Genomic DNA, 118,559 nt, shown 5'->3' with positions numbered 1-118,559 from the left:
CTCATCTCCTCATTCTATGACTATTTCAAACCACGGTTTTTTTCTTTCCTTTTTTCTTTTTCTTCTCCTTTTTCTTTCTTTTTTTTTCTTTCAATTTATTTATTTATTTGCCTTTTTTTTCCTGTAGCTTTTTTTTTTTTTTTTTTTTTTTTTTGCCTGCCCCGCTGCCGTCCTTCCACGCCGCTGTCCAACGCTCGGCTCTATTTCTCCCCGCGTTTCCATCCCGCCCCGACTCCCTACCCGGGCTGAGATGCTCGGAGCACGCACCCGCGCCGATCCCGCTGCGCACCCCGCGCAAATCCCCACCGCGCAGCCCCAGTTCCCCCCGCGCATCCCCGCCACCTACGTCCCCAGCGTCTCCTTGAACTCGAAGATCTTCTTGATGTCCTCCGCCTGCTTCTTCCAGGAGCCGCCGCCGTCTCCGTTCTCCCGGGCCATGGCCGCTCCGCGCAGCGCCGCGCAGCCCCGCGGATGCCGGCCGGCCCCGCGCCGCCGTGCGGCTTTTGCTTTCTCTTCTGCCGCGGCGGCAGCTGCTGCTGCTGCTGCTGTTTCTTTTTTTTTTTTTTTTCTTCCTCCTCCTCCTCCTCCTTCTCCCCTTCCTCCTCCTCCTCCTCACACTTCCTGCCCTCCGCCGCTTTTATTTCCTTCGCGCTCGGGCGCGCTCCGCGAGTGCCACTTTTCCTAGGCTATTTCGTCCCAACTTTCTCTGCCCCCCCCTCCCTGTCCCCTCCTCCGTGTCCCCAACTCTCGTCCCCGTCCACCCCCCTCTTTCTGCACCCCCGAGCACAGCGCTTTTCGGGGTCACTTTGGACCTTCCCGACAGATCCACCCCGAGGGGAAAAATCCTTTTTTTTCCCTTTTTTTTTTCTTCCTTTTTTCCCTGCCTTTCTTTTTATCTTTTTTTTCCTTCTTTTTTCTTTTTTTCCCTTCCTTTCTCTTTTTATCTTTTTTTTTCTTTTTTTCTTTCTTCTTTTTTTTTCTTTTTTTTTCTTTTTATAGGATCACTGATTCTCTCCACCCCCCGCCTTCTGCCGGCACGGACCCCCTTTTTCCCCCCGTGGGACGCTCAGAGCCCTCCGGGCGCGGTGCGGTGCGGCCCCGGCGGCAGCGGCTGTGCGCGGTTGTTATGGCAATGGGAGGAGGAGGAGGAGGAGGAGGAGGAGGAGAAGGAGGAGGACGAGGACGAGGAGGAGGAGGCAGCCCCGCCGCTGCTCTGCTGCCTGGCGCTGCCCCTCCTGACTGAATGACTGAAGATAATTCGCATTGCACCAAAACCGCTCACGTCAAACGGGAGGGGAGGGAAAGCCAAGGGAAAAAAAAAAAATTAAAAGGGAAAGCAGGAAAAAAAAAAAAGCCGCACGCTGCCGCCGTACAGTGCGGTCGGGCGCTGCGCGGTTGGCGATGCCCGCTCCGCCCCGCTGAAGTGAGGGCGCAAAAGGGGCGCAGCGCCCACACTGCGAGGAGCGCCGGGCAGCGGTGCGGGGCTGCGGGCGGGGATCCCCGGCGTGACAGCGCAGAAATCCCCGCTCGGGGGAAGCGGCTGAGGGATGCGCACAGCGCACGGCGCAGGGCGTTGCTGGCGGTGGGTACGGCACCAGAAAGTGCATTTCTTCCCCCAGCTGGGAGCTCAAGTCGAGGTCTGGCTGGCGGCAGGTGCAGGAGTGTCAGAAATCTCAAAATCTCATCAGCGAATGAGGCACGTGAAAATGAAGTCTTAACACAACGTGGACTTACAAACAGATACGAATATGCACGTAACTACTTAAAGTGCATCCTCGGATCCTTAAAATCCAACTTTGGAAGCCGATTTTCATAGTTTATGAGCAGAATTTACAGGCTTTCCTGGAGCTGTGCCTCCCCCCCTCCGTGCCAAGGGGACTCGTGGTGGCTGTGGGAAGGTATAAAAGTGGGGAAAGCACTGAGCAGGCCGGGGTGTCTGGGCAATGCTACCCTCTGCTGGGCAGAGCCACACGTGTACCAGCTCCTGTATTTCTTAGTGCACCCCTTTAATCCAATTCCCATCACATGAGCAGCCCAAAACTTTTGGGATTCCCCACAACAGATGCCTACGTGTTGTGCTTTAGGCAGCCAAGCCTTTCCTTCCACTCCTAACATCCCCTAGCTCTCACTGTCCATAGGGATTCCCTTCCTTGTGTGCTCCTTCCTTCCCTGTGGTCGTGTCACCAGCAGTTCCCAAAATGGTCACAGAATCAGAGAATTGCAGAATCATAAAGGCTGGGAAAGACCAGTCAGATCATCCAGACCAACCACCAACCCACCCCCACCATGCCTGCTAACCACGACCCTCAGCGCCACATCTCCACATTTCTTTCCCTCTGTGCAGATTTCCAGCCACGATGCCCCAAGCCTGCAGCATTGCATGGGGTTTTTGTGAGTGAAGTACAGGGCCTGGCGCTTGGTCTTGTTAAAGCCCATACAATTGACCTTAGCACATTGATACAGCCTGTCCAGGTCATAGAATCATACAATCATAGAACAGCTTGAGTTGGATGGGACCTTTAAAGATCATCCAGTCCAACTCCCCTGCAATGAACAGGGACACCTACAGATAGATCAGGATGCTGAGAGCCCCGTCCAGCCTGACCTTGAGTGTCTCCAAGGGCAGATCCCTACAGAGATGCCCCTGCTGGGCCTTCCTGCCCTGAGGTAGATCAACAATTCCTCCCAACTTGGTGTCATCTGCAAACTTAATGAAGGTGCACTCAGTGCCCTCATCCAGATCATCAAGAAGGATATCAAACAGGGCCAGCCCCTGGTCCACATCTGCAAATTGCTATATTGGGAAATGATACATGTCACTGACTCAAAAAGCCAACATCAGAATGAGAGTTTCCCTTCAACCCACACCCACGTGGTGTTTTCTGTCTTTTCTGCAAGCAAATAAATCACTGCTTGTCAGAAGTGCCATGTTGGTTGAGTTTCACTTGAATGGCGCTGCTGACCATAACCTCCTGTCTTCGAGAGAAAATTGAGAGAATCTGAGGCCACAAAGGGCAACTGCAGTCATCTGCCCTGATCTGCAGCATGACAGAGGCCAAAGAGCTCCATCAGAGAAGACTAGTGCCATAACTTACACTGGAGCTGCAAGAGAGACAAGTTTCATCCACCACTGCTACTTCTGAAATTGCGTTGGTACATTCGGTGTCACATTCAAATCTTACTGCACAGACAGCATTGCCCATTTTGCCTTTCAGCAGACAAAAATTTTACTTAAAATTACTCAAATTCCTGCCCACGCTTCAGTTCCTAAGCATAAGGGGCATGTCAGCTTGTAAATCCTTACCTGATTTAGCCCGCACCTTTGACATCATGTGAATGTGCTCTTCTTGTGCATGTGATAAAATAACTCGTATTTGAAATAACTGATAATGTATAAATCCCTGGAGCCATTATGGCTTTAATGAGAAGTGTATGAGACACTGCCATCAGGCAGGGACCACTGCTCAATAGGACCATAACGGCTCCTTGGAGTCATCACAGTCTGTGGTGTCAGGCTGCATTTAGGGAGTCTGTAACCTCAGTTGACTGACGGGCCCCTGCAGAGACATTGTGGAGCACTGAGTTATTTGAAGAATAGGTATTTTTTAAGGGAAAAAAATGAAAATCTTATGTGAAAACTTTTCTCTGTGGTGGCTTCATACAGCAGGGCATGCTGCAGGGAAGTGGCTCTGCATGGCAGAACCCAGTATTCAATCACTCACAACTAGATTGCAAGAAATTTAATAGAGTGGTAAGATGAAGCAGACAGAAATACAAGAATGAAGATTGCTGATGAGACATCAATTCAGCAAAAGCTCACACCCTTACAGTAGAGTTCCATTTCTTTCTATAAAGCCTCCTACGGAAACTCTGGGAATTCAGGGGAAAACTGAAAATAAACTTCTATGTGAGGTATCTCGTTTCTAAATAAAATGACCTTATTTTTGGAGTGGTATTCAAAATTACTTTTTCTACCTCTTCAGATTGCATATATGTGGTATGGCTGCGTACAGCCACATTTGATTCAGGCCTTAGTATGGCACAGTTCCATAATGAACATAAATAGAGTCACATTCACGTTACACACACGTGTATGCATGCACTATAGGGGGAAAGTCATTTGGTGCTGGTCAGGCTTCGCTCACATGGATGCTGTTAGTAAAGATGCCATGAACAGGTGTAGAGCTCAGCAAGTAACTCACAGAATTATAGAATCATATGATTCTATTCTCAGAGCAAAGTGACGTCCCCAATGTTTCCCAGTCTCTAGAATGAGCCTAAGATGCAATAAAATCCCAGAGAAAAACGTTTTCCAATTTGGCAGTACGGGTTACTATCCTAATTACAGTAGTGCTGGATCTGACTAGCACTATAAGCATTCCCTCCAAAGCAACTATTTATATATATACACACAGCTCTTCTTGGCATTTTCAGGTTAGATATCAGGAAACATTTCATCTCAGAAGGAGTGGTAATGCATTGGCACAGGCTGCCCAGGGAGGTGGTGGAGTCACCATCCCTGGAGGTGTTCAAGAAACGGGCAGATGTGGCACTGAGGGCAATGGTTAGTGGGCATGGTGGGGATGGGCTGATGGTTGGACTGGATGATCCCAGGGGTCTTTTCCAACCTTAATGATCCTACGACTCTATGATTTGCAATGATGGGAATGGTGTAGGTTCAGTCTCTGATCCAAGGTGGCCCGTTTGGAAAGTGGGAGGAAATCCTCATGGGAATTATGCTGAGTCATAAGAAAATTAACTCACTAGAAGAACTGCTTATTTAAATGAGGGAGAAAATGGCTTATTTAAAATGAGAAATTTAAATGTTTATTCATATGAGAAGACTGTTTAAAGAAAGAATGGTTCTGTGCTAGTTCTTTCCTCAGGACAATTATTAAAAAGCACTGGTTTGAAAGGTGCACTGTGGTAGGGGAGCAGGGGTTTTTGTTTTTCATTGTAGGTGGAACTTGTGATTAGGTGTTAATGCTTGCCAGGCTTCTTTTGACACCGCAAATTCAAGATACAAAACTACAAGCTCAGCTCTAAGCATGTCCACAGCAGCATGCTTTTCCCAGGCTGAACCTGCTGAAGCCCATAGAATCATAGACTCACAGAATCGTTAAGGTTGGAAAAGACAGCTAAGATCATCTAGTCCAACTGCCAACCCATCACCACCATGCCCACTAAACCATGCCACCAGCAAAACTCCTCCGAGCTTGTCATAGATTTGTTTGTGACTTCAGGGCAAAAGCATGCATGTAAAGGAAAAAAAAAAGAAAGAAAGAAAAAAGAAAAAAGAAAAAAGGAAAAAGAAAAAAACCAAAGAGGCTGCTGCAGGTCTTAGATACATGGTGTTTTGTGTTCTTGTCCTTAAACCACCTCTAGGCACTTTAAAGCCTGAGATCAGTTTAAGCTCTTTAAGTTGACCTAAGGCTCTTGCTCATCCTAGGCAGCTAAAGCACTGCCGAAAAGCACGCAAATGCAAGGAAGAAGAGATGGTAGATGCTTGCTGTCTGCTGTTTTCCTCTTGGGGAGGTGGGAGCTTAATTTGCTGAAGGGTTTTTAACCATGTCTATAAAGTGGAATAAGCAAGGGCTGATTCAGACGTGAATTCTCAGCCTTCAGCCAGTTGCCTGAAGACCATCTGGTGCCTCACGAAGCCCCCAGGTGCTTTTATTACTCACAAGGGTTGGAGATGCTAGCCAACTTTTCTTCCTTGGTTTTATTCTCATCTGGATGAACCGAGGAAGCTGGAGGACGAAAATGTGGACAACGTGACGTGAAGGCAGCACGTTAGTCTATGGAAAAATTGGGATTTAAGAGAGTAACATGCAGGCTGAACGTCTCATTTTATGTCTGCCATGCCATGTGTGCACTGCAATAAATCTTCAAAATCAGGATCGTAAATCATGGTCATATAACATTATAATGAGGGGGAAAAATCCACAATTGTTGCCAAAGCAGAAGCAAGAGTAGAGATATGTTGGTAAAGATGGATGTAAGCAATGGACAACAGGCAGGAATAGGGTGGCGGAGTGGGGAGTCGATGAGGACAAAGGAGTGAGGGACAGGAGATGCTCCAACAGGCAAAAGTACAGAAAGCAAAACCACCCGTCCCACTGGGTTCCTAGTGTTGAGCTTTGGAGTCCCAAATGTCAGTGTAAAATCACCACCAAAATGCGTCACAGAATCATCAAATCTTTAAGGTTGGAGAGGACCACTAAGATCATCTAGTCCAACCATGTCTTGTAGCTTGAGGGGGCTGTATGGCACAAATCCTGCTCACACACATCCCTCAGTGCTGAGTTTGAGGTTTTGGGTTCAATGGGCTGAGCCCTGCCAATGAGCCAAGTTGTGGTCATGACAAGAAATGCATCCTTTTCTAGATGGTTTGGCTTTGCACGCTTATTTTTTTGGAGAGAGAAATAAATTAGGACATGCCACCTACAAAGGTTCTATTGAAAGCACATTAGGTGACAAGGAAAGAACTCCAAAGTTACACAAATACCAAAAAACAAAGAAGTTGCTCAAATTGTTTCAATTCTGCTTCATGCTCCAGGTTAATTTGGGGTGGTTTTTTTCAGGATTTCTCCCTTACTATGAAGAGTTCAACATAGGGAACTCACTCATATTGCAAAGGAGCTGCTCATAAGAGTCTGCCCATATTCCTGATGCCTTGTAGGGATGAGCTTGTGCTCAGAGACAGAAACAAGTCAATGGGAGTCGTGCCTTGTACTCACCAAGAGTTGTAAAATGCCAAGTGCCCTGGAAGATCTGATCCCTGGTGTTGCAAATTTAACACCCAAAATTAACAAACGTGTTTGATTATTTTGGTCTTAATCTCCCTGTGCCTTGGTCACACCAGCTGGTGATATCGCAGGAGTTCTGTGAAGACAAACGCATTAATATTGATCAGATGCTGAAGCATTACAGAGGAGCTCACAAGGAAATTAATGTTGATTTCAGGATGTGGTTCAAATAGCTTGTGTTAATGTGGCCTGGAGCAACTCACTGGATTAAAATAACCGCAAACCATAGGTGATCAGATAATTAAAGGATGCATCGCACTGCATGTGCACAAAGGCCCAAAGTGTGGCTGAGTGGGCTGTTCGATCTGATCTGATACCCAGATCCAGCCAAATAATGATGCTGTACAGGCTACAGAATAGACGTTTTCAACAAACAAGGAGGCAGAGAAGAGAGAAGAGGCCCAGCTGATTCTCCCCAGAGAGACAGAACTTAAAACCCAACCCTGTAGGCCATGGGCACCACTGGTTTAGCTGCCTACCAAGCTGATCTTTCATCTGATGAATATATCCATAGAGGAACTGGGCTTGTGGACCTCTAATTGCCACACAGAGGCCAAATCCAACGTGCCATGAAGAAAGCAGCTTCCCTGCCATCACAGAGGAGCCCCTCTTCCCTCTCAACCCACACTTGCACTGGGCCTGTGTTCGCCCTGGGGAGAGATCGCAGTACCTCAGCCTCATACAGTATTATTGTTACGGTGTACACTGAGTTTTCACCTTCTCGAGCCTGATACAAGTGTCTGAGCCACGTGAATGTTGCATGGACACCATTCATTGCAGGGGGAACAGCCCAGAGCCCTCCTAGCTAAAGGAAGGAACTTACTGTGGGTGTTTCCTCTCCTCGCATCAAGGAGAAACATTGACATCCTCCAGCACCATCTCACCACGCTGATGGAGTCAAATAATAAGTGAAAAGTGGAGGAAAAAGAAATTAAATGACACAGGCAGGGGAAGAAGATATAGAAAGCCATTCACTTGCCTGTGAAGTAATCACTTTTTTCATTTAAGCAGAACACTCAGCTATCTTTCATATTGTTATTGGTGAAGTCCTCTTAGAAACTGGAAATTAATTTTTTTTTATCTCCTCATTTTCTCTCCTTCCCATTTGGAGACCATTTCTGTTTTCCTGTGTTTCTCTCAGAACTGAAATGAACTTGGCTCGTTTTGTTCTTTTCTTCCACAGACATTAACATTGCTGAATAATGAAGAGAGAATCAGCTTCATTAATTAACCACAGCCACTGCATTAAGTCCAGGCTGATGCTGCACTCACATGCAAGGAAAGGCACTGTGCCTTTGGCCGATGAGCACGTGAGGGCATAGCTGGAGCAGCCCAAACTGATCCCAGAACAGAGGTCATTTGTTTTAGCCTCTATCAATGGGTAGATTCCCCATCCAAATACATCAATTAGGGCTGCTTTCCTTGGTTTCCCACTGTGTGTTTCTAACCACTATGGGATTTCAGGTAAGAAATGATTGATTTCAAAAGACAATGTGTATTTTTATACACATTTGGAGCAGTCTCTCCATTCTGTTTTTTTACAGAATCTTTCTGCTTTTATGAAATGTGGGCTGAGAATGTCCCTTTGGCCTTTTGCTTCAGGTGCTGGCCGCCAGAAAAAAAGCAAATGCTCTGGAGCTGACAATGAAAAAAAGTAAATTACTAGCACTTTTATCTCCCACAAAGAGTTCTCCAAGGATAGAGGGAAACCTGATTGCCAACAGAGAGATCTGCTGGGGAATATGTTCTTCATCTTCCCTCTTGCAAAGCCTCGGGCAAGGACCAGCCTCCCTGGCTAAAAGGGCATCATGCTAGGAAGAAGCCAGCACAGCCCTATCTTGTATTCATTTACCCCATTTCCCTCCCCACCACGTTATTTGTGCCATGCATGAGGCAAGCTTGGGCCGTTAGCGCCAGTTTCTTGGCCACGGAGTTGTGTTGCAGGGATGGTAGTAGACAGGAGAATGGGGCTGGGACTATTCCTTTCTCTTCCCAGCCCTGCAGGTTCTTACTTAGCAGCCCATGGGAAGGCAGAGACTTCCAAACCCAGGGAGAGATACATCAAAAACTCATCCATGGGCTGGAAGAAAAGTTGAAGAGTAGCCAGAACCAACTGGAGAAATGGGACACACCTGCGTGGAAGGCAAATGAAGACTCACTTCAGCATGACCTTGCACAAGTCCAAATTTTTGTTCTTTTACATAAAACATGCCCTTGCCACGGGTTTAGGCCATGCCCTAGTGCTTCCTGACAGTCAAACCCCAAACTCAGTGGGTGCTTTAGAGAATGCATGGAGCTTTTCTCCTCCCAAAGGAGGCCAGCAGGACTGCCCTGGGCTTTGCTCTGTGTTCAGCCCTTCTGCATAGAGGATCAACATCTGAACTCAAAGCTTCTTGTTGAGTTGATAGAGGGCAATGCAAATGGTAATCCTGATCAGAAGACCACTCTTTGCTTGCAGCGTAGCCCCAGGCAAAGATGTGGTGTGGAGCACTGGGACAGCCTGTTGGATCTAGGCTTATCTCATTCTGCAATCAGCAAATGAGTGATGGAGTTGAGCTAAAGTTGTCCAATGGCTGAATCAGTGGTGTCTCTTTGCAAGCTACCCTCCACTTACACAACAAAATGAATTACCAATTGAGTTGCCAAGCAAAGAAACGGTCCAATTTTGCAATTATAGCCCTAACAAAAATACCATTCAGTGCCAGAGACAAAAGCAAAAGTTGCCAGTGTTTAGCAAAAACAGATGTGTTCTGGAAAGTTTTAATGGATTTCCCAACTTCCAAGCCACCAGCCCCAGCCAGTGTAATTCTTCCAGCTGTCCAAATCTGTGTCTACTGAGATGTGAGCAGACTGGGAGCAGAACTCCAGAAGATGAGTTATGTGGAGTGGTTAAGAGAAAGAGGATTTTAGTAGAAGGTGGAATCACATTTTTCAGAGATCTATAGCTCAGCTGGGAAAACGCACGTTCATCTAACTGATATGAAAGCCACAGCCCTCTCTAAGGTTGCTATACAGTGTTTAATCAAATGTCTGTTTCTAAGCCTTGCACCACAATGCAGGTGGCTTCCTCCAATGGAACTGAACTTCACTTTGTGTTCTTTGAAAACTAAAGTTCATTTTAGGCACACTCTCTTAATTAAATTTGCTTAGAAAGCAAGGATAGCCAGGCTGCTTTATCGAACCCTGTTCCTTTCACTCAGCAATACCCATTTTCCCCAGCACACTGAACCCACACCAGCATGGAGCTGCCAAATCCTTTCCCAGCTCTCTGCTATTTGCTTCACTCACCTCCTGCATCTGCGTGGGGCTGTGGTCAGTTTGCTCTACAAATACATTTGCCCCAAACAGGTGCCCAAAAGAGGCTTCTCACCTTGATTTTGCAGCAGTTCCTGTTGGAACATGGAAAGCTCTGTCCTGTTTGCTATCATAGCTCTTGTCTTGATTTATCCTCACTGCATGCTTTTTGATAAGCAGCAGCATCCTCACTGTAGAGGTGCAGAGAAGCCATTGGACTGACCAAGCACATCGCTGGTGTGTTTTGATCAGGTGGCATCTCACTACAGCTCCTGCACCTTATCACAGACCTTCACCTGAACTAATTTCAGCCTCCAAAATTAGGTTCATGTCTCTAACTAAAACAAAAGCCTGGTATGAGAAACAGCCAAGGAGCTTAGCTGTGCAGACCCCTGGATTGCCATTGCCCCAAAGGTATTTCCAAATGAAATTCAACCTGTGCTCCCACCAACTCGCTACGCCTATAACTGACAACTTCCCGTTGCAACCTCCTTCTGCTCCCAAAATGAGCCACAGTTTTTGGCTTGTCTCTGCACATTGCATCTCCCAGCACACCCACTGCTGGCATTCCCAGCAGCTTGGCCACTATTTCTTCCCTTGGGGCACATCTTGAGTGGGGCTGCACAGCATTGGGCCATGTTTGTGTGCTCCCAGCTGTGCTCAGATAAGATCTAATCAGCACTCTGCAGGCAGGAAAACACCATCTGGCTTGAGGTTTTACACTGTGCACCATCATCTTCCTCTCTGAGCACTTATTTCCATGTAGTTTCAATAACATTGTCCTTAGTGAGCTGCATGGAGATTGGCACTTCTTTCCATGTCACAGTTCTCCTTGTGGCAGGGCTCCCAGCTCAGATTGGAATTAAATTATTCAATTAAATTAATGATATATACATATTTTTTCCGCGAGTTGCAATTTAAAATATTTCCCATAACATCAGCGCCTCTCATCGCCTGAGAAAGCTTACACTGTGCTAAATGTGTTCTCATTAAGAACAGTGAAGATAGTATTTGTAACAGCATTATGACTGTATCCATTCCATCCCAGGATGAACTTTGGATGCTGAATATCCAGCTGTTGGCTGCAGGTGTCAGGGTAAACCTTCCAGGCATACATGTGCAAACCCAATGACATTGCAATTATTTGTATGTTTAAAAAAATTAGAGAAAGATGATGATGTCTGCAAGCACAATTCTCATGTAAGCTACTGTGGTCAAACCCTTCTTGTTTCAGGACTAGTGATGCACCAGACTGCAGTGTGCAGACCCTTGGAAACATTATAGCTCCTTACCCAGCTGATCATGCGCACCATGGGCATGGCCTACAAGTTTTTACAGCCTTGTTTAGCCTTAACTAAGTACGTGGGTGACATAAAGGTTCATTTCTCTGGCAAAGGAACCTTAACACAGATAGCCACGGGTCCATGAACGGGTGACACTAATGAGAACAAAACCTTGCAATGAGGTTGAGCTCATCCTGCTCTTGTACAGCTGCTTCCACCCTTTGCTGACTCCTCCCATTTCTCCAAAGGCAAACAGACAAGCATCATCAGGCATTGCAGGGACTGCCCGGAAAGCTTCAGACCTCTTGGAGATTGTACACACACCATTTGCATTGACCCTTAGACTTTGGGTGCACTCACTGAGCAGTCAAGGCCATTGCCCTCCTGCCTACGTGGTTACATGGAACACTCATGCTGTGGATGAAGGCCAGGAAAAACCACAACACATTTGCAATTTTGCCTACAAGCCAAGGACGTGAACTCAACTCACTTATTCAAATGCATACACCAAGCCTGGGCTTGCTGTCTGGCTTAGGTCCAACCAACTTGCTCCCACATCCAGAGTTGGGATGGAGGTGGCCCTTGCTCAGCATTCATTGCACAGCAAAGTCAGGGTTGGTGGTGGAGATGACACATCCATCTTCCGACTCATGCTACTCTGTGGTTCTATAACTTTATGATTCTAGGACTCCTTGGCAGGGGACAGACTCTTTAGCAGGGTCTGTTGTGATAGGACAAGGAAAAATGGTTTCAAACTAAAAGAGAGGAGATTTAGGTTGGATATAAGGAAGAAGTTTTTTACAAGAAGTCTGTTGAGGCAATAGAACAGGTTGCCCAGAAAGGAGGTGAATGTTCCACCCCTGGAGGCATTCAAGGTCAGGCTGGACAGAGCTCTGAGCACCTGATCTAGCTGTAGGTGTCCCTGTTCATTGCAGGGGAGCTGGACCAGACAACCTTATCGTGTCCATTCCAACTCAAATGATTCTACAATTCTACCATCCTATTAGCAATGCACACCTGAAAGGGACACAGGGCTCCCATCCTCAGGCCTGCTGTGATCAGGGCAGGTTAACCTGGTGGAGAGTTTCAGGTAGTACCATTGTCTAGGCGGTCTCAAATTGTCAAAGCAAAGCAGATCTACCAAAGGCAATGAACTGAAAATCACAGCATGAAAGAGAGCACATCTAAGCCAGACCCTCTGCTAACACCTGAGCAGTACTGCCTTTTCCCTAAAGCCTCCATTATTCACATAAAGAGGCGAATGGGAAGAAATCTGCTTGACCCAGCCTCTCCGATCCTTAATTTATGTGCCAAATGGGAAAATGAAGCTTGCAGCAGGTTTTTATCCAAAAAAAAAAGACCTGCTTTAGTGAGTGAAAAGCACTGCACAAGGAATGCCTGCTGTTCTCCTGGAAGGGGCAACACCATTCTTGCTGCCACGTGTCCTGTTAGAGTGCCTCGACCCGGGTCTCCCTGTACCCTGGGCTGCTCTGTGTTTGCCAGGGGCTGTTCAGACAAACAGCTCTCTTCCTGGAACCAGCTGCACCAACAAGCCTGCAGCAGCCACATCCATGATGATTTCATAGAATCATAGAATCATTAAGGTTGGAAAAGACCACTAAGATCATCTAGTCCAACCACCAACGCACCCAGCTCTGGCTCATTTATTTTCCATTTTACCTCCTAGAACAACAACTCCTCCACTTCCCAGCCCTGTGCAACTTCTCTCTCTAATAAAACCATCATTATTCTGCATCCTATGGGGAAAAAAAGACTGTTTCCTCCTCTTTCCTCAATTTGTTTCACCGCTCCCCCATTTACCTCCATGTCACCAAGAGAAAAATAGCAACAAAAAGCCTCCTCCCTCTGGGAGTCTGGACTCACATGGAAAAGCGAGGGCATGCAGGTGTTTAAGCAGTGGGAATATTTTCCTTTTAGGAAGCAAATTTTATTCAAAGCCCCATAGGGTTGTCATGGTCAGGCGCACGTGCTGCTGATATGGAGATAGCTCTCATAGGGGCCAGTGTGAGACCCTTTCTCAGTGGGAATATTGGGTAGGAAAAGGGGCTAAAAATGAATAATACAGAAAGTTTCATTAGCTCCTGATGTTTACTTGTTGGGTTTTTTTTGTGTGTTTGTTTTTATGTTGTCTTGCCAACTTCTCAGTTGAATTCACAGGGTTTATTCAGTTGGACTTGATCTTGAAGGTCCTTTCCAACCTCAAATATTCTACAGTTCTGTGATTTATGGCACGGATGGGGCATTTGCTTCCCTAAAGCAAGGCAGCAAGCACAACAGGTGGTTTAATCCCAAGGAAATTCAGATCAAACGTTGGTAAGCACATTCAAGTGCACGCAACGCTTCCCAGCATGGGCACTCAGTGTACCAAGTGGTGACCAAAAAAACATGAAGGCAGCACCTCGTTGGAGGTCATCCACCATCCCTCTGGAAGGTCAGTTTGAAGCCAGCACAGCGTGCCCCTGATAGCAGTTTGTGGGAGAATTCAATGCTCAGTGAAAATACAGCTATTTCCAATGCAGCTTGGGGGGCTTCCTAGAAAAGCACTGACCTAAAATGAGGGAAAATACAGAGATAACCAGAAGGTAAATTGGCAATGCATTCTGGCTACAGGCAATGTACAGAAACAAGAGATGGTCTGTGAAATATAATTACTAAGAAGACGCTATTTGTAGGACAGAATCCAGCACCTCTTCCATCCCAGGACACCCAGCCATGGTATGGCACCCACAGGGCTTCCCTCTTTGCAGCCTGGCTGCACAGCGCTGTGTGAGCAGGAGCTGCACCACAGCAGAGAGAGGAAAAGAGAAGTGAAAACCAGAAAACAAAACAACAAAACCAACCTATCTATCTGTAGGCATCATCCTTCCTTCCCACTTAAACCCTATCACACTGAAAATCTGCCAAAGCCCATCTGCTGTGAGGTTTCCTCATACTTGTGCCTATCTTGATGTGACCCTCAAGCAGCTGCTGACAAATTCCTGCCTTTTTCTACCTGTTTTTCCCCCTTCCTTAGCAGTGAACTTTTCACCATGGTGAGTCTCTTTGATCAGGTTGTTTCCAGTCTTGGCAAAATGAGTGCAGAGCTCAACTATGCAATGAGCACTTTTCCTCCCACATTGCCCTGCCTGCGGAACACGCTCCCCAAAAGCGTTCCACAAAGCACCACAGCAGCAGCCTTCAAACTCTGCCTCCTTTGCTGTGATAGCTTCAAGAAACATCATCCTAATTTTGAGGCTTCTCTGATGAAATAGAATCATAAATGCTGGAGAGAGCACTAAGATCATCCAGTCCAACCATCAACCCATCCCCACCATGCCCACTCAACCATGTCCCTCAGTGCCACATCTGCACGTTTCTTGAACACCTCCAGGGACAGTGACCCCACCACCTCCCTGGGCAGCCTGTGCCAATGCCTCACCACTTTGATGATGCTGTCCCCTCTGTATTGCCTCATTCCTCCCACGCTGAGCCAGCTGTGTGTCTCCTGGTAACTCTTCAGGGGAAAAAAAAAATCACTTTTTTGACCAGCTCTTAAAAGGAGGAGGAAAATCAGGAGCAAAGGGATTTCTCTGCAAGGCAGGTGGCATTGCATGTAAAAGACAACAAGGATTTTTTTTACTATTTTTAATTTTACCTAGACAAACTGAAAGCATGAGTGAGCAGCTGCTGGAACACCCTGTCCGTGCCCTGGCACCAAGGTGCATCTCTGTGCAGAAGTGCTGGGTTGCACCAGCACCGCCCAAGGCAGCACCGAGATAGGCATGGGTTCATCAAAGCCACACCACCTGCAACCTCCCAGCTCCCCACCACTGTGCAGCAAATCCTAAAGGAGTCACAGAGCTTGCACAGCAAATGGCAGCTGCTCAGAGAGTACACTGTGCTGATTCGTAACGGCATAGAACCTGGCTCTTTTCTTCTGTCTGAATGAAGAAGGTATGTACACAGAAGTACCTTTGCTCCCACTTTTGTATCTGAAGTGAAAGGGCAACCATTCTTGTTCTGGGAGAAAGCCTAAAGGCCTGCCAGCAGCTCTCAATGCACAGAATAATTATTTCTTCTCCTAGCCATCAGAAAACATTGTTTCTTCCCTCTTCCTTTGACACAGCTGAAAACCTGAGGTAATGACTTGCATTACCCACATGCCCCACCACAAAGATGAAAAGCAGTTTTTCCCCTGTATCCACACGCTGGGTGCCCAGCTCTAGCAGTAGGGTCAGTACAACCCCACAGCATTTCCCCCAGCAGCAGTGCTGCCCGTGCATTCATCAGAGCGTGCTGCAGGAAAGCCTTTCTGCTGGCGCAGTGTGCGCAGCCACGTGCCTGCAGCCCCAGGTATTTTCTGCCCAACAGGGAACAATATTTCTTTCTGCCTCCCATTATGTATTTAGAAGCTTTCTGAGGAATTACGATGCTTTAGCACCTCAAGGACTGTAACCGAGGCAGGACTGAGACAGGAATATCCATTATATTAGACGCTACTTAACCGAGAGCCTTTATAAAAGAAGTCATTGGGTTCTAAGTATCTAAAACCTGTGAGTGCTTTTGTGATTTAGCCCTTATTCGCAGAGAAAAGCAGCACAAACTGGTGAGACGGCACAACATCATTATGTTTATATGAATTCCTATCAGCAGACAAAGATCACAGCCAGCTGAGAAGTTCTGCGCTGCTGTTCGAGCCGCACAGCTCTGCTGGCTGCACATGGCTGCAGGGTGTGGGGAGATGCTCCTGGCATCCTTCCCCTCAGGCACACGGGCACTGCAAAAACATCTTCTCGTCTTCTTGTACCATCATTGCAGCTGCTGGAAGAACAGTAAGCACCCGGAGCTATCACAGCCTGTGCTGAGCCCCAGCACCAGGTCCTGGGCACCTTCCTCTGCCCCAAACCCTGTTTTCTTGCAGAGTGCTCCATTGTCATCCCTCTTGGTGGCTTGCGTTGGCAGACCCCATAAAAGCAAGCAAGGGCACTGCTTGGCAAAAATGCTTCAGGTAGCTCTGCACACAAGTGGTGCCCAGGCCCCACCAGGATCTGCCCCTATACATGCAGCACATCTTCACTGAGTGAAGCAGTATTTCAGGTTCAGATGGACTTCTGCGCTGCAGACCACCACAAAACATCTGTGCAGGCCCGCGGGTGCCTTCCTTCTTCAGCTTTAATGGCTTTTCACAAGGATTATTAGCTTTTGTGCTTCCTTAAATGAATTGGCAAGCCCTAACGAGCTATGAATGCAATTTAATAAAGATGACATTTGGAGGACGGAAATGGTTCTGAGGAAGGAAATGAATTGAAGCCAGGAGGAGGGATGAAGGAGGGCAAAGAAGCGTGTGGCCTCACAGCATGAAACAGCCAAGGCTGAACTTGTGGGGACTTGCAGAGCCTTCAGCCATACATCAGAAATGCCCAAAAAGGAGCATCAACTTCCCTTGGGTTGCTTTAGGCAACTGCACATACCTGTGCTAAGTATCCCCAAACATGCACCAAAACTGTGCTATGGGTGCCCAAACATGCTCCAAGAGCTGGAACAGGAATGGTGTAGGTGAAAAGTCAGTCCAGCACATCAAAGTCTTTCTCAAATGTGCTTGATACTGAGAAGCCAAGGGGAAGCAGGCTGTGCCAAGGATGGGGCTTCCCTCCATAACTGTTTGGTGCCCCTGCTTGGATGTGAGCAGCCACTCTGCAATGTCCCAGACTGCAGCGCTCAGCCCATACCTGCTACGTGCTTCCGTGGGAATGACAGACCCCTGCGAGGTGCCCCAAATGCTGGAGTCCTCCACTGCAGAGCAATCTCAGACCCAGCGTGGGATGCGATCCCAAACAGCCCCTCTGCAGGCAGCGCTTGGGCCAGGCTGCAGACAAGACAGCCCCAGCCAGGAGCTCCAGCATCACTGCTGAAAGAGGGCTAAGATACTTCCCCTTTGCCTATTTTCTTTGGCAAGCTTCTTCCAACACAGGACAGCCTGGTCAGATGGAGCTAATTGCTGAGCTATCCTCCTCCACTGTTACCTGAGAATTGGGTTTTCTGGTTCCTTCTGCTTCCTCTCCCATTCCTCTCCAAAGCAGAAGTTGGATCCACACATGCCTTATTTGCCTGATCAAGTGCAGATAGAATCATGGAGTCATAAAGGTTCGAAAAGAGCACTAAGTTCATTTAGTCCAGCTGCCAATCCATCCCCACCATGCCCACAAACCACATCCCTCAGTGCCACATTTATCCTTACCTTGAACACCTCCAGGGATGGTGACTCCACCACCTCCCTGGGCAGCCTGTGCCAACACCTCACTTCTTTCTGAGAAGAAATTGTTCCTAATATCCAACCTGAACGTCCCCTGGTACAACTAAAGATGCTGCTCCATAACCCAAATGAATCCCTTGGTCCCATCCTACTACACTGGGTTTAGCTTTGAATATTGTACCAGGAACTATCTTTGTAGCTTATTTTCCCTGATCTCAAGGACAGAGCAGCTCCTGGTGTCTCTAGACAAACAGGCTGATGCCGTCTCGAGGAGAGCCCCTCCAGCTATCAGAAGTGATGGCAGCTTTAACACTAGGGAGCACAGTGCCATGTCAATCTGCTCCCTCCTCCCTGATTCTCAGAGGAGGCGTGAGGTTTCTGCAGAGGTTTCAGGAGCACGAGGTAGGGAACCTGCAATCTCTGTTGCCCTGGATTCCTCCATTCAAGGAATAAGCTGTTGCATAAGCATGCAGAAAGCAAAACATACATGTTCACAAAGCATCTCCACTCACACACCCATATAGCACACCTAGAATATACACTGGAATGAAAAGTCACTTTACACCACCCCAGAGACACATCATTACAAGTATGTAGGTAATAGGGCATGTTTTCTTTCTCCTTTTTATTTATTTATTTTTTTATATCAAAGCCCCAGACCTGGTAAGATACATTTCTCCTCAAGTTTGTGTTTTGACATACAAGGAGTCTCACTGTTAAAAGGCTCAGCTCAAAATCTACAAATCCACCAACAGAAAGTGCACGGTGTCATTGCCTGTAACAGGTTACAGCTTAAAGGAAATCCTGTGTTTAACCTAGGGACAAATATTGGTTTGATCAAGATGATTGTCTCCCTCCTGATCCCTCTCTTTTAACCCCAATACTCCATGCTAGTAATTGCCTGTCCTTGTTTTCTATTCCTCCTGAGCAGCTCCTTCCAAACCTAATAAATAACGTTTGAATTTCAAACAAAGTTTACTGAAGTCAGATCTTGGACCGAATTCAGCATTAGATCACCGGGAATCCAAAATCATTATCTTCACTTTCCCTAAAAGCATTATATTTGTTTCTGCCAAAAGACGCTATTAGGGAAATATTTACCAACAAAATGAAGATTCTTTTTGGATAGGCCTGAAAAAATCAGCCAACGGGAAGAAAAAAGATGAGAGGCTAGGAGCCAAATTGTACTAAATGTTCTTTAGAGTGAGAAAACAGCTTTTTCTCTGAAGTTATCATGTGTTAGTAACTCATTTTAAGAGTTTTTTGTGTTTCTGATTAATTAGTTCAACTTAAAGATGCCCTTCACTTTACTGACAAAATTGAAATCTGAATCAGCAGCGTTGACTCTAATGAGGAGAAACACGTGCTGGATCTATGAATGGAAACATTTGTAGGAAGTATGCAGCCGGGATTATCTTGTTTAACGAGCTGTTGGAGGCTGATGGAAAACTTGGTGAAATATTATGGGCCACGCACGGAGATCTGAGGGCAGCGTGATGGATGCGACTGCAGAGGGAGCCAGGTTGAAAAAAGAAAAGCACGGATGTTGAGATGCAAAATGCAGCCCAGCTTGCTGCCTGATTTCCTTAAGGTGCAGGGCTTGTGCAATCGCTGTCTCTCTGTCTGTCCCCACTAATACTCCAGCAGCTATTTTCTGACAACTCTGACAGCTAAAAATCAAAGATATGAAAAAACAGCATGTTTTGTGAAGAGTGATTGGATCGAGGAAAGAGAATCTGAAGTTCTTTCTCCTTTGGCTGTAGTGTTCATCTGTTCTGTTTGTCGTCCTGGCTGACCAGACAGCACGTGAGCTGTTGAGCTCAAAATTATTATAATTAAACACTTCAACCAGGAGGCTGTCTCCTGCCTTGCCCGTGGTTGAGGTCCATAAGAGGCTGAAGAAGAACAGAGAAGCCTGTGTAGGGGATATAAATCCTTTGGAAACCAGACTTCGTGGGCCCTACCATTCACAGAAGGATTTATTGTATTTAGCCGCTGCTTCAGCTCCTTTTGGTCCATTCCTCATGGCAGACGCTTGATCCTGCAGATCTTCCCTACAAAGACCGATCCTCTGCACAATTAGCCAGGAGCACCAACATGAGCTGTTGCAGACGAGTGTGTATCGTGGAACATCCCACTAGGGAAGACCTCCTCCTCCTTGACTACATCTGTGGTTTTCAGCCCATCACCAAGATGTCCCTGGAGGTGATGGATGCACACTTAGGCAAGCAGCACTGATTTCCCATCCAAGATTCTACACTTCTAGAGAAACTTCTGCAAACTGAACTGAGGGACCTGGTTTAGGGGGAAATATTGGTGATGGGTGGACGGTTGGACTGAATGATCTTAAACGTCTCTTCCAGCCTTGGTGATTCTATGAATGCAGAAAACCAGTTTTTTCTTGTTTCACAGCAGCCTCTTCAGGCCTGAAGACCTGAATCTCAGTGTAATATCACATCTGACATCAAGCCTCCTCCCCTTCCCAGCCTCAAGAAAGACTGAAGACCACCTAGGGACGCTTCTGTTGCTGGAGGACATCCCTACAGTGGGTCCAGAGCACGAGGGACAACCCCCTGCTCAGGGAATCAGAAGCCTTTGCTGAAGAGACCTCAGAAGAAAAGGCTGTCACCTGTGCACAGCACCACTGCTGGGCTTCAGAGCCTTCAGCTGATTAACACCATTCCAAAAAGAAACCTGTTTCTCTAGCTATAAACGTCAGCCACAAGACTGATAGTTACACACGGCACTTGCAGGTGTCTGGAATTACTCCAGTTAATTTATTTCAGGGCTGGGTCCTATTTTTCTCCCGTGTTAATTTTAAAGAGGGTTCTGCAACCATGGAGTCACAGCAGCCCTCATCTCCTGGCACATGGAAGCTGTAGGCTAACTAATTTATTAGTACCCCAGAAAATGAAGAACACTTCAAAATGTAGGCCTAATGCAGAATTCCTTACTGAAACAAAAATAAAATACGTAAACAGCATCTGCAGCCATGTGCTCAAGGTAATAATTAGGGAGAATTATCTTTGGTGTATGTATTGAAACAACATAATTGAAGCTAAGAAATTATATCATAGAATCATAGAATGGCTTGGGTTGAAAAGGACCTCAAAGATCATCAAGTCTCAACCCCCCTGCCAAGTGCAGGGTCGCCAACCACTAGACCAGGCTGCCCAGAGCCACGTCCAGTCTGGCCTTGAATGCCTCCAGGGATGGGGCACCCACAGTCTCCTTGGGCAACCTGTCCCAGTGCGTCACCACCCTCTGTGTGAAAAACTTCCTCCTAATATCTAACCTACATCTCCCCTGTCTCAGTTTAAAACCATTCCCCCTTGTCCTGTCGCTATCCACCCTTGTGAACAATCATTCTCCCTCCTGTTTATACGCTCCCTTCAAGTATTGGAAGGCCACAATGAGGTCTCCCCGGAGCCTTCTCTTCTCCAAACTAAACAGGCCCAGTTCCCTCATAGGAGAGGTGCTCCAGCCCTCTGATCATCTTGGTTGCCCTCCTCTGCACTCGTTCCAAGAGCTCCACATCCTTCTTATGCTGGGGGCCCCAAGCCTGGACACAGTACTCCAGATGGGGCCTCACAAGAGCCGACTAGAGGGGGACCACCACCTCCCTCTCCCTGCTGACCACTCCTCTTTTAATGCAGCCCAGAACATAGTTGGCCCTCCGGGCTGCCAGCGCACACTGCTGGCTCATGTCCAGCTTATCGTCCACCAGGACCCCCAAGTCCCTCTCCGCAGGGCTGCTTTCAAGTACTTCTTCCCCCAGGTTGTATAAATACCTGGGATTGCCCCGGCCCAAGTGCAGCACCCTGCATATGTCCATATTAAATATGTCCATATTAAAGAGACACAGATAATCTTTTGCTTGGGAAATTAACATCAACTGGAGCAACTGTTTACGTGGCTAGAAGAGTCTCAGGCTGAATAATCACCATTGTGGGTCTGCACTTAAATTCTAAGAAAAATGAGAACAAAACGCCTAAATTTCTCATACTGCTTTATGTAAGAAACTACCTTGAGTGCTCAGTGTGGAGCAGCTGCCATCCTTCAGCAGTTCTCTGCTTTCTCCCTTGAGCTTGGACAGTGGAGAGCTGCAGCCCCATGGTGGGACTGCTTTCAATGGGCCTCAGGTGTTCACAGCTTTATAGAGGAGCTCCTTCTCCCTAAAAGACAGGGGAACTGGTAAGTATGATCTGGGGAGCAAGAGGGAAGAGGTGGCTCATTTACAGATTGCCAAGTTGTTTATATCATATTTGGAAATCCAGACTACTTCCCTAATGGCTAATTCAGTAAATAAATCTCACAAGCTCTGAGACTAAGGGAAGTGTCATCAATCACAGCTTACAGCCAGGTGGGCCCACTGGTGAAAAAGAAGCAATTAGCACTCGTTCTCACTTGGCTTCAAGACTTCTTTAGGAAAAAGGTCACCAAAAACAAGTCAAAAGTCTCCAGATCAACCTAAGTTCTTTGAATCTAACATTCCTGACAAACCTCAGGCTCATTCAAAGGGATTAAGCGAACACACAGAACATCACCACACGTGATTTCCTATAATTAAAACCGACCAGAAAATAATGCCTTTTTTTGTTGTTGTTTGTTAATATGGATATCCAAAGAACACCAAATCCTGCAAAGCAGTAAGGAAACCCTTTAAGACAGAGGCCATCTAACACGGCACTTTTTTCATTTTCTGCTCTCTTTCAACACTGTCCCTTCCGCAGATGCACATGAACACAAAAAGTACCAGGTGAATTTTCTTCCCCTTTCTGTGAGATTAGAGAGAAAAATCTATCACCAAGCCCACCGGGTCATTGTGCAGCTCACTGATGCCAATCACATGGTTTCTAAGGGACACTAATTGCTGTTCCCTTACATTAGCTTGCTTCACTACTTAGTGTTGATCACTGCCTTCTGGCAAGGGAGAAAACCCAAATCCAAGGCCAGTGCTGGAGCTGAAATCGCCCTCCTCGTCACTCGTGTACTCTAAGAGGGGTGGAACCACTGTGTCCTCAAAGGAGATGGAGGCGGCTACACACAAACAAGAGAACTCCAAAAGCTTCCACCTGAAATCAATGGAATAAAGTGCAGATACAACTGCGAAAGGACACGTGGCACCCACAGCAGATGTGAAGTTTGAGGAACTTTTGTCTCCTTGGAAAAGGCTGAAATTTCCACCAAGTCCCAAAGAAGTGAGGTGAGGAAGGGTCTCAAGGAAGATCAAGCAAAGGCAATAGGATTCCTGCAGGGTCCCCAGACTCCCCGCATAGCTTACTTTAGGGCTCAGAGTAGAATGACTTTCATCTGAGATCTCTCCATGCTCATCTTTGCTACACTTCAGCCAACTTCTTTTGGAAATGACACCAAGCTCAGTGCCACTCTCATATGTGAAAATTCCGATCTTGTCTTTATAATGAGCCGTGTTTTCTTGTGATAATCATCTTCCCTCCCTCTGGCCACTCTCCAACAATCTAAACATTTCTTAAATATCGTGCCTAAAACTGGGCACTGCAGTACACCATCACAACATCAAACAACATGATCTCATTTCTTGCACGCATCTCTCCTGCTAGCCCACAATGACACCTGCCTTGTTCCTCCCCCCACAGCTTATTATCGCCTCGCATTTAATGGTCTCTGCTGTAACTTATCCACCCCCACTGTACTGCTGCTCTGCCAGTAATTTCCCCATTTTGTATCTGAATGTCTGATACCTTCTTCTAAGAACAGCACTTTGCATTCACCTTTATCAAATTTCTTCACATTCATTTCAGGCAATTTTTTCCTGCGCATTGCAGCCATTTCAAACCCTGATGCAGCCCTCTGAAGTGCCTGCGTGTATTCTCAAGTTGGTGACAACCGTAATTTTTTTATATGGGCTATATATGAAGTTATGGAAAATGCAGGCCCTGCAATCAATTGCACAGTGGTCTCACTTCAAATACCCTCTCTGGCTACATAACAGTAACTATTCCAAGTGTAGTTTTTTCTACCACATTGTGATAATTTAATCCATTTCCTCCTTTTGCTCGTCAAAAGAAAGAGAGGTGCAGAAAACATTAAATGCATCCGTTTTCTCTGAATCATTCATCATTTCTTCTCCATCCCCTCATCTTCTCACACTTAATCATGTGCTTCCCTTCCAATTTCTGTAGTTTCATTTTGATTGATCCTCAGAAGTCCTTGCGATGCTATTTTTCCTTCACATTAGGAGATTGCTGCTGGGCCATTAAAAAAGCAGCTCTCTTCTATTTCCTTATCCCACCCATCATCTTCCAAACAGACCAACTGAAACTACCTTCTGAGGTCCTTATTCTGTTTCTCTTATTTCCCTCCTTTCTTAAGAGGATCAAGTTACAACTGTGCAGACACTTAGCCCTGAACTACCTGTGACTTGAAGATTTTTAACCACTTCTAATAAGGCTGAACGTAATCCAAAATAGCTGACTCTTGTACAACACCCTACACCTTCTGAAATACAAACTCTGTTCTCTTGAAATAAATCCATTGACATGGGAGGACTTGGAAAGAGTTACTTTCCCAACAGATACTGAAGTAGGAAATACCTCCTATTTCCACCAGACTTCATTTGTCTACCAAACGTCTGAAGTCTCCATCCAAGCACTTTATGGGTGGCCAACCTTTTGGCTTGCCCAGGCAGCACTGAGTGAAGAGGGACTGTCTTGGGCTGCATATGCATAGGTCACTCTAAAACAAATGCCTCCTATTTATGTCCATGGAAACTACAACAGATACAATGAGCACAGTAACTCTGCTTGACAGAGAAAATTCTCAGCTACAAGGCAATATTTTCCAACATAGCCAGCACCAGCTATGCATTTTCACCAGCGATCAGCAACTGGCTGCATGCCATGCTTGTCAAAACCTGCACCAGCAGAGGTGACCCACTGTCACTGTTACCACTGCTGAAACACACCAGCGTGCTCACATCCATTGTTTGGTCTCCACAAATGTTCAGCAAGTGTCAATGAATGTCAGTGGGTGCAATTTATTTATTTTTTTTTGCATGTGGGAATTCAACAACATACCTTTGCTCCATTCGCACTTCCATGTCAGGCGCCATTTTGTCAGACTGCCCCTCTGCTGCCATCTGTCACTTGGCAACAATATTTAATGGAATATTGGTGGGAAGGTTCAACCTCTACTGCCATACCACCAACATCCAGCTCTGATGTCCTGGGCCAACATAATAAAATAGCAGGCATTACTTTCAGAGCTGCCCTTATAAAATACGTAATACAGAGAGAGAGCAACAAAAACAAAGAACTGTGTTTAGCCAAAGTATCAAAATGCTTACAATTATTTGCCATCACTTGAGTTAGCACTGCACTGTGCCCTCCCGGTGCCCTGGTTTCAGCCCAGATAGTGCTGACCGCACACTGATGTTTGGTTGTTGTGAGTGATGGGCGCACACTTGGCCACTCGATGGTGAAGAGCCACCTCCGGGGGCAGGCCACACTGTGAGCCATGTCAGGCCCATGGGTTGGACATGCCTGGACTACAACTAGGGCACGGCTTCTGTTTGTCCTGTTGTGGGAACATCTAGTTTCCCCAGCTTTGGAAACACGGACACTCTCGCTCTTCAGCATCATGCCTCAGCATCAATCCTTCCCAAATGAACCACAGGCCTCTTTGTTCCAGTTTTCCAGTTCATCTTCCAAAGTCTCTGCCATGCCCATGAACCTGAATTGTGAGATACACTGAGATCCTCTCCTATATTACCCATACTGCTGCACATTTTAGTCTAATACATTGCTTCATTCTCTCTCCTGCCTCTTAAAGTCTCAGCTCCAATGAGTAATTTTTTTACATCAGTGAAGTACAACAGGACAAAGTTCCATGCCAGAACCATAGGCAAAAGCTAGATCCTTCACTTCAGGAGACAGGATCTCATGCTCATAGATCCCGGTTCATGTAAGACAGAAAGCAAAATTTTAAGCCCTACTCCAGCATCTGGACATGAGCCCGGAAGATTACAAGTAACAGGTACCGACTGTTTTTTCTCTTGGCAGGAATGCTGTTCAGAAAGGATCTGAAGTCTCTCCTGAATGTTTCTTTGTAACTAGCATAAATTCTCTCCCATGGAGCAAGGTTCTGAAAAGTCAGCATTTTTGACCAACCAACCTTGCCCTACCACCTGCCAAAATACACGGTTGGAAAACGCCTCATCAGCTATCCAGAGGACCTCAGGGCAGGCAAAACACTCTCAGTGCCCAGGGGACACATTGCTACAATAGTTAACACAGAGAAATAAAGCAAGTCTTCAAAAGAAAAACAAAAAAAACCACAGTATCTTAGCACAGTGCTAATCTCTTTATTATTATAAAAATCTATAATTACATATCGTTGCTTAAGGACTCTGTACCTCTGAGAAAGCTTCAAGCCTGCAGACAGTAAGCCAGCTATAGCAAGAAATCATTTTAATTCCATAAAATTGTAGGATGGCCACAAGTTTAAGCAGACTTTATCTTTAGAGAGGTCACCAAATTCAAAGACATCGTAAATTCAACATCCAGGCAAACTTCTGTTGTTAAGACAGCTAGACTTAAGCCTCCAAATATCAGCATTACCAAGTATCTGACATGAATCAAATGTCCAATTGTCTGTCCCTGTATTATACCTTAAAGACTCAACTTCTCTTAAACAGAGAAACATATTTTAACACAATATAATTTCCTCAAGTGACAGATTAGCTATCCAAACACAAACTGAGTAGTGTAACTCTGACCTTTGGGGTTAAAATTATTTGCTAGTTGCCAGGCTGATTCGTGCAATTACATTCACTGTCAGATATCCTCTGCTCTTCTCCAACTATTCAACACTTCAGAATCAGGACAGTTTGTAAGAGTTAAACTCACTCAAGCCCACACAGAAGTATCAGGAAGTACTTTTAGGCAGCTTTGCACGACACTATTACCCACCTCCACGCTACCACTGATGTTCTTTTGAACCCTTTCATCTGGCAATAGTCTCATGAAAGCCTTTAACTGTGACTGTTTGCCTGCATTGCTTAAATGGGCACCTGAACTGTGTCTCACTGGGCACCTTTCCTCAGGCCAGCACTGCGCCCTGGACATCAGCTAAGAGCAAGTGCTTAAGATGCATGAAATTTCTAGCTAGGAATGTCAAATGAAATTATGAGGATTAACAAGCCATACAGTGTGACCAGATTCCAACAAGTGCTATTCATTTACTGAAACTCAGAGCTGAGGAGAAATTATTATCCTATTTTTAGGATCCTTTTCAGACATAATAGAGCACCGCTCAGAAAATTAAGTCAGAACGTCTCTTTTTATGGGGAAACAAGTCGACAGAGAAAGAGGAGTTTTTAAACTCAGAACGGTGTTATCCATGCTTGCTTATTCTAATCTTAACTCTCACTCAAAATATTATGTTGGTAGTCAGGAGGATGAGGACAGCACTGGAAAAAAAAAAAAAAAGAGTCAAATGAGTAGAACTGTGCTGAACTAAGCCACTACGTGCTAATAAGTATTACTTGCAGGGTCATTGGAACCCTGATTCCCACTATTCATCTGAGAGATTAAATATCACAGCCGTTGGCTGCAAAATAATGAAGACTTTTCTCTGATACTTCTCGCTGAGCTGCAATCCTCTTGCTCCACCTTCCTTTTACGGTTCTTCATTAAGCCCAAAGGAAGTTTTTAAAGTTCCTGCAACTCAAAATCAAGTTAGTTATCAGTGTTTGGTAGCTTGGTTGAGCAGTCTGTTAATTCAGACTGGTCATCTCTTAGCATCATAGGGGAAAACAACAAACTTCGCTCAGACTGGTAACAAGCAAAGCTGTTTAGGGACACATGTCCTAGGCCAGCATTCAGTTACATTGTGATTTGTTCTAGAAGAGCTGAACTACAAATACAGAGCACTCAAAAGAATAAAGTTATGCCAGCATGTCTAAGAATTCTGCACTGATTATGATCAGTTCATTTGGGGATGCCATTTTCAAGATAAATAATTAAATAATTAAAAGGCTATTGCTACAGTTTACTCAGCTAAAGGGATGCTCCAGAGTACACAGCATCCCATCACACAAGTCCTGACACCATATTTTTTCCACTAAATATCCAGCACAGAAATCTGTGATGATGGCAAATTAATCAATGGAGCTCATAAAAAAGATGCAGAAAGCCATCTTACTGCTTTAAACTAAAAAAATAGTATCTTTTAGGAGAACAATCTGTAGTTATGAAGAGTTTAAGTTTCTGCTGGAAACTCCAGGGCGATATCTTGCATAGAGAGAATGCAGTTAGATCATTGCAATCCTTAGATTACGGCCAGGAAGGAGTAAATTCAGAAGAAAAAGTAAAGATTTTTTGATTTTTAAGTTCTAAAGCTCCTGCTCGATTTAGAAACGTTTATACACCCTTCTGATAATGGTGAGAAAAACTCATCAAAAGTCCTGTGGTACAACAGAATTAGGTATAGCCCAGCCCTGAGTTAGCGTCCATCTAATTTGTGTCCATAAAGCTACAGAGAAGGAGATTCTGCTGCTTCAGAGGGAAAGAGTAGGGCAGATTCTCTACACAGATTCCAGAAGTTGTAATCTGTGATGTTTAATAAATTATATTTGATAGAACTGGACTCTTAATCCGCATAATCTGTAACCAAAGTTCACTCAAAACTGAAGCTAAGTAGCGACAGTAAGAAATCATTTAACATCTAAACTCAGCTTTAACATCTAAGAACAGATGGTAACTGAGCACCACATCAACTTGCCAGCAAAAGCAAGGCAAAGAAACATGAATAACTTTATATACATACAGAGTATCACATAACTGGTCCAACATAGGAACCAGTTTCCAGTGGCTGAGCATCTCCAAATTTCCTTTTATATCAAGTAGAATAGGGCAAACTGAACAAATTACTGATGCCATGCAAACACCTATACCCAGAAGGCAGCTGCTTCTTAGTCTGAAAATGACCCTCCTTTGCTAGGAAGAAAAAAAAAATCAGCACCAAGAGCTTCTGTTTCCCCAAGTTAGTCAATTTTCCTTCTATACAAGGAACATGAAGTAGTATGAAGTAAGTACAGAATTTAAGAACAAAAACAGTAATCATTTTCTTAAGTAATCCAAAAGAAATGAGATTGAGTCCACATAAAATTAGAGGTTCATGTTAACTATTTATATTAAAGCCAAAGCTGATACCTGGTATATAATCATGTTAAAAATAAAGTTTCAAGAAAGCCTTAGTAGTTAGATCTGTTCCATGAAATGAAAGAAGCAGTAGCCTTCCAATGAAAAAAAAAAAAACCCACAACCTTTTTTCCTTGTAACTATTCTATATTTTAAGCAAGACTGTGTCTAAATTCAGAGAATTCTTGATGTTTTAACTGCAGAAGAATTAAATGCTGTCTTATTTATGACCAAAGAGTCCGATAGCATATTTCAATGGCATCCATTTCCACATCATGGGATACGAAGGCAGCCAGTCAGTTGAGCTCAGATTGTTGCTTGCACCACTGTACAATGGCCTTTAAGCTGGAATCCAAGGAGAACTCACCCTGATCCTCCATGTTTCCATGAAGAAGCTTTCTACATTGTTATATAAACCAACAGACATACAAAGATGAACAGCTCTTCAGCTCTTTTGTTGGCTTCAGTTGTTCTTTAGCTTAATAGTTACCCTAAACTTAGTTTTTTTCTGCATTTTTTGATTGAATTGTTCCACAATTCATTGTAACACTTCTTGATACCTCAGTCATCATCTTGCTGATTTCTTTTCTGTCAAAGGAAAGTTCACAATGTTAGGATACAATTATGTGAAGTGAGAACACTAATAAATCACAAGTGCTTCCAAGATAAAATGGATATCAGACAATGACCATGTTTCTAAGCTATTTTTGAATGATATAAGATAATGTTTCCAACAACAACAGCTCTCTCCCTCATCCCAAACTAAGGGATTTTATTTACAGTGAAGACCAAGATTTGCCCCCTCTGTTAACCAACTTGTGGTGGCAGAGTCAGTAGTCAGGATGAAGGCAATCTGCCTTCCCTCTCCCAGCTTAAAGAGTCACACTTTCTTGTCACTGTTATTGAAGGAAAAAAGGAACTGCATTTTTCCTAATATATTTATTGTCTAACTTCTAAAGAAGTTCTTAAATGCAACAACTTCAGCTATTTCCATTTAGACTACATTTGTATTTACATTTCAATCAGAAAAAAACCCACAAGGTTCTTGAGTACGATTTGTCAAACTACATTCATTGCTTCCCCTAAAGATAAAATTAATTAAATGAAGTGAGATCAAAAAGAGAGCTTGCTCTTCATCAATGAAAGAAAATACGTGCATACATATATAAAACCAACCCATACATTCCATTTTATATGTACATATGTAAAATATGCTAATTACAAAAGCACGGTTTCAGGCACTTAGACGTTACCATTTTACGTGGATGGTAAGTCAGAAAATGTTCTGGTACTTCTTACCAGTTTAAGAAAGTCAATTAACTTGTGAACGTCCTCTCCCGTAGAAAGGTCCACGAAATCTTTCGGCAGTCGGTAACTCAGGTATGGACTGGGCTGGACAGTAACTTGACTGTTCGTGCAACGGAAAACTGGGCAGTCCTTAGGAAAAGGATGATGGATAATACAAAAACAGTGTCTATGAGTAAAATCAGGAAAATTGTTTGAACTCCTCCATTATAGCGTCTGAGTCACCTTGCAAAAGAGCTTATTTAGCATTCAGTCAACTAACCTTGCACTTTTTAAGAATTTTATATTTTGTCATTAAAAACTGCACAATTAAAAGCAAGAGTTAAAATGTTACTAACAGTCACAGCGTATCATTTTTTAATGTGTTTAATGTGTATATTTATAATGGTGCCATAGCAATGGAGCTATCAGGAAATCCATGTGACTATGTGTATGAAGAAAAACTTTACAATAATATCTCTAAGCCTGTCTTCATAGGTTCCTTCTTTAAACCCTTGCTTGTATTATCAAAACTATGATCTAAGCTTTCTGACCAACTTATTCACTGAAGGTAAAAATACCTCTATAAAACACTCAAAAGCACCTCTAAACTCTCAATTCCAGCAACAGGTTTAACTTGATATAAATTTCACTTTAATGTATTATATATTTAAGATACTTGAGAACTGACAAGCAATACAATTGCTAATTTCATGGCAGTGAGTAACTTCATTTTAAAAGTTCAGTAACTTTACAACAGATTCTATGACCAGATTCAAGCTGATGCATGAAGAACAGTCATTCTACTTTTCATTCAGGCTTACACCAGAGAAATTACGTAAAGCATTCGGAACCCAGAGAAATAAATCCACAAAACAAAATTCAAGTGCTCCATGGGAAGCTGGAACTGGGAATGTGCTTTAACAAAGGAAACGTAGCTTTTAGCAGAAGAGTTTGCTGGATTTCATGCACCATGAGAAAACAGTACAGTTTATTTCCCTTTCAATGTGTTATGAAAATGGTGATGGAACTAAAGCAAAGTACAAGTAAGCTCAATAATGTCACTGCAGTTACAGTTACAAAGAGAAGCCCACAGTATCTGACTAGTCATCTCTCAGACAAATATCAAGTACTTCATAAGATCAAGTAACACGCTACTTTATCTCTTCTATCCAGCCACTCAAGAATGCATTTAGATGTGAGGACTCATCTCAGTCACGCAACAAGGAACAAGTTGGAGAACAAATAAAAGACTCTTCCTCTCTCCAAATTAACGAGAAATTATTCATTTTACACAGGGAATGCAGCTTGCAATAGGGGTAGAAAAGCTTTGCTCTGCAAGACCAGGGAGACCAAACAAAGGACAAAGCTTCCCTGAGGGTATTCAATATGAGGAGAACTCAGAAGTTAAGCTGCTTCTTGTCTCCCACCAAACATAAATCTGGAACTTGGGGACATCATATGATAGATACCAGAAACAATGTAGAACTTCAAGCAAATAATCAGAAAAGGAATAGATTTTAAAATAAATTGAAAAGAGTGGAAGAAATTTAAGATGCATTAGAACTGAGTAAAAGCAAGTTTCAGGGCATCTTCTTCACAGTGAGGTCAAAATTACAATATGGGCTTGTATGGTTTGAAGTACAAATTCCCTGTAGGCATTGAACTCCAGCAGGTGCTACTTACTGAGATTAACTACTGTCAAAAAGATAGATTGATTCTACTTAGAAAGAGTTTACATTTCAAGAGCTGAGGACATCCATTTACATCAATGGGATTTGCACCATAATTCAGTTATGAAAAAGAAGAATCAGAGGCCATAATGCCTTCTGGGTTTGCTAGCCAGCTTCCCTAGCAGCAGAGCTGTACCTGTTCTGTTGCTTCCCCTTCACTCTGGTCACCTTTCAAATTTCTCCCAGAGGTCAGTTCATCCCACGTAAACAGCAGCGAGTCTGTTACTTCTCCAAATGGATTAAAATCTATTAACCAAATCTTACCCTGCAACGTAACAGCAGAAGAATTAAAACAAGTCATATAATTTTAAATAAAACCAGAACACACATGCACTTATACTACTATAATATGCCTGGTCTTTAGAGACAAAAAAAGATGTCAAAACTGAAAGCATCTGTTGTTACACACTGAAAATATTGTAATGTACTTTATATTAGACAAATAGTTTTAAAACACAGCAAGCTCTGACTTAATGTTTTTATTATTACTATTATTATTTTAGGCAGAAGATCAGACAGAGCTCAAATAAACTGAATTCAGCTCTACACAAGGTGCAGTTCTATGCAAGAGTGAAACCGCAGAAGTCCTCCATGATCCCTGGACAGCAAGAACAAGGAAGAGAAAAAAGAAGTATAAAGAAATAAAAACCGGGTATTTTGCTTTCCATCAGAAGTCACCACAGCACTCCTATACATTCAGCAGCTTACAAGGATTGCTGTTCTTGTTCTCAGAAGGGATTGTAAAAATAAAGAGCAAGGTCTGCAGTATGCTTGTGCAGATCACAAAAGCTGAAAGATGGTGTGTAGATATAGATTAGAAAAAACCTAAAGGGCATTTTTAATATAACCCTTAGTAGCCCAGACTAATTTCTCCTGCCTTATCTTTTACATATTCACATGTCAAACAGTTCTGGTCGTGTGCACAAGAGCATGCCTGTTCTACAACCGAAGAATGTAAGCAGAGAGACTAACATGACTTATTAAAGGTAAGAGAAGTCTGCCAAGGAGCAAGAAAGGACTTGCATTCCTTGAGCCAACTCAAGATAGCCCTGTGCTGAAACTGCACCTCTTCTTACCCAAGGAAGTGTCACCAAATAAAACAAAAACTTTATAATGAAATAGGAATACAGCTGGTACTAAGAACTAGCAAAACACCTACCGCATACAGAAGAGATCAGATCTATCAAACAAAGATTTTTGAATCATCAGTGGGATTGAAAGGATTTAGTGTGTTTATTAAAGACCAACTGGAACTGGAAACCACACCTGGGAACTGTACAGCTACTAAAAACTTACTTGGCTTTCTTTTGCTCCCTCTCCTTCCTGAATGATCTTCTGTCTTTAAAAGATCCTTCCTATCTTGCTGCAAACTTCAAAGTATCTTTAACGATTTATACTACAGCCATCTGTTTTCTAACACATAGATTCCTTTGAAGCCTTCAGTCGTAGAGTAACATGGAGACTTCCACCCACACTGCCTACACCACACTCACAGAAGCTCAAGTGCTGTAGAGAAAGAAACGAATAGAAACCCATGCAACAGCAGAGAAATGCTAGAGGCTAAAAACCATCTATACTGGGTTACTAACGCAGGTTGGGGAAGTCCCACCGCAGATGAAACCAGCGATATTTCTTGTAAGTGGGAACTGTGCCAACACAGCAACCTGGCTGCGTACAGGCCCTCACAGGGCTCCCTCTCTCAGGGTAGATCAATGGGATACAGCTGTCCCAAAGCAAGTTTTAAAAGCCAGTGAGCTACAACAGCAGTGCTAAAACCATACAGCTACAAAAGAAGCTGGGAACTGCAAGGACACAGACCTGAACTGTTTCTTACTTGTTTCGGGAGAGTGAATAAGCGCATGGCTAAATTGCAAAACCTCTGAACCAAAATTGACACTATCACCACAGACAGCAAAAAAGGGCAAGTTTTGCTATCATTTTCTATCTCTGTCCCTCCCAGAAACACAGTCACAAATTCTCATTATAAGCAATGTTTTATTTTTGCTAATGGGGACATCTCATTAGCTCCAAGGCATCAGGAGAAGGAATCTGAAATGTAGATTCATTCTGTCACTCTAGAAAAACAAGCTAATGAACCAATTTAATCATACACAGAAGCAATGGCTGGCAAAGTTCATTCTGCAGTTCAGAGAATCTTTCCGTGCATCAGAAGTGTTTACGCTCCATAAAGGATTTCCCCATGAAAGGCTTTCTCAGAGCCTCTTCCTCACCCCAAGATACATGAAACATCTTTTTTTTAAAAAAAAAAAAAAAAAAAAAAAAAAAAAAAAAACAGGAATTCAAGATTGTTTCCTTAGGGAAGCGATGTACCTGAGAAAAAACTGAAAAATGGTTTTGCCCACTGAAAGCAGCATCTGGTTTCTGCGAGCACCCTAGCAGCATTTCTCCCTCTCTGCAGACAGAGGTGCTCCATCTACAACACCTCGAGACCATCTGAAATCTACACTGAGCTCCATCACTTGCAAATTGATGAAAAGTGGCAAACAAACTAAATGTCCTTTCTCGGGTTTCATTAAAGGGAATGTATTTGGCTCTGGGTGCACAACTGAATCATATTTTCTCAAGATTAAATACTCATTCAAGTCTTTACTTCGAATTTTATGATTTAAATATTGTTTAAAGTGATACACACAGTGTATCTAAAGAGCAGTAGTAAAGCTATTTGTCTGCAGTCTTCTGGCATTAGTAATCTTTATCATATGAGAGCAAGACTGTTCATATCTGGATAGGAAAAAAATGTGTATTACGTAACATTTTTCCCCTTATCCTAAAACAGGAACCCTTAGATATCATGACAGCTTCACGTTTTATTTTACTAAAGCATTTAGCAGCATGCTGCTGAAAGGAAATGATTATGACAAAGACTGTTTAAAGGAAGTTAAAAGATAAAATGCAAACCAAACTGTTACATTTCCCTAGCTCCAGCTGCACCTGCAAGCACAGTGACAATGCTCACGAGGCAGAGAGATGCTAGCGCAGGTTTGCATATAAACAAGAAGAGTTGTGAATTTGCAGTGGTCTGGAGCTTTGCACTGATCTTCCATAACACAGTGACTTGTCTTGAACATGCTTACAAGGTGTAGGCCTTGTAAGAGATACACCAGGAACAACAGCAGAGCTGAATCTCAGGCTTGCCAGCTGTTTCACAAAAAAGAGCGCATCCTAATGAAAACAGGCTACGAGCCCTCCAACATGACCTCTCCAGGGCTAGGTCTCCTGATCATCCAGCTTTGAAGACTGTATGACAGCATTTCTTCCTTAAAAGAAGGAGCACCTGCCAAACCAGGTGCTAGCTCAGAAGAGCTCGGTGAAGAGAGAGAAAAACAAAAGGTCAGACATAGAGAAGTTTGCTCTCGAACCAGGGCACTGCCATCCTCCAACTCAATGAGCCAGACCTGTGGCAGGCTACTCTGCAGCCTCTCAAGTAACCACAGAAAGCATGTGGAGTGGTTTGCTCTCTTTCACAGCCACAGTAAGGAAACAAGCTTCTCCAAGCTGAATATTTTAAGAGTTGAAAGCATTTAAAATAAGCAGACATTGGACATTTCTCTCATTCTGTAGGTGAGGTTGCCATGCAACCCGCCTGAGGAAGAGCATGGGCTCTGGAAATTAATCAGACTCAGCAACACTCTGTATTCTTTTGCTGCCTATATCTCACATACAAAGGGAGCAATGAATAATACAGTTGCAAACCACAGAAGTATGTGTGAAAGGAGGAGGATTTGACACACAAAGGATTATCTGGCAGTTTACAAGACCCGAGGGTAGAAGGCACAGAGAGTTATCTACAAACAGATATATTTTATCCTGACAGATGAAGAAACACTGTTCATTTGAGATCACTGAGGCTGAAGCCTCTTACTTAAATAAACTGTCTTCACACTTCAGCTGCGAGGCAGAGTACCCAAAAGCAGGACTTGGTTAGATGCTGAAGCACTGCTCCTTGTTTTGTCTGACAGCATCCTCAAGTCAAATGATCCGAGTCCAGGCAGGTAAGTTTCACTGCCATTCAGCATGGTTGTTTTTAGCCTGCAGCCTGATTTTAGGTACTTCCAGTGAAAGCTGTGCAGAGTAACAATACAGTAACCTTCCACATGACATATATACCCATTTTGTTTCTGTTTCTGAAACTACGGCTTGATTTACTATTACACAATTACAAAATACTTCAGCAAAATTCAATGTTTGTGTAAGGACTTACTACAAATACTCCTAACTTAACTCACTGACTGGATGTCATTCCTAAAATCAGCTTTTGGATTTTTTAGTTGTGGATTTCTTTAAGACAATATATATGTGCTGTTAGAGCACAGTTTGCGTGACCTATTTCTCTCCGTTGACACTAGGAGAAGTGAAGGCAGCTAACATCTGAAGTTAGGATGGGACATTTCTCCCCATTCTGTCACTATCTGGATGTTCAGTGTTCTGACTTGCTGAGCACTCAGAACCACAGCTGGAACAATCTGAAAAGAAAAAAAATAGCTTCCATCTGCTTCAAATTGGGCATACAACAATCGTATACTCTTTCGATGATCATTCCTTTGTACCCTAGAGTAAGAGTTATTATTTTTCAGCTTCTGAAGAAATGATTAACTCTAATGAGTTCAGATGCCATAGGGATGATTTTTGGAAGAAAAACTGCTAAGAATCTACAGAATTTCTTTTAGTGAGCAAAACATCATCCTCCTCATTTTTTGAAATATCCTGCTAATTCTGGCTGAACGTTCAGATACATTTCTGTCAAAAGCACCTACAGTAGGCACTGTATTGAGAGAGCAGTGCTTCACTTAAACTATTTATCACAGAATCCTTAGAATTGGAAGAGACCTTTAAAGGTCATCTAGTCCAACTCCCCTGCAATGAACAGGGACATGCACAGCTAGATCAGGCTGCCAGGGAAAGTCACCAGGGATGGGGCATCCACCACATCTCTGGGCAACCTGTGCCAGTGCCTCACCACCCTCACTGTAAAAAACTTCTTCCGTACATCTAACCTAAATCTGTTCTCTTTGAGCTTGAAACCAATTCCCATTGCTCTACCACCGCAGACCCTGCTGAAGAGTCTCTCCCCTTCTTTCCTGTAGCTCCTCTTTAGACACTGAAAGGCCGCTCTCAGGTCACCTCATAGTGTTCTCATCTCGAGGCTGAAAAGCCCCAGCTCTCTCAGCCTGTCTTCATAGGAGAAGTGTTCCATCCCTTGGATCATTTTTGAGGCCCTCCTCTGGACGCGCTCCAACAGGTCCATGTCTCTGCTGTACCAAGGACTCCACATCCGCACACAGTACTCGAGGTGAGGCCACACCAGCACAGAGTAGAGGGTCAAAATCACCTCCCTCGACCTGCTGGCCGCACTTCTTTTGATGTAGCCCAGGATACAGTTGGCTTTCTGGGCTGTGATGGCACATTGCTGGCTCATGTCCATCTTGCCACCCCCACCCATGCCCCCAGGTCTTTCTCAGCAGGGCTGTGCTTGATCCTTTCATCCCCTAGCTTGTATTGGTAGTGAGGATTGCTTCAACCCAAGTGCAAGATCTTGCATTTGGATTTGTTGAACCTCACAAGGTTCTCTTGGGCCCACTGCTCAAGTCTGTCTAGGTCCCTCTGAATGGCATTCCGTCCCACTGGTGATATGGCACATCCCCCCTTTAGTGATATTGCACAATATTATCCATCTTAAAAAACACAACTAAAATGCCTTCAGTAGAATGCAATTCAGAGAACCATAGAATGCCTTGAGTTAGAAGGAACCCTAAAGACCATCTAGTTCCAAGCCCTGCTGCAAACAGGGTTGCCATCCACCAGCTCAGGCTGCCCAGGGCCCCATCCAGCCTGGCCTTGAGCACCTCCAGGGATGGGGCATCCACAGCTTCTCCAGGCAGCCTGTGCCAGTGCCTCACCAACCTCTGAGTAAAGAATATCTTCCTAACATCTAACTTTAAAGACATTCCCTCTTGTTCTATCACTAGCAGACTGTTTAAAAAGTCTGAGTCCCTCCTGTTTCTAAGTTCCTTCCAATTACTGGAAGGCCATAAAGAAGTCTCTCTGGAGCCTTCTCTTCTTCAGGCTGTTCAAGGCCAACTCTCTCAGCTTTTCTTCGCAGGAGAGGTGCTCCAGCCCTCTGATCACCTTCATGGCCCTCCTCTAGACACAAATTCAGACAGAACTGTACCTAAAGCCAAAGTTATGTGAAGACAAGCTACTTGCCTGGAAGAAGATATTTACTGAATGATTACATCACTGGCAAAGACATAACCCTATCCCTTTCCTCTCATTGACAGCATCAAACACTGAAAAGAAATACAGGAACAGAATGATAAAGCCAGATAGCTTATTTTTTTTTGCTGGGACCAACTTTAGGAAGATGAAGCTATACTCTGATTCCTCTCTATAGGGCTTCAGATATAGTTTCTACACAACAAATGATTAATTACTATGAAATAAACAAATCTGTTGTTCACTTACCCTGCTGTCTCGGTACACATCAAAAACAACTGAAAAAGAGAGAAAAAAAAGTTAACCTTGAAAGATACAGTTCCACAGAAGATGACTAAAACTCTTCTGGAGAAGAGAAAGCTGCAGGGAGATCTCATTATAGCCTTTCAATATTTAAAGGGAGATTATAAACAGGAGGGAAATCAACTTTTTACATGGACAGATAATGATAATACAAGTGGAAATGGTTTTAAATGAAAGGAGGGGAGATTCAGATTAGATGTCAGAGAGAAGTTTTTCTCTGAGAGGATGTTGAAGTGCTGGAACAGGCTGCCCAGAGAGGCTGTGTATGTCCCACCCCTGGGGGTGTTCAGGACCGGGCTGGATAGGGCCCTGGGCAGCCTGATCCTGTACATGATCTATCGGTTTGCAAACCTGCCTGTGGCAGGGAGGGTGGAACTCGATGATCCATGAGGTTCCTTCCAACCCAAGACATTCTGTGATTCTAAATAGATACTCGTGTACACTAAACAATTGGCAAAGTCAATACATCTAAAGAACTGCAAGCCAGAATTAGGTTAATTTTCAAGAGGAAGTTGAACATTTTCGAGAACTATTGTTAATACACTGATAGAGTGTCTGCTGGGCTTTTTTGTTTAATTCTGGTTCGTTTTGTTCATTTTTCCTCCCAACGGATATCATCAGATAAACTCGTTGTACAGGGAAAAGCTTATCACCTATATTACTGCTGTTTATTTTACAGCAGAACTGAGACATTTCATGGAAGGATAGGACTCCACTGTGCTAGACATCACACAAACGTTTAACGAAAGTTCTTGCTTCAAAAAGGTTAGGACTTCAGCAGACAACAAGACAAGCAGGTTGTAGGAACAAAGGGGTCAGTGGGCATGCTGAGGATGAGGCACTGAAAGGGCTATGTTTAAAGTAACAGAGCACACACTGCACACCTACTGTTATCAACAGCTCCTTCAGAGAGTATCTGCTACTCAGTGATTTAAGTCAAGCTGCCTTGCGTAGTTACATTGTTGCCACTCCCATTGGTTAATTAAGCATGAATCTTTGTACATGCTTCTATCTATTAGCTTCTGTTCTGTATTGTTAAGCAAACCTTTGATTTGTCTTTCTATGGAAAAATCTACAGACAAGCATTCAGGCACGACTGCATGCAGAAATTGTACCAGTTCAGCAGAGGAAAGAAAAGCCAGGATTAGAAAAAAACTCAGACAAACGCTTCCTTCACTAATGAGGAAGGGAATATTTCAGCTAACTAAGAGATTTCCCAATCCACATAAGATAAACTAAACTCAGGATATGACTGAAGAACACTTGAGCCCCAGCAGCTCCTCAGGAAGCTGCCTGTCAATAGCAGACAAGTTGATAGATCATGTCCACGCATGTAAAGCCACTCAGAAGCTTAAGCTCATGCTTTGTGCAAAGCTGGCTGCACTAACACAAAACTCAGGGCCAGAACCAGTCACGTCATTGTTTTTGACCATAAGGCTTAAAAATCTACAGCTTTTTGCACAAGCTCAGTTACATCAATTTAAAATGACGCTCTAGAATTAAGTCCTGTGATTTTCTCAGCAAGACAAGCCCTCAGTGGCTAAGTCACCAATGCCAGGATAAGCACAGCAGCCCTAGATTTCTTCCACAGCTGTTCAGCTGAACTTGTTGCTTGCACTGTGTACAACGGAAAACTTTTTCATCTGAGTTTCATTATAAAACAATGCCTGTCAGCTTGGAGCAAGCCTATGGCAGCAGTGATCGTTAATCACTGAGGCTGAGTGGGATTTACAACTCCATTAAGACTGATTTCACATTGGTGATTAATTTAGGACGCTGACAAACAGGGAACAGAGAGGAAAACTTGAAGTGTTCTTTAGGGACCACCTGTGCCAGTGAGACTGGAGTAAAACTTTACCTGCAATTGCTCAGAACTGAGGGCAAGTGAAGGTGTGGCTCTATGGCAAGTATCAATACCTCTGGAGGACAGTTTTCACTGGGCTCTTACGAAAGGATTTTAGAAGGTTCTAGCACCATTTAAAATTATTTAAAATGCATTTGCCCATCTGTTATCTTACGGCTCCAACTCTGCAGTGCTTCAGCTGTTCTGACTCAATTCTTCCATCTGGAAATACTAACAGACCAACTGGAAAAAGCAGAGCAAACAGCGCTGAAAGCCCCAACGAAGCAAGGAGTCAGGGAAAGAGCCACAATACCTTCCCTTCTGAAGGCAAACAAATGCAGACTTTCTTTGTTAACAACACATATGCTGCTAGACAGTGAATTGAGGGATATGGTTGGGCGTGGGGAAGGTATGGGAGAAAAAAGACTGCAGAAAACGTTTTCTGTATGGCAGTTCACTGCAGCAGGATGGGTTACCCACATTCAGTGCCCAAGACCAAAAGGTTAACAAATCTCCATCCCAGAAGGCGACCCTGAACCCTCCTTTCCCTAGAAGGTAATTTGGACAGCACAGTTTAACCTACTTTACATTGGATACCACTTCAGATCTTTCAGTTCACCAGGCAGCAGTTTCAGAACTGAAATCTTGGCATCCATTTCTAAAAATAGTGTCCTGAATTTTTATCTATCAGCTGACTACATACAGGCTGAAATTATGTTGGAACACAGAGGAAAATTAAAACAGTAATCACAATGTCAGATCTGTATGATTGATTTTACTTCAAAATGTTAGGGCTACAGATCTGATAAATTAGCATAATAATTATATGTATTATATTCAGACTGAAATAAAGGAACCATGCAGAGCCACATTTTTTAAAATGTCAATTAAAAAAAAGACTGGCATTAAACGGAATCCTTTTAGAAAGTCAGACAGAACAGATCTGTTTGAGTGCCGTGGTTACTCAGCAAAATTAGTAACCATGCTCAAAGCTTACTTAATGGTTGAGCAGTCAAACTTGTATGAAAGACAATACAACTGACAGACAATTCTTATGTGTATGTGTATGTGTTTTACTGAATTGAGGGTTGGTCCGTGCCAGAGCAATTTAAGTTTCTTCATCTTGTTTTTCACCTCTCCTGATCACACATCACAACAAAACACTATCTTAGTTTCCTGACATGGTTTAGTGAGATTATTTCTGATAAAAATTGTAAAGGACTTCATATTTACAAACTGAGACAATTTAATTAGGTTGCTTAGGTGTAGTAGAATCTCATCAAATACCATTAAAAAGTATGAGCAGATCATAGAATTAGCTAGGTTGGAAAAGACCTACAAGATCATCCAGTCCAACCATCCACCTACCACCAATAAGCCCTCTAAACCATGTCTCTCAGCGCTATATCTAAACGTTTCTTGAACACCTCCAGGGACGGTGACTCAACCACCTCCCTGGGCAGCCTGTTCCAGCGCCTGACCACTCTTTCAGAAAAGTAGTATTTCCTAATGTCCAGCCTAAATCTCCCCGGCGCAACTTGAAGCCATTCCCCCTCGTCCTGTCACTAGTTACAAGAGAGAAGAGGCCGACCCCCAGCTCACTACAACCTCCCTTCAGGTAGTTATAGAGAGCGATGAGGTCTCCCCTGAGCCTCCTCTTCTCCAGACTGAACAATCCCAGCTCCCTCAGCCGCTCCTCATAAGGCCTGTGCTCCAGACCCCTCACCAGCTTCGTCGCCCTCCTCTGAACAAGCTCCAGGGCCTCAGTGTCTCTCTTGCAGTGAGGGGCCCAAAACTGGACACAGTACTTGAGGTGGGGCCTCACCAGTGCTGAGTACAGAGGGACAATGACTTCCCTGCTCCTACTGGCAACACTATTTCTGATACAAGCCAGGATGCCCTTGGCCTTCTTGGCCACCTGGGCACACTGCTGGCTCATGCTCAGCTGAGGATCGACCAACACCCCCAGGTCCGTTTCCTCCACACAACCTTCCAGCCACTCTGCCCCAAGCCTGTAGCATTGCCTGGGGTTGTGGCAGCCGAAGTGCAGGACCCGGCACTTGGTCTTGTTGAACCTCATCCCGCTGGCTTCAGCCCAGAGATCCAGCCTGTGCAGATCTCTCTGTAAGGCCTTGCTACCCCCAGGCAGATCGACACTTCCTGCCAGCTTGGTGTCGTCTGCAAACTTACTGAGAGTGCTCTCAACGCCCTCATCCAGGTCATCAATAAAGATATTGAAGAGGACAGGCCCCAGCACCAACCCTGGGGATAAATGCAGATAAAATGCTGTAGAAATTTCTATCAGAATATCGATCTATGAGCTCTTGAAAATAAACTTCCAGATCTTTTCTTCAGAGTATACACCAATATTTAGCATAAAAGATCTTTATAAGTATTTTTCCTTACTATTGAACGCCTTTTGTTAAGCATTTCTTACCCCGTTACTCAGATGCTGATTTTTTCTTATTTAGAAACAAGCATAAGGGGGAAAAAAAACCTTTAAAGAAAATAAACAGCAAGCAAACAAACAGAAAGAACTTTTGGTTTTAAGTCTTTGCGAATATGAGTGCAGAATGTCCTTAAAAACCTCCATCAACACCCTCCTTCCCTCCCTATGATCTCTTTTCTAACTGAAGTCTTAAGATACTTACAGTCTTCATCCAAGAATTTGTACTGTATGTGTTTCTTGAAAAACTCCTGTATTGACCTGCAGATCTCCTCATGCTGCTTAGAGATATGGTCATAGTATTGAGTGTAGTCCCTCTGTGATATACCTGTCAAAAAAATGTTGATTATGAAGAGCTTCAGACACACGAAAAAACAAACCAATACAAAAAACAACCACAGAGAACACAGCTGTCAGAGTACACACATTATCATCTCTATTTCAAAAGACAAGGTTCTCCCAGGTTTCAACCATTAACAATGACTTGCTGTTTGGTTTTATTTTCCAGTACTGGAAGCCCTGCCATTACAAACGTTCTCCTTGTACAGTTATGCCCTATGTTTTCTGAACCTCATTTTATATACACACACTCTCACTATTTTTAAGTGAGTTTCAGAAGTAATCTTTGCCTGTGTTTAAATTTCCAGCTGTTGTCTTGTCCTTTCAGTTTTATTCACCATGTTTATTCTGGTGAAAAACCTTTTGTTCAGCACTTCAATTTGGAAGAGTGAAATGAAAGGGGGAGAGGCCAGGTTTGCCAATTAGCAAAGACGACAGAATTGAATGTACCATAAAGATTCTCATTTAACCTACTCACTAAGCATGGAATAAAACGTACCTGTTTGATAAGACACTAGAGTTGAAACCTTAAATCCTAGAGTCAACAAAATGACACACAATCTAGTATCTTTGAGCCCATCTTGAGAGCTTTCTTCCATCTCTGACATTAGATAAATTATCCCAACTACATCACAAGCACTCAGTTTCAGGCATTTGTTTGAAAACAAGATGATAGTTTATGTCTAAGAGACTAAGTCTGAGTTTAGGACAATGCTGACCACCTCCAAAGATGTGCTCTTTAAAGAAGTTCATATAAAGTTTATGTTGTCAGTGGAACTTTGCGTTATTAATACCACCGCAAATCTTATGTCTAAAAAGAAAAAGCAAGAGATGGTGGCATTGCAGGGGATGCAGATGTCTAACTGGAAAAGCATTCACTACACTTTGCAACTATCACGCCTTAGCTTGACTGATTGGCTCATTAATTTTAAGAACATGGGAACATATTGTGAAAAGAACTTGGAAGAGTCTGAGGAAATGCAGTTGGCATGCTTGCTAAAAAACCCATACTGGTAAATTCTTCAGGTTTCAAAACTTAGTAATGAAATGTGCAGAATGTTTAATTAGCCAGAGTACAAATGCCTTGGGGTATTTGAAAGTAAATATCACTCTCTCTCTCTCAAGCATATATATTATGCGCACATACTCATTCTGTAATAGATCTCTGTTCAAATGTTTTAGAAGTTATTACAGTGATGCCTATCACTGGCAGTTGTGTTCTAGTAGCACTTAGAATCATAGAATCATTTAAGTTGGAAGGGACCTTTAAAGGTCATCTAGTCCAACTCCCCTACAATGAACAGGGACATCTACAGCCAGATCAGGTGCTCAGAGCCCCATTCAGCCTGAATGTCTCCAGGGATGGGGCACCCACCACCTCTCTGGGCAACCTGTACCAGTGCCCCACCAAACTCACTGTAAAAGACTTTTTCCGTATATCTAACCTAAATTTACTATCTTTAAGCTTGAAGCCATTTCTCCTTGTTCTGTCACCACAGACCCTGCTAAACAGTCTGTCCCTTTCTTTCCTGTTGCTCCCCTTCAGATACTGAAAGGCTGCTATCAGCTCACCTCGCAGCCTTCTTTTCTCCAGGATGAACAGCATCATAGAATCACTTAACAGGACAGGATTCAGCTCTTCCTCTTTCAGGAAGTTACATCAATACCATTAAGTTATACAGGATTAATGGACAATCTCAGCTATTAGCAAAATAAACTCTGTTACAAGGAAGTGCAATAAAGCCTGCGATTGGCATTAATGGACGGAGAATGTGAAAATGAGTATGGAATCACTAGAAGTAACAATCAAATGAAAGGAGAACAGAATGGTACATGCTAACAGCACCCAGATTAGCGGGTCCCAAAAAATCTTCATGCAGTTCGTAGAACACCCTGATCAAGAGACAAAGGATGGGAAGTAAATTCCTAGCAATCGGCTAAGGTGGGATAGGATGGAGAGAAATTGTTGACAGCTCCTAACAGGTACAAAAAGGCACATGCTGTACTAGCATGTAGTAACTGTGCTGAGAAGATGCCAGGAGAAACAACGAGGACTAGATATCCCTTCACCGCTATATCATCATGAGGAATCCTGGACACATCACTTTGATTGGTGCCATCTTGGTGCTTGTGAATACGTAGGTATGAGACAAAAAGTGAACAAACTTGCTTTTATTTTGGAGGAAAAAAAATCACTTCCTTTCCTATAAATTCTGGATTACATCTTTGCTACATCACTGCTACAACACTTCCTTGTTAGAAGAGTTCAAGCAGAATGGTTCTTGCTAAGGACCATCATGTGGTCCAATCCTATGCCATTTTCATTTCTGTTCATCTTTAAAGATTCCATGGTAGCCCACATTGAAAAGGAATTCTAACTCCAGGATGGTACTATGGCTGAAATTAAACCTCTCAGTTCAAGCACCTGTGTAGTAGATGTCTAGGCTAGTCAATATATCTAGAGGAATATACAGAATATAATTTGAATTCAGACACATGGTACACCTCTGGATGTATTCTGACCTCCACAACTTTCTGCACTTAACATCCAAGTGCGGTCACATTTTATCAACATAACAACCAACTGCCTCTGAATTCGTTCTGCAGGTTGGGTATGATTAAATTCTTTCCTGAATATAAAGGAATTCCTTAAAAAACAGCCTTTGGGCGAAGTTTCTGAATTAACAATTAGAACCAAGAATATTCCTACTGTAATATCGGGCTTACTATGTCATCAGGCTTTTAAAGACTGAGGAGAGAGAAAATTGGCATGCCACATTTTAAATTACAGACAGAAGAAAAACATTAATTCCCCAAATGAGCGTGATAAGGAAGAAGTGTCTTCAGATTCAGCACTGATTCAAGTAACCAGAGAAAATTCTAAGATCTAATAATTTAATCTCTAAGATAATTCTCACCTATAAGCTTGTTTTCCTTGACAAAGCATCTGAATTCTGCACCAGGAATTAGTTCACACCATTTGCGAAGAACGAGCTAAAAAGGGAAAACAAGAGACAAAATATTATTTCAGAAGGGTAACTTTTTTTTTTTTTTTAAACAGGTACATCTTCTAGATCTTTCAACAGTTTTGCTGCAATAGTAAGACGATCTCTGATGTTAATTCTGATACAAGACAACAAAACCATCTTAACCTGCAGTTCATACAATCATGGAATGGCTTGGATTGGAAGGGATCTTAAAGATCCTGCTGCCATGGGCAGGATTGCCACCCACGAGATCAGTTCATATAATTATCTTAGGAAATACTCAAAAGCAATTTGACTTAGTATTAGTTTATACATGATCAAAATGTAAAAATAAAAATTATCTTAGTAGGCAATGATTTCCCAATTTAGAGCCTCCTTTTCGGAAGGCCAAAGTATTTAAACACTGATGCTCAGAAAACAATTCAATACTTGCCACCTCTTCGCATAATTACATGTTTGGAGCACGCTATGTCAATATATACGTCAGGGGCTCCACATTTAAAGACCCTTGAACATAGCTCTTACATTTATTTATGAATGCCCTCTGCGACTGGTCAGAAATAGGCCACTAGCACTGACTACATCTGATGGTCACCAGGTCCTTCACGGGAGGATGAGAAGTTGTAAGTTGAAAGAAGAAAGTTCAGACTGGTCACAGGAAAAAACTTTTTCACCACGAGGACAGTCCAGCATCTCAATAGCCCCCTCAGAGGGGAGGAACAGCCTCCATCCACTGAGGTTTCCATGACCACATTTGACAGCACACCATACAACCCGATTTTATCTCACAGCTTACCTGGCTCTCAGCATGAGAATGAACTAGAGCACCAAGGAGGCCCCTCCTACCTTAATTATTCTCTCTTCCACTTTGTACAGAATTTAAACATGAAATTATTTATGAAACAACTTCTAAGTTTCATTAATGATAAAGCATGGAAAACAAAAACCACCCACTGTACAACACAATAAATCTGCCATGGAGTAGACAGAAAGCTGCTCTCTAGTCAAAAGAGCTGATGAGCAGAATTAAATTTAACCAAATCAGCCTCTATTCCGGTATACACCCAAGCAGAATTCTGTGATGCCTCTGAAAGCACAAACTGGTTAAAATAAGGACACGGGATCAAAATCGTAACCAAACTATTATCATGAATAGGAGAGAATGCCTGGTAACTAAAGCATCTCTCTGACATTTTATCAAGTTTCTGTTTTTCCTAAGTTGAAGCACTCAGATGCATCCATTCTTTCAAGGGCCTCAGTTACTGCTCGTCGGTACTGGAAACTCCAAGCACTATCAGCTGCAGTATAAAAATCAGTAACCAAAGGTGATGCTCCTAACTACAATGTAAACATGAAACTCTCTTCCGTATCGCTAAAGCCCATTAAGACAGCACTTCAAAACAGTGCTCGTGCACTTTCTGAAAGCCCTTTTAAGCCCACGGGATGATGACAAAAAGCTGTACTTACATAAAAATTATTAGAGACATAACTAGATGCTATCATAAAACTGACAGCACCACAAGAACTGTTTAATGCAATATCCGAGTCACTAACTAAATATTTTAAACCAGCAGAAAGCACATCTAATGAGATAATATAGACCATCTCAGTTCTTAGTAAACAGCTACAAACCCCAGCCACTACAGCTAGCTTCTCTTAGTAACCTCAGCCGTGACGTTCCCAAGAAGCGTGTTTTAGGGAATATACGACTCTCAGCTAGTGAACTTCACCTTCTGGCAAAACCTGACAGACAATAGAGAAAGCTGCAAGGAAGCTTCAAACATCTGAATTTCAGCTTGGCTCTGACCCACAGCTAAATGAACTCCTAGTGACTCCAGTTCTTAACCACACTTCCCCACACTGCCCAAGCAACACAAAACAAACCAAAAAAATATTTTTGGGCACATACTCAAGCACAAGTGGCAGCCTGCCCACAAGCAATTCACTTAGGTTAACCTAGAAATCATACAGAAAGTCTTACCTCATAGTTCAAGGAAGGATCAGGGGAATCATCAGTACAGTGAATAAATCTGGAAAAGTCACAGGCATCAAAATATGCTTTTAGATACAGGATTCTAGGCATAGTGAGGAAAAATAACCCCAAAATGTTAATTCCAAAACCACAGCTAAATTACCTCTAAGATAGATAAAGCAAGTAATTTCAGTGTGTCAAAAAGACAAAACAGAACAACTGCTTTCCACAATTATAAACAGTCACCTTTTTTTGATGTAGTGAAGTTTGGAAGAGCCTAAAATTGGACAGGAACTTGGCTAAAATGTGAGTGCTCATTCAATGTTGAGTCTTTCGCTTGAATCAACAGCGCTGCTCCTTTTGTCTTTATTGATATGTAGGCATAACTGGATCCTCAAAGCACGAAATAAACATTAAAAGCACTAGGGAAAACATGCTGCAATGAAACTTGATTAGATTGTTAACGTTTAACTTCCTAAACTGGATAACTGAGACACATCACCGTGCCTTGCAGCAGTTCAGGATTATTTTCATTTCTATGAACAGGAGATGCAAAGCAGTGCTACTCAACACTACTGATTCCACAGCATGGTGTTTTACTAAATTAAGAGCCTTAAGAAATACTCTTAGAAATCTCCTGAGAGTGAAAACAAACAAAACCATTTCCATAACCGCAAGCAGATGTCAGGGTTTTGTCCCTTGTGAGCAGCTCACTCTCTGTGCCACCATCCAGGAACTACCCAGAATGGAGACAGTTATATCCAAGACAACTTCTACGTACATTTTTGCTGTTATACAGCAGGTCTTGATAATTCCCTTTGAAAGTTACAGGAATCATTACAAAAGAACATAAATCTTCCATCCAAACGTACTCCCTGACAACAAACTACTTTGATGCTCAGAACTGTGTAAAGGGTCACTACTCAGCAACAGTCTCAAATGGCAACATTTCTCCTGTCTCACTTCGGCACTGTACTTAAGACTTCTGGATTGCTAGCATCTCTCCTCTAAGCAGCGCACCGTAAGATGTGGCTGCCTAATGCCTTTACTCTTAGTAGGCAAAGCATCGTGCTGCCCAGCCTTCAATCTGAAGCTAAGGGCTCTCGGAAGAGCTTTCTCAGTACGCTGCCAGAAGAAATAAATTTTTAGTTTAGGCTTTAATATTCGCTACACAGAGAAGAGCATGCTTTCCAAATGTAAAGTAACCAAAGAGACCACATATCTGCAAGCCTATGTAAACAGATAACAGCTACAGTTTATATTTCTAGCCATTTAAGATCTGTCGAGGCAATAGAAACACTCCTGAGAGCTTGCAGTTTTGTTATCCTCAAAACTCCCCCTTTGCAATCATATCTGCTTACCGTGCTCAAGAAAAATATTCCCCACATACCAAAATACTCATAAACTACAGACAAAAAGGCAGCTGAAGCCCAACACACGGTGTTCTGCAGTCCTTGCACGTTAGGACCTGCATTACCCTTCAGATAAATCCACGTTGGAGATTGGGGTATCTATAATGTGCTCCATTTCAGTTAGATGCAGTCTTTTCCAGCTGTCAAAAAACAGCCTTAAAAAAAAAAAAGACAAAACTATCCCTTGCTCAACACTCAAATATTTCGGGTGGAGGCTACATGGGGAGAAGATACTCTCTGTTCTTTTGTATTTTTGTATTTTTTAGCAACTTGTTCCAGCATTAGCTGTCTGGACACAGCTGAATTTACCCATTACACAGAACCTTCTCAATATTAGAGGCAGAAGGCTAAGCAGGGTTTCTTTCAACTGCATCCTCTTCAGGTTTGGAGCCAACTGAAGGAGCATGAGAGACTTGAGGACTGCAAAACTGAAAGAGAGGCCAGCTCCCTTTTCTGAAACCTTTGAAATTTGTTAGTAAGCAGGAAGGAACTAAACTCCGCTGTTTATAGACCTTGTGTTGTGGTCAACAGCTTGTTTACAGACTTAAATGTCAACAAGAGAAGGATCAAGGTCTTTTTAAAGCAGCAAATGCATGCTAATCTCTAAATGCATATACTTGACAACAGGACACATTAAATGAAGCTGTTGTGCAGTTCAGCATGCAACACTGAGAAAAATGATTTAAGAAGGTTTGTAAAATCTTCAGTATCCATCTTGCTATGAGAGCTATGAACTGAGATTACTATCCACAGAATAAACAATTACAAATATAATGAGAACTGTCAGAATCCCTTTGTACCAGACAGTTCTGCTGACAATGCCTCCTTGTTTAATTTAAAACCTTAATAAAAAAATCAAAGATAAATTTCTAACAGCAAGAAATATTCAGCTTTAAGGACTACAAGCAAATAGGAAATACAGACACTACTGAATCTTGTACTACCTGCACTGCAAATTGCTAGGAAAAAATGGGCATGTGAGCAAAACCTCAAGAAAAGAAAACGTCAAAGGCCTCATATTCAACATCACCTCATATGGAACTGTTTATCTTGTAATAGGTTATATTCAAGTCTTAAGCAACAGGTACTGTCCTTGCAAAAAGGGTACCCTGATTGCCAAGTCACTTCTTCACGAGCCAGCGCTGCCTCCTATGTTCTGTCAGGGGAACACAGGCTGTTAGCCCTGCACATCAGAAAAAAAAAGCCTTACAATTTCCCACTAAAAAGCAAAAACCATACTTTCTGGTTGAATAAATCAAGTTTAGTGTCAGCAGTGTCATATTTGACTTTCTCTGAGTCAGGCATTTCGTCACTCATAAGTTACTCATTTCATGAACATCCAGCTCAACCAGAGAACACCGTGATTCCTCTGGGAGCTGTTTCACCTGCTCCTGCCCGGGCCAAAGGGCAGTACCTGCGGAGAACATCTTTTGCATGAGGTAGCTTTTGACCAAGGCTGAACTTCAGATATCATCTCTACTGATGTTTTTCCAGTTGTTTAATAACCGCAAAAATGCTGTGAGGTTCAACATCCATCCCAACAGTGACACCTGCAGATCTAAAACGCTCAGCACTGCCCTGCAGAACAGGAACAATCCCTGAAGTTCAGCAAAATTTCCAAGGTTTATATTCGGCTTATTAGTGACAACAAGCTTATCTTTCAAAGGGCGTGACCCTATCATTAAAACTAGTGCTACTGTTTCTGTCAGCCGCAGGGTGGGTATTCGCTTTTAACAACACGTAGCCCAAACGTTCTAATAATAGTTTTCTTGCTCATGTACTATAGACCTTTTGTTCAAAAGAGGAGTGTTAATTGCTTCACAGAAATCCCAGTTAGAAAGGGATTTCTTCTGTCTCATAACCACGTTAAGTTCTTGAAAGCCTACATTAAAAACTGGAAAGTTAAGGACCGCACCACCCGCAAGTTTTCTGTGAACTCAGCGAAGTAAAATGTAGTGCTTACTTGAAGCAGAAACAATGACTGTGTTAACGAGTACGCTGCTCTCAAGTCTTTGCTAATTTATGTCTGTTCCAAGAGGCAAGTTAACTCATTCTGAGCTTTTAAACCAAACAAGTGTCAGCATGACGAGAGAATGCAAACATTTCAACAGTCAAAGCTTATCTAGTCACATTCAGCGTATCTGCAGTAAGGCCATGTTTTTAATGGTTTGTGTCGAGGTATTGCATAGCAGAAATTTCCTCAGAACTGGAGACAGTTGAGAATTGCAGCAAGGGCATTTCCCTGACCTGAACAACAGACAGATCAATATCAGAGAAGCAGACAGGAAATGGGAGAGGAAAGAGGCAGCAAAAGTGCTTTAAGTCCCACATCACTGGCAACGTTGCATTAAGAAACAGATCTTCAACTTGCCATTGTAAAGTCTTTTCTGTACCGCAACCAGGAAGCGTATTTTTAAGTTAATACCACTGGACAGGAAAAAAAAAGTAAACAAAATCTCAGTTGTTAATTATGCAGGCCAAGAAACTTTTAGACCACACCAAACGCTAATGAAAAAAGTAGAAATATAGTGCTTTTATCCACCCCCCACCCTCTGATCAGCCCTTCCAAGGGATTTAGATACATTACGTTTTCAGTTTTTGTTTGTTCAGCACTTAGGTCCTTATGCCAACTGCACTTCTAGTTTCTGCTTGCTAAGGACTAGGGAGCTGGCAGCTAATCAATAGCATAATTAAGCCCACCTTTGTAACTCAGCAATAATCATTTCTGTGTTCAGATGGGGACATTTTGTATTAATAACTTGGCAATTTAGAAATACCATGCACAGACCGGACAATAATTTGTGCCTCATTTGAGCACAGCGCACTCACAGGATACACAGAAACCAAAGCGTTTTTACACGTGTGATGTTCACCCTGTTGTAAGGACCTTTTCCACTCAAATTCACATTAGACTTTACAGGAAGGGCAATAAACAAAATGCTTCTCAAACGAAACTTCACCTTAAGCTTGAGATAAGGCGACAATCACATCTCAAGGTTGGCTTATCTGCCACCCGCTAGCTGAGTTGCGTTATCCAACTGTGCATTCTATTTTAGCACTCTGGAAGAGGAGTGCAAATGGACTGAACTGGTGCAATTTGAGGTACTGCTTTTCTGCTGCAGGTTACTTCTCCCCCAGCAGGATCAGCAGAAGAGAACATACCTGCTACAGGCTGCTCAGCCAACGCTGCTTTTAGTCTGGTGCGAATCGAAGGTGAAGTTACTGATGGCTTGAGTTAACACCCACACTGTGAAATTTCACAGCATAGGAACTAGAATGCATTCACTGCCTCCTCTGTAAGTCAGTGCTGTCTGCAAAGGGCAAGGTGAATAGCTGAGGCACTAACCTGGCCTGATATGAGATAAAAACCCTGAGAGCAAACACACCAATTGCAATCCCAATGCTTTCTACCATATAAATGGCATAACCTAAAAGCACTAAACCGCACACACACGCAAGCCTAGTTGCCACAACTTTTAAAATCACACAGTGCTTTCTAAATACTTGATTGTGTCCCAAACTCATTAGAATGAGGTTAACCAAACCAGCATTCACCAAGGAGCTTGGGGTAATTTTTGCTCAATTTCTTTACGTGTGAGGACAGTAGAATACAAAAAAAAAAAAAAAACAGATATTCACAAAGGACTTGATACAAAGTGTACAGACAGTTTCAGACCCACAAGATACTTCCAGCCCTATGAGCAGTTACAACAAAGATCACATTAGTGCTCGTCCTGAGGACAGTTTGCTCCAAGGGTTACCAGGCCAAGCAGCCTGACCTCCCATCAGTGGAAATCATGAAGAAAAGCTCCTTAGTAAGGCACCTGAGACACTGTGCACTCAACTCTGAAATGCAGATGGCATCTCCCTTACCACTTTCATTCCCTACGGTCCCAGACCTTTAAATTTTTAGTGCTTCCCACTGTTTCCCCAGTCTAACATACTTTTCAAACTGTCTTATCACTTCAACATCTTCTCCCCTCTTTCTCAGTCTCCTCCTCTCCGCCTCATACTGTTGTAGGTTAGATATAACGTAAAACCTACTATCAGAATTGGACTGACAGCACTACTAGCACTCCATAAATGCAGAGATAAGGATGAGGATGCCGTTATCTATTCGTTATTTCAAATGCACCAACAGACTGCAGGGGAAAAAAAGTGCTACTAGAGTTACAGGAACAAAAAGGAAGGCAGCAGTGGCACTGCATTAATGCAAATCGTTCCATGTTTAGACAATACAATTCTTACCAGGTCATTAGCTACATAAGACAGGACTACTATGCTTGATAAGCCTCTACAGATTAGCTGGAACAAGGCCTCTGAATTTGATTCAGCCCCCTCAATATTGCAGAAATATAAATAAGCGTTGAGTAATTATTGGCAAATGATTCCTCACATATCAAGCCATGGATGGCGCTCTCTTTGAAACTGAGGGGGTCGTTGTTTTAAGAGAAAAAAATAACAGTAATCATAATAACAAGAACCCTAAATTCCAATAATTTTATTTACTTCCAGAAAGTCTGTATTTCAGAAATGAGTTACACGAATCAGGTTGTTACTACACGAGAAAACTTCGTATACAACTGAGTATTCTCTGAACTATGCGAGCAGATAAACACCGAGCACAATGAATTCTTAAGTTTATCTGTAACTATCACCCTTAGCCACAATTCCTGGAGTGCATTTGTTCAAAGGCTACGAGACCTTGGATCCACAGGAGCTGCAGCAACAGCTTAGCAGAAGTCCCAGGCTCCTTCTGGGCACCACACAAACTTCAATGGCTTTAAAATTTGAAGGGCACCTGGTAAAGTCATGTGTATTGCCATGAAAACCAGCAATAATAAACTAGCTATCAAGAAGAAAAAGCCACGACTGATGGGAAGGAAAAAAAAAAACAAAAAATCACCCCAAAACATTAAAATACCACTTGCTTGGGAAAGGAGCTCAATAAAAATGGTCTTAGTCCGTAGTGTCATTTCACATGCTGTACTCCTACACGTCATCCTGTTTTGCTTTTCACTTATTTACACATCAAAATTGAGCCAATTCAGAATAAGAAGAAAATGGAGCCTGCTTCTCTCTTGTTCACTGAAATTAGGTAAACAACTCCAGTTTATGAGAAACTACAATAAGTAACACTGACAATAATCTGCCTCACAATTCTCCACAATAAACTGGGCCTGGAATTTATTTTTGTATGGTGCAGGGAGAAAAAGAGGAAGAAAGAGATGGGAGAAAGTATTGAAGAACAACCAACTTCTCACTGTACCTGAAGTTTACTTCATTCACAACTTTTAAACTTGCCTATGAATCTGTGTTATCAAATATTTATTGTTATTCTTCCGTAAAGAACAAGATCTTTGAAAGGTACTGAAAAATTACCCTCCATGGGTTAGGGTTTTTTGGGATGGATAAGACTGCTATAAATCTACTTACGGCTGAGTGAGGTCACGTGTAATGAAGTCTGAACTTTTGAAGAGGAGGAAAATGTCACTTAGAGCTTTACATTTCAGGGAGCTATTCATTGCTATCCAGTAAGCATCCTAAACAGGAAAAAGAAAAAGAAAAGGACTGTCCAAAAATGCAACTTTACTAGTAGAGAGTAATGCAAGCCATTAATCCATCAGAACTAAACATTATGCACAGTTGACATACATGCAGAAAGAGACTTTTGGATTTTGAGGAAAGCTTCATCATCTGTTAACAGAGACATAGAATTGTTATGCTGTAACCCAGAACAAGGATAACTGGGTGTTATGTAAGGAAGATAGTGCAATCTTGCATCGGGCTCACCAAACAACACAGCATGTAGCTCTAATTCACCAGAACAACTTGCTGTATCAAACTTAACTGATGTCACTTATCACTCCCTTCCTTATCAGGCTCACTAGTCTGCTCTACTTTGCAATGCATTAAGATAAACCAAAAAGTTTTGTGTGATAGCATCTGTTACAAGTTTTAGGAGTCAGCACTCTTACCCTCGGAGCGCTCCAGTTCAGCTTCGGAAAAACGCTGCCACCCAAGGAACTTATTGCTTCTTCAACTTTAGCTGTAAACTCTGGGAACTCTGGTGCCTGAACAAGGAACAAGAGCAAGAAAAGGAAAACAAATTAATACATGTAATTAATGCAAACAAAGTGCAACCATCATAAAAATGCCACTGGGAATGCATTCTGTAGAAGGAATAAGCTTGTCCAAAAATCGGAAACCAAGTCCTTCACAAACATAAAAAAATTGTAGAACCAAATCACTTAGGAATTAACTGTGACTTTCTTTAAAGCAGAGCAACTTGAAAATGTATTTCTAGTTCTCATTCATAACTAACAAGATTCCAAGAACTTTAGGGAAAACCCACAACTTCCTAACATTCATCAACAAAGTTGGCCAACTTGCAAGTCATACAAACAGACCTTCAATACAAATCTAGTCTTTCTGTTGTTGTTGTTGTTTTTAATTAATTGATGGTGGATTATCATATACAAAAAAAAGATTTGCTAAACTCAAAGAAAAAGCTTTCACATATAGTTTGTTCAGAATTAAGTATCACCTTAAAAAATGGAAATATTTGCAAAAAATGCAAATATTGTAGCGTTCTGTCAAGGTATTAAAAGGTAGAAAAACCAGATCCATTTTGTAATAGCTCTCTAATTGCATGGAGGAATTTACTAAGAGAGCAACAGCAAATAAATCACTTGGAGAAAACTTGAGGGACAGCTCATTTAACTTCTGGTTTTATAAAGTGTTTCTAGTAATACTTTGAATAAAGTCTTTCAAGTAGCTTAATAATACAAGCTAACTTGCATCAAAAGGCAGGGCAGACTGCAAAGATACATGTTGGAACAGAAAACTTTGACTTATAAAGAATATTGCAAATACTGTAAACATAAGATAGGAGAAAAAAATGCCAAGAAGCTATAAACCCCACTCTTAATGTGGTGCAGTAGAAAAAAGCTGACTGCTGACCTTTAAAATAATAGGAAAGTATTTGAGACGAGTTTCAAAGACGTACAAATCTAAAGCCAACGCTATTTCTACCTATATCTGTAAATTAAACCCAAAGATAACTCCTAGGCTAAAGCCAACTGATCTCTAAAACAAAGCACTCACATCCACACAAGTGATCGAAAGAAGTTTATACATTCTGGTATATCCATTCTGCAGCCCCTCACAAAGCGCACTCACTGTAAATAAATTTTACAAAAGTAAGAAGCACAGCGACCTAAACTGAACTTCATACACCCCGATCTTCCCTTAGTACATTATCTAGTCTCCGTGGGAAACCATACTTGAAAAACTGAAATAAGCATTTCTTTTATTTCACTTCTAGAGCTTCAGTCAATTCTAAGGGAAAAAAAAAAAAAAAAAGCATTTCAGTAAGAAGTAAAACTCTTCACGCAGTGCATTCTGACCTTTTGTTCTGACGGAAGTCAGGAGTCACACTACAGATGTAATACCAGTACATACAAAAACACTGGGAAAACGTTGCTATCGTGTTATTTCATTAACACAAGTGAAGAAACATTACACAAGAGGACAGCTCTGAGGCAGCGTAAGTAAGCTAAATTCTAACACTGACCAAATTCTGGATGTTTGACTTTGCAACACCCTTTTTTAAACACGATTTTATATAATCCTATGTTCTAACTCCTCTTCAGAATATAGAAGAGGCAAGGGAAACAAGTTCTACCTCCTGACTCAGGTGGGGCACCAAACAGAAATAACCACAGTGACAGCCCACCTAACAGCTCCCTGACAATGAAACCAGAGGGGAAAACAATTATAACCCAGGATTTATCATTAGGAAAACAGAGTGCCCTAGGCTGCAGAACAGTCTACAGCTTGCCCTGCTCTTCTTTATACATCACGTTCCCTGCTGTCTCCCTGTTCAGCTTCCACACTGCTGCCTGATCCATTCCTACGTTCTGTGGTGACCCCAGGTGCAGCTCCCAGCTTGGTGCCTTCTAGACAGGCTGCTTCTCCATTCTCTTCATCACTGCCAGAGTGGTAACATGCATTACTTGGAAGCACAGGAGACTACTCCCATTCACTCTTTATCCTCAGAACAGCCCATAGTTTGCAAATAGAGAAAGCATATTTGACATGGTGTCTTCAGAGTGATCACCTCACACATTTACAAGAAGGTACAGGGCACGTTGTGGAATTCTCCTTTTAGAATTTTTGGTGTATTTTTGTTGGAAATAGCCACAGACACAACCCACGCCCATAATCAAACATTTTCAAAGTTGCTAGTTTGATGAAAGACAAAGCCCAGCCGCTCTCTGAACAAATGCCACCCTGTAAGCTTGAAGTTCTCTTCCTCCTCTGCCTGTTTTACTGCTGAGCATGATTTTCTATGGTATGGAATATCCCTTAGGACAGTTCAGGTCAGCTGTCCTGGCTCCATCCCCTCCTCTACACTTTCCAATCCCAGCCTAATCAGTGGAGAGAAAATGAGGACACAGACAGAAAAGAGGAAGTTCTGATGCTACACAAGGACTGCTCATCAACACTCAAAATGTTTGTGTGTTATAAATACTGTTTTAGTCACAAATCCAAAACACAGCACCATATGGGCAGCTCTGAAGACAGCAAACTACATCCCAGCCAAAGTAAAGTACATCCCAGTAAAACTGGAGCTGTAGGGCTGCAACCCACACACAGTACACAATCCTTACCTGGCTAAACTGAAATCACTTGGCCTGTACCCTTCCAGGGGATATAACACATCTTAGGAAGCGTCTTTGTACTGTGTTGTATACTATAATAAAACCTGATTCCAAAGTCTGTTATTACGTCCTTAGGAACGCACAACACAACTTTTGCAAAAGAGGAATATCAAAATCCTTGTCCTGAATTACAGTCTAAGGCAGACATCTGGCAGTATGTGCCAACTTGGCACGTATCAGTCTTAAAATCTATGCTTTAAATTCTGCGTTAGCATACGCACAACTCAAAGGAGATGTTTATACTGCACTCAATCCAACACTATGTTGAACATTAGGGAGCTACACGTCTGAAGCAGCAGTAACAACAGCAGACAAGTGGTGCAGGCGTATTAACTCTGACAACAGCAGGGCAACAGCAAGCTTTTTGGTTTTAGTTTAAAATAAGTCAATAAATAAAATTAAGCAATCCTAATTGCTATCCATCATGATGTGGATTAGTGGGCATGAGCGTGATGAGCTGGCAGTTGGACTAGATAATCTTTGTGGTCTTTTCCAATCTTAATGATTCCACAATCCTGATTCTAAGCTGGGCACAGCACAAAGAGAGCATGAAAACAGGAAAGAGGGGAAACAAGGCAATAGAAAGCAAGGTACTTAGGAGGAAATAATGGCAAAGGTCTAAGAGAAGACCCGTGAAAACTGAGCTGTAGGGGTTTCATTTCTTCTGCATTCAGTTCAATTAAGTAATTGGAAGACATTCAAAGTGGTGAAAATAAAAGACAGCTATATTTAGAGTAATGCTTCAGTTCATTTCCTATATTCTAAAAAGTGTGTGATTGTTGGGAATGAAGAAAAGAAGCACTTTATTTTTAGTTAAATACAATTAAGCTAGCAAAACATTTTTAAGGTTGCTGACACCTACACTGCCATCTAGTGAGAATGATCAGAAAAACGTTAACTACTGCAGATAGCCCGAACTGGCCACAGGTTTGTGTCACAAGGTTCAGAAAGAATATTGCTTACAAACCCACAGGCCGGGATTTTAGAGGATCTTACCTTAAGTGTTGCAGTATTCTCATCATCTGACCACTGTTAAGAACAAGAACAAATTCAAGGTCACTGGTTTCCTCTGACATCCTTTATAACTTATGAGAACAACAGAATCTATGCAGCTTCCAACAACATGTACAAATCACTGCCCTGATTCTTCTTCAGAATTATATGCCCATCCTCTAATTATTACAGTTATACATTAAGACAGAAAAAATTGTGTACGTTCAACAAAAGTACTATTGCGATGTACAAACAAAAGACAACACCTATATATGATGATTGAGATTTATATTGAAGACTTGGACACTTCAGAACTCTGTGGAGTCTCTCCTATCTAAACCTTGTCTCTGCCTCCCACACTTCCATCATTAAACCCACAATCCACTGGTCTCACTTATCTTTCTCACCTTTTTTGTACCCTCTGTCAACTTGCATTTATAACACCTTCCAGCATTGTTTTAATTCTGGAATATCTTTCTGAGTTATTACAGCTTAAGGACTTTCATTGTTTCTTGAAGTAACTCCTCTAAATACACTCCTCCTAATTTTTCATGGCATAAAACAGCAATATTTTCCATTGCCAGTATCTTACAGTGTTCCCTAGTCATTATTAGAAATGTAATTAACAAGAAAAAAAAAAAATTTGGTAAGAGCATAGAAACAGTTTAAACCTTCCTTGATGGCACAGTATAAATAATGATGTTTGTAAACTTTTTCAAGGTAAATATCATGTGATTATTATTTTGGTAAAGTACCATCCTCACTTGTAAGGCATGCAGAAATGGTTACATATTAACATCAAGAGGAAAAACAAAGCTGAGGATTTACTGACCTGTATTTCCTCTGCATCATCACTCCCCTCTTGAGTCTGAGTTGGTGGATCTTCTCTAAACCAAAAAATAAGCAGGGAAAAAAAAACAAATGAGCACTGGAGTTTGAACTGGCCTTATATATTATACTTCTACAGCAACTACCAGCTGCAGATCTCAGAATGCTTTTGTAAGAGGATTAAGCCTCAAAAGCCCAACAAAGAAAACTGGAGCAAGCCAGTACAGAAAAACTGAAGACAAAACACCCTGGCATTGGACTTGCACCCCATCCAAAACACTTGGATTCTTCCCAATGAAGAGATCACTTTCTTCACACCGTAATCCAAGCTTTTCCACACCCTATTAATCATTCTTTTCGATCTTTTCTGTACTCACACAGTAGCACTTTTTTTTTTAAAGATCAACTTAAATTAAGCTTTGCCACCACGCTCCTTTTCAAGCAAAAAATTCTGAAATTTGAGTTTCAAATGCTGACCTACACACTGCTGGTTCTGAAAACAAAACATCCTCACACTCCACTCACAGAAGATCCGACCTGAAAAGGTTACACAGACATTTCCTTCTTTGTGGAAAGTTCCTTTTTCTATATAGGTGAGATTTGCTGTTGTACACACTGGCATATCTGGGAGAAGCACTTGAGTGCAAATATTCCCTTGAAATTTTTAGTGACTTTTGAAGTTTTTCAGCCCACATGACTGAGTGGTCTTCAAGGCAGAGGAAGAACAAGAAGAAGGCAAGTCAGCATAGCAGTCAGGTTCAACTCAAATGTACATCTCCACAGCTAAGTGCTGCTAGCAGAAAGTCAATTCTTCAACAAGCCACATTTCTGCAGTACATTCCTTAATGCACTTCCACAGGGATCAAACTGTCCATTAGGTTTTTGAGATCTAGAGCTCAGATAAGAGGCTCACCGAGGTTTAAAATTCATGTCAGCCTTGACTATAGGAAGAGCACATTGACTTCTAGCTAAGAAAGTTCAACTCAAGAGAAAAATGAGTTTTTAAAAGAGATTTTTAAATTGGAACTATCTTAATATAACTTAAGTCAATTATACAGATGTCCATTATTGCACCGAGATACCAAACCTGTTCATACAGAGCAGCTGTAAACTCAAACTCTGTTTCAGCTTTTCTGAAGTCTGATTACAAATTAAACGGCCGTTATTAAATCAATTACAAAGTTCCGCAGAAGAAGGTGACAACATTGCTTCTTATCCAAAATAGTTTTAAAAATAATTCCAACTTTTCATCTTTACAAAGTGTTTAAACAGTTTCAATTTGAGTACATATTACGTACGTATTAGACGTAGCTCCCTTATATACACAGTCTAATTGGTAGCTCTGTGAGAGAAACTCCTTTGAGCCTGGTTACCAACAAGATGCATGCATGCAATAATCATTTTATAACGAAGCCATACAGTGAGATTCTAAGCAGAAAACAAAGAATAAAGCCTGGGTTCACATCAATTGTTTTTCATAGATACCCATCTCACTCTTCATTCAGAATGTTAGCATAGGTATACAGACAGTACATTCAGCCTCATCATATGCACTGATTATATGCAAGCAAATGATTATATAACCTCAGTAAATAGTAAGATTTTATAATTGATTTATATTATTGAGAATTCTACTCAAGTAAGGACACTTCACCCCTGCATGAGGCTGCAGGCATAGGAATGCTGCGGCACCGTTCAAACCACTGAGCTGCAATCAACTGTACCAAAGCAACCAAACTTCTTCAGGATGGGCGCTGACACCTGAGAACTGCTAGGCTCTGAAAGAAAAAATAAAAAGAACTGCCCCTACCTTGTCTGGAATCAAGAACATCGTACAGATTTGGGGACCTGCATCAGGCATTAGCAAGTCAAATTTTATTAACAGCACTAGTTTGTGCACACACATGTTCATACATTACAAGGTTTACTGCAGTCAAGGCTGGTCAAATTTACAAAATTAATTATGTAAGTTACAATATGTGAATACAAATATCATTGTGACAATAAAACAGCATTAATGCTTGCATGGTGGAGAGTAAACACTCTTTACCTTCCAGAAACCACAAGTGTTCCGTCATCCAGCAAATATTCTTTCACATTCTCTGGTAGAGGGAGTATGACACTGGGAAAAAAAAAAAAAAAAAAGAGAATTACTTTAGTAATTTACTAATAATATTACTTACTAAAACAAAGAGTTTAACAATTCTTTTTTACTGGAACATACCTCAACAGTAGTATGCTTTATTTTCTAACACTATGAAAATACCCATTTCTATTTCTCCCCCTCACTCTTTCCCAAAAAGCAACTCCCTTTTTCCCTACAGGGAAGTACAGGAAAAAGAAAGAGACAAAAATTTTAGATAAAAATGCACAAAACCACTCCTCCTCTTCAAACTGTTTCAAAGAAAAGATGTGCGGACAGTGCAGGGGGCCAATATGTTGTTCAAAATAACGTTCTCTCTTCTGAGATGCAAATTTAAATTTGCCTATATAAACTTAGTGTACCGAATATCATAGAATCCTTTGAGCTGGAAGGGATCCCCATAGGCCACCTAGTCCAACTGCCCTGCAATGAACAGGGATACCTACAGCTAGATCAGGTTGCTCAGAGCCCTGTCCCACCTGACCTTGAAAGTCTTCAGGGATGGGGCATCCACCTCTCTGGTCAACCTGTTCCAGTGCCTCAACACGCTTATTGTAAAAAATTTCTTCCTTATATCCAATCTAAATCTCCCCTCTTTTAGTTTGAAACCATTTCCCTTTGTTCTATCACCACAGACCCTGCTAAGGAGTCTGACCCCTTCTTTCCTGCAGCTCCCCTTTAGATACCAAAAGGCCACTATCAGGTCTCCCCAGAACCTTCTCTTCTTCAGTCTGAACTGCCCAGGCTCTCTCAGCCTCTTCTTCTAGGAGACAGTTATCCATCCCTTGGATAATCTTGGGACTCCTCCTCTCCAACAGGTCTATGTCCCTCTTGTACCAAGGACTCCACATCTGGATCGCGTCTGGTGGTGAAGCCTCAGCAGTGCAGAGCAGAGGGACAGGATCACCTCCCTCGCCCTGATGGCCATGTATCTTTTGACAAAGCCCAGGATATGGTTGGCTTTCTGGACTGCAAGGGCACATTGCTGGCTCACATCCAGCTTGCTGTCCACCAGTACCCCCAAGACCTTTTTGGCAGGGCTGTGCTCCATCCTTACAATCCCAGCTCGTACTGACAGGGGGTTGCCACGACCCAGGTGCAAGACCTTACACTAGGATTTGTTGAACCTCATGAGGTTCAGCAGAGCCCGCTGCTCAAGCCTGTCTAGGTCTCTCCCGTCCCTCAAGCGTGTGAACATGCATGGCTCTCAAAAAATTAGAATCACAGTATGGCTTGGATTGGAAAGGACCTCAAAGATCAGCTGGTTGCAACCCCCCGCTGCGGGCAGCACTGCCACCCACTACATCAGGCAGCAGATCAGGCTGCCCAGGATCCCACCCAGCCTGGCCTTGACCAAGCTGCCTAAACACAGACACTCACTCAACATTAAAATTCACGAAAAGATCAAACATTTTGATTTCTGAGTGCCTAACGTCATTGCTTTTGGATCCACCTGGGTACTTTCCTCGAGCTCCTCTTTCCTGAGTCGCTGGTGGCTCTCCTACCCACCTGCAGCGATCAGGATCTGCAGAAGCCGCTGCGTTTTTTCCAAAATACGTGTGAGCACGAAGTCAGCCAGCTGGTCCGGGTGCGCCCAGCACGCCTCCGGGTAGCCCAGCGGGAGCGCCCGCCTGCTGTGCGGGTACAGCCCCCGGCTCCTGAGGCTCCAGCTGAAGGCCTCCATGCTTCCCCCCGCCCAGTCCTGCCCCCGCAGGCCCGAACCTCAGCTCTCAGCCCGACTCCGAGCACCAGCCCACCCCACGCTCACTCCGCCGATCTCCAAGCCGGCACCGCCCCGCAGGCAGCCCCACGGGAAGCCCCCGCCCAGCCCCTCACCTGCGGATGGTGACGGCGCGGAACAGCGGGTACCACACGGAAAACTGGCAGCGTGCCACCTGCTCCTTCTTCATCCTCTCACGCAGCCCGGCCCTCTCCTTTCCCTGCCGTTCCGGAAGCTCCCGCTTCGCCCGGAACCTCCTCAGCCGCTCCCGGAGCTGCCCGGGCCGCCACCGGCGGCGCACACGCCCGCCCCGATCCCGCCCCGGTGCGGTCCCGCCCCGCCCCGCGCCTCCTCGGCCGCCGCCGTCAGCGCCGCGCTTCTCCACCTCGCCACGCTGTTACTGAGGAAAACGCTGGGTGTAAGCCCTGTCCCCTCGTGGCAAGGCCAGCTTGCTTCTTCTCAGTGCTTTCCTTAAATCTGAGGCTGTCCTCAGTCCTCCTAAGATGCTGCTAACCCACTTCTGCTTGTACAGAGCTGCCTTTTTCTCTCTCTTTTTTTTTTTTTAATCTGTAGGGCAAGAGCCACTTCGTTATCCCTGTTTTATTTAGCCCTGAGTAGTATTTAGCAGTCATGCACACAGCTAAATACAAGAGCAGAAATGAAGCGTTTCTCCCGCCGCTCGCCTCTCTCCTGTCAGTTTCTCACCGATCCATCTTGTTGTTAGAAGGGTATTGCTGAAATGCAGCTGCAACTCGGTAACGAATCAGTGGGTAAAAGTGGCTTTGGTCACTTTAGTGATGTGCATCTGGAGCACACATGTGCTGTTGGATTCATTGCTTGTAACCAGCGCATCACGGTGTGGGTTGGAAGGGAGATGCAGGATCGTGTTGGGCCAGCTGGATCCAACCCCTGCCCTGGGCTGGTTGCCTCAGCTGAGCGGGCTGCCCAGGCTCCATCCAGCCTGAGCACCTCCATAAAACACCGCCGGTGTCCTGTTTGCACGCCTTTGGGAGGGACCCTGTGTTTGATCCTGAGCTTGCCTTGAGGCAGCACTGCTGAGTTTCCATTAAACCTGGTTGCTGTTAGCTGGGTTATGTAGTTGGGACTGATAAATTCCACTTGAAAAGAGGTTTAGAAAAGCTAATCCATCTAGTGGGAGTTGGATAGGCCCCAGTAGCTTGGCCACTCTGTTAGCTGATTCACAAGCCACAGCTGCTTTTAGATCTTAACCTTTGTGAAGGATAACTTAGAAACTGATGTCAAACAGATGTTAGGTGGAAGGAAATCACTCAGTAAGGGAACAATTAATGGGCATAAAGTTATACGTTTCATGAACAGTATAACTCTTTCAGGTCTGAATTCGAGCCTCATGTGACATGAATGGAACAAGTAGCAGTTTGCCAGCAGTGCCCAGTAATGCTAGCTATCAAAGTCATCAGAGAAGGTAGAAGTGGGCCAAGCTTTTTCTTCTATAATTTATAGTTCAAATACTATTGATTCATGCTGAGCAGGTTGGTAAATGTGGGCATTCTGATGCATTCTTAAAGTTTTACTAGTAACTGTTAAAAACTGAAATTCGCAGATGTAATCGTAAGTCAAGTAATCAGGTTCCTGGCTGCTGTGCCACCTGCATTGTTACATTTTTAACTCAAACGCTGCAGTGGTAAATTTATGAGAGGGCACCTTCCTGTCTGTGAGCTGTGAGACAACAGCTGTTCTGAAACCTCAGGCAGGGCTTTACATTGCAGCTTTAGATACAACTTTCGCTTGCAACAAATGTTGATGAAAAAGAACTGTGCTGCCACTTTTTCCAGGGCACCCTTGACTAATGTCAGATAGCAGAACTACAGCCTTAGACTAACCAGGTGGTATTTCAACTCTCAATTCTATACAGCCAGTTGGATTTGAAAAAAAAAGTACTTTTTTTGTTAGATCTGTTTAAAATGCCACTCATACGTAGAATTATTGCACCCACTAGTGGAAAAGATCAACACTACATGATCTGATACAGATGAGTCTCGTTTTCACCTATTTTAGATTTCGGTGCTATTTCAAATTAGTGAAGCTGTCTTCAATAACTTGTAATTTTAGTCAAAAATTATCCCTGAATTTGTCCATGGCAGAGAAGAACAAGCTGTGTTGAAAAGAGCTTCTGGCATGAGATGAAGTCCTAGGATGTATTTGTAATTGATATAGTAAGTATTAATGCAGTTATACAAAGCACTAATAAGTCTGCGTGGAGAGGGTGGGAGATTTGGGGTACAACTGTGGTCATCTGTGTTTGAGAGAGTGATACATTGATACTGGCAAGTCAACGTAGAAGTACTATGATGAAGAGTGGAATAGAATTTCCTTTGAGAGGAGACTAAAAGAGGAAGATTTATTCAGTCTGCTAAAAGAAGAGTGGTATGGTTCACTGTACTCTTTTTGACTGCTTTATATTGTCAATCAAAAAAGCTATAATTCTTTCCAAACACTGGAGATCTATTTGTTGTATTTAGGGATGTGATTTTTTTTTATACTTTTGAAGCTGGATACTGAGGGCTACCTGCAAGTGCCCACATTCTTGATATCAAGAAGAGGCTATCAGGCCTGGTAAAGCCAAAGCACAGGAGTTCTCTATCCCCCAATATATAGAATCAAGCAGGAGAGGCAGCAGGCCAGCATGGCTGAACAGGGACCTGGTGGTTAAACTGAGGGATAAAGAGGAAACACATCCGCAGTGGAAGCAGAGATGTGTGGCCTGGAAAGAGTACAGAGATGCCATCCAGACATGTAGAGGTCAGAGTAGGAAAGCCAAGGCACATATGGAACTGAGCCTGGCGAAGGATATGAAAAATGACAAGGGATTCTGTATGTACATAGGTCAGACGAGAAAGGTCAAGGAAAGTGTACTCTCTCTGATACATGAGAAGGGAGTACTGACAACAATGGGCATGGAGAAGGCTGAGGTTCTCAGTGGTTCTTTGCTTCAGTTTTCACTGGCCATCAGGCTTCCCACATCTTTCATGTCCCTGACCCCATATGTTGGGTCAGGGGGAGCAAAATCCCTCCTACTGTAAGAGAAGAGCAAGTTCAAGACCACCTGATGAGACTGAATGTGTACAAGTTTATGGGGCCTGATGACACACATTCCAGTATCCTGAAATAACTGGCTGATGTGGTTGCCAAGCCACTCCATCATATTCAAAAAGTCATGACTGTCAGGTGAAGTCCCCAGTGACTGGAGAAAGGGAAACAACACTCCAATTTTTTAAGAAAGGGAGAAAGGAAGACCTGGGAAACTACAGGCCAGTGAGCCTCACCTCTGTGCATGTGAAGATCATGGAGCAGATCCTCCTGGAAGTTATGTTAAGGCTCACACAAGATAAGGAGGTGATCTGGCAGCCTTCTATGACGGAGTGATGGAATCAGTAGACAAAGTAAGAGCAACTGATGTCATTTACCTAGACTTGTGCCAGACTGGGGCTCAGGAAAGATGTGGAGCTGTTGGAATGGGTCCACAGGAAGGTGACAAAGATGATCAGAGGGCTCGAGCACCTCTCTTGGCAAGAAAGGTTGAGGGAGCTAGTCTTGTACAGCCTGGAGACGAGAAAACACAGGGAGACCTCATTGTAGCTTTGAAGTATTTAAAGGGTGCTTACAAACAGGAGGGAGACAGACTTTTTATTCAGCCTTGATAGTGATAGGACGGGGGGAACGATTTTAAACTAAAAGAGGTGAAATTAACTTTAGATGTTAGGAGGAAATTCTTTACTCAGAGGGCAGTGAGGCACTGGCAGTGCTGCCCAGAGAAGCTGTGGGTGCCCCATCCCTGGAGGTGCTCAAGGCCAGGTTGGATGGGGCCCTGGGCAGCCTGAGCTGGTGGGGGGCAACCAGCCCATGGCAGGGGGGTTGGAAGTGGATGCTCTTTAAGGTCTGTTCCAGTTCAAACCATTCTATGATTCTATGATAGCCAGAGCACATCTCTGAGCAGAACGAAACAATTCAGCTAAAATGGTCAACTTTGTCTCCGTGTGTGTCTGACCTTTGAACAGGTAAAGTGGTTATCTTCAGCCAGTACAGCTGCTCTGTAGTTGATAGAACTATTACCAACTGTGTAAGTCAGGGCTTTGATCCGAACTTCCTTTGAATCAGGTGGAGCTGAAAATGTGAACTGCACATGCTATCACATGTTCCTAACTTTCTCTAGCAAGTTTCATTTGTTAATTCAGAATGCAGAAATGAACCTTTTAACTTTACTCTGAAAGCAAATATTGACTTTGTTTTCTAGTAGACTGGACTTTGCACAGGAGGGGAAAAGCCTGACATTCCTGAAAATGGCAGCTGAGACATCCACGGAAGTTCCAAAAACTGCTAAGCAATTCGTCCTTAAAGAAGAGGTATAACGTGTTTGGTTTTGACACATTGTATCGCTGAATAACAGTTATTTGAGACTGATCAAAATGTTTGTGAGTGCGGAGTAAGAAATGCTATAGATGCTAAGGGTTTGTAAAACCTGTTCAGAGGAAACACTTGTTCCTGAAGGTCGAAGAGTGTTCAGGCATTTTTAAGCTTCTGTTTTTTTCCGATTTTACAGTTGTTTCGTGTATTGTCTGTTCAGGCTGTTTTCAATGTTAGGAAATAATGCTGGTACCTCTGCTAGACTGTAGAAATGGGTGGATTGTGAAAATGAGCCTTGTTATCTGTTCCTCTAAGATGAGCCACTGAGAGTTGCCTTAAAATTTAGAACTGTGCCTTCTTTCACACTTTTTGGAAGGATTTGGGATGAGATGATTGCTTTTCTAAAGACATTGTTACGGAGATATTAAGGTGCTTTGAAAATATCGTACTCGCATCTTACCTTCACAGAATCAGAAAATATTAGGTCCTCAGAAAGCAATTCAGAGCTACTTCTGTGTGCTTATTTGGAGCATTTTCACTTTTCGTTACCAATTTTGGTTAGATCTTACAACATGCTTTTTTCAGGTAACATATCAATTGTATGCTCTTTTTTTATCGTATCTCTTTTCCTTTGTAACATTGCATTCTTCAGTGTCATTTAGAAGTTTGTAATTAGATCTTACATTTTCAAAATGATTTTCCTTCTCTAATAATTTTCTGGCTTACTTGTGGAGAATGTATACCATGCATTTGCCAGTCTCCCTTATACTTGAAGTGTTTCTGTATGTCTTCAGCATCTACATGGTTTGATGTCAGAGTATCTTCTTGCATGAAAGCAGCTGCTGATCTTCCACCTGCATCTGGGAAGCCACAGTCCAGCTACTGTGAGCAAAAGATGACATTCTTTGCCCATCAAAGCGATACGTGAAGCAATAAATATAGCTTATTCTAAAACTGAGTGTGGTTCGTAGAACACACCCTGAAAAGTCCCATTAGGAACCTAGATACAGACTTTTGCAAAGCAAGAGTTATGCTTCTAGGCCAGCTTCTAAAAGGTTTTAATTGTGCACCCACCAATATGGGTGACAATAAAATTTTATTTTTCTCATAGGGACACCTGTCAGCTTTCAGTTTTGTCACCCTGAAGACAGTTAGCAGCAAGGGCTTCGCCTGACTTTACTTCCCATGTAAACATTTATGCTGCATGTCCTGTAGTACTTTTTAATTATTGCTCCATGACAGCAGAGGACAAAAGCTGTACTTAAAAGAGTACCTGATTAAAACATGACACTTTGACTATTCTATGCGTAGATTCTATTGTAATAGAATTGTAATAGCTAACAGTATTCTACTGTTTTGTACGCATAGAATCTACATTTTTTCCTTCAGTTGTCTTTTTGGAGCTTGGCTGTGTCTGATTTCTTACAGCTAGTTCTTTCTTTTTCCCCTCAGACTCCAGAGGACTGGTGTTCTTCTCATTTCAGCTATTTTTCCCTTTCTGCTTAGCAAACAGTAACTTGGTGATGGGGCAGTGATCTGCCAGTTCTGTTAAATGCTTCAGCAATGAGGCCACGGCCAATAGTTCTTTGTGTTTTCTGCAGTGTTTAACAAAATTCATTAATACAAAATATTTGCCTGTATTGTTTAACTGAAGTATATAGGTTCCTCACCTTGGACAGCCAACAGGATACGAGTTTCATCTCTTTCACTTTTGGATGAGAGAATGTGCTTTAATACTGCAGTGATTTAGGAGCAAATGCAAAGCTGTTTAAAATATACCTGAATGCTTCCAAACAGAACTACTTCTCATACCTGTAAGAAACATAATGAACTTCCTGCTATTTCTGTGACCACAGATCCTTTAGAAAGAAAGCCCTGGAAATACATTTTTCAAAACAAATGTAGCTCCCTCTACATAAAATGTCTGTGGCCAGATTTACAACCATAGAGGTGCTATTGATATTTCAATTGCCTATCAAAAAAGTTGTCCTGAAGAACTCATTTTAAGTATTATGTGAGTTTACCCAGCTCCATTATAATTTACTGGACACCTGAGTCACTCCTGCTTTCCATTCTGCATTCAGCTGATGCTATATTGTGTGTCTGTACTCTGGTTATAGCTGCACCATGTACTACATTTCATTTCTACATATTCCTTTGGTTGATGAACGTCTCAATTTACATTCATGATCCACGTGGCTAACACTTGTCCTGTTTGCTCTTTGTCCTGCACTAGAGGGTTATAACATGTCTACCACATGAACAGCCTCTGGGACTCAATCCTTTGCAATAATTTCATGTTGTAGGTTTGGGTTTTTTTTTCCAGAACTTCTCTTCCCCTTGCTGATACATCCTCCATTACTCTCAGCAATGCTTCTCATTAGACAGTAGGAATTCACTGAAACGTGGTTATAAAAGTCAAGTTAAAGGAAGTTACTAGGCTTACTTCCTATTCCAATTCAAGAACTTGGCATAAATGCTTTTCCCCCAATAGTTACAGGAAGTTGTTAAGTGTTCTTGCATATATTCTGATGCTGAGATTTTATCTCTGAAAGAATTATAAAGTTGTGTTTTCTCTCTCCCTAAACCCAAGGATCTTTGAGATTAATCTTATAAATTATTTTAAAAAGAATACTTTATTTTTAGGTAATTGTAGAAAGAAAATGGTTGAAGCTTGAGGAAACAACTTACACTGATGCCTCTGGTAAAACCAGGTAATCATCCTTCTGGATTATTTTCAGATTCCTCTAACGTTCCCAGTTGTGTGGCCCAGCCAGAATATGAGCCCTACAAACCCATTACCCAACACATGACAATCTATTTATTGTGCCGTTCCTTTATAGTTCAACTTGTTCAGAGAAAAAAAGTCTGTCCTCTAGCAGACATGCTAGCATGTGGGATCATATGTGGCTCCTGAATCTTTTGGGGCTCATTAGACCTTAATTTACGTTGCATTTCCAGCTCCTTACACAGATGCTGTACAGAAGCAAGTTCTAGCAATGCAAATAGACAGAGATGATTGGTGAATCTGTCCTTTGGCTTTTCTGCTTCCTCATTAAGGGCTTCGTTTTCACTGATGATGGTGCAGGACCTTGCATAGTACTGAAAAGTTACTGTTCTCTTGTACGTTATCATGACTGTCCAGTTCTTTCGTATGCTTTAGTGACATGGCTTTATTTTACCACCTCATCATGTATTACATTCCATGTTGATTGCTTTCTCTAGTGCCTCCCTATTTATCAGCAAAGTGTCCTTTTAAGAAATAGCAAAGATTGGAGCTTTTGTAAAGGATTTTTATAGCTGATGGGTTTTGGGATTTTACTCATTCCATTGCTTATCTTGAGAAAAAAGTTTGTCTTTCTTTTGTCTTTCTTTTCTGTGTGCTTCTCTTGTTCAAGTAACTGTGTTCACAATGACTTACATTATAAATCGTATGAAAGCAAGATAAAAGATAGAATGAACATGGTCTCTTTTCAAAACTAACAAAATCTGACATGTTAAATACATAAATTGCTCCATTTTGCACTTTTCCAGTATCACTTTTATATGATTTGTTCTGTGACAATCATGTATGTCTTTCCCTTATGTTTAGTGAGCCTAAGTGATTACCAGGTATCTATTTCCCCTGTCATTTAAGTAGGCAAAACAACATTCTATCACAGACATCTGATATGGCCTTCACAGGACAGGGGTTACCTACAGCCAGCTGCTTTCTTGCTGTGCCTCACTGAACAATGGCATATTTTGCTTTCCAACGAAAATCGCAAGGGTAGAGGACAACTTACAAAAAATGGATGATTAAATCTATTTGTTGCTTTCTTTATAATGAACAGAACTTGGGAAACTGTAAAGCGTGTTGGCAAGAAAAAGAGCGTTTCAGCTGATGGTAAGACCGTGGTGACTTTTGTTTGTTTGTTAGCGTTTTTCTTGTGACAGTTCTGATAAACTCACAGTGCAGTCTGAGAGCCAATGTTTGTGACAAACAAAGAGCTCAGCAGGGCTTGCAGGATAAGCCATAGCACTGAGCAAGAGTGCTCTCCTGAAATACCGACTGAAGAGCTCAGCAATCAGAACCTTGCTGCTAGGAGTGTCTTCCCAAGATCACTGCGTTAACTTTATGAGAGAATTGCAAAGACGTGATGGATGCCCTAATGCAGATCAGCTCACAGACTCACAAACTGGGTCTGCTGTAAGGGCTTAGCATACAGTACTTCAGGCAAAAGATGAACATAAATCAGACATGAAAGGAGTGTAGGAAGGAGTTCCATCTGGTGGTTTCCAGATAGCGTCTGCAGGTGAGACAGTGCCTCCCAAGCTACTGGGCGGCTAAGGTTCAGTCTTGCTTAGCACACTTCCCTCTAGTTGGCTGAGGTATTCTGAAGATCTCATCTGGGGCTTTTCTCTCTCATCTTGCATGGTATAAAGAGTTTAAATTCACAATTCAGGATTGCAGAGCAGCCATCTAAATGTTTGCCACTCTAAGGCGCAGTGCTCCTGTCCTTAGGTTCATTCCTGGATCTAGCACTAAATGCTCACTTTGTTATACTCAAATAGCACGTGCTTACATCTTCTGTCACTGCTCGTAGGTGTGGCAGTGATAGCTGTCCTACAGAGAACTCTCCACTATGACTGCATCGTCCTAGTGAAACAGTTCAGGCCTCCAATTAATGGCTACTGCTTGGAATTCCCTGCAGGTAAGTGACAGAAACACTCAGTTACATAACACTAATAGTTAACCGTGTTTAGGTGTGCTTGGAGTTTCAATCTTTATGAAGTGGTCCAACCAGAAATCCATGGTGCTCCATAGCTCAGTGTGCTCTTCAGCAGTATTTGATAGTGAAGCATACAAAAGGAACGCAGTTCATTTTAGGAGACTGGACACATTTTGTACAAGTTTGGTAAGAGACTATTGCATTTCCCTCCTCTCCTCTTCTCTATAAGAGCCATAGCACTCGTCTCCTTTTTGAGAACGTTAATGCCATCTTCTGGGAAGATAGCATGATACTGTAGACAATCAGCTGAAGACATGGGCAGCAGCAATGATGAGTCCAGGAATTTGAATCCTTCCTAAAGCCTCAGTTTCTTCCTCCGTAAAAATAGGGTAATGAGGACATTTCACCTCATTTGTAAAGCTGGACTTGATCACAGAATGGATAATGTGGGTAAGGGCTAACTTCTAAGTTGTTCTTGTGTTGTTATTTACCTCACAGGCCTCATTGAGGAAAATGAGACTGCAGAAAGCGCTGCATTGCGAGAGTTGGAGGAAGAAACTGGCTACAAAGGGGAAGTTGTTGAATGTACTCCAGGTCTGTGCTTTTCTGTCTTTCCATTCCAAAGCTAATTCTCTCTGATGGATGACACAAAACACTAAACCAAAGGAAAAAAATCTATGGAGAAAACTCTACAGAAATTAGTAGGGTTGTATCCCATGGCTGTACCCATGAGACTTTGGTCCTTGATGAGTCAGTTGCTGAGCTCCTGTTAAACCTACAGGACTAACGTAAGGTTGATATTTACAGGGAAAAACATTGCTATTAATTATGATCATTTACATAAAAATTGTGATTTGGATGGAAGTTATTTTGTAAAATGGCGAGATGCCTGGCCTCTGCTTTTGAAAAACGATCATCTGATGTTTGGCTGTTCACAGCACTCTGCTTGGACCCAGGTGTGTCAAACAGCACAACACACATCGTGAGCGTTACCATTAATGGAGACGATGCTGAGAATACAAGACCTAAGCAAAAACTTGGTGAGTTTTGTACCATTTAGAAGGAAATTCTTAGAAGATAACAGAACAACGTGTTTAATGGAACTACACCTAGCACCACATTCTTCCCTTTCATCCTTGATGATTTAGACTCTGTACATAAAGCCTTCAAATCATAGCCTGCAGCATAGAGAAGCAGACCCATGTTTATTTGCTAAATTCACAGGGGTTAAATCTCAAGTATAAGCTTATCCATCCACAGCGAGAAATTTAGATGCTAAACTTCAGTGAGTGCCAAAAGATCTTCCTTTGCTGTGGAAGTAACTATGGTGTCGTTCACAATCAGTCAGGTAACAAAATGCTTCTTAGTTGTAAATTCTCACGTATTTCAAAACCCGTGTGTTGTTTTTTTTTGTTTCTTACAGATGATGGAGGTATGTCACATAGCTGTGCTCCCGGTAACAGTAAGATCAAGTGTGTTTGTAGGTTTTACATACAGATGTCAGTTAAAACTGTGGGGTTTTTGGGCTTGGTTAATCTCTTGACTCAAGTCAAACATGCACAAGACTGACTAGTGCCCAGACATGAAAATTCCTGTGGGGTATTATCACTTGTATTCATTTGTATTCAAGCATTACACCAAAGGCACCACCACCTCGAAATACGAACCGAATCCTCAACAGCTATAACTCAAGTCCTGAAAGGCAACTAATCTGCACAGACTAGGCAGGTGTAAGCTAACATATTTACCCACAGCAACCCTTTTTGTCTTTAGAAACTGTGCTGTTCTGGTCTTCAAATGCATCTAAAATCCCTTGCTGCGCCAGTTCAGCCAGACAAGAGTCCAATTCAACAGATTTTCCATTCTCAGGAGAAAGTCTCCTTTTAGAAGGGTTCTCACCTTCCATAGCTGCCAGCTTTTTCCCAGTTTCCTTCTAACAAATCTGTTAATGATCCCAGTCACCGCCTTCCCTCAGGCAGTGAGCCTTTTTATGGTACATGAAGGTCCACAGCTTTTAGACGGTGATGATTATTAAGCTAGTTTTTTTCCTCTTATAGGTTGTAAGAAGTAGGACACTGAGATAGACTTCCTCTACTGTTCACTGCTTTAGAGGTGTTTAATATTTTCTTCTTCTCACCTAGAATTTGTAGAAGTTATTTCACTTCCAAAGAACGACTTACTGCAAAGAATTGATGGTAAGAGCTTTCTGACACATTCAATGCACTAATGTGAGCTTCAAGTAACCGTCAGCATCTCTTCTCATAGCTCTTCACAATTCTATGTCTTAAACAAAAAGCTGCAGGAGGCTTGGCCCTATGACAGAATTACTGGCAGCCTGAAGCGTTAGCATGAATAATTCTATTCTTCATTTTAGTAATGGACATAGGAGTTTGAGGAAAGTTGTAACTGCATCTCATACTTTTTTTTTTCTTCTTTTCCCTTGCCTCTCAGAACTAGTAGCAGAAGAGCATATTGCAGTGGATGCCAGGGTTTATACTTACGCGCTGGCCCTGAAGCGTGCAACAGAGAAACCGCTCCAAGTTCCTTTCATGAAGTTCTAAAACTCCACAGTAAGAAATATAGCTGAGAATCCTCCAGTCCAGATGGCTTAGAAGTGTAACTCTTCTTGTAATAAAGGTTCCTTACTTGTAGAGCGAAAAAAAGAATACTTGTAGGAATGATTCTGATATTTTTACCTGGAACTAACTGACAATAAGCATTTCCTATGTTTAGTCTATCTAGCCTTGGCAGAATAATCAAAATAAAAACGTTGCTTAATTTTCAAAATGACTCATTTTTGATTACTCATCACTACGTTGATATTTCAGTATAAGGAAGACTGTATTTGGTGTGGTAGCAATGCCTGTTCACCTCATTACACATCTGTGCCAAATTACATGGTAAGAGAAAATTAGTTCATTGGATCCAAGCACTGTTTAAGAAAACAGAGACTCTGACAATGACGGTGACAGTAACAAAACAAACTAGTGCAAACCAGAATGGTGTAGGAGCCAGGTAAGTGATGCTGTTTAAGGTATGGGGTTACTAGAAGAGCCTTGCAGTTCTTCAGCTCCCTTGGGCATATGCACACAGCTAGGCTGCACTTCAATCTAATCACTTCATCATCTGCCCAGCAAACCTGCAGTGCACAGTCTTCAGTGTACTCTTCAGTGCTTTTAGTTATCCAAACAACCACCACAGCTTAAAGGTTAGAACCTACAGGTCACCATAAGCATGTGCTAATATCAAGCCTTGTCTCTGAAATATACTTGGATGAACGTGCATAATTAGGAAGATTTTTCTTAACTCAGAAATTAAGTAGAAATCTTGTGAAAGGTTTTCCTACCTTCACAAACACCACCACAAAGGTGCTTTCAAACTAAGTCTGAAAAATGAAATCAAAATATGAAACCAAAGGGAAAAATCCACTGACTACAACTGAACAGGAAAGATTTTAAAGGGGAAACACTTGATATATATATATTTTTTTTTAATTCAGATCAGCTTTTAGCAGCCTTAACCATATTACAAGAGAAAGGGTAAACAGAAGGAGAGGAGCCTTCCAGACCAACCTCACTAACAGAGCACATAAGAAATTACTGCATGTGAATTATGGATCTTGCACAGGTAAGACACAGGAGAGAGCTTAATTAAATAAGTTTATTGTCTAACGTTTACACTTGTTACGTTGCCACTGTAAAGTGCGACAACATAAATAGATTTTCAGCAGGAACTTCACGTTCCCCCCCCCTCCCTTCTATGAACACTGCTTTAGGAACCAGGCTTTGTTCTTTAGACTCACAAAAGCAAAGTGGACATGAAGTTTCAGTGGCACAGTTTTCACAAGTACATGTTTAAAACAAAACTACTGGGCTGACTTGGCAGCATGACAGCAGTACCATGCTGTCTCACAGGAAGCCCAGGGCAAGAAACTGACGTGCCCCAGTCCTTGCGATGCAGCAAATCCACCACAAAACCAGTTCACAGGTGAGATGGGTATCAGCCTCTGGTAAAATGTTTGCTTGTCCAGCCTTAGAGCTAAGGGGCAGGTGCCTGGGTGGGGACACCACCAAGGAGGAAGGAGTGCTGAGTTCAAATATGGCAAAATACAAGTTAAAAAAGTATAAAAAAAAAATTAAGGTACAAGCTACAGATAAACTCTTTCAAGAATACTGGCACGTGGCATTCTGAACTCAGATTATTTTTTTTCCTACTAAGGATAGGGAAATAAATTTAACATCTTTATGCTGTGTGCAAAAATGTTTCCCAACGCCGAACTGATACATTTTACCATCTCACTGTAGTGTCTGAACAGCAAGGTAGATGAATTGGTTTCCAGCATTACAGGCAACATTAGATATACTCAAACAAGATAATGTAAACTTTATTCTTAAGGCAGCTGGTACTGATGCTGCACGCAGGCATTGCTCAAGGCCCATTACAGCAATGGGACATGTAGCACTTGAAAACAAGTACAAAGAAAATAGCATTGTTGGACTAAATGACTCATGTTGTCGAAATACTTTCCCTTTCACACAAACCATGAAATATTTGGACATCTAGAAAAATAACGCTCCTACTCCTCCAACTTCTGCCTGTTCTTTTACAAATATTTCAAAATACTGATAAATAATGGTGACTGCAAGCAGAATGCCAGTGCCCGACCCAATGGCTCCTAGGAAGTCAGCCAGAACTGAAAGGGCACCAATGCACAAACCACCAAATGCAGCTGCTGTAGGGATATACCTGGAACCAAAACACAGATTCATAATCATGCATTTTCACACAAGAGTTCTAGCAGCACATCTACTACTATAACAACCAAAATATCTAAAGACAAGCTCAGCACTGCAACTCTGCCATTAACTCTTCAAAGCTTCTAAACCATATCTGCACAACACAAAAATCAAAATAAGTATTCACTGAATAGAAAGCTGTATCAACAAGTGACCTCTGGTAAAGCTTTTGATTAACAAGATAACTCTCTTCTTTTTAATATATGCATGCTATGTAACCTCCACAGGACTAAGACCAGCTGCTTTGGCTTAAATATGGAGGGATAAATTGGCCTAGCAATGCAGATCCTCAGGCTTTGCACACTGAACAAAATCCCACTTTTGCAGCGTCATCTTAGCTCAGTAACAATAAATTAGACACCTGTAAATGTGACGGTGTCTTCCTTTTAAAAACATAGAAGAGATTCAACACCAATTCCCTTGTTCTTCTGCTTACGCAAAAGACACTATAAATTAATCTCTTAATTAATGCTATATGCATCTTTTGCATTCCTGGGAAAGACAGCTTAATGGGAAGAATCTTAACATTCGTAGCGGAAACAAGCCCCTGATTTTTTCCAAGAATATCTGCTCTAGTTGACACCTTCCCAGCACTCTTAACTGCCCAGTAGAGCAGCACTGCTGAAAGGCAGCATTTTCTTACCTGTTAAGCTCGTGAACCATTGAAGTATCCCTGTGGCCTCTCATCACCATTTGCTGTTCTTTGAGTTGCTTGGCAACCTGCAGAAACATAATTTGATGAAATTGCTGTGATTTTTCACAGTCATCTGATATTTAGTCAGAGTAATAACTGATCGGTAAGGATCAGTCAGTCCTAACACAGAGGCAGTGTTTGAAAGTACAGTCATTAGGCACATTTATCAGAACACCTACATCTTTTGCTGATGAACCAGACACTTCGATCCAAGTCTTCGAGAAAAAAGCGCAGGATCCCAACATAAAAATTATATAAACTATTACGTGGACAGGATCCTCAAATATTGCACCCATGGATTCTGGAGGGGACAAGTAGTAGCACAGACCACCAACAGGGTAAGAACGAGCAGGGCCACCGCCACTGACATCCTACAGAAGGGGAAGAAAAAAAGGCAGTTATTTCTCACCGACCTCTCACATCCTTATCCTGCATTTACAGAGGAATTCCTCATCAACATTCCAAAAACAGCTTTTCCATACAAATGTCAGAAAGTAAAGTATTCCAGTCTTCTGCCAGTTAAGTACTCAAGTTTCACAATAATGTAACATTTATATAAAAGCTTATTTATATATTCTTTTTTAAAAAAGGTGATTAAGATACTTACTGCCCACTGTCCTAATAAGTTCACCAAGAAGTTGCCACTAAAACGAACAGACAACATCTGGGAAATAACATAGAGGTTTGAAACTAAGGCAGACTGCAGAATGATGGGAATGTTGGAGGTATAAAAGAGCTTGATAGGATAGCTACTGTACTGCCCTCGGTATCGCGCAGACTTGATAGGCAAATCAACACGAAAGCCCTACAAGAAAGAACACAAATATACCAGATTTATTTCTGAGTAAGAAATTATTCCTAGTATGTCTACAAGCTACTCCTAAGGATATTTGCTAGATAAACAAGGAGTGCAAAGTCTGGGACAGTAAAGCCCGGAAGCTTTCTGCTACAGACTGAGCTACAGATTTTAAGGATTTGTAAGTGTTACTGCTTGGATGTTTGACATTCCTCCTATAGTGAATAAGAGAGAACATTTTAAAGTAACATTTCTCTAAAATACAATTACTTTTTAACATTAGGTTTGATAAACTGTTTAATGGCTTTTAACTTAACTGGCAAGTATCAGCAGACCTCCCATGTTTGTAAGTCCTGCTTTCTGGGACAGGTTCCTATCTGAGTAAGCCCAAGAAATCTGAAAACCAGAGAATTCCAATTTTCTTTGCCACCACTCAGTTTGAACAGCTTTAAAAATGCATGGTTAGATACACAAATAAAACAAGACAGACCAATACGTAGGTCTCCTTTAATGTCCACTTTAGCAAATACTCAAGTTTAAAGACAAACACTAGCTAAGGATCTAAAGAAAATCAAGGGAGGAAGGGGAACAAGAAGCCATGCATTAATTACACAGTTGTTTTCTGGAGCAAATCTGTATTACACATGCCCCAAAGAAGCAAGGTTCTTCAGCTCTGTTCGAAAGTAGTATTTTTCTAAGTCAACTATGAATATCAAGTATATGAATTGTATGATAGAACCGTTGCAATTCCAGAATCCATTTTTAGTAAAAGTATTCGAATAGTGTGTATGGCATTCAGTGGAACGTGAGATTACATGACTGCCTGAGTACAAGTATTTGTGTCCGTAAAATTTAACAGCTGCACTGTCATGGAGGTATGTAACTGAAATAACACTTTTCAAATTAAAAGAGTTCCTTACTCAAACTCGGATACATCATTTATTCTACTTTGGCAATTTCTTTTTCCAGTGACCACGCTACCAGGAGTCCATGCACTTCTACCAATGCAGTTTCAGAGCTAGTATGAGAAATTTCTCATTTTACCTGAAAATAGATGACTACGGCAAATACAAACACTGTTGCAATCAGATTCATGAGATTGGGCAAATTCTGTCGGTAGAAAGCCTCCCGCAAAGCACGGACTTTGTCGGTTCGTGTAGCCAGAAGATGAAATAATGCAATCACAGCGCCCTCAAACTCAGTTCCTGGAGTAAGCAGAACGGTAAAAGAAATGTGAAACTGTCAACTAAAAACAGAGTTTTAAAAACAATCATCACATCTTTCTTCGGGATTATTTCAAAGTAGCATGTATAAAATAAGATGCAACATGACATCAGTCCTGTCATGGATGTATCACAATAGTGCTCTGTCTTAACTCACAGACTGTGAGTCTTTTCTAGGGGTAAGAGGAAGATCAGAAGGAAGAAAAAAGCAGAAGAGGAGCAAAATAACTTTAAAGAAGTAGTAATAAACCAGAGCAGACAGAAAAACTGGAAGTCTGGTAACAATGAGAGCTAACTAAAATCCTGGCTTAGGATTTCAAATACATGCATTACATGAGTTAACTTCAGAATGCAAACACAGGGTGCATCTTAATGCAGTATTTTCAGTCTCAGCACAACCACACGTTGGCTGAGGAATGGTAGACCCTGAAGAATCAAACAGCCTTAAAGTAACTGGGAAGCTCCAACCATAACAGTGACCTACAGCCACAAAAACAGTTGGGTCATAAACAACTCCCCTGAACATACAGAATTTAAACTCGCTTCTATTTCTATGGACTAAAGTGTGCTAAAACAAGGCTATTTCAGTTTGGAAATCAGAAGTTTTCAGTCAAGGGGCTATAGCTCCCATTTTAGCTACTGTAGTTCAAATCAACTAAAGAAAACATGCAGGTAATTTATCTTTGTGTAAGTTGAACAGTGCTTTCATCTTCAATGTTTGACAGTGGATTTTAGAAGCTAACCGTCACACATTAAAACATCTTTCCAAAATCTGATACACACCTGATCGAGTGTACATGTAATATACATCCACTGAAACACATTATAACTTATTGTAATAGCACAGGTACCTCTGCCAGTGTTGATGGTAGTGGGACTGAAAGCCTTCCAGACAATGGTTTCACAGATATTGGTGGCAATAAATAGGGAAATACCAGATCCCAACCCATAACCTTTCTGTAGCAACTCATCTAACAGCAGCACAATCAAGCCAGCAACAAACAGCTGTGGGAAAAGAAACAGAACTGAGCAGAAACACGAATAAATCAAGTCAGGAATGACATATTAATCCTGTTTCAGTATTTTTGTCACGTTGGAGAGAGATCATTAAGTTTTGTATTCAAGTATCATTCATAGAGATTTCTGCCCCCTCACGTGCACATCACACCTGGCAATGATCTCTGTGACTTTTCAACACTGATGCAAGCAAACAGATTTCACACTAAGCATTTTTTTTTTTTTAAGTGTCTACATTTGTGCATTTACTGATTTGCTCTACAGGATAGTGCCTCAAGATGGACTCCACGCTCTTTAGTGAGAAGTCCCCTGTGGTACTGACCAGCAGCTAAAGCTTGCAAAATTCCCATATTTGAAATGAAGCAGCTACTCCTTATCTGAAACATTTATAATATTAATCATCCCAATTTTCTCCTCCTTTATGGAAGATTTAGAATTTCTCGTATGTAGACAGACAGATATGAAGGATGATGCTTCACAGTATTAAAATAAATTAAAGGCAAGCAGACATAAAAAGACTTTTCCTTCCAGCCATACCACATCTAACCAGTTTTAATTACACAAGGAATAGCTCATTACAAACCTGAATTATAATGAGAAGACAAATGCCAGCACCCATTTCAGCAGGATCTCCATACATTCCAGTCATAACATAGACAATGGCTTGCCCGATGGTAATAATCATCCCAAATACTGCAACAGGACAAAAAGAAAATCCTTTAAAAAATGAAAAATTTCCTGAATTCACTTATCAAAGAAATATCTCTAAAGTAGACTGGTTTCCCAGGAATAAAACCATGTTCGATAACTTGAATCAGAACAGTGCTTACATTTCTGAGCTCCATTGAACAAGGCTCTGTCTTTCGGTGTATCACCAACTTCAATGATCTTTGCTCCAGCCAGCAGCTGCATGATCAAACCAGATGTCACAATGGGAGAGATACCTAATTCCATCAACGTACCTATCAGGAAGAAAATACAAATGCAATTAAAGCATCTCTCCTAAAGGATTATACACTGAGGACATGAGGCCTGTTAAAAGATTTCTCTTACAGAACATTTTTCATAACCCTTCAAACGTATATTTCAGTACAGGCATAATCTCAGCAAAGACCGTTACCACCTCATAGAAGAAGAATGCTGTGTAAAAATCTGAGATATTGAAGGCAAACCTTTGTGGCTTTTCACTTTACGTATCTCTGTGAAACAATGTGAACATGGCAGGTAAGCACACACAGAACCTTAGCACTTTACACTTCCCTGTCCTTTTTGGCACCAAGAAACCTCTACCAGAAGCACCTTCTACTGCTTCAACTGATGCGTTTTCTAAAGTTTAATTGGGAAGACCACAAGAAAGATGCTGCAGATCCACAGTGCTTGATAACACCACTCTCAAAATCACAAACTCTAGATAAGAGCACAGAAGTTTAGGACTTATTGAAACAAACACATCATTAAGACGTTCTACTCTGCCATCTCACCTACGGGCACATTGTCATCAAGCTACCAACTTTCAAATGCATACAACTCAAACAAGAAGATACAACTTCATAAAAACTACTTCTGCAGCATATAGGTTCATGTTCTGGAAAATCTGCCTGTTTTTCCCCCAGCCTCATCATCCAATGCAGTAACAGCTGAAGCATCATTCACATCACTTACGCTCTCAGAATGCCACACCTGCAACAAAAGAACTACCACCACATACACTAATTCAGATATATTCTCTGCAAGGTTTTGTTTAACTACTGATATCTGCTTGAATTATATTACAAAGCGGTACGAAGGCACAACTGAATTTACCCAAAGCAATTTACTTTATTATCTTCACTGGTATGATAATATTTGCCATTCCTAAATAATTCCTTCACATTTCAGGGTCCCACTGCTTTTCTCACTTCCAGCCAATTTTCCAAGGTACAAACGAGGTCAGCGACCTTACTTAGAGTCATGCATGACAGGCCATGCATCTTAAGCTTTAGACTTCCAGCACTACTTCAGATCTTTCATACACCAGTTTGGGCTCCATTTGTCTGTTCTACAATGAGTTACTTAAGGTTTGCTACGCGCTAAGCTTAATTATTTCTGCCCTTAGCTTCCCCACCGATACAACTACCTATAATGCTGCAGAAGTGTTATGAGGTATAACCAGCTTACACACACAAAGTATTTTCCTTTATAACTGAGAGGGGAAAAGACCCAATGTTTCACATATTATCAGAAAAAGATTGCTTTACAGTTTGATATAGAACCATCCTGGAAGTTGAGAATCTAGATGAATCTCACTTGCACGTCAAATGCAACTCCATTCCTGAGAAGAAAGATGTCTCAGGTACCATCCAATCAGTGTTTCAACACGACATCCGGGTTTTATGAAGTTTAACACCCAGTCATTTTTTTTTCCTCACAGTCTGTTTATACTGATAAAAAGAAAAGAAATAATTTACTAACCTCTGTTTGATGCAAGAATGACTCGCATCCAGTAGAAAGGATCTGCAGAATCTGATGACATGATTCCAAACAAAGGAATCTGCCAAAGCACAGAGCAATATTAAGCAGATATACAAAGAGAGCTTACATTAATCTAAGATTCTTAACTCATAATGATTCAACTGCTACACTGTTTAGCAAAACGTATTCCAACCATCTTCTGTTTTTAAATTAAACCAGACCATACAACAGTGTTAGATCACTAGCACTAGCTAGATTACTACAGATGAAGATGTAAATGGCTGCCATAGACAGTCACAGAGTACCTCAGCCCTGGAAAAATATCAAAGGAAAGGAACACAAAATAAATAGGTTAGATACCAAAAACAATTAAGAGAATAGAGCACCCCTCACCACGATATTCCACTGCTTATGAAATACATGAAATACAAGATGTTCCATTACTTAATTCACCACTTTTTTTTTTGCAGGAATTTTGAGCTTGAAAAAGAAAAATAGAACAAATTGTAGCTCCAAACATCTTTGAGAAGATATAAGAAAGCAGGGTTGTTTTGCTGTGATTTTATACAGTCCTACACAAAATTCATTTGCGGAACAAATTAAAGATGAAGCACAAATTCCAACATAAATATTTTCCTCCATCGAGTTTAAATACTCAAATTCCGCAGCTGGGAATGTGGTTTGAAGTGTCCTATATGGAGCTGTAAAAGTTAGCCAAGTTTATTTTAAAAGAAGACATCAATTTTCCATGCGTCAGTACTGAAGGATTTTGAGTTCTTTAAAACTCAATCACAAAAGCAAGCTCCAGGCAATCCTTTAGATTATTTCCTAAAAACTCTACATTATTTTCAATTAGCTACTATAAGCTTTTGTACAGATTCGAATTCTTACTTATGCATACATCTAGCAGCTAAGAAACACAAATAAACTGCACACTCTTCTATCTCTGGTATCATTCCCACATCCTCTACTGAAAAACAGATAGGTTTTAGCCTTTTATCTGTCCTTCTGTGTTGTAAACATACAAATTATTAAACTGCTGCTACAGAATCTGACTGCAATGGGTAAGTTCAAGTTAATAAATAAATAAAATAGAACATAAAATGCCTAGGGTTGAAGATGTCTGGTTCATTTTAAAGGATCTAGAAGGTCTAAAAGTGCTAACATAAATAATAAACATAAATAATTGCATGGATTTTCATTTTCTGTGGTACCTAAATATTCAGCAAACAGTACTATGTGTTTATAACCCTAGTTTCTAGGGTTTCTAGGAACTCCTGCAACTACGAGTATTAAAGATTATGTAAATGTTTACAAAGACCTTGGGTATCTTCATCAATATATTCAAAAAAACAAGTTCTAAACGTGAACTTAAACACCTCAGGACAGACATTTTTCCACAATCTTTACAATCTTTCAGCTTGCTCGTGAGGGATCAGGTAGAAACAGTCACTTCTGTTCAAACTTGTTACTGCTGAAGTTTAAATTTAGCTATGAACAGAAGGTAAAGAATGCATACAACTGCTGGGCTTGCTTAGGTTACTCAATGAATGATTAGCTTTGCTGTTTATCCCACAGTCAGTATGAGTATTTCATAGGATATCTCATGTAATAACAACAACGTATTAATTTCTGAAAACATATACATGAATAATAAAGACTATTTTTGGAAACATAGTCATCATTCATTAACAATTAAAACACAAAACTGAAACTAGCAGGTCAACACGACATGAGAACTTCTCATGCCTTTAGCATTCTACGTACAGAACACAGAACATACCGATACGTACCTGACAGCACACTAAGAAAATGAAGAGAGTGATAGCTGTCCATAGCACCTTCTCTCTGAACTGGATCTACAGAACCAATTATAGATAGACATTACTGAGTTAATTGCATTTTGTATTTTCACTCTACTTCACATCAGTGCTAGATGCTGTATCATTCACAATTAAATGTGAAGATATTGAGCCAGACGGCATCATTTCTCATCAGAAATTGTTTTTAATATCATCTCAAATTTTTTACAGCAACAGACATGGGCTTCTGTGTAGTCAAAGAAAGCTTGCATGGGATCAGTAGGTAGTACTCTCATGATCAGTGGGATCATGGGTAGACAGTGTGCCTGACTTCCAGAGAGTAGAACATGTTGTATATATAATATTCTAACACAGTGAATGTTTACCAAAAAACAACAGCATGGCTAAACATGGACATATCAGAACAAACATGAAAGACTAATGCAAACAACCTTATCTGCTGTGCTTTTATCTCTAGGCTTCAACAGATTGGCAGCACTGTTTTGTAATGCTGAAAGTTACTCAAGTGTTATAAAATTTTTAGAGATTTAACTGCTGAAGGTAAGTGATTAAAAAACAGACGAGCCATGAGTTTTGGACAAGAAATCAGAACGGTGAGAATGAAGTTCTTCAGAAGTTGCTACAGGAAGCTTAAATTCACCATTATGTTAGCAGACACAGACTACAAATTTCAAAGGCCTTTTTCCCCTCCGAAGTATTTCTACGTACATTAGGTATTACTTTTAAAAGATTGACAGATCAACGATAATCAGTCAGTAGTATATTAAGAGATTCCCAGGCTCACAACATACAAACCATTCTATGATTCTATGATATGACCCCATGATTTGAGGCAGAATGTCACCAACTAGTTCCACGGAAGAAGAATCACAAGGTTTAAATTTGAAACAGAGAACAACTCAAAGTCTGAGACAGAAAGAAAAGCACTTGAAGAGAGCTCAGCTGCAGTGTTACGTTCAAGTTCCCACCTCTCCTCCATGGACCGTAAACACTGGGATAAGTGTGTTCACTGCAGACAAGAGCACAGCAGCTACTGAAATGAGACATGAACTGACACACAAAACAGATACAGCACAAGTAATGCATTTCTGCTTCCAACCACTGAAGCTGCCTGTAGAGAAGTAACAAGAGAAAAGGTTAGTGGCTAGTTTTACAGGCTCTGAACACCCACAAACAAGAATCTGTAAACTGAGGCAGCTGGACAACTCCTCAAACAAAAGAAATTCAGAATTAGTCTGCAACTTTGTGAGTGAAAGCATACACTTAATTTGAGGCAAAGTAGTTCCAGTAATTTAATGTATTTACTGATACAGGCTCACTTCTAAAAGAGGCCAGATGCTAAAAATACATACAGTACAAAGTTAAAAAAAGAAAAATAGTGACAGCAGCAAATAAATCCAGTGTCTTGTGTTAGATTTTATGAAGTGCTGACCCACTTTACCAAGCGCTGTTTCAATTCCATTGTTCAGACTTGAAGTACAGACTTTAAAAAAGAAAAATGTTGAGCAGAACTGTTTCTGCAGCCCAAAGCTTAACATCAGCTGCTGGGGTATCAGTCTCTTAAACTACCCAGGCTCTCAATTCAACTAAAGTGAACATGAGCATTAGAGAAATCCTCCAACACCTGAATCACGCTTGATTCAGAAGGAACAGTCTCTGCGATACAAAGAAGTAAAAAGAAGAGAAAAGAAAAAGGAGGCATTTGAATCCATATGCCAAGAACAGCAAAATACCAACTGGTACCAAAATATTCCAGCCACAAATGATAACAAGCACAAAAAGAGAACATTTCACCGTCTGATCAGATTCAACTGGACATTTTCTTCTTTTGGTATTTTTCTCACTTACAGCTCGTGAAAATAAATGGACTTGAGCCCCATCATCCTGGTGTTCTGAACAGTGTGTTCTACTTCGTATCTGTGAAGTATCTGAAAAATCTGTGCATGTAGTATGAACAAACGTAACTAACTACAAAAAAGCAGCACTTGCTTCTGTTAATCAACATGGCCAAATGACAAAAGCAACACTCCCTAGTGACAGAAAAAGCCCACTTCCTTCATCAAAAATAATGGAAAAAGGTCCAATGAGAGCCCACCTGAGTGGAAAATTTGTGTTCCCTGAACAATCACAAAACAATAAGTTTAGAGATTTTTTTTCTACCTTGTTATCTTCGTTTCTTGTCCTGGCCTTAACTTCCCCACTGAAATAATTACTAATGATGCCTGCCAGTGACAGCTTGCAAGAAAACAATAAATAAAAAAGACCTGTTGTTAAACAGAATGACCTAAGTCATTTGATAGACTATACACAAGCAAGGAACATAATGTAAAATGGTCAAAAGACTCCTGTCTAGAAAAGACATTCCCAAGTGTATCTTTCACTTCAAATTTGTACAAAGCTGGCAACAGACTATCATTGCTTAGCCAGTGACCTAGATAGTGAAAGAGACAAAGTGACCCAAGTAGCAAGGACAGGAAGGGCCCTGGGCATCCTTCACCAGCTGATGGAAGACACTGACAAATCAAGTCTCTCTTCCTACCCTTTCCTTCCTCAGAGAGAGGAAGAAACCAATAGAAAATCACAACTGCTGCTGAGCTTTACAGAAACCTCAGTATCTGTAGACATGTCTTGGCTTTCTCATCAACCCCACTTCACTAGAAGAAATGGGACAGATGGATGTAACCAACTCATCAAAAATATGCCACAAACAAGCATGAGAAGATTGCACTGAAGTTGGGAATTGCAGAAATACAGTGGGTTATCTTCCACTCAATCAGGTGCATCCCGATCTTAGCACAAGGTCTGGCTCTGGAGACTCAAGAGGCCTTTGTCTGATTGGTATCACTTGTTTGAAGATCTGTCCCGAGAGAGAAAGACACTGGGAATCAGCAAGGAATGGCAGATAGGGCAAAGAGCCAAGGGATCAACCCCATCTTCTTAAAAATAAGCCCCAGAGTGGGACAATCAGCAGTTTTTACCGTATCTTTTCCATTCAATCCAGCACGTGGGTACTGGAAAAACCATCTCTGCATCCAGCCCTAACCCTGAGGAATTTCTCAGCAGTGTGAGAAGATTCTCCAGGATGGTATCATGCTCACAGCTATGCATTTCTTTTTAACAATAAAAATCAACATTTACCTCTTATCTAATACTCTACTCTAACTAGAACCTTTGCCACCTAGGTGATGCATGACTGCTTGAGTATTAGTAAAAAACTTATTTTCATTATTTTTTGACAGGGCCAGTCACATCCTGATCTACAGAAACTAACTAATTTTGATTGAGAAAACAGGCAGATAAATGGGTTCTAGGGCTATGGGGATAGATCAGATGTAAATGAAATCATCTCATTGGTCTCAGAACAAAGAAAAGTGTCACATCTAGTAAGTCATTGGAACCTTATCACAAATCACTTTCCCACCTCATCAAGTGGAAACACGGCTATAGGAGGAGGAAATGTTTTGAGGAAAAGAAAGAATTAAATGTGTGGTTTCTGAATTACAGCACAGGCCCTTTAAAAGTAATGCCTAAGCTAACTCAAAGCCTATAGCTGTCAACAGTATCTAAAGCCAATTCCAAGAGTGGTATCCACAGGAAAAAAAGCCTGAAAATTCCACTCTAGAACATTAAAATACACGTCGTCATAGGAACTGAATACAATAAAGTTATGTCTACGGATAAGACATTTAAAAAAAAAAAAAGAGTTAGTACCATTAGCACATGGAAGAATCTGTCAGAAGGCTGTTAAGAATTTATTATTATGATTATCTTATGCCTTAATGTGGTTTTCCTCTCTTCCAAAGGATATGCCCTACTTTAGGGCCCACTAACTGCATTTGTACTGTGGTGTGGAGTTGAGCACCACAACATTCTCTTATCTGTGAACAAATTAAAGTAAAAACACAATGTAGCACTCACCTTTCTTTCTGGCTTCTGGATTTCAGGTAAAACTGCACAGAATGGCTTAATAACTTCTAAAAATTTAACTGTTGTGGAAAAAATGAACAAAGAAAAGAGTAAGAAGAAAATATTTTAATGAACTTGTACGGTTTATAAAACGTCATGCTTCATTTAACTTCTAAGGAAAAAAAGAAAGCACAAGAGCACTACAAGTGAATTACTTCATCAGTACTCACTGAATACGTGAGAAGGAACGACCATTTCTTGAAGCAAGTGAAAAATGATCATGAATCATAAATGGCTTGGGTTGGAAGGGACCTCAAAGATCATCCAGTTCCAACCCCCTGCTGCAGGCAGGGTTGCCACCAACCAGATCTGGCTGCCCAGGCCCCATCCAACCTGGCCCTCAATGCCTCCAGGGATGGGGCACCCACAACCTCTTTGGGCAGCTGTGCCAGTGCCTCACCTCTGAGTGAAAGCTTCCCCCGACATCCAAACTAAACCTCTCCTCTTTTAGTTTAAAACCTTTCCTCCTAGTCCTGTCACTACCAGACTGCATAAAAAGTTGATCTCCCTTGTGCTTAAAAGCTCCCTTTATGTACCAGAAGGCTACCAGGTCTCCCGAGCCTTCTCCACACAGAACAAGTCAAGCTGCCTCAGCCATTCTTCATAAGAGAGGTGCTCCAGCCCACTGGATGTATCTGTCCCCCTCCTCTGGACCCACTCCAAAAGCTCCACATCTTTCCTGAGCCACAGACCTGGACGCAGTACTCCAGATGGAGCCTCCTGAGGGCAGAGCAAAGGGGAACCATCACCTCCCTCTCCCTGCTGGCCACCCATTTCACCTGCAGCCCAGGATACAGCTGGCCTTCCGGGCTGCAAGCGCGCACTGCTGGCTCATGTCCAGCTTTTCATCCACCAGAAGCCCAAGTCCTCCTCTGCAGGGCTGCTCTCAACGAGTTCTTCTCCCAGTCTGTATGCACAGCTGGAACTGCCTTGACCCAAGTGCAACACATCGCACTTGGCCTTGTTACACCTCATCAGGACCCCACTTTTCAAGCTTGGAAACGTGGAAAAGAATTTTTATTTATTTATATGTAAGAAATCGGCCCATCCTTTATTCCACAGCTGGAATCATCTGACATGCAGAGGTGTACTGGGTACATCACCAGAAGTGAACTAATTCACATCCCATCTAAAAATAAATGACCCAGTACTGGTCTGTGCCTGTCTAGCACAGAAGCAATGGATGCCAACATCAAAACGCACCCACCTAAAAACTAACATACTTTATGTATGAACATTGCTGATAGGGAACAAATCATTCACGTATCTTTAGAAGTCTTAAATTGCTGCAACACGTATTCCAACCGAAGTTTGTGGGATTTAACTTTTGCTACAAGACTCCTTGCAGTTTCTCCCTTGAAAACACAGCACAGCTCAGCAGTCTGAGCTCTCTTCTACGAAAAAAAAACCCAATAACCCAAAGCTTACAGCGGGCGGTTTCCCTGCCAAACCTCACGCAGGGCTCCCAGCCCGCTACGTGCGTCTCTCCACAGCCATCAGCCACCGGTTCTCCTCAGAGACACGGCGCCGCACACTGCGCTGAAGCCGCCGTGAGGTGGAAACGCCGCGTTTATCCCCACACACACCGCCGGGCCCCGCTCCTCCCGCGCTGACCGCCCCTCGCACCGACTCCCCGTGCCCCGCAGGAGGCGGCCCGGCGCCACGTCCGACCCTCGGGCGTGAGGAGGGGGCGCGACCCGCCGCCCCGCCACGAGGAAACCACCTCACCGCCCTCCGCTCCCCCACCGCCCCTCCGGGCCGCGTCCTCCCCTCGGCGCGGCCGCCCGCGCTGCCGTACTCACTGCCCATGGCGGCGGGGCCGGCCGCTGCCTCACCGCTGTCAGCGCCGCTCCCCTCCCCCACCGCGTTCCCTCCGCCGCCGTCACGTGACGCGGCGCGCAGGGGCCCGCGCAGGCGTCGCTGCGGCCGCCTCTGCCCGCTCCCTCCCGGTGCCTCTCGGGGCCGTCGTTCCCCGAGCTGGGGGGGATTACCCGAGATCTCCACCAAGGCGAGGCGCTGCCACAATATCTCTGAACGGGTTTATTCAATAGCTTCCCTCAGCTGAAATCACTTAAATAAGGCTTTTTCATCCAGTTCATATAGTCATAATTTCACAAAGCACTACCGAGGTACCCTGTGGCAGTTACGTTCACCTGTAGTTTCCTGAGTATCGTGATGAATCATGGAATCCTTAACGTTTGAAAGAACTCCAAGATCATCTAGTCCAACCCTAACCCATCTCCACCATGCCCACTAACGACATCACAGAGTCAGAGAATCCTAGAATCAGCAGGTCTGGAAAAGACCTCCAAGGTCACCCAGTCCAACTGTCCACCTACCACCATTTCCCCTCCCACCCATGTCCCTCGGTGCCACATCCACCCTCTTCTTGAACATCTTCAGGGACAGTGACTCCACCACCTCTCCGAGCAACCTGTGACAATGCCTCACCACTCTTTCTGAGAAGAAATTTTTCCTAATATCCAACCTGAACCTCCCCAGCCACAACTTGTGGCCGTTCCCTCTCATCCTATCACTATTACCTGGCAGAAGAGGCCTACCCCCACCTCACCACAAACTCCTTTCAGGGTGATGTAGAGAGCAATGTGGTCTCCCCTGAGCCTCCTCTTTTCCAGACTGTGTAATCCCAGCTCCCTCAGCCGCTCCCCATAAGACTTGTCCTCCAGACCCCTCACAGCTTTGCTGCCCTTCTCTGGGCACGCTCCAGAGCCTCAATGTCTTTCACATAGCAAGGGGCCTAAAACTGAGCACAGTACTGAGGTGTGGCTCCACTAGTGCTGAGTATGGAGAATGATCACCTGCCATGCCTCCTCAGTGATGAGCAGTGTCCCTCAGTGGTCAGGACTGGGACCAGTGCTGTTTAATGTCTTCATCAGTGACATCAACAGTAGGATTGAGTGCACCCTCAACAAGTTTGTGGATGACACCAAGCTGTGTGGTGCAGCTGACACGCCTGAGCGATAGGATGCTATTCAGACAAAGTGAGACAGGCTTGAGCAGAGGGACCAGGAGAACATCATGAGGTTCAACAAATCCAAGTGCAAGGTCTTGCACCTAGATCGTGACAAAGCCCACTATCAATACAAGCTGGGGGATATAAGGGTGGAGCACAGCCCTGCTGAAAAAGACTTGGGGGTAGTGGGGGATGGCAAGCTGGACATGAGCCAGCAGTGTGCCCTCACAGCTGAGAAAGCCAACCATATCCTGGGCCGCATCAAAAGAAGTGTTGGTCAGTAGGGTGAGGAAGGTGATCCTGCCCGTCTACCCTGACCTGGTAAGACCTCACGTGGAGTACAGCATCCAAACGTGGAGTCCTCAGTACAGGAGAAACATGGACCTGTTGGAGCAGAGGGCCACAAAATTGGTCCATGAAATGGAACACCTTCCCTACAAGAACAGACAGAGATGTGGGGATGTTCAGCCTGGAGAAGAGAAGGCTCTGGGAAGACCCGATAGTGGCCTTTCAGTATCTAAAGGGGAGCTATAAGACAGGACAGACTCTTTAGCGGGGTCTGTTGTGATACAATAAGGGGAAAATGATTCAAACTGAAAAAGGGGAGATTCAGATTGGATATAAAGAAGAAATTTTTTACAATAAGGGTGGAGAGGCACTGGAATGAGTTGCCCAGAGATGTAATGGACAGCTCATCCCTGGAGACACTCGAGGTCAAGTTGGACGGGGCTCTGAGCAACCTGATCTAGCTGTAGGTGTCCATGCTCACTGCAGAGGAGTTGGACTAGATGGCCTTTGGGGGTCCCTTCCAACTCAAACAATTCTATGATTCTATGGTCTGAGCTTCAGAGAGTTTCCTGCAATTAACATGGGTTCTGTTAATGAAACACTTGTTCTAAAATATTTTTGTTTTCTTCTTTTAACTGAGAGTTACTGCTGCCTTCAATTAACTGCTCAACCTAACATCTCTTTCCTTCGATGTCTTTATTTCTTCTTCCAGCCTTGCACTTCCAACTGAAAATCCTGAACATCTGTCCTTAACTTCTTGGTCATTACCTCAACATTTCATACCATGTGCCACAATGCAAAAGTGCTGCAACACTTTCTCTCTTTCTTGATAGCTTTTTTACTAACAGCACACAGAGCTTCATTTCTGCTTTTTTTAATAACCCACAAATTCCTCTTGTCCAAGGACTGGGCCTTACTCTGTTACCACTCACTCAACTTGTATACCATTTTATCTGGCACTTTCCTGAATTGCGTGTCCTGCACAGGGAACTTGTTCCCATTGTCAAGCAGCACCCTCATTCTGAAGCTTTCAAAATTTCTGTTCCTCTTTTCTGAAATGATTTTAAACTGAGTACATCGTTTTCCTCTTACTGCTTTACAAGAGCAACTGGTAACACACGTTTCTCCTTTCCCTTCCTTTCCTTTTTTTTCCTTTTCCAAACCCATTCTTTTTCAATTATTCACTCACAGTATTTTTTTTAGTACAGTGTGCAGATTTACAAATTCATTGCTTTTGCCAGAGGACACCTTCCCAGCTAAGACACTGCAAGATAAGTTTACCAGTATTATCACTGCAAAAGCTGTATAAGTGATCTATCAGGTGTAAGCCCAAGAGCTTCCTTCACTGCCCAGCATTTTGGAGGGGCAGGTACCCAGTCTGAACAAGTGCACATTGAAACCCCCTAAAGGCAGCTAGTCCCAGAACTGCAAAAGCAAACCAGCACTCATGCAAGGCGAGCCAAGTCTGCATGCAGAGCTGAGCACAGCACGCAGAAGGAAAACAGCCTTGTGTACATCCAAAATCAGTGGGGGAACGGTGTTAATGCCTAACTCAGCAAGGACTGTGTGTTGCTCCTGGTAGCTGTTAGCCATCACAAAACAGCAGTATTCTGCAGACAATTCTGTATCAGCAATACCAAAGAGAGCGGAGCCAAAGCTGTCCCTTCCCTACCCAGGCACAGCAACGTTGGGCTGGGGGCATTTAGCCAAGCAGCACTACAGTAACAGTGCTCCCAAAGGGAGGATAAAACAGGCTCTGAACACTCAAGCATCCTTCACTTGGTTAGATAAACCTGCATTGCCTGTGTGTGAGTGGTGTATAACGAGGTCAGGTTTAAGCAACGTGCAACTCAGAATGCTGGGTCTGTTCTTCCTTTGTGTATTGTCATAGTGAGAAAATGGTTTTTACGTTATTGTCAGTTTGGAGTCAAAGCTGATGATTGTGCCATATAACTCTCCTAGCTACAGCTGCAGCCAAAGCAGTGTTGCTCTTCTGCCTCTTTTTTCTCCTTACTAATACAGAAGTTCTTTGTGAGCAGAGTATGAAAGGTAAATTATACAAAAAGTACCAAGCACGACAACTGCCCATTTAGACAAGGTCTCAGAGAAACCAAAGTATATGCCCAAGTATTTTCCCCTATCCAGACAAAATGTAACCATATCCCTGTGAAAGTACAGCTGCTATTAGATAATATTCAAGGATAAAAACAGTAAAGGACAGGCAGAGCTCCAGTTCCAATCCAAAAGTGACTTCTACATGGAAGAGTATACTGCTCAGGAACCATAGTAAGAAATCCCTGGAAATTTCTGAATTTTAAACCAGGATGTATCTTGATTATATAAAGCTAATCAGAATGTCTAAAAAGTTCTGCAGTTTGCTAGAATAAAGTGGAAGAAACATGACTTCATGTCACCATGATGGATGTGCTGAAGAAGTTACATGAAACAGACTACAGCGCAGAGATTATAGAGGTTGCTTCTGGGTCATATAGAATTAATGAATGTGTGAGTTAGTTAGGGTAAGATACCAAACTGTCCCTCAGAGCAGCTTGGATGGGGTGGTGGGGAACTGATCCAGGCAGCTTTTATCTCCTTTTGCCATTTATCTTCACTATTCTCCTGCTTAACTTCAATGCTTTGGTCTTTTACCTGCTGCTACCCAATAAAGTCTGATTTATTTCCCCAGATGACACCTGTGCTGAAACCTCCCCTCAGGGAGTGCCAGGAGCTGCATTCTGACTGCTGAGCTGCAGCCAGATGCTCTGCACAAGTGTCTCACTTGAGGGGAGGGGAGGGCAGTTTGGGAACAAGCAGGTAAAGGGCTTTTTCAGCATTTCTTCAAAACGCATTAAGTTGAAAAAGTCACATGAGCAGAAGGAACAGAACAGTAGTAGAACAGAGCCTTTAGGACCTTAGACCTTACAAATCCTTTGTGGAGCTCTAGCTGACACCTGCACTAGTCTTCTAACTAGACACTGAGTCCTCACATCTGTGCAGGAAAGGAGAATTACTCTAGTTAGAAGGAAAAGCTGGGTTTCAGGAGAAGCAGGGAGAAGAAGGGGAAGTTTTGTGGTCACTTTGCATGTGAGGGCTCAGCTCAACTGAATACAGTGTTGCTGTGTCTCTCCTCTTCTGCTCACCTTGCCTTGTTGTTTGAGCAGAAGTTCTCCAAAGCCAACAGGCCATACACCTACATCTTAGAATGGGCTGTGGTGGAAGGAACTTTAAAGATCATCTCGTTCCAATTCACTTGCTATGGATAGAGACACCTTCCACTAGACCAGGATGCTCAAAGCCCCATCGAATCTGATGATGTGTTCTTCATATGATTACTATCATATGAAGAACACTGTACACTGTTTTTTCGTAAAAAATCAAAGATTTGAAACCTACTAGAGGAAAAAAACACAAACATCAAGATATCCAGCCTTTCTTCATCTCTGTACAAGGAGAATATTTCTAGAAACCTTCAAATCAGCACTGTAGAAGCATGAGGTACCCTTGTGCTTACTGCAGTCTGTGGTGTTTAGGGTTCTTCTTTGACACTGAGCATTTTGAGTTAGAATTAGTTTTTCCATTCGTAAAGGTTTTCTTTTCATGCAGGAATAACCTTGACCATCGAATTGAAAGATGACTCAAGCATTATTGTTAACAAACTGTACACACTTCCAAGGTCTATACTTCTCCAAGTGGAGAGAAAGGCTTCAAATTAACAAGTAGGAGACCACAATTTTACTACCTGTCCACAGTCTAGTTCTCTATTTCAGTTTCTTATTCACTTTTTCTTAGCTAATAAATATATTGGAAGGCAGTAAACCATATATATATTTTTTAAATATATACATCAATTTGTGAACAAATTGATTTTCTCACAAGATTTTGAGATGTGCCATGGCAGTAAAACCAGAAAGCTTTTGTCTGCTGTCTGCATTTTGGGAACTTCATGTGGCTTGAACACCTGTATCTGCTTGAGCTCTTTCAGAAAACTTGGATGATTACTCTCCTATCATTTCCTTCAATTTATGTCACTTATTTCTTCCATAGCCTGTTTTAGTAACTTCCTTTCACTGCAAATAAAAAGCCTTTTGATCAGGAATCTCCCAGCAGGCCTCCAAATGAGAACTCAGACAAAGGGAAAACAAAACCAAAATAAGTTATGAGACTGTTGTTGTTGTTTTGCTACAGATTTTTTTTTACAAGCCCCATTGACTTCCTAATTCTCCCATCTCTCACCCTTCAAGCTTCTAGTGTATTCAAAAGAGGCCTCACTATTACAGCTTTCAGCATGTGCCCCTTCAATTCTTTACAGCCTGTCCTATTTCACTTTTCTGTTTTACCTGCCACAGTTTTGGACTTTCAGTTGCTCTTGGTCACAACTTCAGCCTTCTTACAGCATAAGATTCTGTGTGAGAACTAGGGACCACAAAAGAAGAAACTGAGTAGAAGCAAGCCCTCAGAAACAACAAATAAACTGATGAGGAGCCCCGAGAAGAATTTCCTGTGTAGGAGGCAGCATCACTTTCTAGGGTAGCCTCTAGAAACTGGTTTGGCCTCTACAAAACACATCTAAAATAAAGTATGAGCCTCATTGCAGCATGCCTCCAACTCTGCAAGCTTGATGTGATAGCACTGATTCTCCTGGTGAGAGAAACAGCAGTGCCCAAAGGGGCCATACTGCAAGGTCCCCCCAGGAATATGGCTTTAATGATTCTCGTTGTCAAACAACAATTGCATCAGATTTGATTTCAGGTCCATAAGAAAAAAAAAAAGAGAAAATCCACGATGCTCTGCTATAGAAGTGGCTCATTCCCAGGCATGGGGAAGCATTTATTCAACCAAACAGCACTAACACCTCTGTGGAAAGGAGAAACCATTTCCACACATGCACCATTACCAGGGAACTGGGCGCAGGGCAGGTAAGCAACCTGATACAAGGTATTTTTAACCCATCTCCCTGACCTGCTCCCTGGACTGCATTTTTGTTTTTTAAATTTTTAAGAAGTCTTGTGTAGAAAATACTAAAAAGGAACAAGAACCATCTAGGGTAACAGGCATCAGCTCTTATCCTTAGGTATGCCCCTACGTTAAAAAAACTGCTTTACCATTACAGAACTTGTTCCATTCTTTTTCCCATTTTGGAGGATTAAGAGTCCTAAGGTTCTGGCTTTTATTCTTTGCAGGAGGAAGGCAACAAACATGACTGACTGCAGGAGTAGTCTGTCCATTGAAAGCTTAGGTAAATGTGTTGGTAAGAATGTCTTCCTGCTGCTGGTGGTGCAGGGTTCCAATGCCAACTGCTGGGGCTGGTAAAGGAGGTCTACTCACAAGTCGGAGCTGAAATGAGAGCCAGGAGGAAGCAATTAATGAAGCACAAATACAGAGCCACATCTTGAGGTTCTCTGATTCTATGCTGATCCCCAACTGTGCAGTTCCAGTTGGAAGTACTTCGGGAAGTTATTCTCCATTTCCTGAAGACAGTGGCTCCAAGAACTTTATACTGCATGATCTGCCACAGCAAAAAGCAGCTTCAGATTCTCTTCCTACTCACTGTGGCACCTTAAACATATTGTTTTCTACCTGGGGTCTTTCATCATCCTGTCTATTTAGACTGAACACCTGGCAAAAGAAAGCTCCAGGCCTACTCATAGCTAGTAAAGGGTTCCATAAAAAGCTAAATAGCTTAAATTAGAACATGCAGTTTAGACACTAGGACTAGTTTTATGTGTAAGCATCACAGAATTTTGCAGTAAATAGCTTCAAACTTCATTTTAAAACCCAGAGCATCATGGGGACATCTTACCTTAACTCCCAGCTGCTTTTCAAACCGTGGAGACACGAAGGACCAAGGACCCATATTCTGTGGTTCTTCCTGACTCCAGATGAAGGCTAAAGAAAGGATAAGGGTACATTACAAAGGCACATCATTTCAGCAGCTCAAGAAAACAGTTTTTTTTTTTTCCTTCTATTGTAGCACCTCTGCTTTTGTCTTGGCACTGTCTTTGGAATGGTATCCTGACAGATTGAATTCATTGCAAGTCACACCTTGCTGCAGTCAAACCAAAAGTATGCCCACCATTAGGGTATACTCACACTGATTTTTTAGTAGTGCTTTATAGAAGCTAACAACAGCAGAGAGAACAACTCTTTTAGCACAAGTGGTAAACATTTGTATCATCTCACTCTAGAAACACTAGATGCATAGGAGGAAGAACAAAGAGGAAAACATCACTTCAGCTCTTCATCCTAGAAGGCAAGCAACAGATTTCAAAGAGTCCAGAAACAAAGCGTAACAATTTGCTTACCTTTGGCGTGGGTGTATTTGCTCAGCTCTTGCTGCAGAGCTTCCAGTGGGAAAGGACACAGTTCTTCAAGTCTTAAAATAGCTGTGTTGTGTTGTTTTTCTCCTACTGTCTCTCTTTGCTTCACCAGAGCATAGTAATGCTTACCAGAACAGAACACCACACGGGTGACACTAAAGAAAAATAAGTGTTTTCAAGTTTAGTATTTTACAGAAAGTCTATGCAGAACAGTTTCACACCCTTAACAAAAACAACCAGCCAAACTTTGAATACAATTTACCTGAACTAAATTGCTACCCTAAACCATATTTTCTCCTTTGCTTTCCCTTCTTTCCCACTCTCATCCAACAGCTGACAAACTAACACGTGGGCACAGTAGGCCAGAGCCCAGAATTCTCATTTCTTCAGCTTTAACTTTGCCTTAACTATCTAAAAATTAAAAACCCAGTCAAAGCTAGCCATCAGTGCCCTCTCTACAGAGAATAAACCCCAGAGGACAATTCTCTTCCAGATCTAAGAGGAACTACCTTTAGGAGATATGCAATAGTTTCCAGCAGTCAGAGAGGTCTTATCTGCCTAAGGTTACTGGACAAAGGCAGAAAGAGAAATCCTATACTTTGTGCCTCCCCATTCCACTTAAAAACCAAGATGCTAAGATACATCCAACTTTGTGATCATGGGCAAGAATGCAAACATCTGAGATGCTGACAGACTTGAGTACTGCTAGGACAGGGACCAAGAAAGAACATTAGGAAAGAAAAATTTAAAGGCTAGAACTGCTTTTTGTGAACAGGACTCTCTAAAATAGTATCTAACAGGAGGGAGACAATACACACACAACGATTAGTTATTACCCTAATTTCACTTCATCAGCTCAAGCATTTCAACAGCAGAACAAAAATTCTGCATCTCTTTGCATGACAGCTGCTCCCAGTGACGTTAACTAATGGGAATGGTTCACAATAGCATCCATCAGATTAGCAAGCAGGATAACAGCCTCACTTTGGAGGCAAGGGAGGAAAGTCTGAACACTTCACTATTATGCAGGTAGTTAGCCTTACTACCAACAAGGACGCAGAGGAAAAGGAGAGAAACAAGTAAAACACTAAGTCACCCATCATGCAAATATTTCCCCTACCCCAACAGTCACGTAGGTAGCAGAAAGGGACAGGACTCCCTTTCTGAGCTTTTCCTGTAAGAAAGCAGAGCTACCTTTTAGGATCTACTGAGGAGTCACCGATGACAGTTTTGAATGTTGTTCTCGGAGCCATTTCTTCAAAACTTGATACAGCAGCCTAAATGGGGAAGAGCTGGAAGTTACCAAACCTGGGTGCCTTTTATCTCAGTCAGAGCTGGGGAGATGATTCGGAGACAGGGTTTTGTTAAATATAAGAATACAGTCTTCCCTATCCCTCCCATTTCCACTCCCACAGAAGACAGACAGAATGGTAACATTCTGAAGAACACCATCGGACCAAGAATCAATCCTTCTTCACGCTCACATCCACCTACCTTAAACCCTCAACCTATCTGGCCTCAAACAGGCAAAACTCCATTGATTTCACCCAAAACACACAGAGAACACAGAGGAAAACAAAAAGAAAGGTTACAAGAACACAGAAGAGGAAGAAAAAAAAAGAAAAAGGAAGATAAAGTTCTCCAGCTTACAGGAAGCCTCAGTAACACTTTCGGAGAAGCAACAATGAGAGGTTTCCTAAAGTTTCGGACCATTTGCCTCCGGAGTAAATGGAAATACTGTGCTGGAGTAGTGGGATGCACAATTGACATGTTCACCCGATCCCCATCAACTCCTTCTTCTGAGCTGTCACACATCTAAGGGGAACACAGCAGAATTTTGTCAAGAAGGAAGCAGTGATACAAATGTGCAAGTGTCTAGGCACATAAGGCACTTTACTAGTATAAGAACAGAAGAGCAAATATCTCATTTAAAACACCGATTGCTAGGGAAGAGCAATTTCAGACAAGAAAAGGCTTTAGCCTTTACCCAGTAAGACTATATCTGAACTGCCTCCTTCGACTACACTGTAACCAAGGCATGACAGTTCTTCTAACAGTTGAAGGTCATGACAACTTTATCAGAATGACAGCACCACTAAGCATGCTGCAAATTTCTCCCTAACCCATTACTCAGTCAAAAAGGTTTTCATTTACTCACTACCGTCACAATGGCACAACAGTGAATTTTTTTTCTTCGTGCCACAAATTTACTTACTGTTACTTAAGTGCCCAGCATTCTGCTTGTATGTTCTATGCACATTGGGAAGATCTGTGAGTGGCTTGCAGAAGAGGGTGGCTGCCTGTTTCCAACGCCAACCCCAAAATGCTTTATGGAAGAAGTTCCATTAGAGGCCTGCTATTTCCAATACAGCAATACTGTCTTTCAACTGGACTCATTCTGTGGTATAGTGGCATTGCTGAAGAGTGACAATCATAAAAGAGACAGCAGGCAGCACCAAAACACATGCCACTCAAGGCATGTGCAGAGGGCACGAGGCTTTTGCAAACACTATGAAATTTTCACATGGCAAAATTTCACATTACCGCACACTCATTTGGGCAGCTGAGATAGATCTAAATGGAACAACAAGCATTTATCACAAAGTTCAGAGTCTTGCACCACAACTGTTGTAACATTTAAATCAAAACCGCTTCCTCACCACTTCCAGACCTGCACCTCCTCACCACAGTTCCCTTTACTTCTCCACTTTCAGACCAGCCCATTCCTACTGTACAATCCTGTCTCCAGCTTCTGATATCACTAGCAGATTCGTCGTGAATTTGCACTTTGCAACTCCCAGAGCACAGGTTGGGGAATACATGAATCTGAGATGTGAAGCAGGTTACCTGCAGGAAACGTTCCATCCGGCACGATGAGTGCTCAGGGCCTGCACCGTCATAGCCGTGGGGAAGAAGAATTACTATCCCACTCTGCAGAAGCCATTTGGCCTCACCTAAAAACACAGAATGAGAAAGAAGGGAAAAAAAATATTTCAACAGAACATACAGCCCTAAAACACTTAGTACTTTGCATGAGCTACTCAGGAAAATAGAACATAGCTGAATTTCCACATCATTAAGTACAGCCCTGAAACATGTAGCTGTATTTAGCAGTGAGATTCACAACTATGAAATGGCACACATAAGATGATCTGAAATTCCTGAAATAGTCATATAACTTCGGGCTTCCAGAGCACGTATGGCAGCACGTCAAACAGTGAAACTTTTAAAACTTAGTCAGAAACATCACCATATTATGCAAAAATTCTCTTAACAGAATCGTCTTCTTCATTAACAAGCATTGGCACTGCTAACTCTCCTCAATAAGAAGACCTCTAAGCATAATTCATTGCATATTTTATGTGTATCTGATCATTTAGTCCTGTGCAAGTATGAAGTAGGCAGCATCCTGTCAGCCAGTTCTAGCTAATACAGCAATGCTTGAAGAGGCTAGCTCCCTGGGCTAAGAGATTACAGTCAAATCCAGAAAGCAATTAATCCTGACCTTAAATACATGTTGAGGATGAGTGGGATATACAAGGCCTCTAACAATTTCCATCTGTGATTAAAGACTGATGGAAGAGGCCTAAGGCTAGATGCTGAGGCTAGATGCCAGTGCTCTGGAGACTTACACACAAGAAATTCCACTTTAGAAATCCATCTGAACATTTCCTCAGCGTGTTCCACCTGTGAAAGGTCTTTTTGCAATATCTGAGCATTCAGAAAAAGTGTTAGTCAAACTGAGATGTTGTTTGCAAAGCATTTTTTTGTGTTTTTTTTCCTTGTTTGTTTGTTTTGTCTTATTCCAGGAATTATAAGAGATCCTTCAAGAAGGAAAGGTACATCCTAACAAGCTACCAAATACATGTACACACAGTGTAAAATAAAGAGGGAGAAAGGGGAAGAAAGGCTGTTAACATCAACTGTCCTTTCAGAATGACTATCTCCTGTCAAGGATGGCGTCTTTCATTTTACATGGAATGTCATCAGAGAAAAACTGCACAGAAGTTGGGATCTCATAGGCAAGCGCACAAGGCTTCTTGAGAAAACAATTCCTTTCTCAACACACTGCCCTTTTATGGGCAAAGCTGAAGGATTTTCTAATAATACAAATAATTTATTGCAAATGTATTAGTTTCTTGTACACTCACCTCCAGAGATGAAAGTGTCAAATATTATCTGGGCTCCATTAAAGAAGTCTCCAAACTGAGCTTCCCAAATTGGCAGTAACTTAGGACTCTCAATACTCATTCCATATTCAAAACCAAGTACAGCTTCCTCAGACAAGGGACTGTTACTCACCTAACAGAAAGGAAATTGTTGGGAGGGACAGGTGAGAAAGATGGGGTTGGAGCTCAATGAACTTTAAGGTCCCTTCCAACCTAAGCCATTTTATGATTCTCTGACAACCCAAGGTTAAGAACTTTTGGAAGCAGGCACATTAGTGCTAGGAACACTGAGGACACGCTCTTCTACAGACAATTCATGGTCACACCTTTTTTGCTTCTGAATGAAGATACTGAGGGAAGAAGAATAATAGATGATCTCTTAAAGCAGAATTCCTTGTTGAAGAGGGTAACTACCCATGCACTACAACTATAACTTTGCTATAGGTCAACATAAATCAGTAACCTGCCTTTTGCTAGTCTCTCCTTAATCCAGGTAGGTTTCAGGCCTCCATATCTGGGGCTTGCCAGGCTACATACATATGCCTCAGCAGCTTTAAATTATGCTCTCCTTCAGCACAACTTGAAGAAGATTGCCTCACGTAACACAGAACCTACCTCTAAGAAGCCCTTCTGGTCTGGGGACATATGATTCAGAGGAATGTAAGTGTCATCTGTTTCTTGGCAAACCAACATCGCATGTCGTTGGCTAAAGGTTCCTCTGCCAACATCTTGTCCACTTAGTCTGATGTTAAACCCTTTCCAAGCAATAAGCAACACATTGGGTTAGCAAACCATACAAGAAGAAAATACACAGAAAAATAACTCCCCATTTCCAAAATGTCACTTTTCTTGTTACATCCTTTCCTTCTTTTCCCCTCCGACTTGCAGAGATGCTCACATTTCATTTCTCCTCCCTCCAGTCAAAAATTGTTTTGGGGTGTTTCAGTTTGCTGAAGCAAACTGCAAAATACAGGCATCTTGTATCACACATAAACAGATAGGAATTTAGGCTTGAGAAAAAGGAAAATTAATCATAGCATGAAACACACTACATAAGGCAGGAGCACAGGAGGGCCAATTGAAGTCACATGCTTTGTTCACATACTTAGCACTAAGCATCATCTTCTTGATGGGGTGGGAAGAAACAACAATGCTTTAAAGACATTTATCACCCAATCTAAAATAATAGTAACACACAGGATAGTAACATATTTGCCTTCTCCTACTACTGTACAAGTTTTCATATGCATGCATCACGTCAGTCTTTGGACTTAGAAATACCTAAAAGTCCAGTGGTATACTTCACTGTCATCAAAAGCAGACAAAATGTTTTTGCTATCTAGTTGCCTCTTACCTTGGCTCAGCAGGGAACCAAATGCTAAAGTTTCAGCTGTTGCCCAGTCCAGCTTTTTTCCCTCCTCCATTTTTTGAACTCTTGACTAAACAAGTAAACAAGGGAAAAAATTACTATTTTGCCTTCTCCAATCTGTATGCCTTGTAGCATAGATTGATATTAGAAGTGAAGGAAAAAAAAAAAAACCTACAGAGAAAAGTACTGTTTTTCCTGCAGCCAGCTTTGGTTGGTTTGAAATACATGCATTCTTAATTCAGCCTGACGAAGGCTGCCCTGCAGAACACAAAGCCACGTAGGACCCACACATTCCCTTCCCAGTCAACGAACTGTGGATTGACAGCTTAGATCTTAATCTAAAAATATTAAAAATCTGAGGACAGCAGAGGGAATATCTAGAAAAACTTTTGGTATATTGCTGAAAGATCCAGGCATAAGTATTTTCAGTCTCCAGAATTCTGCCATTCTGAGCTGCAGCTGCGCTGTTCTTGCCTTGGGCTGGGAAGACTTCAGTCTTTTTTGATATTCAACTCATGGCCTCTCTATAGCTGTTGACCAGACACCAGCCCCTGGTCACCATTCACCCAAGTGAAATGTTCACAAAACCAAACCAAACCAATGTAGCTATTTCACAAAATCTTATTACTTATGAAACACAGCAACTTTCAAACTTGGACACCCCTCTATGCATTTATATAAAAACACCTAAACACAAGCAGCTTATTAAGCCAGTAATGCACATGTTACAAATTTCCTGTTTCATTCTCCTGTAAAGAACTCAAAGTTTAATTGACAGTCATTTATTTCACTGGTTTATATTCTTTGTAAGAACAACAAACGGTATTTTCTACAGGCTTCTTCTCCAGTGTAACAAAATATTGTTAAATTAAGAATTAAGTATATGGCCACATATGGGGAAGAAGATATTTTTCTTCAAAACTAGGAGAAAAAATGGCATAATCCCAGCCTGAAAAAGGGAACAAGCTGTTCTTCCTAGAGAAAACTGTGCTATTCTTTAATTGGCAGCCTTGCTGCGTCTGGAGGTTTTCCCTGTAAAAGGCTGAACATTTAAGCAATGAGACTAGAAGTATCTTTGTGCTCAACTGACCTGTGCATAAGTCTTTAGAAGATGGCTGTGCATCTGGAGTTCTCCAGGCACCTCTACAGACTTGACTCCAATAAACTGCAGAAGTGGTATTGGCATACCTGTGTCCCAAGTGGTGATTTTAGCAGAAGGTTCAACCAAACCTTTCCAGTGAGCCTGCAGGTTGGTAGGAGGTGGACTATACAAAGTCATGTTGGCAAGATGATCGTTTAGTTTAGAATAGTAGGTTGTCTTTATCTCAGATACTTCAGCATCAGTCATAAGCCCAGCAGCTACGAGGTGTTCTGCATATGTATCTGGGATACTCTTACGGGATCTGTAGGGGAGGGAATCAAACCCATAGACGTTAAGCCTGAATAGTGTCATTTCAGAACAGGGAAATACCTTCCTTCCTGTTAGGTACAACAGAAAACTAACATAAATGATGACCTAGTGCATTATACTCATTTGGGTCAAGTTTTCTTTCCTGACATTTCCAGAATAACAATAATTCTCTTGGATTCATGCTTTACAGTCCTTTGTTTAATATAGTGTCTATAGCTGGCAGCTACAGGTAAAAGTCAGTCAAGAAATCCTCTTATTCAGACTGGCTTTGTACAATCATGCATTGTTCTTCAGAAAAATTGATGGTGGGATTTCAGGATTAACTGAGAATCGAAGCACCCAGTTCCATAAATGTTCCACTTAAAATACCAGAATTCATTGGCCAATATTATTCTTTGGGGACCAAGATGGAATCTAAATTTATTGAAATGCTTGTAAAGATGAGGATCCATTGGAACAGGCAAGAAGACATAACACATTGTACAGGCTTCCTGCACATTCTCTCACATAACCTACCCTTCCCTGGTACATAGGAGACAACTTTGCCTTCTGATTACGAGCAATCGTGAATTTGAAATCCAAGGGCTATATGCAAGATTGTTCTCCAAGAGGCATCAAGAAGCATGTTCAAGAATTGACACTAGTGGTTATCTTTATTAATACCTCGTTATCAGACCTTAGTCAGGGACCGCTGACAGTCTAACTACACTTAAGATTTATCTTGACAGAATGGCAAAGAATCTCTAGTATACAAAGATTTCTGTTACAGTACTGGGCAATACTGACCAGATGTATATAAAAGCACACTTTGGGTTCTCCCATCAGGTGCTGCTACTCTTACCTGATGATTTTGTACATGCTAGGGTTGGTGAAGAATGGCTCATCAAGTTCATTGTGGCCCCACTGTCTGTAGCACAGCAAGTCTACTATCACATCCCTGCGGAACTGGCGTTGGTACTCGACTGCCAGTCGTGTGGCACGGACAACTTCCTCAGGATCATCCCCATTGACATGGATAACTGCACATCCAACAATTTTACCTGTCCAGGGATTCAAAACACGATTAACAGTAATCACACTCAACCCCTCTCAAGGAAAATGGACACAGACATACCCAGCAGAAAACTACAGACACTAGTGCACAGCACACTTAACAAATCTACAAAAGATGTTCTTTGTGATGACAACTGGAGTAAGGAGTAGGAGTTATCCCTGAAAGAAAGTGCAATTGACTCAAGCAGTTGTATTTGTCATAGTTTGAACACAACTTCTTTATCAGCAGTAAATTCCTACCTCTTCTCAAGGAGAGAGAAGAAAGTCTTCACGGAATGAGAAAGAACTACTTGACTGATTCTGTCAAACAAAAACTGAGTTTTCTTTCTTACTTCATTATCACTACTGTGAATTCATGTAGAATCATAGAATGGCTTAGGTTGATAACGACCTTAAAGATCATCTAGTTGGCCTTCCAGGCTGCAAGCACACACTGCTGGCTCATGTCCAGCTTTGTCCACTAGGACAAAATGTTTTTGCTCGTTAATAGTCATTCTGGTCACTGCTACTCCAGGCGGAAAGAGAGCTCTCATTAAAGAGAACACTGCAAAATCCAAATGTCTTCACATATTTTCCTGTATGACAATCTGTGAGTTCAGACTTAAATATTCTCAGCAGTGGAGTGCTCTTCTTCTATTTAACTGCCCAAATACTGGGAAATTAAGATGGTTCACTCCTGACCAATATCATACTTCCTCCCTAACAAAATCCTGAAGTCCAAATGGGTAAAGACACCCCTCAATAACTAGGTTAAGAAGAAAGAAGCACTAAGAATGGAGAAAAGAAGAATTCATAATAGTGGCTATATACCTTAATAGGTTTAATGAATCTACTTGCCTGGTTTGATGAAACTGTAAGACAAATACCCGACATTAAATCTTATACACATACACTAGTGTATTTTAAATTCTAGGAAACATACACAAAGGAACAAAAACTACTGTGTCTGTGGTCTGATCAATTGCAACACATCTATTTATCATTAAGACAGACCAGTCCAAAGCCAAAGGCCTTCTAAGTTTAAGTTTAGAAATGGCATGAGTCTCATCTTTCAATTAAAAGCTCAACAAGTTCACCTGACAACAAGCAAACCAGGAAAATGAAGGAGAAGCTGACTAATAAATCTTTCTCAGAAAACACAGTGGAATGGTTTTCATTAAAATTAAAGATATATTGAAAACACATCTATGACATACTCCATCACAATACATTTTTAAAAGCTGTCAACGACATGGCAAAAATTAAGTGAAAATATTATTAAGACTTCACCTAAGTCTTACAAATATTTTGCTAAATCCTGTAAAAATGTGACAGGATTTTCCCCTGATAGTTAGTCTTTACCTCAGAGTAGATAGGAAAGGGAATACTCCTAGCACTTGAATTTTTGCTAGTAGGAGGCAATAATCAATAATAATTTGATTTTCTATTTCATTATCAAAATAAATATAGACTAATGTAATTCCCTAACATTGATAGCATTTGCTATAAAATCCCACTGCAATAGCAAGTGTTCACACTAGTGTTAAAAATCCTTTCTTATATAACAGGAAGACTTCCTTATTCTTTCTGATACATACCAATATCACTACAGTACAGTGATGATCTTCCTCGCTCTGGAGGAGTGGTATAGCCCAGCTGGTTATTAACAATCAGATGGATGCTCCCACCAACTCTGAAATGTGGTAGATTGGAGAGGGTCAGTGTTTCAGGAACAATCCCCTGCCCAGAGAAAGCACCATCACCATGAACCTGCATTAGGGAAGAAAGTGGAAAAGTCTCATTTGAGAAAACATCGGAGGAATAGCAAAATTCAGGAAACAGTAACTCACTATGCAATACCTATTTTTGGGTCCAGTTCTTAACCCCTTACAGACTATTGTTTTCATGATTTGTACTTGACTGCCTGATGCACCACCTACTTGGAACAGACCCACAATATCTTAAACTGACCCACCGGTGCCTTGGTGACTGCAAGCACCATGCCTAGAGCTGCGGCTTTGCTGTAAGTACCAACTCACTGACCAGGGAACAACAGCAAGCCAGTCACCATAGGATTTGTTGCACTATTTGCTGAAAGTTAAATAGTGGTGAACCATGATTCATACCTACTCCCACCTTATCAGAGAGAAGAACAGACACACTAGAGAAAGAAGTGGAAAAGAAACTGGGGAAAAGTAAAACCAATTCCAGACAGCACAAAATAACTTATTTCAACAGCATCATGATAAAATGACAAAATTCTAAGTCCTTCTGTGTATTTTTCAACCTTGTTGTTAGCTCTTCTCAAAACTCATTTAATTAAAAGAAGGCTAGCAGTGAGAGTTTAAATGGTTTAATGCAAAAGTGGCTCTCAGTGCAGGGTATTAAAATCAAGGAAGGAAGCTGAATCATTTCTCCAGAAATCTAGAAACCGGAATTGTTTAAAAGCCAATATCATCATATATGTCACCTAAACATCCTCCTTCCCTTTCTCTCCCCTCATGAAGAAGATCCCAGTTCTTCACATTCTACAGTAATTCAGTTTTGTATGGTATTTTTTATATACAGCATTTCTGCTCACGTTCTAGTCTAGGAAGTCTTGCAAAGATCAGCTACAAGTTATGAACAAAATACCTGCAGGCAAATAACTTTGTCTCCAGGTTGTGCAGAGCTCTCTGGGGAGTAATCTCCATCGAGAAGAGACTGTTGTCTTCCTCGTGTCTTGCCCACGGCCACTGGATTGATTGCTTCTAAGTGTGAGGGGTTGGGTAGCAAGGTGACATGCACCGGCCTGTGCGAACCAAAGTCAAGATCCACAGAAGATGTCAGGTGGGAGAGAACATCTCCGATGGCTGCTGAATTCTCTGGAAACTCACTCAAACCACGCATCTTACGGAACATGAGCTGCACGGAAACAAACCTGTTTAAATCTGTTTTCCGATTAATTGACACAAAAAAGGAAAAAGGTTTCCAGACTTATATGCTCTCCCACTCTTGAGACAGCCAGGATGCCTCAGATACCAACACATAAACACATTTCATAGAGTCCTCTTACCAGTCTCCTATGGAAATCCGGCAGAGGTACTGATATGAAGAGAACACACTCTCACAAAGATAACTTTTTTTTTGTTTTTAACTGCTCCAGCATTCACAAGACAAACATTTAGTTTGTCTTTTGCAGTATTTACTGCAAATAAACCAGACACGTAGAAACTTCCAGTAAGATTGTGAATCTCTTACCTCAGGTGGAAGCTGAAGTAAGCCTGTGAGAAGATTAAGTCTCCCACGATGAGGCATTCCAAGAATGATATCTGTCACGCCACTGTAAGCACACATCTTAAACAATTCATGGAAGAAACCCATCATGCTCTCTGCTCCTTCACCACCATATCGCTTCACTGTAGCAAACTTCGTGGCTAAGAAGCGATCAAACTCCTGTTAAAAACAGGAGAACTTCAGCATTAAGCAACTTTAAGCAGCAGTCTTCCATTCGTAACACTGAAAAACCATTTATGTCTGTATCTTGAAGGCACACAAATGTAAGCATAACCCTTGAAAGTCTCAGCTAATTCTCCACCCCTACAGCCTAAGATCAGAACCTATGATGAGCATGAGAAAGTGCCTTTTTCCTCTTAGGCAGAAAACTGTAGGATTGAGGACCAAACTGGCTCTATCTAACATGGAAGGAGATGGCTACTGAAATAAACAAGAGCAACTTACAAATTCATTAACAGTTTACATTTCTCTGGTGAAAATTAAAGAATGATGTTACTTTACAGCATAAACCTTAGCCATCCTGAGATGCAAAGAGCTAGAGAACCAGAGTTTCACTTTGATTACATTAGACACAATATTTAGTACATAAGTAAAATAATTATTGAGAGAAAGAAAATAAAGGAATCTGTATTTATTTCATTTCCCTTTCACTTGCAGAATCATAGAATGGCCTGGGTTGAAAGGGACCATAATGATCATCGAGTTTCAACCCCCCTGCTGTGTGCAGGGTCGCCAACCACTAGACCAGGCTGCCCAGAGCCACGTCCAGTCTGGCCTTGAATGCCTCCAGGGATGGGGCATCCACAACCTCCTTGGGCAACCTGTCCCAGTGCGTCACCACCCTCTGTGTGAAAAACTTCCTCCTAATATCTAACCTAAACCTCCCCTGTCTCAGTTTAAAACCATTCCCCCTTGTCCTATCACTATCAACGCATGTAAACAGTCGTACTCCCTCTCATTTACATGCTCCCTTCAAGTACTGGAAGGCCACAATGAGGTCTCCCCGGAGCCTTCTCTTCTCCAAGCTAAACTCCTTCCACTTCACTCACTCCATTCATCTACTCCTAGACAACTCTCTTAAATGACAAAGTTTTGGAAACACCAGAAGTGTCTGCAGTGTTTTGCAACTGAAAACTGAAAATAAATGATGACTGTAACTGAGAAGGGAAGACTGAGCCACAGCCAAAGATCCAAGCCCATTGCTGATCAACTTCCAGCTAATAAATATTCAATTCTAAGGAATTATATATACAAAACTAATCACACACACAAGTGTTTTTTCCACATCGGTTCAATTCCACACTGTTAAGTACAGTTCTAGTCATTCAGAGGGTAATATGTGATTCTTATGGGCCCTCATTTCACCCTCCTTTCTCAGAGACAAATTCCTTTAACTGCCAAGAAGGCAATAAAAAAATATAAGTTGTGCCATATACTTCTGTTTAGTCATTGTTCTGTATTACATTTAACACTCCTTCCACTTGGAAAACTGGAAACAGGGACACCTTCACAGATTCTGCTCTTCTACCCTTCCATCCTTCTGGATACAGCAGGGAGAGAAGGGAAAAAAAAAGAACGTTTTTCACAGTATAGAAATATTTGTATTAATTGTCTCTACACACTTTGCAAGTACATAAATCTTTCCCTTTTTCATTATTTGAACAAAAGTTTCTTTGCTGAAAGGCTACATGACTAAAACCTCAGTTCAACTCTGTTTTGTTCTCTCAAAACTTTGAGAGATGTTGTGCTTTAAAGCTAGTAAAAAAGATAGGGATGTGGCTGAGAGTGAAAAGGAAACAGGGCACAGTGTCATGGAGGTACGCCCAACTTTGTGTTCCATCAGTAACATTAAGCATACAGTATATGTAGTTGTCAGACCTCTAGTCACAGAGAATCTCAGTTTATAAGATCGAGTATTCATGGGTTAGTACGGTCATTATTTGTGTCTTCAGGCAGTTTACGTTATACAAATATATCTCACAAACAATACATGTTCTGATTTGTTCTAAAAGACTTTTGAGTTTGGATCTGGATGGAAATATTTTCCGACAAATAATTTCCAGACAAATCAATGCAGATTAAAAAGATATTGCTAAATGTTTCAATAGTGGATGTAAAGTAAATTCAGCAACAGTCTCCAATGAAGATTCCTGAATTTGTGCATCACGCTTCACTGAGGAAAAACCTAGCACTTCTCCCTCTTGCATGCTGCCAAAGCTTTTAGGGTAGTGACTCTTTTGTTGTGTTGACCATGCCCAGAGCATTAGAGGGTCCACAACAGACTCCAGAATTCAATTAAATCAAGTAATAGTGAACAAGGTACCTGTGACTCCAACATCAGTTTGCACAAGTGCTTCTTCTCTTCAGTAGTAAATGCTTCTTGTTTCAGTTCTTCAAATCTTTTAGTAAACCATTTTCTCTCCTCCAAGGTTGGAAGCTGGCTTGTTTCTATGGAAATATGCCCACAGTACACATGGTCAAGGTAAGCCAACACATCCTCTAGGGAGGCCTCTTCTTTTCCCATGTTGAGAAGCCCTGGTCAGAAATAAATGTTATTAGTCACTTGTGGGGAGATAGGTGGAAGCACTAAGAACTAAACCGGTATCTTGCGATTACACTAATATTTTGGGAGTACAGATTCATACCCTTGGCTTCCTTTCCTTCACATAAAAACATTTATAGTCATACTTCAGTGTTGTATTAATGCAATGGCCTCATGCTTATTTGCAACGCACTCAAAACATCTTTCTGAGAGACTTTAATGTGAATGACACCAAGTCACTGTTTTTGTGACTTAGTACAGTACTCATTTTGCGGCTCAGAGAAATCAGCTCCAACCCCATGGGCATCAGAAGTAAGCAAACACTTGTTTTGTAGATGGAGAAGATACACAGCATTGCGAGACTCTCATTTTTTCAAGGCCACGGTGAGAAACAAAAATCAAGCACCACATCAGCTTCATTATAGTCTCAAAAACTATGTTAAATCATAGAATGTTACAGCAACACGACAAATTAATGTATAACCTCAGTAGATTTAAGTACAACTAAAAACGTTAATGGTATTCTATGATGTGAGAAGGTATCCATTCATTACACGACAATCTGTGCAACAAACATGTAAGTAGGCTAAAGTTAACAATTTTCCATCCAACAATACGTTACTGATTGAACCTCCACTAAGTATTTGGCTCCTCTGCAGATGACACAGCCTCCTAATAAATCATCCACGACAAAAATTTGCTGTGAGAGGGTAGCATTTACCTGTGGTAATGAAAGGCCCTTGAAGAACTTGAGTCAACTCTTGGATTTCAGGTACCATGTTCATAACAGCTTGCCCAGCAAGCAGTGGGTTTATTTTGGCTGCTTTGTGTCCATGTTCAGAGTATGCAGTTATTAAACGAGCAAGGGCATGGTCAACTAAACACAAAAAGAAAGCAGAATATTGCATGTGCTCCCATCTAATGCATTTATAGCACCAACACGTGAGTATTCAGCCCTTTGATAACTTTCAAAGTTCTGGCTGGAAAGACGTTTTTCACCTTTATCATCCCACAAGAGCGCCTCTCATCAGACTGCTATATCTCGTCACTAATGGAATTTTCAAGCAAGTTTACTCTAGATTTCATAGAATCATGAGTTGGAAGAGACTTTTCAAGGCCATCTAGTCCAACTCCCCTGCAATGAACAGGGACACCTCCTACTAGACCGGGTTGCTTAGCACCCCATCCAGCCCGACCTTAAGGGTCTCCAGGGATGGGGCATCCACCACCTCACCGGGCAACTCATTCCAGTGTTTCACTGCCCTTACGGTAAAAAACTTCTTCCTTATACCTAATCTAAAGCTACCCTCTCCTAGTTCGAAAACATTTCCATTGTACTATTACAACAGACTCTGCTAAAGCCTGCCACCTTTCTTATAGTTCCCCTTTAGATACTGAAAGGCCGCTACCAGGTCTCCCCAGAGCCTTCTCTTCTTCAGGCTGAATAATTCCAGCTCTCTCAGCCTAACCTCTCAGGGGAGGTGTTCCATCCTTTGAGTCATTTTTGTGGCCCTTCTCTGGGCACACTCCAACATGTCCATGTCTCCCCATGGTTCCCTTGTCAGTCAGCACATATATGTAAAGCTACCTTATTTTGCTTTGAATCTCATTACAGTAACGGGTACACCCAACTCAACAATGGCAAGGTACTGGTGGGCAAAATCTTATTTCCTTCACTGACTGACCATACTCCCTGCAATTCCCTGTTCCTTGCTGGGATGTCAGGAAGACAGGGTCTTGACATTAATTGCTAAAAAAAACCAAACAAAGCCCTCCTGCAGGAGCAAGACAAACTGTAAACCAATAAAATAGACTGCAAGCAGAATCTGCTACAAATGAATAACATGGAAAAGTTTAAAATGTGTTTTTCCTCAACACTTTTAGCAAGAAGGCCACTTAAAAGCAATTTACAAAATGTAAGAAAAGCATATCAACACTCCTCTTGCTTAACAAGAGGGTGTAATTCACATCAGCATGTCCTTAGCTGTTAATGTGAGGACAACACTCCTACAACAGTTTTCACAGAATGGCTTAGGTTGGAAGAGACCTCAAAGCCCACCCTGCTCCAACCCCTGCCGTGGGCTGGGTGCCCCCACCAGCTCAGGCTGCTCAGGTCCCATCCAACCTGGCCTTGAGCACCTCAATGGATGGGGCATCCACAGCTTCTCTGGGCAGCCTGTGCTTCACTTCTGAGTAAAGAATTTCTCCCTAACATCTAGCTTAAATCTCCCCTCTTTTAGTTTAAAGCCATTCCCCCTTGTCCTATCATTATCTGCCCGTGTACAGAGTCACTCCCTCTCCTGCTTACTGTCTCCCTTCAAGCACTGGAAGGCCACAGTGCAGTCTCCCCCAGAGCCGCCTCCAAACTAAAGAAGTTCAGCTCCCTCAACCTTTCTTCAAAACTTCGAGTCTTCTGCTTGGAATTGTTTTTCTGTCCTGTAAAAGTGACCTAAAAGCACCACAGTCATTGCTACAGATGAGCATTACCTGTACTAAGCTAATCCTAGCACAATACTATGTATGCATACAGAAAAGACGTAGATAAGATAGATAGAAAGATAGAGCACGCCCGCCCCGTTGCTACGCTTCGGCTCCCTCACACTCGTGCTCCCCGAGAGGCCCCGCCAGGTGCTGCGTCCCCGCAGCCGCGGTTCGCCCCGCGCTGCCCCCGAGCGCCTCGGACTGCCGCGACGCCGCTCGTCCCCCGCCCTCCGCTCAGCCCGGCGCTGTGTCAGGAGGTGTGTTGGCGGACCCGACCTGCTTTGCCGCTCGCCCCAGCGCCGCGCGGTTCCGCCGAGCTCTCTCCTGCCACTTTCCGCGGCTTGTAGCCGTACACACCCCGCTCTGTGCGGTACCAGCGCCGCAAGCCGTCCCGCCACGGCCATCTCCACAGAGCGCAGCGCGCGGTGCTCGCCGCCATGGCCGCCGCGCTGCCCACCGCCAACCGGCGAGCTCGGCGCCGCCAACGCCCCCGGCCGGGGAGGGGCGGTGCTGTTGAGCGGGGCGGGCGGCAGGGCAGGAGCGTGCGGAACGTGCTGCTCTCCGACCTGCCTTAATATCCCGAGCGTTTTCTGCCCTTAGTCTGTTGTACGCGATGGAGGAGGGATATGTTCTCACATAACTGACCAGAAAGAGGGTTTGAAGTGGAAAATTTTATCAGAAACATTGTAGTCAGCAGGAGCGGGGAGGTGATCGTCCCTCTGTGCTCGGCACTGGAGAGACTGCACCTCGGTACTGTGTGTTCACTTTTGGGCCCCTCACTACAGTAAAGGCATTCAGGAACTGGAGCGTGTTGAGGAAGGGCAACAAAGAGTCTGGAGCACAAGTCTTACGGGGAGCGGCTGAGGGAACTGGGATTGCTCATCTGGAGAAGAGGAGGCTCAGTGACCTTATCACTCTCTACAACTCCCAGAAAGGAGGTTGTGGTGAGGAGGGGGTTGGCCTCTTCTTCCAGGTAACAGCAATAGGATGAGAGGGAATGGGCACAAGTTGTTCCAGGGGAGGCTCAGGTTGAATATTAGGAACAATTTCTTCTCAGAAAGAGTGGTGAGGCTCTGGAACAGGCTGTCCAGGGAGGTGGTGGAGTTATTGTCCCTGTAGGTGTTCAAGAAAAGGGCAGATGTGGCACTGAGGGACACAGTAAGTGGGCATGGTGGGGGTGGGTTGATGGCTGGGCTGGATGGTCTTAGTAGTCTCTTCCAACCTTAGTGATTCCATGATTCTTTAGGTGACTTCAGAAGTATATCCCAGAATCTTGGAATTTCTTATTAAAATCCTGTGACAAGTTCAGTATCAAAGTTTAAGCCTGTGTATTTGTTACACTGGATTGTGGTTAGATACATTAATACCATCACCTCTGGAAAACCCACCAAAAATACATGAGTTAGAACTGAGGATTTAACAAAACCTAACATCTTTGCATAACCTTTGTGTGAATGCAAGTAGCACTGGCTTGGCTGTGCCCATTTAAAGAAGAAAAATCATAGAATCATAGAATTATTAAGGTTGGAAAAGACCTCTAAGGTCATCTAGTCCACCACCAATACTACCCACTAAACCATGTCCCTCAGAGCCACATCTACACATTTCTTGAATCTGTTCTGTTGATCACATTTGCAACAGGGAAAAAAGAGCATTTATTTCTGCAAATCAAACAGTGGTTACATGCTGTTGGAACAGGAGGAACTGGATTTTGCAACTGAATCAGTTGTGATGCTGTCATTGGCTGGGGACGTTAGGTATTTACAATTTCTGGAGAGGGGCTGCTGGTGTTTCTTGAGGTTGGGTTTATGCAGATCTATAAAAGCCAGTCTCAAAGGGCAAAATAGGGAGTAAATTTTAAAGCTGCAAAGAAAGCAAAAAGATGCTGCAATAGAAGGACAGCTGACATGTGGCCAGCAGAGTAAAGCACTGTAGGAATTTGGCCTTAGGTATTGATTTTTAATGTATGCTAAAGGAAATTTCAAAATAATGTTACATGATTTTGTAGAGGCAGAAAAGGTCGGTAGGGTTAAATATTTCTATTCCGTGCAGAGGGAAAAGCACATATGTTGCAGAAAGATGATGAAATACTTTTCCACAGTTCTTAGGCAAATATCAGCCAAATAGCAGGTATCGATGTGGTTTTGCTTTAAAGCAGATAGAGAGAGAGCTAGTCGAGTATTTCTCAATTAACACTGATATGAATAGGTCAGAAGAGTAAAATCTTCCAAAGCTACAAAGGACTAAAATGAGGTGGTTCAGCCATACAGTGTAGGTCCCAGAAGAGTGACAAAATATTTGCATATAAGGATTCACTTTCTGCCTTAATCAAGTGTAAGTGAAAGTTTGTGGAATACAGATCAAGTATAGCCGTTGAATTGTGGGGTGTTCTTAGAATCACAGAATCATACAATGGCTCAGATTGGAAGGGACCTCAAAGTCATGGGCTGGTTGCCCCCCACCAACTCAGGCTGCTCAGGGCCCCATCCAACCCGGCCTTGAGCACCTCCAGGATTGGGACATGCACAGCTTCTCTAGGCAGCTGTGCCAGTGCCTCACCACTTTCTGAGTAAAGAATTTCTTCCTAACATCTAACGTAAGTCTCCCCTCTTTTAGTTTAAAGCCATTCCCTCTCGTCCTATCACTATCTGCCTGTGTAAAAAGTCACTCTCCCTCCTTCTTATAAGCTCCCCTCAATTACTTTTTTTTTTTTTGTGATTGAAAATTCAGTTCCTAAAGATGTAAAGTGTTTTGCAGAATTTGCCAGCGTAACCATTTTGTCTAGGATGTGATTACACGTGGCAAAACTCTTGCTGTAACTACATCTAGGTCAATTAAAGAGAGGCTTTATTGACTTTGGATTATGTCTTGAGTGTGAGAAAATGGTACCCACACCAGCAGAAAAACCACTGCTAAGTTCACATGCTCTGACTCCTCAAGGGAACTCTCCTGGCCTGACTCTTCTGGTAGAGGCTGAGAGGCTGTCCTAGAAGAGAATACTGTATCAATTCAGTTCTACTTGATATCATAGCTAAATTTAAAAAAAAAAAAGTT

General features: G+C 42.2%; 5 protein-coding genes across 18 annotated transcripts in view; 1 reads left to right on the top strand and 4 right to left on the bottom strand.

Annotated features, from left to right (window-relative positions):
- Nucleotides 1-578, bottom strand: part of CAMK1D (calcium/calmodulin dependent protein kinase ID) — a 228,886-nt gene extending 228,308 nt beyond the window's left edge. The window contains exon 1 of the mRNA XM_021384390.1: nt 347-578. Coding sequence (XP_021240065.1) covers nt 347-438 — 92 coding nt within the window. The 5' untranslated portion in view covers nt 439-578. The remainder of the gene's footprint in view (nt 1-346) is intronic.
- Nucleotides 25,962-64,090, bottom strand: CDC123 (cell division cycle 123). The gene is made up of 13 exons (XM_021384379.1): nt 63,902-64,090; nt 61,973-62,044; nt 59,927-59,981; nt 59,098-59,130; nt 55,354-55,449; nt 54,812-54,918; nt 47,973-48,021; nt 45,923-45,998; nt 42,871-42,993; nt 38,323-38,351; nt 31,976-32,104; nt 30,122-30,259; nt 25,962-29,410 (listed from the first exon to the last, which is right to left on the bottom strand). Exons 1-13 carry the CDS (start codon nt 63,973-63,975, stop codon nt 29,384-29,386), a joined length of 1,008 nt encoding a protein of 335 aa, XP_021240054.1. The 5' UTR covers nt 63,976-64,090; the 3' UTR covers nt 25,962-29,383.
- On the top strand, nt 64,082-75,670 carry NUDT5 (nudix hydrolase 5). 9 transcript variants are annotated; one of them, XM_021384383.1, is made up of 12 exons: nt 64,108-64,203; nt 65,138-65,229; nt 65,909-65,980; nt 68,059-68,167; nt 70,815-70,882; nt 72,002-72,054; nt 72,755-72,862; nt 73,379-73,474; nt 73,819-73,920; nt 74,304-74,312; nt 75,022-75,075; nt 75,332-75,670. In XM_021384383.1, exons 4-12 carry the CDS (start codon nt 68,105-68,107, stop codon nt 75,439-75,441), a joined length of 663 nt encoding a protein of 220 aa, XP_021240058.1. In that variant the 5' UTR covers nt 64,108-64,203; nt 65,138-65,229; nt 65,909-65,980; nt 68,059-68,104; the 3' UTR covers nt 75,442-75,670. The 9 variants fall into 9 exon arrangements, with proteins under 9 accessions (XP_021240055.1, XP_021240061.1, XP_021240056.1 ...); XM_021384386.1 differs by lacking the exon at nt 65,138-65,229 and having other exon boundaries at nt 64,097-64,203; nt 68,062-68,167; XM_021384381.1 differs by lacking the exon at nt 65,138-65,229 and having other exon boundaries at nt 64,097-64,203.
- SEC61A2 (Sec61 translocon alpha 2 subunit) lies at nt 76,522-91,845 on the bottom strand. 6 transcript variants are annotated; one of them, XM_021384371.1, is made up of 12 exons: nt 91,800-91,845; nt 89,599-89,666; nt 85,651-85,716; nt 83,858-83,936; nt 82,237-82,368; nt 81,990-82,099; nt 81,241-81,394; nt 80,211-80,371; nt 78,978-79,175; nt 78,550-78,741; nt 78,320-78,396; nt 76,522-77,626 (listed from the first exon to the last, which is right to left on the bottom strand). In XM_021384371.1, exons 1-12 carry the CDS (start codon nt 91,828-91,830, stop codon nt 77,440-77,442), a joined length of 1,455 nt encoding a protein of 484 aa, XP_021240046.1. In that variant the 5' UTR covers nt 91,831-91,845; the 3' UTR covers nt 76,522-77,439. The 6 variants fall into 6 exon arrangements, with proteins under 6 accessions (XP_021240046.1, XP_021240049.1, XP_021240044.1 ...); XM_021384374.1 differs by lacking the exon at nt 91,800-91,845 and adding an exon at nt 91,449-91,674; XM_021384369.1 differs by lacking the exon at nt 91,800-91,845 and adding an exon at nt 91,449-91,542 and having other exon boundaries at nt 86,649-89,666.
- Nucleotides 97,063-116,010, bottom strand: DHTKD1 (dehydrogenase E1 and transketolase domain containing 1). The gene is made up of 17 exons (XM_021384368.1): nt 115,782-116,010; nt 113,746-113,901; nt 112,806-113,017; nt 110,447-110,641; nt 109,841-110,110; nt 108,805-108,976; nt 107,016-107,214; nt 105,854-106,166; nt 104,749-104,833; nt 104,010-104,149; nt 103,377-103,527; nt 102,073-102,179; nt 100,876-101,040; nt 100,420-100,502; nt 99,211-99,380; nt 98,709-98,794; nt 97,063-98,242 (listed from the first exon to the last, which is right to left on the bottom strand). Exons 1-17 carry the CDS (start codon nt 115,942-115,944, stop codon nt 98,141-98,143), a joined length of 2,769 nt encoding a protein of 922 aa, XP_021240043.1. The 5' UTR covers nt 115,945-116,010; the 3' UTR covers nt 97,063-98,140.

This window comes from Numida meleagris, chromosome 1, assembly GCF_002078875.1.
Source record: "Numida meleagris isolate 19003 breed g44 Domestic line chromosome 1, NumMel1.0, whole genome shotgun sequence".
In the NCBI taxonomy this organism is placed as follows: Eukaryota; Metazoa; Chordata; class Aves; order Galliformes; family Numididae; genus Numida; species Numida meleagris.
This window is presented reverse-complemented; position numbering and strand designations above follow the sequence as displayed.

Bases quoted from the DNA above. Each gene is read 5' to 3' on its own strand.
- SEC61A2 (XM_021384369.1), bottom strand. From the start codon at position 86,939: ATGCTTTCACTCACAAAGTTGCAGACTAATTCTGAATTTCTTTTGTTT. The intron at 85,717-86,648 runs GTGGGAACTTGA...TTGGTTCTGTAG, and splicing joins TTACGGTCCATGGAGGAGAG to ATCCAGTTCAGAGAGAAGGT. The intron at 82,369-83,857 runs GTTAGTAAATTA...TCTTCCTGATAG, and splicing joins CATTCTTGCATCAAACAGAG to GTACGTTGATGGAATTAGGT.
- NUDT5 (XM_021384380.1), top strand. From the start codon at position 68,105: ATGGCAGCTGAGACATCCACGGAAGTTCCAAAAACTGCTAAGCAATTC. The intron at 72,863-73,378 runs GTAAGTGACAGA...TTTACCTCACAG, and splicing joins CTGCTTGGAATTCCCTGCAG to GCCTCATTGAGGAAAATGAG. The intron at 75,076-75,331 runs GTAAGAGCTTTC...CTTGCCTCTCAG, and splicing joins CTTACTGCAAAGAATTGATG to AACTAGTAGCAGAAGAGCAT.
- DHTKD1 (XM_021384368.1), bottom strand. From the start codon at position 115,944: ATGGCGGCGAGCACCGCGCGCTGCGCTCTGTGGAGATGGCCGTGGCGG. The intron at 108,977-109,840 runs GTATTTTGTTCA...TCCCTAATGCAG, and splicing joins ACAAAGTTATTTGCCTGCAG to GTTCATGGTGATGGTGCTTT. The intron at 102,180-103,376 runs GTGAGTGTACAA...CTGTGTTTTTAG, and splicing joins TGACACTTTCATCTCTGGAG to GTGAGGCCAAATGGCTTCTG.
- CDC123 (XM_021384379.1), bottom strand. From the start codon at position 63,975: ATGAAGAAGGAGCAGGTGGCACGCTGCCAGTTTTCCGTGTGGTACCCG. The intron at 59,131-59,926 runs GTCAGTAAATCC...TGTTCTTAACAG, and splicing joins ATGATGCAGAGGAAATACAG to TGGTCAGATGATGAGAATAC. The intron at 54,919-55,353 runs GTAAGAGTGCTG...TTTCCTGTTTAG, and splicing joins TGAACTGGAGCGCTCCGAGG to GATGCTTACTGGATAGCAAT.